The 139836-nt window shown below is 37.3% G+C and overlaps 1 protein-coding gene across 1 annotated transcript; it reads right to left on the reverse strand.

Moving 5' to 3' along the window:
• Positions 1-16495: 16495 nt before the first annotated feature.
• hs6st1b (heparan sulfate 6-O-sulfotransferase 1b) lies at positions 16496-59065 on the reverse strand. The gene is made up of 2 exons (XM_056739052.1): positions 58144-59065; positions 16496-18561 (listed from the first exon to the last, which is right to left on the reverse strand). The coding sequence occupies exons 1-2, from the start codon at positions 58662-58664 to the stop codon at positions 17865-17867; spliced, it is 1218 nt and encodes a 405-aa protein (XP_056595030.1). The 5' UTR covers positions 58665-59065; the 3' UTR covers positions 16496-17864.
• Between the last annotated feature and the right edge of the window lie 80771 nt (positions 59066-139836).

The raw sequence follows: 139836 nt of genomic DNA on the forward strand, positions 1-139836 counted from the left end.
CTGCTTTTATATTGTTCTGCTTATTACACGACTACTTGCCACATGACAAAAAAACTAAAAACATAAAAAAGACATAAAATGTGAATTTGAAATATTTTATCAGCTCACTTTTTTTTAAAGAAACGACATTCAAACGACACAAACAGCTAAATTGGTTTAATCATTTGGAGATATAATGTCATCTATGTTATTAAAAGACATGTTCATTATTCTTTTTGTGTAATATTAAACTGCCCCTCTCAAAATGATTTGCAGCATCCGGGTTAGAGGGTGTTATTAGTTTTGAGCGGTTGTTATTTGAAAATGACAACCCTTGGAATGTTGCGACTGGCCAATCAGAATCAAGCATTCAAATGAGCCGTGTGATAAATGGTAATAATACCAAAAAGCTACATTAAAGGTAAAGTTCACCTCTAATTCAACATTGTGTTATTTTTTATTCACCCATATGATGTCCAGAATCTATTGGTCGATCCGCTCATAGTGGTGCAATTGATTTTTTTTTAAACGACAAGCAACTTTATATGCGAAACAAACAAAAATAACCACTTTAATCGATATATTCTCAAATATATTGTATATATATACATCAAAGTCCTCTCGTGAACCCGCACCATAGACTGACAAGACAGAGGAGAATATATAGATCAAAGTCGTTATTTTGCTTTATTTTTCTCACATCAAGTATTCTCGTCGCTTCAAAAAACTTCAATTGAGCCACTATGAGCAGATGGACCAATTTAACAGAGTCTTTAGGACTTTTCTGGACCTTGACAGCAACTATAACCATTGTGTCGATGAGGAGGCCTGGAAATCTCTCGGATAAAGACTCTTATAACATGTTGTATGTCATGTGGGTTTGTAAAAAATAACACAATGTTGATTTTGAGGTGAACTTTTCCTTTAACACAAGGTTGAAGACATGGTTCTGTATATTATATTGCAGTTCTGTCAATAGATCCTCCAAAAAATTTACAAATTGGTCCTTTGATGCAAATGTCCTCAAAAGAGGAATTTTTAAGTTAAGTAAAGAGCCTTTTTCTTCTACAAAGAACCTTTTATGCAGCAGAAAGCTTTTGTGGATGAAGGTTCTTTGTGTAACCAAAGCATGACTAAAATCCTTTTAGAAGCCTTATTTTTAAGAGTGTAAAAAAGGCATTAGTTGGATTTTTTTCTAAAGGGTATGGGTAGAAAGAGTCAGTGTTGCCTAAAAGAATGTATTTATTTGCGCTGTTGGAAGTCATTGCTTTCTGGTCTTTGTAGCAGTTCCTGGACAAATTAGCTTCGGCAGATACAGTTTTAGGGAAGCGGGTAACAACTCAACCTCTCGGAGCTCAAAAACTCTAATGATGTATGTTTACACATTACGTGTCTATTGTGTGTAGCTTAGTGTGGTAAAAGGTCAAGTGTAACTTCATGAGGAAGAACTTGATTCCCGTGACCGTTAGATCTGCCTCGATGGACCATCTTCCCGTCTCAAGACGTTCTTGAGAGTGTCTGTGTGCCATCCTGCCCCAAATCTCATATCTCCGAGACTAGACGGCCATAAAACAGCGGGCTCCACATCTTTATAAATAGAAAAACTATTCACGAGCCATAGGTGGGCACAGCCCTGTGTCGCCCACGGCTGTACTCCCAGTCAATCACTGGCAGGCTGGCGAGGGCACTTTTATTATGTGCATATCTTTTTACATCCCAGGGAGCTTGCTACAGTCTGGCCCCATGTAATGGCATGCATGACAAGTCCTGCAATGACAGCTTAAAGAGAGGATATGAATTGTCCCATTTTCGCATTCTGTGCCTCATGGTGCCTGAAGACTGACAGTTGACCTTATCAGCGCTCCGCAGAGCATATTTACCGCCATGCCCTTTTTAAAGTATGCATTTTAAACACCCTCCTCGTGTGCCGACGTGTGGGTTCCTTTGCTTTGGATATGACACGGCACGGCGCTTTCATGATCTGGGTTCCGTCTAGGTGCAGGGTTGCTGAAAATCACAAGCTGATGATATCGCCGATGGTGAATACATCATGGGCAAATATCAAGCTTGTTTACATCTTAACTGTGCTTTGGAAATCAGATCCTACAGGTTGTAGTGGCATTACGTGGAAGATCACATCTCGACGCTGGTCAACATCAGGCATTGTACATCAGGAAGCCGGTTGAATTGGAAGGTTTTGGGTGTGATGGTAGAGTTGTTTGAAGAACACAACAGGGGATACATCAGAGGATAAAGTAAATGACCAGGGTGTGTCAGCTTCAGGCAGAAATGTTGACCTTTTTATCCTTTATTTTTAATTTCATGTTTTTTTACTGAAACTTATGAAGGTTGTACACAATGCAGATGCTATATTATCATTGTGCCAGTATAAAAACAGCATTCATTAAAGGCATGGACCTTATAGCATATTTTGTTTGATGCAAATGAAAATACTGCCGTGAGAATGATGATCAACAGGTTGCAATGGGCTTAAGCTTCTCTTTCAGGTCTTATTTCCACTGATTTTCAAGTTAAAAGCCCATTGAAAAGAATGCACTTCTATCCTGTACAGTTTTGTTTTCAATTATGTTTAGTTCAATACTTTTTTTATGCTTTTTTCTATAAAAATATATTCGTTGTTTCAACTTGAAAAACTAAGTTAGTTGGTTGCCTTTAATTTTTAACTTAATTTATTTTAATTTAATTTAACCTAAAAATATGAATAAATTTGATGCAAACTAATATTTATGAACGTGAAACTAAGTTGAAACAACAATAACTTTTACAGTAGAGTTGTAAGAGCAATCACAGTGTGGACATTTGACAGCTGTATGTGTATAGATTATCTGACTTCGGATGCTTAGAAATTCTGAAACCATAAAATTTGTTTTAATAAAAGAACAACAGGAGTTCAGAACATCTTGTGGGAACGAAATGAAAAAACATATTTTGCTTTTGTGAAACTATGTTTTTGTATAATTTCTGTAACATGAAGTACTTTGGGCTGATGATTATCAAGCATTTTGCATGAACAAATTACTGCTCATTTTGATATTTTGCGCTGGTCTGTGGCAATTCTTTTCTTACCTTGTTTCATTCCATGTGATAGTAACCCCTTTGAGAAATATTTATGGAAATCAAAAACAGCACTGCCTTCTTGTAACCCCTGTAAAATGCAATATCTGTTCTTCGAAGTCCTCTGAAAACGGCTTTGAAATGTCATTTCCAAGAATCCCGAACAGTGGCAGGTATGAAGTAGCTGCTTTGTGATGTTATTATCTCGGATTTGTTTGTGTTTGTTTGTGGCTGCACTCGGTTTATTGCGGTCGTTGTGCAACGCAATAACATTTATCTAACAAATATAAATAAATATATTTTTCTCATAAAACTTGAATGAGGTAGAATGTTTGCCTTTTGAGAGTTCTGTAGGTGTAATAAAGAGTGTAGGCAGAGAATCTCCCTTTATTGATATGCTCTCAATAATATACTAGGCTGCATAAATCATGAGACAAAAGTCACACAAGACATGAACATGGTTATGCATTTTGGTGGAGGTCTTAAAAATGGTTTGCATGAGTATATATCTGCTATTTTAAATAACTTGAAATTAGATTCGAGCTACACATTTTTTTCATCAGTTCCGTGTGTTCCTTGAGGGTCAAACCCATGACCTTTGTGATGCCAACATATGCTCTACCATTTGAGCTACAGAAACATCATTTGGCCATGTATTTGACATCTTAATGGCACATTTGACCAATCAGAATCAAGTATTGTAAAGAGCAACGTAATAAGAGAGAATTAACTGACAGGCCCCTGTATATGATATATAGAACTTGTACTTTGAATTGCAGCGATGTAAAATGATATGCATCTACCAGCTAGCATCTCCTTTACTCTTTGACTTTTTAAACATTAACCGAAGCAGGATGCACTACCTCTGTGACGAATCAGAGCTAAGCCCCTTCAGAAATCCCTCAACATAAGCTTTTAATGATTTACTTCATCCCATTTTTTTCTAGCAGACTTTAGCCAGATTAATGTCACAAGTCATTCGCCGCAGCCAAGCGTGGTGACTGTAAAGGTCACTTGGATTTCTGTGCGCCCTTCCACAACTTCCTGAGTGCCCAGCTGATTTATTTGGTATTTCCAAAAATAATGAGAACGTCTCATGTTTCCTCGGCCCATGGGAAAACGGCAAATGTATGACACATCTGGGAATCTCATCTTTTCTACATCAGTGTAGCTCACAACCTGCTTCAGAAAACGGAGATAATGTCACGCAGCACCTCGGGTGGTAAAGCCTCCGACTGAAGAATTATGACCACCGGTGAAATGGATAAAGTCGAGTTTACAGGCGTTCCATTTCTCTTCGTAAGACTTCCGATTATTAGCTTGCACGCTAGTTTGAGAGGAATTTGTTCAAGGTGACCTGCTCCTAGTAGGGCAGGGAAAATTGAGACTAAACTTAATTTATGTAATATGCTCACTCCGGCGGGACGCTGCTGACCCACGGGCTCGGAAGAGAAAACTGATTTTCTATGATAGACACTTTTCGCTCCTCTCCCTGACATGCACATAAAGGAAAAAGGCCAGAAGGTGGAACAAAAATTGAGAGAATAATCAACACTCACCTTGAAGCCATGAAGTGTTGAACACAGAAGTGGAAGAAGGGGGGGGGGGTAATTGTTAGGGTTTCATTAGGACTACGAAATGAGATTAACCCCTTAGGTGCTGGACAATTAGAACTGGGGAAATAATCATCTGTAATCTAGATTGATATGTGACGCGAGGGTATGATTGTGGAGTGCAGGTATTTGTTGTAACAGCAATAGAGCAACAGAAGACAATTGCTCAAAAAATAAGAGAACATTATTTGAGCTACTCTTAAAATCTTATATTAGTGCCCAAAAGGAGTGCCTGGAGGACATATTTGCTTTTAATACCCTCTCAGATAAGAAGAAATGAATCAAGATAAAGAAATATGGTACAAAATGGAGAAAACAAGATTTTGTTAATAATTTGAAATTTACCAAATTAATACTACTGTGTATCAATAAATATTGGCTTTATTCTTATTTACAAAGCCTACATTAAGCAGTATACGTTGATTTGATCAGTTATTAATACTTGTTTGTTTGTGACCAGTAGTCCTTCTGCTCGGAGCTTGACTCAATATTTATGCGTTTTGCTATGCTTTACCCCTTAAAGTCCCAGTGAAATAAATAATGACAATGCCTATTTTTCATGAAATATTGCAGCGATAATTGTAGATAGTTTATCGATGTGGTTCATTCTCTAGTATTAATCCGTGTGCCTTCATAGGCTTCAGTTAAAATCTGAAAATGCACTTCCTTCCTAGATTATCCATTTTAAATGAGTTATTTTGACTTGGGAGGAGCATCTGTTAACTCCTCCCCTTGAACTGTGAGTCTTCTGCCAGTTCCATTTCAAAATGTAACAGCTATTTTTATACATCAGTCAAATCGCAGAGAAAGACGAAAGCCACGCCCACTATTTTTCTCATTAGAAATTCTAATTCACTCGGAAAAGCCTCGAAATACCGAAGTAAAAACGATCGCAACTTCCGGTTCACGGGGACTTTAAATTCATCTCAAAGTTAAGCTTCAGTTTGCGCTGCAAAATGCATACAAAGGTTTGAATACATCTTTCATTATATATTTGAAAAACATCTAAATTTTTCAGGGCTGGAAAACATTTTGCCAATTAAGCATATTTTATAAATAACTTAACGGTTTTCTGTATTACTGTGGACAGCAACGTTGGCAAATGATTATCAATAAGTTATTTAAATTTACAGTTAGGGAACTTAGAATCCATTTTTTTATTTTTTATGATGCCACATAATAAAGGATAATAAGGGATTCTGGGATGCAAATCTGAAATTAAAAATAAAATGAAACAATGAAATGTTAAGAAATTGAAAAGAATAGAAAAAAATTGAAATCTAGTTTTAGGTTAAAGGTTATTGAATAAGAATATGAGGTTGACTGTCAGATTCCCTTTAGTTCAAATGAAGCACACAATGCACTCTTTGGTACATGCTCAAATCATGCCGAGATAACACGTATCATTAGGTTTTCCACAAACACGGAGTTCATGCCATATCGAACGCATGATGTCATCAACGATTAGCAATACATCACCAGCAGCTGCTACACACAATTAGCGTGACATGCTTCTACTTGTTTGGATTATAAACATGGTGACATCTACAATAATTTTGTTCCCTCAATGACATTTACCATAATATCAACACAGTTCTAAAAGTAAATGATGAGCTTAAATGACAGGTAATAATGCTTTGCTAAATTTAGCTCCTGTCTGGGCCTGTAGAGAAGAGGAGACTCAGGTATTCATTCTGTCCATTTTAATGAGAGAAAGGGGAAGTATGGGAAGGGTCAGTGACAGGAATCTCTCCACAGACCATTAAACGTTATTAAAATAATACTGAAGGCAATTAGAGGGCCGGGACGCAAGGCCTCTCGCCCGGTCCACCGCAGAGCTCAGAACGTTCACACAGAGATCTTTATATCTAAATGATTAGCTAAAGACTGAATCTTAATGTCAATGTGACATTTATCGCGTTCGTCTACTTGCATCTAATAAAATAACCTCCACAAGTAATGTAAAGGATTTATGCCACCAGAATTGTTTTACTCTCTATGGTAAAGTTTATTCTATAATGTTTTTCATTGTTTTGTAGATTTTCCAGTTTTATGATCTGTGAGGGTATGGTTGTACAATGTAATGGTGGTATGGTAGCATCGTATTGCTAAAGCTTAAAAGAAATGGTGATGCCCCCCGTGTCGTAGCCTAGTACTGTAAGTAATGTTGTGTATGCATGTAACGTTCATCTGAACCATGAGACATAACATTTATACATTTGGCAGAGGCTTTTATCCAAAGTGATGTACATTGCATTGTATTATACACTTCCTTCCTGTAATGTTTTTACATTATTCCTTCCAGTTATTCCTTTTTACATTATTCCTTCAGCTGGTAAATTATCATAAGATATGTTTACAACGCTAATGACAGGAATGAAACATCTTTGCTAATCAACAAATGGTGGTAAATACATATTTAAGGAATGAAATTAGCTTAAAGGTTTATATTTTAGATTTCAGGTCGTTTGCTAACTGGTCTCCAGGCTATATCGGTAAAAAGACGTTCTTGGTCAGTCCTCATTTGAAAAAAATCACCTTGAAATCCCACCAGGACACACTTTGCGTTGTCAAAACAGCAGCTGCACGTCAAATATCATTCCGGTGCTTTTGTCATCTCACGAAGCGTTTCATCAGCCGCCCAGACTGACTGCTGATGTACCGTCCCTCCCTGTCAGACCACCAGTTGAAAAAAAGTATTTTCAGAGAGCTGGTGGGAACTGGGAGGAACTCATCATCATGCTGTCCTGGACTGGCGATTTCATCAAGTTTATGCTGTGCGCTGTAAATCTTCTCCACAATATGCTTTAGCTTTGCCTGGAATTCTCTACTTTTTGTGTATTTTTCGAAGCGTGTCTCTTGACAAACAAACCATATAAATAAATGTATAATTGCAATTAAATAAACCGTTCCTTTTGTAAATAAATGTATGGCTATGTAGGCCTGTTTAGTTTTATTAGGAAGTGTAATGTCTGTGGATGTTCTTACATGCAATCACTTTTTTATTCAGTATTTACCCTAGCTTTATATATAAAAGGCTTCTTAGGAAAAAATCTAATAAAAAAGATCTAATAAAAACTACTTTATTTATGTGCTGTGGTTTTGGGCAGCAAACTGACCATTATTACAAAATAAAAGACTAAGACTGTGACTGTGGTGAAGAAAACCAAATCATGTATTGTTTGTCAGGAATCTAATCAAAGCTACGCGAGATATCTTACATTGATCCAAGAAAAGTCAAGCATGAAACACCTGGAGTTTTCCCTCGTCAATATTTGCTTTCTATTTTAGAAGCACCGCCGTTTCCTTAGATAAAACCTTTTGGTGAAGCTCGGATAATACCAGACATTTGCCCCTTCCGAAATGACATTCTCATCCCATGATACCTTGATGATTTGTGCTGCCGTGTTATCTTTTTCTCTCTTTATGAAATGAGTGTGGAAATCTAATGCAGAATTTGACAAGAGTTTACCCAGCCAACACCATGAATGTGAATAAGGATGTTTAAGAGAAAACCTGAGGGTGTCTGGAGATGGGAAAAACAAGAATTAAATGAAGTGAGATTTTGAAATAATTTGAATTATTAATATTGCTCATTCATGCTGGTACAAAAGCATGAAAATTAAAATGTTTATTTATTAACTAAATGCATTTCTTGCGTCGATGTTTAATGATACAATGCTGAATACTAATGTGTTTGTAAATTAAATTAACATTAAACAGGATTAGTTAATGCTGCAGAAGTATTCTGTTCATTTTAACAAAATAATGGCTTTAACTATTTTTGACAAAGAGAGTCTTAAAGGGATAGTTCACCTAAAAATACAAGTTCTCTCATTATTTACACTCCCTCAGATTGAAATTTCGCTTTAACGTATTCTCACCACTATATGCAGTCGTATCTAAAAATCTCTTCATTTCTAGGTTTAAATGGACTTTAATCAAGCTCTGACACCGCTGAACTCCACTGTCTGTATACTAATCAATATAATAAAGCCTCAATTCTTTACTCCGATGAAAGACAGCCTTCGATGGGACGCTCAATTCTGTCCCAAAGTGAATGTAATCGCATCAAATTGATCCCTGCACTTGCTTTTGTGCTCCTTTAAAACGAAAGATGAAAAGGATTATACGTGCTCTTAAGATTTTAGGTTTTCTAGAAAAGGGATTACAAGGAATTTTGTTCTTTTTGATGTTAAAACCGAGAGTTTACACCTTTGAAGAACAACGCTGCTTTGTGTCGCTTTAACAGCTCATTAATATGCAGAAATACAGCTCACAGTCTTTTAACAGCTCACTTTGCGTTGGATCCTAAATATGTAATTCTCTGTTTTTCCTCCTTCTTATGTTCTCTAATTCTTGGCATGATGAAGTTCTTCATGTCTGGCTAGGATGATGAAATTTAACCTGATTTGTCATCTAAGAAAGCTCAGAGGGAATTCGCTAAACTCAGTAATTGGGGCCATTGTGTCTGTTCATCTATAAGAGACAATTTGTGTGAATACCCTGATTGAGACACGATGCATACCGTCTTTGCAATAGCATACTTATCATAATTTTCTCTTTGATTTTGGTGGAGAGACGGAAAAGCGCGTCTAACCACAAATGTCTTGTTGCTACTCTCGGTGTAATTTTCATACCCTTGAGTATTTGACTTTCGAGAGCACTGAACGGTAACAGACGTATGCATCTTATGCAAATACTGGTCAGCCGAAGCAATGCCAGGGTCATAGGTCACGCCACACACACTAACACAAGCTGTTCTCCTTGTGCTCTATTTCCAATAACTGCTCATTTTAATATAAGCCATGCACAAACTAATCAAACCGGATCAATACGCCTATGATCAATGTGTTTAACATTGGTGAGACGCCAAACAGCTGTTATGCCCATTACACAGTATGGAGTAACACACTCTCATGAGCGTCCAGATCAATACAGGCTTAAGCTCTGTCTCAAACAACAAAGAATGAAGAAAGGAGCAAACAATGATCTGTTCTGCGGATTGAATTACTTTCATCCTCATGTAGGCAACGCGGCAGGATTGCGTCGCAAATGAAGTCACAAAAGACACGTTACCTAAACTCACCGGCCAATTCTCAATCCTTGAGCTAATGATGTCAGGCTAACCCAGCTCGCCCCTTATTGTGCCGACGAGGAAAATTACATTAATCACAAGCAATTTGTGGACAAGAGGCAGCAGGTGGTAGAAAGAGTTGTGGGTAATTGACATGGCGTAACTGAGACAGAACTGCATCCTGGGAAGTTTAATCAGTAAAGCAGTGGCTTGTCTCTCGGTGGAGGGCGTCTCAGCCGCACCGCCTTGGCTCGGATGGGGCCACCTGCAGAGTGTTCTCTCTCTGCCAGATGCTCTTCACTACGGAAAGGTCTCAGCAAGGAACTACAGAGAAAAAAAACATGCTGATAAAATTGCCGTCATCTGGTCACCTCTCGTTCACTGGCTTTTTCAGGTACCTTGTAATTTAAAACCATTTCCACAGGGCTTGTCAGTGTCAGATCATGACTGAACCAAGACAATTGCCACTTCCTGCTAAAATTCCATCACGTGTGAGAAATTTTGCGGTCTCCTTCACCTGTAAACAGCACCTGACATTATATGTCTGTGTGGTTTACGGTATTTAGTCTGTTGTGTAGTTATTTACGTTGCATCTGTGTATAATACTCTAAAAATGTGCAAGTTATTATACTAAAGTAAAATTACACTAGAATTATAACAGTTCAAAAACATCATTTTCTGGTAGAATAATTTTTGAATATACCGTTTATAAGTAAAAAGTATAAAGCAAAATTGACAGCAAATGTTTCTTTAAAAAAAGTAAATTATGATATATTTATTTTTTTATATTTTGTTTTAATTATTAATGCTTTCAAGTTAATAAAAGTGAACAAAATTCCTCTTCCTACATGCCTGAAGATTTTGTTCCTGTTGGTTGTTGGTGATGGTTTAGTTATGAACGAAACAAACTAGGTACTCAAATGCAATTGTATGTCTAGTCCAACCAAGATGTCATGTCATTTTCATTTTTGGTGACGTGCATTGCATATACGGGCCTGATTCCCCTGGAGCAATCTTGAGTTAAGTGTCTCGCTCAAGGGGCCAACAGGGATAGACTAATTCGTTTACGGCATAGAAAAGTAGTTTGTCAAATACAGCAAGATACACTGTAGCAAAACTCTATGCACAAGGCTTTGACCCGATTCATGCCCTTCAACATTTCCCAATGTATAATTCATCCTATAAAGATTATAGTATTTACAACAGTTGTAACGTTTATGTTGTTTTATGTATGAATGTGAAATATAGCTCAGCAATTGATAAGATGGAATTTACTGTTACAAGAAAACCGTGATCCATACATAGAGGCAACAAAGCAGTGGATTTCTTCTCAAGGTCAAAAGTTTTTGAATGACTTCGTTTTGAAGCAAGAAAGAAATAGATGATGGACGATTCATTAATTGATATCTGAGGATTCAAGTGTCTATATTTATAACCAATAAACATAATATCATTTTATAACCATTACAGTGTTTTCTTGTTGCACAAAACTAAACAGTGTTTAATAGTCAATGATGATGTTAATGGTCATGTTATCTGCCTCTAATTAAATATTAAGTTTGGATTAAAGTTTTGGTCTTTTAATTTTCATGACCTGCTCTTGTTACTCTCTTTTGAGATCGCCACAACTGAACGTTTGCTTAGCAGTGCAGATTTTTATGTGAAGCCTGACATCACTTTTGGGTAAATAATTCACCACAGGGGCGATGTGATGGTCAAATATTCCCAAAGACCCAAAAGCTAATCTTACCCTGGAGAAAAATGTGTAAACACGCATTCAGCAGGAATTTATTGACTAAAATGAAAGCACACGAAAGCTGTTTGTTTACTTGAGAGTCTAAAGATTAAGTCTATTTTTGGCATTTCACTAAAGATAAGATCCCTAAAACATCACTAAAACAAGAATATTGAACAAGAAAATAAAATAGTGGAATCAGTTAAGCCTTATTCAATCTAACCAAAAGATCATGCCTCAAACTACATATCTATGAGTACAGGAACAAGGCCCCTGCGAATTAATCATGAATTCATTAAATGTACTGTCAGATTAATACATTTTATGTCAAATCTTAAAATAGAAATCTGAATCTAAAAGCAAAAGGGAATTACTATTAAATGAATAATTCACCCAAATAGCAGATGGTTATATATATAGAAAATCATCATCAAACTGAACATTCCTTAGTGTGAGGAGGTATAAGTAGGCGAGTAGCTTATGACAGAATTGTCCATTTTTGGCCAAACCGTTCCTTTAAGATCTGTTGAGAGACAGTGAGATGACCCTGACCTCGACACGAACCCTCCTGCTGTTTTCCACACACACTAAACGCACATCTTCCATCCTGTCACAGCCATCAACATCAGCATGCAGTGACTCTTGACACCGCACACACACCTCTCTCACCCTTCATTCAATAACAGTCACCTTCAAAAACAATAAATGAATTGTTAGTTACGTTAACTGCATTACAATTAACATTCTACACTGTAAAAAGCTGTAATTTGACTGTTTTTTTAACAGATTTCTTATGTATTTTGAAATACGGTCAAAAAACGTAAAATACCGCAAATTTACAAGAAAACAGGGTGAAAATTTCATTGTTTTACTGTTTATTTCTGTCGCCCCACCTGCAAGAACATTTCTGTTTTTTTTAAAGATTTCTTTTTTTTAAGATTTCTTTTTTTTAAGTTTATTTTTCGAAATACGGTAAAAAACTATAAAATTACAGAACAAGACAACACATTTACATGAAAAACAGGGAATACAACTGAATATTTATCCTTTTATCCTTTATTTTTACATAGCCAAAAATTACGGTAAATTTTTGTTTTTCAAGTATTCAGTACCGTTTTTTTTTGTTTTTCTTTACAGTGTATGTGTGCATATAACCGCATTTAAACATGCTTGCTTGACCTTTGACAGACACAACAGATTAGTTGTCTTTCAGAGAAGTTATCTTAGTTTAAAACGGGCATAATAATGTCCTGTAAAAGTACAAAGATCTACATATATCTCATTCATTGGAATTCGCATGGCTTTCTGATTTAAATTCGCTTTGCGTCCTCTATAGAGATTGAGTCTCAGTGTGAATGTGTCATTGGGAATAAAACTCCCAACAGCACCTAGTTTTCTCTCTTTCTTTCTCTCGGTCCTCCATCTTTAATTTCTCTCAGTGTTGCTATCTAAATGCTAAACCATTCAACACTCCAGAGAGGAGAAGCTCCACGAGGAGCCGAAAACAGAGTCTCATTTTTCTCCAGATGATAGGGAGGAAAGGTAATCATCCTATGAATTGGTATTCTAGTGAGGTATGATGGCAGTAATGTGATCCGTAATTGAAATGTGAGTAATGCAGTTGTGAATTCAGAGGTAAGTGCAGAGCTCGAGCCTACATTGCTATTACACATTTGACCAGAATATATCAGTCAGTGCCAGCCCAGATAAGAGGCTTTCAGTCGAGGAAAAAACTATTTTGTTAATGTTTTGCCCCTTTTTCTCTGTCACATTTATGCCAGTGCTCTATAATAGAATGGCGGAAAAGTGAGAAAAAGTAATAATGTGTAACCACCACAGATGAGAGCCTATACTGTATGCCCAGGACTGACCGTGGATGTCTAGTAATACACACTTAGTTGAAAATCTCCATCTCACGTTTCATTCTTATTAACATTTACATAAAAAAACATGACTTTACAGTGTAGAAATGATTTTCAGTTTAAAAGCACAGAAAGAAAAGCTGATTAAAAAAGTGCTGGTATTGCTTACCATAACGTATGGTTTGCGGCCTGAAATTCTTAAATAAGTGGCGCTGGAGACCGCAGACATGGGCTGTAAATGGGTTCATTCAATAGCGATAAGCACAAGCAGCTTTGATGAATCTGAGTCTGGTTCTTCATCAGCTTCAGAAGCCATTAGCCTTGCAGACGCCCTGCTGGTTTACAAACAGAGAGACACACGAGATAAGAAAGGGAGGATACATATATTAGTACTCAACATTTGTTTATGCCCTTTTCATTTAAAACTCACTGCGAATAAGCTGTGACTAATATGCATATTTAGTAGCCCACATTTAAAGAAGATAGTTTTTCTTGAGACCTGCTGGACCAACTATTTATATGCAAAAGAAAAAAAAGCGAGAAAGCTAGTCTTTGTTTGTTGTGCAGTAAATGTTAACCTCAAGTTGATAAATTTCTAATGGTCTTTTTGTTTCAGGATTGAACATGATTTGTTTGTTTCGTCAAATAAATTGGTATTCTCAATTTGATAAATGCCAGTTAGAATAAAGTGGTGTAAAAGGACGAAAATCTCAAATATTTTTTTAGACATGAATATTTGGCAATTTGTTCGTTTGTAAAATTGTAACATTGTCCCCCTTATGTGAATGCACTAACAATATCACAGCAGATTATCATATTTACATTTCTTAATTTATCTAACATTAAATCGCAATTGAAGTACGTGGCAAAACTGAGTATACAGCGCCCTCTTATGGTGATCGTCACTGATTACAAATACACTCTAGTACAATTATGATTTTTTTCTTGGTAAATAGTCATCTAGAGTGTTGTGACTATGTGAGCAAAAACATTTAATAACGGGATTTGAAAGTATTGTAAAGATTTAAAAGCCTTTCCGGCACAAACAGGCTATACATAGGCCTAGACCCAGATCAGACATATAAGCACAAACAAATACAGAAGGATACACTTTCTACACAAGAACAAGGGATCAAAGGGTAAATAAAAATTACATTCAAGAAAAAAACATTATAAAGGTGTAATACGAATAAAAAGCAAAATTTCCACGATATTGAAGTTATATTATTAGTCCATGGCGCCCTCTAGCGTCCATACAGATTTTTTCTACTTTTACTTTTATATACTTAAAATTCTTTGGTAAAACTAAGAAATTGATTAAAATATTATAAATTCAGCTCTCATGCCATACCAAATGTTTGATTTCCTTATCTGTTCCTATTTTCATAAAAATATGATATGACTCCCAGAATCTGTTCATCAGTACCGTACTTTATCCCACAATAGCATGCACAACCAATAAGAACTCTAACACAGCCAGACACATTTATACACTGTATTGCTATAATACCACAATACGTACCAATCCCTGTACACTACATACATTATGTGTATATTTGCTGCTGTAGTTATATTTAGATGATGTTTCATTCGTTATACTGCGGTTAAACACAGAAATGTTTACTGTGTAAATGTTCACAGGAAAATGTATATCGTAAAGTATTGATGTTACTTGTAATGTACAATTCTGTCTCATATCTGTCATACTGCCATGTTGGTCGGAATTGCACCCAAGTGTTTACCTACTGTTGCACTTGTGTATGTGGTTGAATAACAATAAAGGGATTTGAATTGATGTTTGATGTCCATCCAGTATATGGGTTCCAACTTGCTCGAAAAAAGTCTTCTGGAGCAAATAACAGGAGTAAGAAAATTCATATTTTGAGTTGATTTAACAAATATAATCAAACAGTTCCATCAATAACTAACTCTGATATAAAGTTAAATCATCACACATTGAAGTATTATTATTATTTAACTTATAACTGCTCTTCAAGAACAGCTTTAAAGTAGAACAAGTAGACTTGTGAGAAATACTTGGCTTAATATACAGTAAATGTGTGAACAAGCTTGTAACTTGTTTTTTGCCTTACACATGCACACATCTCACCGGTCAAAAAACAGAGGTACATGCTCAGCCGTGTACAGCTGTAAAGGCAGATCAACGTGGTCTCAGGAGGATGTGGGGTAAAAAAAATTAAGAATGGAGAGAGAAATCATTTGGCTAGGATTCATGACCCCTGACGAAATGTGTGTAAGGAATGTTTTTATGTCATATAAACTGAAAAACTATATTTTAAAACCCTCTGAAAACTTTGTTTAATTTCTTTGTAAAGGTACGCCAATTTGGTAAACAAAAATGTCTTTCCAAAGAATTCTCTGATAATAATTTTATCTATTACGATTATCTGGAACAACAGCAATTATTTTGTAAGACAATGATACAAACCACTTTCACCACTTCATGGTTGCTGGATGTCCAGAAATACAATTAGATTTTTAAGGGGAAATTTATTCAGGTAATCGGTTTCATGTTGTAGAATATAAAAATCCTATTTAAGGGATAGCTCACCAAAAATGAAAATTCTGCAATGAATTACTCACTCTCTAGTTTGTTTATTTCTTTGGTTGAAGAAAGAGAAAGATATTTGGACGAATGCTTGTAACCAAATAGTTCTTGGACCCCATTGACTACCATATAGGAAAAATGACAATGGTAGTCAAAAGTGCCCCAGAAGTGTTTGCAGTCCTGCATTCTTCAAAATATCTTCTTTTGTGTTCAAAAGAACAAAGCGATTTTTCCTACTATGGTTGTCAACGGAGTCCAAGAACTGTTTGGTTACAAGAATTCTTCAAATTTCTTTCTCTTTGCTCATCAGAACAAATAAATGTATACAGATTTGGATCAACTCGAAGGCGAGTAAATAATAACGCAATTTCTATTTTTGGATGAAATATCCCTTTAACACCTTTAACACAACTTGGAAAGCTGTAAATGTTTAGTTTTCCTGCATTCAGACTTAGTTAATGTCAACAGTGTCTGCTTCTGTCTGAATTTACAATAAAATACCACTATAATAAAATATTATTTATAAAAATCTTCAAGAACGAAATATCTTTACCGTATGAAAGAGAATCAACACTAGTCCATGTGTTAAAAATGGGAAAATCTCTTTTTATTGGTAATGTTAATTAACCATGTGTAAATCATGAATAAAACAATCACTCACAGTAATGAACATTATTGGAAAGCAAACTCGAGACACTTTAAATAAGCACACACACACACACACAGAGGCGTGCACACACGCAAATATACAATTGTATAAATTTAACGTATACACACACACATTCAAAGATAATGGTCACATTTTTTCTTATCCATTCTCTTAATTATAGCAGGATTTTTTCCATGTTGTAATCTAAGGAGATGCAGACAGAGCATGTGATGCATTTCTTCACACACACGCACACATACACACGCAGACATATCCCAATGGCTCTTAACATGGCTTCAATAGCAGAGTTTATTTTGAGTTTCGGTTGAAGTGCGTAGACGGAAGTTAAGGAGCCTCTGAAGACAACGGTAACAAACACGGAGCCGAACGAGAACGATCTGTGAGAGATGTCAGGCCCCAACATGCTCAGTGCAAGTTCAATTAACACATTCTACATGCTCGCGAAATCCACAATTAACAAAAGGCAAATGATGTGAATTCTGATCAAACAAGAAAAAATTTGTTCAGTTCGTTTACGTGGTTCACAATGCAAGATGTAGTGCATACTGCATTGCATTATGGGTAAAAACGATTCAGATCACGCAAATGTGCAAAAACAAATGCGTACAGTACACACTGTATATATATGCACATGCTTTAAAAAAAAAACAAAAAAAAAACATTCAATGATATTCCATTTTTTGTGGGGCACCAGAAATGGCAGATATGCAGGAATACAACATTTGACAAAGGAATGGATTTATCTTTAGCAATCTCCTTGGCACGTGCTGTCTTCTGACTTTATGGAAGAAAAAAATGGAAAAAGAAAGGACTTTGTGGTATGTATTAAGATATATCTATAAAACATGACTCTCATACAACAGCTGTTAGTAGTTCCCATCACTTGTAACTGGCTGCACTTCACAGGAGATTTAAAAAAGGCTAAGATCTATACATATTTATATTTATATATATATAAAAACAATCTATTTTATTTTACAGAAGAGTCTTTTCCCAGATATTCCGGTCAATCGAAGATCAGGTCATTTCAGTCACTGCAGCACTGAGATCAGTTGCACAAACAGTATGAGAATAATTGAATTATTCGGGCTATATCAGAGCTTTTCGTTGAAAAAGGACTATGAGATGCACACAGACTCGATTTTGTTGAAACGTTCAGTGGTCCCGTCTGATATCTCCTAGTGGATTTTGTGACCAAAGGTTGGAAAAGCGTGAACGTGTCAAAAGTTAGACCCAGGTCATGCAACTGTATTGGTCTCTTTCGCTCTTGAGAAGGTTGTTCGGTTACCACACGTTGACAATATGATTCATGTAGTCCTCGGTGGGCAGCCGTGCCGTACCCTCCCCTCCTTCCTCTCGGAAGGGGCTGTGAAACGACGCATGTCCTCTCAAAAGTCTCTGCTCCCGACGGTCCAACATGTGCTTGTACTGGTATCGCTGTTGAAATAAGTCTTTGGCATAATCGTACAACTTCATATCCAAATCATTTAACTCCTCTATCCTCTGTATAGTTTCATTTTCCAAATCCACGCCGGCCGCCCTCGTGCTGTTGTATTGCAAAAAGGGTCGGATGAACTTGAGGTGGAAGGTGCGCTCGAACAGATACTGTGTCTTCCGCTGGAACTCCGTAAGTCCGTAGAAAGCCATGTCGCGCAGGTTCTTCTTGGCCGACTCCAGGAGGAGCTGCGAGCGTCTCTTCTCTGTAACCGTGGAGAGGTTGTAGCAGCCGACCAGACTGAGGTCGGCCAGCATGCGGACCTGCCGGTTGTTGGCGAGGTTGTAAGGGCAGTCCATGAACTGCTCCAGGGTGCAGCCCGACCAGTCCGAGCCCTCGTAACAGGGAGGCAACTCTTCGGGCGTGGGTGTTCGTCCGTCGCACATGTGCAGGGAGGTCTTCCACGTGGCGCCGCGCTGGACGTGCCTCCATTCGCTGAGGTATCGGGAAACAGGGTCCCTCAGCAAAGTGATGTAGTAGAATTTTCTAAAAGAGAAGAACTCTGTTAGTTACGTTTGAAAAAAACACATTTACATGAATAGTTCACCCAAAAATGAGAACTTATTTTCTTATTTTCATTGTATGACTTTCCATTCATTTGCTGAACACAAAAGAAGATATTTTGAAGAATGCTGGGAACCAAACAACAGCGGTACCCATTCACTTGTATTGTATGGACACAAAACCAATGCAAGTCAATGGGTACCGCCGTTGTTCGGTCTTCAAAATATCTTCTTTTGTGTTCTGCAGAAAAAAAAGAAGTCATGAAATGACAAGATCGTGAGTAAATGATGAAAAGTCTTCATTTTTGGGTGAACTATCCCTTTAAAGATCTAGCAATGTGATTATGGTTTCCTTTAACAATCATTATGGAGCTATTTTTATAATCAAAAAATGTCTCCCGGGTAAAGAAACATGCAGCGCAGTGACACGAGAGACAGACAGAAGTAAGAGACAGCAAAAATGTGCTTCTGCAGAGAGCTGAGACACTCCGATAACGATGATGACGTAACCTTTTCAGTCCCTTCTGTAAACACTTTTACGTGCAAGCTCGGCGAATCATTTCTGACGAATAAACAAAATTTCCTCAGCTAAATGCAACAGGGACCCACACCGCAGGGAAAAACACATTCTGGCAGAGCGACACAAAAGAGGAGGGTGTAAAAACCGGCGCTGCCAAAAAGCCAGCAGGTGGTTTTCAGCAGATTATTCCCGAATAAACTGATGACGGAGAGATTCGGGGCACAATCCCCGATTCATCGCCCCCGTGTCACTGCTGGCTCCAGCTGTGGTGGTCCTGAGGGTTTCTGGTCCCTCACTTCACCCAACATTACCTCTTCGCACCCCTGTGACCAAATCTGCCAAGGAATCTCCAAACAACATTCAAGTGCCGAGAGTTGGTTAAACATTCTAACGGAGCATGAAATCACTCATTAGACAAACACAAGCGGCTGATGCTGAGATTCATTGGCGGTGACCAACATGGCACTTCCCAAGATATCTCTGGGTGTTGTGCGGTCTTTGCCTCTGGCCAGGAGGCAGCAATGTAGCGAACCGGTGCACTCAAGTGCCCTCACATGATATTTGCAGTACCGTCATCCAACACAAGGTGGCATTGTGTACATAAAATAGGACCCAACAAACGTTGTGCAACTCAAAAATCATTGTCCTAGCTCAATTAGTGGAACTTTGTGTTAGGAATGCTCTTGCTGGATAAAACTGCCAAATTATAAATGAAAAAAGACATCTTTTCGGATTTCATCCGTCTCTATGTACCTAAATCAATAGAATCATCATTCTTTCAAGTCTCTTCAAAACTCTTGTTCGTTCTCTCTTCTCTGCTACAAAATGGTGGGCTTATAATCATTAGTGAGCCTGAGGGACAGTTCAGATCCCTCTACAGAGCCACGGCTCGGGTTTTAATAACTCTCCTGTTTCCACAGCGATTAAAGTCTAAGCCTATCAACACGCACAGCAGTTCCGAACCTCATCCAATAACAGACTGACTCCAGTGTGAATGTGCGGTCAATAGTAATAACACACACAGCAATAGACTCATTATTAATGAGAACGGACCCTTAGCGGGTCACACTATAGGCGGCTGAACTGATGCAGCACGGAGACTCATAAATTAAGCTATTGAGCACAAGTCTCTTTATAAAGTGTTTTATAATTGAATAAAGATCCGGTTCTGGCCAGCTTGGACAATAGGCTTTTAGCATATTTGCGTGCATTTATGTCAGCTAGGGATCTTAAGCTATTTTGGTCAATGCAAAGCCTAACTAAGCATTTTTTCTCTTTAATTCATACTCCGTTGCAACTTTTAAAGGGATGCTTCCCCCAAAAACGAAAATTCTGTCATCATTTACTCACCTTCAAGTTGTTCCAAATCTGTTTACATTTCTTTGTTCTGGCAAACACAGAGAGATATATTTGGAGTAATGCTTATAACCAGACAGATTTTGTCCCCCATTGACTTCCATAGTAGGAAAAATCACTTTATCACTTGTTTGTTATGTTGAACACAAAACAAGATATTTTTAAGAATGTAGGACAGTTTCGGGGCACTTTTTACTACCATTGTATTGTCTCCTACTATGGAAGTCAATGGGGGGAAAATCTGTCTGGTTATAAGCATTACTCCAAATATAATTCTCTGTGTTTGCCAGAACAAATAAATGTATACAGATTTGGAACAACTCGAAGGTGAGAAAATAATGACAGAATTTTCATCTTTGGGTGAAGTATCCCTTTAAGAGTAAAGTAAGTTTTAGAGTAAAAAAACAATAATGCATAAAACAAAGAAAGCCTGATTTTTAGATCATGACATCACGTTTGCATAAGCTAGACACTTTTATCCAAAAATCAAAAGAAACCATAACAGAAATTCTAATGGTTTCCATTACAATAGCATTATGAACCATTAGCTTTTTCCATTAAAACCATAAAAAAATTCCTTTGTGTTTTCTGTGCATTATTTCAAATAAGATTAATCTGCCATTTAACACCCCAACAATAGAATCACACCAAACAGAATCCACCATCAATAGAATCACACCAATAAAATTTCCATTATAACCATTAAATACTTTAACATTTATTTTGTGTTGGGCAGGGTTCTATGTTTGTTTTTCAATGCATTGAATGTATACATGGTTTATCAGTTTTTTGTTTTGTTATAAAAATTTTCCTTTACCCTCATAATGTACTATTATAGATTTTACAACAAATAATAAGTTATAGAAATATGGTATCTCCTTCGGCAGAAAAAGCAAAAACGTGACGACATCTTAGTCCTGTGTCAGCAACTATTTAGTGCTTCGAAGAGGGAAGCTAGACGCCAAATTTCATACACTGGACCTTAAAATTAGTATATTAAAACCCCTCTCAATAATAACAAGAATGCATGCCAATATATGTTTTTAGAATGTATTGTTTGGTGTAGAATAACCTGATATTTACAAAATGCATTAAAACAAGCCCAAAACCTCATTATTAATCCCATTATTAAGGTTATAGCCCTCCTCCCCCCTACTGAGACATGGAAAATGAAGCATTGCTTTTGAGAGACGCTGGAGAGGGTGAAGTTGAAGGTCAGAGCTGCACGCAGGAATACACCTCTTCAGGCTGACAGCACTCAAGAGTAGCCGTCACAACTCTCCATCTAACAAGACTCCAAATGCAAATCAACCTCTCAAAAATATAATGACTGCACAAAGACCAGTCACAGCTGTGGTGGCACTTTTCCTGACTTTAGACACACATGTGGAGAATAACGGATTCTTAAAAAGGAGATGGTGTCCCTCCTCTCTCACACACACAAAGAAAGCCATTCATCTCTATTTGTCGGCATTTAGCAACTTCGCTCTCAATGCTTTTTTCCCAAAGGAGCATTTAGACTAGAGAAGTGGAGCATTGCTAAAATATTGATGTTGAATATCCGCTGACTGTTAGCACAGTTTCAGCAACCTCACCGGATCCTTCAACCTTCTCCAGTTTAACACGATCATCTTCTGAACGACAGCAGTGTAATGTATTTACATTAAAGAAAAAACAAGAACACATATAATGGTAAAAATGTCAAGAATCGTGTCATCCATTCCCCCCAAGAACACCCCTAAAGAGTATGAATATGACATGACATAATCTTAAACTTGTTTACTTTGTATATTGTTTTAAGCTCTGCATATTTTTTTACTAAACTTACAAGACTAAGTGACAGTGTGGGTTGAAAATAAGAAGTCTCTTTTTGGAGATGATCCACTTGACAAAAGACATCATTTTAAATACAATAATTTTGGACAAAGAAAAGCATTCAAATGTCAATTCAAGCATTTGTGTACTCGCACAAAAGGCATACACAACATAAAAACAGAACTTTTTCCGCCCGCACAGGAATAAAGGCACACTGGCATATCCATAATGACATTATGGTTATCAGCATTTGAAACAGCCTTGACCCTTCAAATGTTGATAAGAGGCCTCGATACAGAGATTTTAAATTGCTACATCATATGCGCTGCGATACGATCGTGCCTCTGAACGGAGGACATAATTCTACTAAAATGCTTTTCAGGGGTTGGGAAATATTTCAAAAGTTAAGGCAGAGAAACGACTGTGCGCTCCAAAATTAGCAGTGGGTTATTTTCCATTCAGTGGCGCCCGATGCAAATGTTACAGACAGGGTCTCCGGCATCAGCCGAACATCCCTCAATGGCCATTTTTAACCTAGATTTAAATTATTCTCACTTCTCTTCTGATCTTATTGCATGTTAAAAGGTTATGAGAGAATCTGAAAGTAGCTGGAACAACTTGTTTAGATATTTTTAATGAATCTGTTTGAATTAAATAAGCCTGTTTACTTGGTGCACTTGAAATTAACAATGCAAAATGCCAGTGAGGAATATACAATGTGATGAAAGGCATTAAAGGTAACAGGCAGATAAATTGACAGTAAAAATAATTGAATGCATTAAAAGTCTCTTTGAGATAAAAGTCACATGAATTTCTCCTCAAGTGGCAGGGTTTATTTAAGTTTATAAATCTTATTAAATATAATGACCGCATTTTTATATCAGGAGATCTGTGCCGGAGTCTCCAGGGTATTTTTTCTTTTTTAGAAAAGACACGAGGAGTTCCATGAAAAGGGAACATAGAATATAATTAGCTTAGAATAACATATTTTTAACCAAACATAATAAAAAAGATAAAAACAAGAATCAAGGCTTCCTCATTAAAATACAACCAAATTATGTAATAAACCAGAACCTTCAAACACATTTGAAGAAAAATACGGATTTACAGAATCCTCAGAGAAGCGTAAAGCGGCTATTTTTACTCTGATCTCGGAACATTCTTAAACACGATACAGTGTAGAGAATGAAATCTGTAGGAGGAGAGCGGAGAAGGAAAGAGGGTCTTCCTCCTGCTTCAGAAAGCTGCAGAGATGAGCAGTGGGTGGAAATTTCACCCTGGGCAGCATCAAACCTGTTAAAGCAGGGGTGGGTGGGGTGGTGGGGATTTCAGCTAGATCTCTCTGACTATCAAAGGCACCACGAGCTCTTTCATTTGGATGAATATAAATTTCACCTTCTCGGCAGTCTGCGCCACATGTTAGCCGTAACAGCTGAGAGAGCGTGACTAACTAACAGAGGCCGTTCTTTCGGCTTCTGATGTAGGAGGACGAGAGACAGATAAAGACAGAAGAGAGAGAGAGAGAGAGAGAGAGAGAGAGAGAGAGAGAGAGAGAGAGAAAGAGAGAGGGGTAAAAAGAACTATATTACATTTTGTAAAGAAATAATGTTTACATAATGTACTAAGCTGATGCATTAATTCAAAGCTACTCTTACAATTTTGTGTGTTCCTTGCCAATACAGTACGAGCGAGAGAGAGAGAGAGAAAGAGCATATTTATATTGAATTTTCCTATGCTTTGGCAATGTAAAATTTGTTTCATCATGCCAACAAAGCTTCTTCGAGTCTTGAATCTTGAGAGAGAGAAAGAGCATCATCTGAGTCAGACCGGATGTGCAGACCCCCTGCAGGTTCTACCTGGGGTCCCATAAAGAAGCCATCTCAACCCACGCAGGTGTTGCACATCAGAGCAGTTGATAAATAAAAAGTCAGGAAGGGTCCTGGCAGGTTTAAGCCTTGCCAAATGTGCAAGGACAGAGTAGCACAATAAAGGAACCTTGCGTGACCTCTTGGGTGTTGTTGAGAAGCAGCCATTACTGTGAATTGTGATGGGTATCATATGCACAAGAGTAGACACGAGTGAGAGAGATTACATGGGGATCAGGGCTGAATACAGACACAGCTGTATTTCACACAAAAAAACAGGATTTCTCATTTGTTTAAAGCTTTAAACCAAAACCTTGCAAATATGTCACTACCTAAGAACTTAATTCTATGATTCATGCATAATACGTAAAGCCCGGTGCATACCGCGCAACGCTTCTTTAAAGCCACGGAAAATAATTTTAAATTTCAAGAATCTACTGTAAATCTGTCGTGACAAAAGAAGAGATGAACAGAGCGCTTGTGCTTTAAAGAAAACTCGGGTTGATTTTTAAAGCACATTTGTAATGTGTAGAGAGGGTCTCGGTGGAGAGACAGATATGAAGAGACAGCAGTGATACAGTCATTTTGAATAGGGAGAGTTTAATAAAGCTAAAGCTTCATACTGCACGTAGCTCCTCATGTATATGTATGACAGCTGATCCAGGTAAGATTCAAGACTACAAGAATGATTTACGCTGGATTTCATCAATCCTTTTTATAATATAAAGCCGTCATGGATGGGTCAGATTGACCTAAATGTACACTTCCTGACATACTCTACACTATGCACTCAAACTATGCACCCAAGCATCTAGTATATGAATTTCAGAAGAGTAGTATCTTCCTAAATGGAATACTAAACGGTTTTATACTAACCGGAAGTATATCGGTTTCCCAGACGAGCGCCAATGACGTCAATTACGTGCCACAATGCGTGTGAATAAAAATATACTTGCGCATTGTTCATTTAATGTAGTTTTCATGTGTTTTACCCAGCACTACTTGAGTCATCATCAGATTGAAGTGCTATTACTCTGCAGGAGACTTTTGCTCGAATAGCATCTGGTAGCCCCGCCTCCTATCCGCTACGTAAGCGAAACTACGACCGTTGAGTGCGTGAAGTATCCACAGTTCCACACTTCATATTTTCGGTCGAAAAAGTGCGTAACATACATCCGGGTACTTACATTGTAAATCCTCAAAAAAGAAGTGCAATGTGAACGTACAACTCGCACTACAAAATGGCGTAGAATAGTGCATGAGTGCGCGATTTGGGACGCACCAAAGGAAGCGCACGTTTTGAAGGTCAGTCGTAAAAATTATATACTGCCTGACTGCACATTGATTTGAAAGGGTGACGCGTGTGTGTGTTTGTGGAATTATGATTCAGACCAAACAGCATTTGTCACCCTGAAGCTTCACATCACATAAAGCAAGAAATAACATTTTAAGCATGTAAATAGTAAACAGTAGTGTGTATGAGAGAGAGAGGAAAGGAGAATCAGAGGAAAAAATGATGGGATCTCACATGACAATCTTACAGTGTAATAAAAGAGATCTCCAGGAACTCAATGGTTCTGATTGAATTATCAGCAGGAATGTTTATAGCTAGAGACCCTCACAACAGCTTTAGGGGGGAAACCCCTCCATTTCACACTCACACACTCAAATAATCCTCAAGAGCCTAAATGGAAACACTATCTCTTAGGTTCTGTGAATGTCATGTACAGTCTGGACTACAATCTAATAAATCTCATTTACCAGAAACAACTTAGACTTCTATGTCTGTTTTGCTTAACAAATGAATCTTTATTTTTAGAACAAAGGTGTAATGTGTAAGGTGTAGTGTTCCTGGGTTAACAAAGTTACAGTTTAAAATAGTTAATGTGTCTGGTGGATGAGGATGGAATGTGTTTTGTATTTAATCAGAGGCATGTTTAGCCCATCAGTCGTAAAAGATGACAGAGAGATAAGATAGAGAGAGAGAGAGAGAGAGAGAGAGAGGATGCTTTAAAGGGAAGGATATTCTTGCTGCCTTGTTTGCTTCTGATATTTGTGCTTACAAACAAACAAAATGGACAAATATTAACTTTAAAATCTATAATGAAAAAGCAAATTAAATTGGCGAGAGAGAAGAGAGAATACATAAATAAAATAAATGTTTGTATAAATGATGAAATGATAAAATGACATGTAGAAGTAATACACAAGATAAATAAAAAACTTTTAATTAAAAAAAAAAAAAAGACAATAAAAAGAGTGGTATACACATCAATAAACATAATAGAAATGACTAAATATTAATGAAACATTTACAAATAAGTACTACATCAATAAATAAATACTTTTAAAGTGGCACATAAATAAGCCAAGGTTGTGGCAGACTCTCTCTCTCTCTCTCTCTCTCTCTAATAACATTCCTCTCATCTTCCCCATTGAACTCTTTCAGAGCCCCTGTGTTTGGCATCACTACCCAACCCCTTCCTTCATCCCATTGGCCTTCTAATTAGGTTGCCATGGCAACACAAGGACAGGTGTGTTCACAGTCTAGCATTTTTCCCCACACTTGTTTTTCTAAACCCACTGAAGCGAGAAGCAGATGCTGTTCCTCTCTCGATCTCCCCTCCCCATGCTGTCTGGATGCTGGCCAGAGGTTTTTCCCTCTTTCCCTTCTATACGGGCTAATGCACACCATGTTGTTGGTCCTCTGTTCCGGCAAGATAAACAGTTTATTTATTGTGTGTTACTGTAATGCTTTCTATTACAATTGACTACTTTTTAATAACATACGCCGTGTGCTTTTTTGAAATGTGCCAATTTGCTTATTGTACCTTTTTGAGCCAATCACCCGAACCATAAACATTATGTGACAAAACTAGACAAATACACACATAAACAGTAAAGAGGAAATCCTACAACCTCACAGTTGAAGTAAATAAGTGTTTTAACCTTCTCAGGTTTCTTTCATATATAAGATGCATCTGAATAACTTCAGAGTACATATTCACTCGGTTGGTAAATTCTTTGAAAATGTTTTTCATTTCAAACTATCAGGTTGACAGCTGAGGGAACACAATGTCAAAATGAAGGTTCAGATGAAAGATTGGCCTTGTGCATTAATGTAGTGATAGTCCTTGCTCGATAGTAAGACAAAGACCTTCATATAGTATGCCTATAGACTGATGAAAGCAAACCGGCTGAAGAACTCTCAGCGACAGCTGTCAATGTCCCACATTTTGACAATGAAAGACACAACGTTTTATCTGTAGTACAAATGTCTAAGTGTTTATTTACATCTGCTTTAATGCTTTGCTTGTGGCGGCCCGGAGCTCTGGCGTGCTGACCGACACGCCGACTCCACAATGGCACAGTCGATCGGTCCAGGGATGGATCTATACAGAAATGGTCCATATTGACCTTTTTGAACCATCTGCAAGGTTTAAAAGGTGTGTGACAGATTCATGCAACCTGAAATGGCCCTTTCGGATTCATTTTTAAACACACATCTGTCTTCTGCGCTCTGTCAACCGCAGTTCTCTAACACACAAAAAAACACTTCAATGGGTAAGAGAGTTGCTGAATTAGACCTTTTACCTTACTAGAAATAGTACAGGGTAAAAAAATGGTTTTAAGCTGGTCATTATTGTAAAACATATTTACTTCCATGATAAGGTCACATTGTTCTCTGTACTGAACACAATTATGTTTCAGTCTTTGCTTAAAAATGTTCTCGGTTTAACACCCCGCTGAAATAATGAGTCAGATACTGTATTTTTCCTAACATAGACTATGAATCTGAACAACCATTATGCAGGTTTTGCTACACAGTTAGGGGCTCTCATTTAAAAAAAAAGATAATATGAACCTCTTAACAAGTGCTCCTTTTTTTGAGCATTGTATTGATTGCAAAAACAAGTTCAGAACATGAATCTTGAGTGTTTAAGCTTTCAAATTATGCAGAGTTTTGAATGCAAAACAAAGGTAATAAAAATAACCTTCCGGCCCCTGCATGTTGAGCTGGATAGTTTACCAAAAAATTAAAATGATTTCATAATATACTCCCTCTTTCAAACCTGCATGACTTACTTTTGCAGAGCACAAAAGATATTTTGAAGGACGTTGGTAGCCAAACAACGTTGACTTTCACTGTATACACACAAAACAGCTGAGCCATTTCTCAAAATATCTTCTTTTGTGTTCTGCAGAAGACAATATGAGGGTGAATAAATGGTAAGCGCATTTATTATTTTTGGTTAAAATATAATTAAGCAAATATATTCTGAAAAAATATGATTTGTTTTTCAGGAAATGGAAAAAACACTGTACTTTTTAAATGATTACATACGGAATTGTCAAATTTGACAAGCACTTTTTAATACTCTTTATTGGTTAGATATTTGCAAAACCCATTGACAATTAAACAAAACGGGTGAATAAAAATCATTAAATATGGAGGTACAAGGTTGTAGAAGGACCTAAGAAATATATCTAAGAAGATGTCTCTCTTCCAGGTTATTTATTCTAGGTTATAATTAACATCGACGTCATAATAAAAAAAAATATGCCTCAAGCATAATCTAACACCAAGATCAAGTCTGCGTGTTTGAGTTAAAACAGATAGATTGAAAGAAAAAGGTGAGTTATCTGCAACCACACAACCATTCTTCACCACGAGTCTCAAACTTTCATTGTGTGTACTGCACAAGAATTCAAATCCAATTCAATTCCGCACTTAAAAAGAGCTGCCAGGCTCCCCTGGCCTTCTGGCAAAGTCAAAAAAATTCAGACATCCTACTCCTTTGGACCTTGCTGCTTTGTGAACTACTGTGTAGCAGGTACATGAAGTGCAGGTTATGTTACAGTGCTGTGTTTAAGCCATCATTATGACCTCACTTCCTGTGTGAAAACACCAGTGCACCACTCAACACTCACTCCAGTACCAAGGACAGTGTTCAAACACAAGCACACGTCTCTTGATACCTCACCGTAGGAAACAACTGCAGCCACTCATAAAAAAATACTTAGCACTTGAGAAATGTTAGTCCTCGCTCTCCATCCCGGACATGCATGGATACACAGTAACACGATTTGCGCTGGCACCATGCAGACCTTCCATGCCTCGTCGGCTTTGATAGCTACTCGAGTATTTCAGGCAAGGCGACAGGTGAAACTCAGCCCGTTCAGGTATTTCTTCAAATCACGACACCTCTGAGAACCGGCTGACGTGTGAGGTGTTTGTAAGGTGTGGGACGCCCTTGCGATCCATCAAAACAACCGCAGGGCTTTAAACAGATGGTGAAATCTTAACACTGACAAAAAGCACAAAGCATCTGGCAAGAGAAGGTCACTGTCTCTGTAAAGCACACATTTAATAAACTGTTACCTGCTCGGAGCTGAAAAAGCACATTTGAACTTTGTCGAATCAATCATGTACTGAAAGGTTTGAAACGTGAAATACAATTAGATTTTCAGCTCCTTTACCTGAAAGCGTAGACATGCTCTGGCAATTTCCTAAGATTGCGGATAAACAGTAAGAGGCTAAATGTAATAGAGCCAACGAGAGTAGATAAACATTACACCTTTAATGACTCATTACCACGTGCTAAAAGAATAATGACACTGTTAAAAGTGAGTCATAGTTTTAGCGAAAGCTTTTGGCATCACACAATAAACGCTAATCAAATTATAGTCTCTGTGGCTCTTCGGTGCTACTGCAGCCCGCGGCCTACCGCATACGTGTAAACCATCAATAGTTGCCTTGTTAATTGTGACAATAAACAGAACCGTAAGATGTAAGAGTGTTCATCACCTTAAACACCTTTTTACTGGTAATTGAACAACTTCAAGTTCCTAGTGCCAAAAAGCAGTTTCTAGAATAACAAAGAGTTTTTCATGGAAGCCAACGTATTGGAAAATATAATGGAAAAAAAGACCATTTCAAAATTATTTCAGTTTATCTGAGTTTACCATTTATATGTATGTGTTTAGGAAAAATGATCATTTTTGCTTCATTCTATGAACTGCTAACAATATCTCTCCAAATTTCAAATAAAATATTTTTTTCATTCAGATTTGTTTGCAGAAAAAACTGGAGAAACATGTTTAAACGATAGAAAAGATGTTCTGTATTTTTTCAGACCTTAAATGCTTAACTCATTCACTGACAGCCTTTTAGAAAAAAACTTGCCAGCCTACGCCAGCGTTTTTTAACATTTTCACCCAACTTTAATGGCTCACGGTAAATTTTCTGTAAAGAATATATGGACAAACAATATGTCAAATGAAAGAACAGAGTCTTAGCTTTTAAACAAAAGAAACTGTATTCTTCGTTCTATCTTCATTTGTTCGTTTTTTATCACTCCGTATATGAGGGTAGGTTTCTACAAAAATGCATCATTTTTATAATTGAAGTTTTTTGTCAAAGATTCCGCCCAGATTACACTCAGAACATTCATTAAAAACCGGTAAAACATATACGTTCTAGGTTCTGGGATTCTGTACTTTTAACCAAAGGTGTGTAATAGCGCCACCTGCTGTACAACAGTACAAACACTGATTGCCGTAATAACTCGTCTTTGGCGGGGACGCGTTTTTTTTTTTGACGAGATAACTCGTCAATGGAGGTGAAAAAGTTCAAAGTGAATATGAACTTTTTTTCTTTTCATCAATACAATAGAAATATTTGTTCAATTTTCCATATGTCTTGTCATGCTGTCAGTCTTTGACATCGCTTTTGGATGACTGGATGTTACCCCTGAGGTTTGATTTTGTCGAAATTCAACAAACACTGGAATGGCCAAAATAAAAAGTAGACGTGGTTAATTGAGCGCTCTGCAAATTGGGCGTTTTGATGAAAAAAAGACTGTCTGTACTTTTGTGATCCGCTCCAGTCTGGTGCTTTCCCTCTCACATGTCACAATGCACTTGCAGGGGTGCAGGTCTCTGCTCTGGCATATAAAAAATCCTAATTCTCGCATATTTCAGAAGTCAGGCCGCTTTGTTAAGCTGTTAATAGTTTAAATAGAGTTTAAGTAGGTGAAACTTGCGTTGAAACGTCCGATGATGCTTGCCATGTGATCGCTTTGACGTAACGCGCTGCTAACTCTCCTTTAAGGAGATGCATGTGGAGTCACCAGAGACTCGCAGTGCGAGAATAAACAAACCTGAACACAGTGAGTTGAAACTAAAAGTGTGTATCTAATAGAGAGTAAAGATCGATGAAGACCTACAGTACTGACCCCATGAACATCAGTTTATAACACCTGTCATATACATGTACACTTTTTGTTTGTGTATATATTCATCCTTAATTCTTTACATATGTATAATATCTTCCCACTGTTTACATATAGCAAAAAATAACTATAAATTAACATGTTATAAATTAATCTTATATATTTAAAGTATTTAAATGAAGTGTAATAAATAAATTAGATCAATCTAAGAAGATTAGGTATAAGACATATAACTATAACGGACGATTGTTACTAAATCAAATGATTTATTCCGTAAAATAGATTTTTGGTCCTTCTGCCCGCCCCTATAACAGGTATAGTCATTAACACTCTTGAGTCAAGTGGATCTAAGTCATAAGAAGGCAACTGCCCACCGCCTCAATACAACAGATGAGACAATGCTAGAAAAACAAAGGAAAGAAAACTGAGACAGTCGGAGCAATAACTCTCCTTCACACAATATTGCACCACGCCACATCATATCAAACAACACCTCTCTCTCTTTTACACTCCTCTATCTTCTCTTGAACTGTCTGCCTCTGTATTTCACTCTCTGACTGGAAGAAATATTACAGCTGGGCTTTTGATACCGAAACATCATTCAGCAACCCACGAACAAAAAGTGGTCTCTGTCAAATCTCTGTACCCCTCTGGCACAAGGAGCGTTTCTCTCAAAGGCGTAACTTCCTCTGCCCTTGAAAAAGTCTCCTTCTCCAGTGTGCTGGTGCTTCTAATCTCACATTCTCTGAGGATTAAAAAAACAAAAATGTTGTAATTTCGCTCACTTCAGAGTGGAGACAAAAACATCTCTGATTGTGAAGATCCTTCTAAACTTCAAAGTCTGTCACCAGATCAGCCGTGCCGGCAAGCGGGATGAAAATGCCCTTCACCTGTCATGGTACTGCGCTCTACTAGTCTTATTTCCCTGATATTCTTCCTTCGTGGAAGACTGATGCCTGATTAAAGTGATGAAGGGAAAAGTGGTTTACATTTTAGTGGAGTTAAAAGTTTATTCCACAGCAAGGCTGACATCACTCCTCAGCTGAAATCTGAGCAAAGAGGCTCTGCTTTTGTTTTTTAAGAGAATGTCCTTCATATTCCTCCATTTCATTCCCCTAGTGTTGATTTTCACAGTTTTGGAGTTTTATTACAGTTTTTGTCTTATAATTAACATTTTCTTTAAAGGTCCAGTGTGTGAAATTTAACGGCGTCTAGCAGTGAGGTTTCGAATTGCAGCCAAGGGCTCACTCCATTGCTCACCCCTCTCTTTCGAAGTACTACGTTGGCTGACACAGGTCAAAGATTTAATCGCGTTTTTGCTTTCTTGCCAAAGGAGTTTGTGTTTACAAAATGTGTTCTATTTGTCCTTCTAGGGCTGCTGTAGCAACAACATGAGGAATTCCCGAATCGAAATAGTTCATTCTAAGGTAATAAAAACACGTCATTATGTAAAGTATTTATACATCTCTGAAGACATAGTTTACATTTACATTTTACATTAATGCATTTATCCAAAGCGATCTACATTGCATTATGCTATACATTTGTTTCCGAATATGTGCAATCCCTCAGATCGAACCCATGATCTTGGCGTTGCTAGCACCATGCTCTAACCCCTGAGCTACAGGAAAGATATATATTATAAAGCGGGTATATTGTATTGCATTTCTGTCAATAGATCCTTCAAAAAAAATTACATACTGATCCTTCACATGTAGTCAATGTTTAGCATGTCCATCCATTGTAATGGGTCCATTGCATTTAATCATAGAAAGAATAACTTAACAATATGAAAAATGTGCAGAATTGGTGTTTTTTAAGTTTTGTTTTAGGGCTTTTTGCATTTATTTTGATAGGAGAGAGGACAGGTGACAGGAAAGTGCTGGAAAGAGACAGGGGAGCAAGATCTGCAAAGGACCGCAGGAGACGTGGAATCAAACTCGGGTCGCCGCGAGCATACATAACCACCATCCTATTGGTGCCGACAAAATGTGCCGAATTGTAACATTGTTTCTAATTGCATTAATGAATTTGAATGTATCAACATCCAAAACTAAAATAAAAAAAATATTTGTAGAGCATAGCTAAAGCAGATTTTGAGTTTGATTCTCAGGGAACTCGCATACTGATCAAAATATATCCCTTGAATACAATGCAAGTCTGAATCTGCCAAAATCTTCTAGTTAAACATGTTCAGAAGTAATTTTACGGACTCCTTTTCCCACATTATTTCTGTGTACGGCTCTGACACAAATACCTTCCCCACTAATGTTATATTCTGTCTGACGTTCTCCGTTCACAAATGAGAGGCTCACATGATGTGTGCGAAACTACAGATTGAGATCTCAAAAAAGTGCAATTTCCAAATAAGTATAAAATGGTGTCGACTACCTTTAAGCAAAGCAGCTGCTTTCTTTTTCTTATTTTTGCAACCCCCCCTCAAGCCTACTCTTCAACCCTAAAGCTGTATTTCTTATAGAAATGATAATAAGACTCTCCCTCTGGCGTGTGGGTGGGATCTAGCCACAATCGTGCTATTGATCTGGCATTGCCTGCGTTCATGTGTACTTTCAGAAATAGCCTTGGCTTTTAACAACCAATCATTCTTCAAACTCTCTGTTTTTGATGCATGAGTGCGCTGAGGCACAGAAGGACTCATGATAGCCATTCAAGTGAAGTGACACATCCCTTGTTCACTATCTAACTCAAAGCTAAATAGGAAATGACAATAAATACGTAAATCAGACACGAGTCTGAAAAAAGGGATAGTGCAGTAACACCCCAATCCAGATGTAAGACGTTCAATTCCCAACAAAAACTGTTAAAATAAACAAATGCATAACATGAATGCACTGTAAGTTGCTTTAGACAAAAGTTTCTGTCAAATGCAGAATGCAAAAAATGAACAAAGATTCATGGGCTAAATTAATTTCATCTTTTCAATTAAATGTATTTCTATAGAGCTTTTCACAACACACCATTCCAAAGCAGCATAACAAAGCACAGTGCCTTACAATAAAGCCAAAGTCATTTCAAGTAGATGAGGTAGAAATGAATCTATCAGATGCCATTATATAAAAGACTGCAGATAAAACCCGGTGTTTTTCAGTGTAGTATCCATGCAATGGACTCAATAAAGTTACTGAATGCACGAAAGAAGTAAATCGACAGACCATGACATTTGTAAGGTCTGTATTCATGTAACACAGTATCCAGATATTGATTTTTTGTAGATCTTTGTAGCTAAACTAAATCAATTATACAAGTGGTTAGAGAGCGAGTGTGGCTTGCAATATACACCCCCAAATGTTTTCATTTATTTTTCCAATGAACTGCTGTCTCTGATCTGGTCTGTCAATCAATTATCATTTCTTTGAATGATGGTGATGATTCTGAATTCCAAAGGTTCATCTCTGGCACTTATATTAATAATACCAATTTTTTAATGGAATAAAATCAAGAATGCCTATTATTTATTATATTACGTTATTTCTATACAAATCAGGGATGCAAGATAAATCGAAAAATAAACTACCCGCGATTTGGCGGTTGTCTGCGTTTTTTTTTTACGCAGTTTGTCAGTGAAGTAGGGTTAAATGCTGCTCCATCGGAAAGCCAGGGGGCGCTCTCGCATAGAAACTCTAGAAGTACAATCACACACGTAGTTCCAAGAAATGCACATGGGCATCTTTCTATTGCTATTCTTTAAGCCTCCTCAGGTATTTTCATGACAATAAAGTGTATTCATAATGATGATGTTTGACGGTTGTTGCTTTTTCAAATGTTCGTTACAAGCTACTAAACTCGCAGTGATTTCACATCAGGCAGCTTTAAGGGCAAAGTGCGCATGAAACCTATGAAACTTTGCTCAGGTCTGTTTACGCAATATTAAGTGTTAATCGCAACTTATCGTGCAGCCCAAAAATAAATGAATTATATTACACATTTCAAATAATAGTCAACTATGAAGAATATTTCCGTTAATACGTTATAAATATTATATTATTACTAAAAAATATATTTGTAATAATTTTTTCATTTTTATTTTGCTGACACATAACAGGAGACACATGTACAGTTTATCTGCCATGCCAACTACCCACAGACTATTTTTTTAATATTACATCCATTTCTTTGCAATTACATTTTTACAATTCTTTAAATGGCAAAATATTCTGCTCTTGGCGTCTGTGTGGTGGCTCACATGTGTTCTTTGAATTTTTCTGGAGCTTAGCGGGTGGCATGGGGGAGGAAGACTTGCATATCTGTCATGTTTAGAGCTCTAGGAGGGGGAGACCCCTGCATGCCAGTCTGCCTATGAGCAACAAATGACAGCTGAGAATTAGAAGCATTTTCCAGGGCCACAGAGCACCCCCGGGGTGGAGATCTTGCCACAGTCAGACCCCTCACTTCGCATCAGGCCGTCACCTCCACTAACATAACTCACCGATCAGACACAGAGCCCTGGTGCATTAACACCTCCATTCCAACATACACACACACAAACAGTAGAGTCGACTTTCTTTGGGTCCCATGAGGCACGTCAACAAATTATTGTGCTGGCAGAAACACTCAGTCTATCACAAAAACACAAAAAGACTTTTGTGAGCGAGATAAAGGTCTATTCACACCATGCCAGAATTTTCGACATGATTTTTTTTGGTTTAACAAGATTATTACTTATGAACCCAATTCCACAAGCAAATTAAGTGCAAAAAGGTTTTTGCAACTTTTTTTGAGAAAGGATGTAATTTCCAAACACTTTTGGTAAAGAAAAATCATTTGGGATATGCTGTGCTGGTTGTTTGCATTGGATTGGGTCGAAATGGCCAAAGCACTTTAAAACTCATAATTCCAGCCACCCATCTGAAAAAGCTGCAGCATTTAGCAAGTTTAAAAAATGATTTATTGCATAATAGATTTAAAGTCTAAACTCTATAAACTATAGTATCATTACAATATTACACACCCACACAAACAACTCAAGCATTCACTGCTGCTTGGCAAAAAGACAGAACTGTGTTTGGCACATGCGACACATTAAACATTTATGTGCAGTTAGTATATCATGGAGGTGGTGGTTCCGCTGTGTGAGTGTTGTGGGTGTCTGGAAGTCAAAGAACTTCCTCCTCACACCCGGGTCACAGATTCACACCGGGTTCAACTCCTGCAGCACTGTAGGCTTCAAAGATCCGCACTTCTGTTGTCTCATTTGAGAAATGAGGTGCCACATTCCCTTAGGTCACACACACATACTGTACACACGCACAAACATGCAGTTGAATGTGACTTCACACAGGCCGCCATGACAGACTTATTAGTGAGCTGTGGGAACAGAAAGTGGCACACATGAACAGACAGGGAGAAAAGAACATGCGTTCTCGTTGTCAATCAACTTGACTGACAGATCTCTGTATCCTATTAAGTGACGGCTCGGGATCTACAGTAACTGTGAAAGTACGAGTTAAATGTGTAATGTAACTTACAAGGAGGCAATTCTGTATGAAGTGACATTATAAAAAGCAAACAGAAAGGTTGCTTTATTGTTAAATTGTAGTTTTATTAATACTTTAAAAAAGCTTTTATTGTTATATTTTCGTTTCCATGTTCTCGTGTTTTTATGACATAAATTATATAGTTTAATTTACTTTTCATTTCAGTTTAAGTTTAGGTTATGTTTCTCCTTACTTAAGTGAATAATTCAAATTTTCTTATAGTTTTAGCCTCAACTTAAAGGTATTTCAGTTTATTGCTCAGTGGACATTTATAACTTTCTTTTAGTTGAAGTTTTAAAATAATATTTAGGCCTATTTGATATCAAATTAACAGAAATGTTGATAACACTTCAGTATAGGGTGCAATTCTCACTATTAACTAGTTGTTATTAGTTGCATATTATTTGCATATTGGCTGTTTATTTGCATTTAAAAAGCACATATTCTGCATGACCATATTCTGCATCCCTAATCCTACCTAATACCTAAACCTAACAACTACCTTACTAACAAATAATAAAAAACTGTCAAAAGAATGAATGTATTTTGTTGTAAAATCACTTGATGTGAAATTAGTTTCATATATACTGTATATTTAAACTATTTAAGCTGTACAAAACAAACCACAAATGCGTTTGCTAAGATGAAAAAAGGAAGAACAAACAAAATAATGGCCAGACAAAAGGGTTAAAGAAAACCCCGAAAAAATTGAGTGCTGAAACTAAAACTGTCAAGCGCAGCCATCGGGACAGAAAAACGGGCCGTGTGCTGGATTAAATCTTTTTCTGTGCTGTGGAAAGCCGGCTGATATAACCTGAATCCAATTATCATGCCTCATCATTATTCCATTCTCAAAAAGCTTAATTTTTTATCCGCTGTACAACTTGATGAGCTTGATGTTCACAGACGAATCACACTTCACACAATTACCACAGCTCATATCTCCACTCTGAAAGAAGGAAGATAAAAGAGAGAGAATGAGATCTGTGATGGATGGAGCAATAGTGCAGTAACGATGGTGGGATGGATAGTGAGATGGGAAAATGGATGGTGAGGGGTTGAATGGGTGGTGGAATGGGTGGATGAATGGATAAACGAAATGATGGATAGATTAGTGAAAGGATGGGTAAATGGATCGATAGAAAATTGGAAACTGCAGGAAGAAACTAAAATGTCTTGTGATTATTAATTCAGTGCCATAAGATTCAACCAAAATGTTAAAATATAAAGTGTTTGAAAGTGTGAAGAAAACAGCTTTAATATCGGTAACTTCTGCAAAGAGGACATATGAAGTGTTTGGTTTCAAAATGAGATAACTCTGTTTTTAAAACTTTTCAAAAATCATATTATTTTATATTTTGTTTTATTGTGTTAGTTAGCTGTATTTTGTTAGTTATTATGGCTGAAATCAAAATAAACCACCTGCAGATTGTTTGATATTAATTGGAATGCAGAATAAAACAACATGATTTTTATTCTCATTTTGGAACTTAACTCTTCATTTTTCTTCGGTTTTTATTTCGCTAATACCCTGTATGTTACAAAAGTAATGGTTATCTGAACACCCGGTGCTCCAGACAGTGAGACCCTTTATTATTCATGTTATGTGAAATAATAACGGTTTACTTTGAAAGGTGATCTTTCTTTGCTGTGATTTTTTGCATGTCCTTAAACAACAGCTAGCCACTTTAAATCACTATTTTTCAGCAATAAACAAGTAAATTTCTCATTTTCAGAGATGATAGAATAATAATTGAATCTAAAACCAATTTTGCCCAAAAATGTACTTTCTATCAGTTTTTTGATATTCCTTAAAACGTCACCGCACGACATCCGATGGGTTTTCCCAGATTGCATCGCATATTCAGAACTTCCAAAAACTCTTCAGATAAATGAGAAAACGTCTGAACAAACACTATTTGACCTTCTTCAAACCTAAACTCACACTTGCATGGCACAGAACGAACCAATTGGCGGTCAAACATGAAGGTTGAGCGATTCCTTTCAATGCTTATCACGGGAGCCTGCAGACTTCTCCGGATGCTAGTGAAACCTTCTGGCAAATGGTTCTTTAAGATTTATTTTCTGGGCTTGTTTTGCATTAACCAAATGCATCTATTTGTATATCAACAGCCTATGGTATGTAAAACCACAATCCTCTACCCTTTCCTGACTTAAGCCAGGAAGCGATTTCGTTCAAACTATGCTGCCACATGTACAGGGAAGGCCAAGTTGGATAGAAACCGAAGATAAGAAAGGTTTAGATCATATTCGTCTAGAGTAACTTGTTCAGACATTGGAGAGGATCAGATGTACCCTTGGATAAGGAACGCAGAGGCCAAGATCATCTGCTCTATCAGATGCTCTATATGCTTCATTAACTCTCAGATCAGAAACAAAAAACATCGTACCATAGTGTGTCTTTGGCTTCCAGATGCAAGCAGACAAATGCCTCAATCTCAAAGCAGTCAACACATAAGCTGTTTTCAATTGTATGATGTAAAACTTGTGGAAAATAATGTAACGCTATATTAACATTTTACACATAATTCTAAAAATCATAATAATTATCATAAAACCCTAGTGAAAGCAGATGTCCAATGTGCGTGTCGATTTAAAGATGATGACATGGATCTGAGAGTCAGTGTAAGATGCTTTGCACTAAATTGATGCTCTATTGACGCTTTTACAAGGACAATTCACTCAAAAAAAAAGTGTTCCCCCTCATGTTGTCATAAACCTGTATATGACCCATTGTTCTGTGGGACACAATGTCCCAGGGGTTTTGTGTCCATACAATGGAAGTCAATGGCGGTCAAACCAATGTTCTTCAAATGTTCTTCGTTTTCTGCAGAAGAAGTAAAGTAATGATTGATTTGACATCAGGATGAGAGAATTTAACTTGTTGGGTGAAAGATGCCTTTAAAAGCTATTATACGGTAGTTTAATAATTATTGACTCATAAATGTAATAACATTTATATTATAGAAATTGGAAAAGATACATATTCCCTCACATGTCATTTTCAGTCCTCACTGAACACACAAACGCAGTCAAAAAAACTAATCTGACTTATGTTTGATTTTTAATATACAACTTTGTAAAGCGAATTTTCAACCAATAAGTGACCAATCTGTCCTCACTGAAAACAAAACTGCTATGACAAAATAACAAAGGAAACGAAAGAGACAAAGCGTCTTGTCAAGTGCAATGTGCCAGGATACGACACAGAGCTATACAAAACATACATCATTTGTCCATTTATAATATACGTTTCATATCAGCAGCACTAACATAAGTCTCTCCGATATGAAAATGTCTGCCAAGTACATTAATGAAAGACATGTGGAAATAAGAAAAGCGATTGAATGAATATGCAGACGTTTACATAACTGTGATTCGTCCACATCAAAGCAGACTAGATAATCTAAGGCCTTGATGTCAGACAACTGCACAGGCAGTAACCCAAAGACCCAGATGGTCTCATGGCAGGCCCACTGACACAGAAGGGCCCCGTGTTCCTGAAGGCCACCGATACTGGCAGTGTGATCAGAGACCTTTTCAATACCTCACACAGATTAATAAAATCAAATGAGAGGCTGAGAAAAACAAATGTTTTACCTTGAGTAGAGGTGCAGAGAGGGACAGCATGAGGGAAAAAAGAGAGAGACATTAGTCTTATTTCAGGCAAACAGAGAAACACCAGTACATATAATACATACTGTACAATATAAAGTGAAATATATCAATTCTGTGTGTAAGCCCGTGTCAAAGAAAGTTTAAATGCGATAAGATGAATTAGATGAAGATGTGACATTTCAACAATTCAACCTTTATGAATGTGTGCCATTAAGATGTCCCCCTGTTGTGTGTGCGCGTGATAAAAATGTCTGTACAATACTGATCATTTATAAGGCAAGCATCACTATTAAGAAAGCTCATACTTTAAGGGACTGTTCACCCCAAAATAAAACTCTAACATCATTTATTTACGTTCATGTCAATCAAAACCTGTTTGACTCTTTCTTCTGTGGGACACAAAAGAAGATATTTTGAGAAATGTCTCTGTGGTTTTCTATTCATATAATGGAATGTCAAAGGTTTCCAAGGATTTCCAACGTCCTTCAAAATATTGTCTTTTGTGTTCTGCAGAAGAAAGAAAGTCATGCTGGTTTAATATGATATGAAGGTGAGTAAATGATGAAAGGAAATGAGTGTTAAACTTCAGTGAATAACACATCCCACACCATTTGTGCTACTGACACAAATTACATCTCAGACTGTGTGGAGTTTTATGATATTAATTCTTAATAAAAATGTATTTTATACCTACAAACAATGGCAAATGAAGGTCAAATGAAATCTTCCGTCTCTTTCTTTTATCAGATTCATGATCAGTGTGTCATGAACAGTTGAACATTGTACATTTGAAAACGAGATTTGTGCAACATGTGTTTGAATCAGATTACTAAAACAGGATAACAGGATTGCATGAGAGATTATCTCAGAATTAAGAGATATTACAAACAGACTAATAAACCCTGGGTTTCCAGCAATTTAAAATGAAATAAATCGAGATATTTTGACGCACACCATGATCTTGGCGTTGCTTGTGCCACACTCCAGCAGCTACATGAACAAACGCACCAAGAATTCCTCATGAACCGGATGACATTCCCTCAAACAGAGAAGCCATTCTCAGCACCTGTTGTTTTTCGCAGGACCATATTTCAACCCTTTTCATCTGTGCCCACTCAAGCACTCTCAAGCGGTGTTGTTTTAAAAAAAACAGGTGACGAACCAGCGGCTTTTGGGTAATTCTACCATATGTTGCAACGATGAATCCGAGCCAGCCGCCAGGATGAAAAATGAACAGATGCATGAACCTTTCTGCTAGATTAAAAACAGAGTTTATAAAAAGGGGCACCAACCCAACACTGCCATTTACAATAACACCGACACAATCAATCAACCTAATGGGCTTTAAATGGCAAAGTTAATCTCAGAAAGGAGAACGCAAAAAAGAACGAGAGGTAACTTGCGTTCGGGGAAGTAGCAAAACAGTTTTGTAATTCAGTGGTTCTCAACTGCTTTCGCTTCGGGACATTGATTTTACGCTGCATTCTAGTAGAAACAAGAAGCAGTACCAAAATTGTCCAGAGAAAGTCAAACATCAAACATAAACTGCACAGACAACGATATTCTGAAATGATTAAAATATGAATTAAATTGAACCGTTTTGAAAATGCAAGAGGAAAAGTGTGAATCATCATCTTAAAAAATGCAAAAAAACAAGAAGAATATTGTGTGTTAGTATATAAATGTTTCTTCAACTACAAAAGATACGGGAAGAATTTTCTCTTCGCTTAAAGATCATACTATTTTTTGTTATAATTATGCAAGATTATGGTTCACTGCAATTCATTTGTAATTTTTATGCAGATAATTTTCCCTGAGACCTGTTTTTGTGTCGAACCACAAAAGGTCTTTAAATTGGACACTGGGCAACACATCACCGTTTCAAAAATCGACAAATTCCTGATCCCCCAGTGCCCAGCGAGATCCTTTGCCTCTGGCCAGTCAGACCCGCTGTCCTCCTGGAAAAACAATCTAATCGTTCTGACAAGGGGCGGAAACGCTATGAAAGAAAAGCTTTACTTTTACCCCCCTCTGGGATTAACCCCACGTGACCTTTGACCTATAGGCCTAACGTTGGTGCTGGTTACCACTCGCCAGCCAACTCGGATTCCAGCTGACCTCTGACCTCTAAAAGGAGAAAGGAGAAGATCAAGACATGACTGAGTTGGTCCAGATGGCTCTAAAACAACGGATTTCCGAACTCACAGAGAGGAAAATGTCAGATAATGTAATAATGGACAAAAGAGTCTCATTGGACCACCTGCCACTGTCATGTCTAAACAACACCATGTCTACTCTTAATGGCTACTGTTATCATAATGTTCAGCGCTAGAACATGACAGTGATTTATTAATCTAGACTCGGCTGTCATGCCTTGTATCCAACCCACGCCACAGACCACAGACATCTGCTCACTGTATAGGGGCCTGCATAATTACATCTTTACAGTTAGGACGAGCATGTCATTAAGAGAAACCAAGAATAAGACAAGGCCGAAGCAACCCAAGAGCTGCTATAATAACAAAGGGAGGGACAAATGCATTTCAAGACACATTATGATTAGTACATCAACTATGTAATGGACTCTGAACTTTCTTAATAAATGTTCCTGGATTTATTATGAATGATTCATCACTAAACATTATTTAAACATTTAAAGTACATTTACTTCAACAATTTCTCATTATCTGACATTCTTCTTTTTATGTTACATAACCAATATTATATAAAAATTACCCAATAGAGGTAAAAACCCACACATAAAATAAAATTTAATCACCCAAATGATTTCCCAGGAGCAATTTACTTTTTTCATGTTACACAACCATATTATTTGTAATCTTAATATAATTTAAAATAACTAAAGTTTTTATTATAATATAAATGCATGAGTAAATGATGAGAAGAAAATAGTTTTGGGTTAACAATTACTTTCATATTATAGCTAAATAAAATAATATCTGGATGTGTAAATCATGTTCCACCTTCTAAAGTTACAATTTTGTAAATGGGCAATTCCACGAAAATGTCAACCTTACCATGAAAAAATGTAAGTTTTTACCATCAATTTTTAGTCAGCTAAGTGCCATTTTCAGGATTCACAACCATAACGCTACATATTCCTCATAAATGGACACATGAAAATGTATTTTTATAATTTTAACTATTTTATGTTCTATAAAGAGGCATCCCTTTACCATTCATTTGGGTATTATTGCTTCAGGATTGTGCATTTTATTTTACAAAAATCCTACAAAGTTTATCGTGTCCCAAAAAAACCCATACTTTTTTTGTCACATCCATGCATGTTAATTTCCATTTTTTTTACAAATATTTTTTTTCATAGACTGACTTTTTTATGTTTAGACTCTATCAAAAAGGGTTCAGTAAAACATAAACAGATGGTTCAATATAATTGTAACAAATTCATTCTCTGAGCATTTTTATGTCATGTCCATAACGCTGGATTTGCCCTCATTGTTGTTTATTTTCTTCTAGTTTCCGAATAAAAAAATGTTTTATTAATGTTTTATACAAGTTAATGTTATTTAGTTTTTTCTGGCGCACCAGCAGCTAATTTTTTTTTTTTTACAGATCAGAAAATGGTAAAATGATTTCCAATGACTTCCTGTCTTTAATCAAAAGCTATTTAAAATCAGCATTTGTCAACATTCGAAACAGCATTTATCATTTAGAAACGGATCTGTTATTGACATCTATGGGGAGAATCCATTACCCATTATTGAATTTTGATTGTGTTACAAAAGAAGCATGTCCCTTGACATTTCTAAGCATGATTGCCAAAGTCCATGTCCTACCCATTAGTATGGGATACTGGGTGAAACTGGAGCATTGGAAGCATGAATGGTGACATTGGTTAATTTTGACCTCTGCTCTAAGGGATAAGCGGTTTATTCCAACAGGAAAGAGTAAACATACATGGAGTTGAACGGGGTCATACAAATTGCTGTGAAAATATCTTGAGGACATATCTTACACATAAATAACACTTTTACCATAATTTACTTTAATAGTAAATAATAACAGAATCTTAATTTTTCTGGGGGAGCTCAAAGCCAGCCTGATAAAAGGGTAAATATCTGCCCTCTGTAAATCCTATCCTTTAGTAAGAATCTTAGCTGAGCGGTCTTTCCGTCTCTCAAATCTCTGAAAAGCCAAGGCTTCCCTGAAAAATGTTTAAATGTGATTCCTGCTTTATTCGATTCAGCGTGAGCTGTTGCTTAAAGCTTCGGTGTTTAATGAAACTGGAGATGAAGGCAGTGAGGCTTTGGCTCATTCTTCTACACCTGCTGAAGGAAGTTAAAGCCATCAATCAAAGCTTGCGGTTTGTATGACCCGAATAAATGATGACAGGATGAATGTGCCTGCTTCAGGATAAACACAAACACACATACTTACTAAAACACCAGTCAAACTTGTACAAAACTCTACAAAATGTAGGCCTATTATTTTGACATTTTATATTTTATGATAATCAAAACAAATATTAAAACAATCACAAACTATTCAAATAATTATTACAATTTATTCTACAAATGATTATTTGCATGTCTACCAACTATACAACCACTAATACAGTTTTGAAAGTTTCTATACTTGGTTACTGAAAAGAAAAAAGAAAAAATACTTAATAAATGAAGTAAAGCATGCTTGAGATGTACAGAAGATTTTTTATAAAGAACATTGCTTATTTTTTAATCCAGCTGCTTTTTTGTTAAAGGTCCAATGTGTAACTATGTCTTCAGAGGTGTATACAGACCTCAAATAATGAAGCGTTATGTTTTTATTACCTTATAATGAGCTATTTCTATTTACATACACCACGGTTCCCCTTCCATGGAATTCATTGTGTTGTTTCTACAGTAGCCCTTACCGGACAAAGTGCTCTACAGAGCGCATTTTGTAAACATGTTATCTCCTTTGGCAAAGAAGTGATAATGTGAAGACATCTTTGTTCTGTTCCAGTCACTGTAGTGCTTCAAAAGGGAGGGGTCGAGAGAGCCATTTGTTGCAATTCTCAACCTCTCCACTAGATGCACTTAATTTCATGCAATGGAGCTTTCAATAATGCAAATGTGTTAAAATATTGGTATCTACTAAATAAAGAAACACTAGCTATGAAATTATGCTTAGCATTGTTGAGTGAGCAAAAATCTAATATTGACAATGTAATGAATGAAGAGTGAATGAATGTGAATAAGAGTTTATTTTACCTAACATTTACATGGACATGTTCATAGCACATGCACTCCACACACCAACACAAATGACAGACACATGTCTACAAAATGTCTAACCAATTCCAGCTAAAAAGCAATAAAAAAGCTTTGCAATCTAACTAAATACACAATATCTTTCCTCTTATCATTCATTTAAACTGCACGTATGCACATTCTGAGCTCAGGAGTGGCTGCACTTTGAAGTGTAATTTACACGTCGTAATAGCAAGACCATCTGGACCGCAGTCGCTTGGGACACAGAAGGTGATAATTGACACAATAAATCACTGATCACCTTTTGTGTTTCATGAGCAAAAGGCCCCTCAACAACAGAACATCCTGTTCAGAGATCCTAACCGTTTTTAGAAGATTTATGATATCAGGTCCCCTCAGGTTCACACAGGTGTCTGAGCAGAGTGACCACAGGTGTGCAGTTCATCACACTAAACATGTTCAAGTAAAGCCACACATCCAGATTCAATTAAATACAGATCATCGTAGTTTTTTTTTTATTGTCTAACTCGAGTCTGTACCTTTGTCCAGTGAACATGGCAAATACGTAAAATATGTAAATACACTAAACACACCCAATATGCCAAAAAACATCATTGCAAATATGCTATAAAGGTATAGAAAAGTAAATGTCACACTAGTGTACAAATAATTTAAATGCACAAAGAAACAAAATCTAAAGCATAAAATCTGAGCCTCTTAAATCACATAACTCTAATAAAATGAGGTCAGTCCAGTTCTGCAACTGCTTCTGTAAAAAGCTCTTTTGTTAAATCTATGCACTTTTTGTTCCAGAAGTTGCGTCATCAAATACATTTTCTGGACCCTCCATTTAAACACCGTAAGCTGCCAAACTCCATTTGACCCTGCCCACTGGTAAAAAAGAGGAAGTCGTTGATCCAAATAAAATAACCAAGCATGAAAGGCTCGTCAAGTTCCCGTAACGTGACATTTAAATGGAAGCTGAGTAAATCACGCTACGGTGTCATTCGGTGCAGGTCACCTCCTGTAAATCACACTGTTTCCTACACCACAAAACATTTAAACAGACGCTGGTGCGTGATATGACCTGACACTGACGGTTCTTTGAAGTCAACAGCGTGCACGGCACCTACTCACACATTCAAACCCCATGCACATACTTAGAAAAAACAAAGATGAAAGAAAACGTGGAGTTAGAGGAAACTCAAAAAAAGAAAAAAAATCTAAAGAAAAAGTGGCGCTTTGGTACATCAATGCTGAGCCAAGGAAAATATGGCACACTGGACGGATGAAGAACTGCTGTCATTTGATCTTATAGAAAGGTTGTGTGTTTAGTTTTCAATCACATCATCACATTGCAAAGACCTTTACACAGCACTGGGCGCTATCCTTCAAGAAAAAACATCTTCAGCAGTTCTTTCAATGAACAAAGTTTTGAAAGCTCCAGCTCAGGGAATTTGACTGAACAGGCAGGTTGTTTCTGCGTGGACATGCACTGTTGATAAACGTGATGGATGGCTTAATTCTTTGGTTTTCATATAGATCTTACCACCACTGAACATCTAAACCCTGGTAAAAACCAGTCTGATCGGTACAGCTTTCCCTCAAGCTGCAATATATACTGTATGAGACAAAGTCAACCAATGAGCAACCAGACTGAATCTTACATTAAGTAAAACTGTCGCCTCGTGAAGCAAAATGGAAAACAGTTTTCACTTCACTTTGATTCTGTTACTACCAAACTTGGAAAGCATACTATGTGTTCTCTACAGCACTTCTAAATTGTGTTCACATTAATCACAAACCATATTGTGGTTTACATTAACCAAATCCCAGATTTAAAGGGACAGTTCAACCCCCCAAAAAAATTCTGTCATCATTTCTTCACTCTTATGTCATTCAAAACCGTCTTCTGTGATACACAAAAAATATATTTTGATAAATGTGGCCATACAATGGAAGTCAATAGGGGTGCAATGTTGTTTGGTGAATGTTCGTCAAATATCTTCCGTTCTGTTCTGCGGATGCAAGAAAGACATACAGGCATAAAAAGACATGAGTAAAGGATGAAAAATGTTACTTATGGGGTGAACACGTGCTCCTTTGCATGAAGCTTTTCATTAAATAAAACAAACCAGATCTGGTCAACCTAACTTCTAATGGGAAGGCAACAGATCGTTCATCTGTGTCTCTCACTTTGACCTTCAATGGACCCACCAGCTGTGCGTGAAATGATGAATACAGATGCCTTTCAAAAACGAGACCAAAACTGATTGACAGGATGCCAGTCTTCCCTTCCCTTTCAAATCATAGATTAACCACAAAATTGAGCTTGCAGATGTTTAGAGTCATTTATCTGCTTGCAATAAACGATTACCTACAATTCCCTGCACATTTCTGCAGCTTCAAGCAGGTGGATCTTTATTTGTTTGCGCTGGTCATTGTCTTCAGAAGCCGTTGAGATGGATTTGCATTTTAGACAATTCAATTATCATGCTTGTCAAACAGGCTGGCGTAGTTCACAAGATAAGGAATCTTAATCTCAGTGCCAAATCTAACAACCCACAGGACAGAAAAATTATAAGTGAGATCTTCTCAATAACTCAATTGTTGCTTGTAGAAAGCATGAGACGAAAACGGACAGCAAATGGAGTTCGTTGGCTGTCTCTTGCTCATCAGATTTTTTCACAATATCACATCTGAAGCGATATGATGACTTTCCGAAGACTGTTAGCGGTTCCCATTAAATTATTTTGTATGGATAAAAAAAATGTATGCAAGTCAATGGGTGCCGGTACTGTTCGGTTAAATACCTACAAAATATATTCTTTTGCGTTCTGCAGAAGAAAGTCGTACAGTTTTGAAATGGGAGTCGATGAAAATTCGCATTTTTGAGTGAACCATCCCTTTTTACAGATTTTAACAATAGCTCAGACTGCAAATGTAACATCTGCAATAGGAAGTCAGATATATGTAAATGTAAATATTTCTGAATCACTTCTAAGACAACCTGAGCTGTGCTTTCAACATTAATTGTAGTTCTATACTCTTACTGCATGACAACACCTGCCTCACTTGTCAATCCTATTTTTTTTTATATCTTCCATGAATTCCGTTTCACAATTCAATCTCATTCTTGTTAAAAAGCACACGTTGCAACACCTAAGAACATTTAATAACACATGACTAGATTGATTTAATGTTGCTGTATGGGAACGTTTGTTCTCTCCATTTCTTTTCATTTTGCTCCAAGAAGTAACTTCAATAGAAGTTTGTTCATCAATAGAAGTGCTTAAGTTTGTGGGAACAGTCTCGCTCTGAAACAGCTGTGCAGTCAAGTATACGTGACACTTTCTCTTTAAGTAAAGCAGTACTTGGGAAAGTGGGTGTGGGGAGTGACCAGTCAGCAGCATAAAGCACAAAATGAATATTTCAAAAGCATTTCATCACCCATTTTCCAAATTCAATCTACTTGTCAATTTGGAGAGTAGTTCAGCAAAGCTCCCCCGCTCTCCCGAAGGCAATAAAGATCCAGACATATTAAAACCAAACACATTCATAACGGTCCCCACACCGTGTAATTTTAACAAACACACACAATCAAACCAGAAGAACTTGGAGACTGGCTCTCCTATGCTTCTTAAAGGAACAGTTCACCCAAAGTATCATCTCAAACTCAGGGTTTGAACAGTCCAGTTCTTGTTTGCTTACCTTTCGTTAATATCTCGCTAGCTGTCTTTATTATTGATTTATGTAATATTAGAAGCAAAGCTCCAAAACTTCCCTCGTATTATTGACTTTATTCCAGTAGGTCACTGATATCAATCACGTTCACATTGCACGGTAATTAAACTTAAAAATTTGTTCATAATGTGATCCAATAACAGCAAGTCCAATTCAAGGTGAAGAGTTTAAAGTTAATACTCAAGTCATTTCCAATGCAGGAATGAGTGACATCTTTATAACCAAAGAATGAAACAAAACTTTACAGCAAAACACAACTGGGAGAGACGAGTCATACCAGATATATTATCTGTCCTCCTATGAGCAACACAAATAAGATTTATAGGGTCGAAATAACAATTTAGTAGACAGTTCCTTTAAAAACAGTCATAAAGAGAGCATGACCAAATAAAGCAGACGGACAGACAGACACACACACATGGATGGAAAGATGGATAGATACTTGTACTCGATCCTAATGCTTTGAAGGGAGGCAATTGTGCATCAATCTTTTTCCACAATTACTCTTCACAGACAGTTCTGGAGGTCACTGTAAATCTCCTGTATTGTCATCAATGTGGCTGGATTTATCCATTTATCACTTCTCCCTCCCTTTCGCTCGCTCTCTCACACACGCCATTTCTCTTCCCATCAATTTTATCACTACCCACCGTCCTCGCAAACTCACCCCACCTCATACATTCACTCCAAACAAACCTCTGTCTAAACAACAAAGTTCCTCACACTTAAACCCTGTTTACCGCCTTTCTGATTCATGTCCTGGAAAACACAAAGCGAAGCCACCCACATCCCCAAGTAGCTGCAGGCGAGCCGGTGATCTGCCCTCCACCGAACCAAGTATCTGCAAAAAAGCCGCCTATTATTGACCTCCATCATAGTATTAATAAACAAGCTCTGTATAATGTAAACCACCCTCCGGCAATCGTGACATATGTGACCTCACTTTCCCTCGATAAACTGCAGGCCCAGCACACGTATAAATAGTACCATAAATGGGTAATAATATCTCCAATGATGTGTGCCTTAGTTTTCTCTTCCTTGCATTCCAGCATGGGTAATGTCTCAAGATCAGAAGGATGGGGACCTGTACAATGCCACTTGCATAGCACACACTATCCATTCTATCAAAACAAGTTTAAAGGCCAAGAACTATTCTTTTAAGCTCGTCTTTATGGCCTGTCTTATCTTTGACGTTCCTCCCATATTTTTTTTACTGTATACCAAGTGCAAAAGAGGCTAAAAAAACAGCAAGTTTAAATCCCTCACATGCTGCGCAGCCAAATATCAGGCAACAGCATGCAGATGTCTAATAACAGAATGCCAGTCCAAATTTCACAGAACCCTATTCTCGCCGGATGAAGGCATCTGCTCAGCAACCACAAGAAAAAAATCTGCAAATGATCGGTTTCCACAAGCTCAGCCTTTCCTTTCTTTATTTAACATCTTACGCGTTAGAATAACAGATGCCGTTTGCAAAGATCGGCAAGGAATCAGCTGCGTCACGGGTGGGTTTGGATGCCCCGCTGCTGGGCTGATGAAGAAGATTCACTCCCAGCTATGATCTCGAGGCATTAGCAGAGCTGTGGGAAGATTTATGCCATGCAAAAGGAATCGGTCTGGTGCGGGATCGCAGGATCCCTGTTAAGGTTTCACAGTAAAGCCAGACAGCAGCCGAAGGAAGACATGAAACTCTGCACGTGTGTTGACTGGTTGAGCTAGTAAAGACAGTAGGTGGTGAATGTATGTAGGAGAGCAGACTGAATCCAGTAAATCAGAGAAAATTAAGAAAAAACTCTATAAGAACCATTTGGGCAACTCCAGGCAACCGTTCTCTTCCAAACGGCAGAAGCCCCACACTACCCTGAACAGACTTTGCGCTCGGTTCCTTTTCACACCTTTGTATCCAGTTCTGAATCAAGCCAGCTTTGAATGGGATCCGGTGTGTATGTATGTGAAATCCAAGTTATTCTTGTGTGCGCACAAGATGCAAATCGTCATGTCTGGATCAGCCGCTTCGTTTTTGGCATTAAAAAGATTATTTCTTTGAAAAAGCAGATGGTCTATTTGCGTTTCGGAAAATAAATACAGCAAAAAAAATCAAGCTAAATATGTTTAATCATTGGTTTAATTATTATTTGACAAACAATTTTTCCCTCGTCGTGGCAAAAAAAGCGTGGGTAACAGTCTGTGTATCCAATGTCACCAATGACGTCCATTGCAGTCAAATAAAAAAACCACACGCCACTAAATGTGCATGTGCAAAAATGTCGACGTGCCTGACAGTTTGATCATAAAACCCAATTGGGAGCCACCATTTGGTCACAGCTTTTTTTCTGTCATCGTACTACACAAATTTATCTTCATCAGCCCTTTTCTACAAGTTTAAATAAGACCATGTTTTAATGAGGATGGCATGAGCTTAGTCTCTGCAAAGAGAGAGTGAGGAAGAGGTGGGCTGTTCAGCAGGACAGATTGCATGTCATCGTTATAATAGGCTCCTGACCTATTATTAGTCCGCCTTGAGATGGGCCTCCAGATTTGGATTGGTCTAAAAATACAAGAGAAAGTGTGAGACATAAACCAGCCGTTGCTTTAAACGTCCAGACATGCACACACACACACACAAGGACACAATAACCCTTAGCTGTCCATCAGACTCACTCGAGACCATCAAGCCATAATTAAAGAGTCTCCTGCTAACCACTCATTACTTTGTAATTTGCCCTTGTAAAGCAGCAATCTGTTGAAGGACCGCTGGACGGCCCATTTCCTGCACATAACAATATAGCTCCAGAGACCCGCTAAGTAAGATGTCATTCACCGTGGACATCTCATTCTCGTCCGAGAAATCATGACATCCATTTTCCCCACACAAAGGAGTCCAATGAAATCAAAGTTCATGGCAAGATGATTCAAAGAAATGAAAAGGTTAAAAAACATAACTGTCATTTTGCCCTTGATGCTAGATGAGGCGAGCAATAAAGGCAAGAGATGCGTCTAATAGGTTTTCTTTGACACTCAAGCTTTCTCAGACCCTGCGCACTTCCCGTGTGGCAAACCCGGCCTACGATTCTTTGAGTTTAATCTTTATTTCCTCAAAGGGTTGAACATTTTTCTCTGTAGTGAAATAAAATGATCAGCTGTTTTTAATCCTCATCTTGCGGTATTCGCTTTGCCTAAATTCAATTTCATACAGCACTGAGTCCAGACGAATGATGTGAAGATCAGTCATCTGATCACTGAGGCAGCGAGGGGAGAATTCAAGCAGGTCGTTTTACCATTAAAAGTGTAACGCATATGTAAGCATCAATTCCAACTTTCATGCCGAACAAGATTTTGTTGGGAATGTAAGGATTGCTTGGGTTGGTACGGACAAAAGTTTCACGTGTAGATGACTTTCAAGATTGTCACAAGTTGTGATAAAGAGCACAGCATACTTGTAAATGAAATTTCAGTCAAGTATTCATTCTCATGTCAAAGCTCATGTGACTTTCCTTTGTGTAGAACGCGAAAATGAAAGATTGAATAGCTAATTTGTTCAATTTGCATTGACGTAAATCATACGAGAACTAACAATCATTACTAAAATAATAATAATGAAGCCCCATCCCTAAAATTCCCCTAAACAATCTGAACAAATGATGATTGCACTAAAACATACAAATAAGCTTTAACAAATTCATCTCAATTAGCCACCACATTAAATACTTGAATTATTAGATAAATTAATGATTAATAAATTAATTGTCATGAGACAGTATTTGTTCTGAAGAACTTTAGCATTTGAAAGTGAGCACTTTCACAAGAAGAATGTAGAAAATGATGACAGAAGTTGTACTATTGTTATGTTCTTTCTAAAACAAGCTACATCATCATTTCAGTTCCTCTTTTACTGAAATAAACAAGTAAACTTTGGAACTGATTCTCTTTCTATAAAACACTAGAGAGAGAGAATCACGCACATTGCTTAAGAGATTAGCGTAACTCTATGGGCGTCTTTAGAGACAACGTCCTCTAATCCCCTGCTGATCTGATTGGATTAACACACTAAGGCTGTCCCGGCTCTTGGGGACGGGGCTGCGTGCCCTGCCGTCATGCGGTGTGTGGGCTCTGATGCCTCTATCATCCTGAGGTTCAGCAGCATCCCTGACGTACTGACCTTAATACGGGGCTACAAACAAGCCCTTGAGCACCTATGGCTTTCAACAAAGTTTCTACACACCAGTCATGTAGATAAGTAGTTTACTGTGTGTAAACACTAATACTGCCCAGAAAGAGATTTCACAAAGAAAAATGGAGGGTCTGAATGTCTGTGTAATATTTTGTATTCCTTAAGATAAATCACCCAAAGTGGGGTTGAAGAAAGCATCCTCCATTTACCACCGAAGTGCGTCTGAGTGGCTCTCACCGAACCGTGAGCCATCACAGCCTGACAATGTCTGATTCAATTTAGCCACAAACATCCTGGCGTCTCCCAGCGCTACAGACCAGCGCTCATACTGAGCTCATTCACTTTCATGCCTGCTTCAGGAGATTTGTGCCTAAGGGGTCCAGCCGTCTGCATTAAAAACTTGCATGCCAGGTAACCAAAGCTGTCTATAACAGACAGTATGGTTTTCCCTACAGCGGACAAATTAGTCTGCTTTTTTGAGCGCTCACCCTAATGTTGTTCCAGACCCATCTGATCACAAAAGTCCAATTCTTTACCATGACAGTGAATGAGGATGAGACTGACTTTGATTTTTTTTAGGATTGACTCTTAGGATTAGAGTTTCTATCTAAGGTGATGAACTATGACCAAAACATAAAGCTAAACAAAAATCATGGTATGTAACCGAACATGGCGGCACCCATTCACTTCCACCGCATGGACACAAAACCAATGCAAGTCAATGGGTACCGCCATTACCAAACATTCTTCAAAATATCTTGTGTACTGCAAAAGAAAGAAAGCCATATAGGTTTGAAATGACAAGAGTGTGAGTAAATGATGACAGATTTTCCATTTATCTTTAAAAACATGACTCAATGTGAAATAAAAAATAAACGTGTCCTTGGAAAAGCATAAGGGTGAGTAAATTGCGACTGAATTTGATATTTGTGTGAACTATTCCTTTAAGAGCATGACTGCGGCAGTCAGCATCATTTCACTAAGCAAGTAATGCGATTATAATTGTGCAGTTTTACATCAAAGTAGAGAAACGCCATAGTCACGCTGAACGAAGATGACAGCTGATGTATCCGTACAGCCAGGCAGCACCAGCATTGCATGGACTACCACACTCAACGAGTAAACAGAGAGAGAGAGACGATGAATGCAAGACTACATACAGCCAAGAATACAATGAGCACACCGAGGAAATAAGAGAGGGGGAAAGTCTGAGAGAATTTGGCTCTCATTTGTCTCTGCGGACAGGTAGTTAGTGGCTCACCGCTGGGCTGTTCCCTCGCAGGCTGCTGTCCTGCCTTTCTAGCACACTAAATCACCGCCTGCAGCCGAAGCCGTTATTTTTAAGTGTCCGTGCACCTTCTTGAAGATCACAAAGAGGATTTGCCTATTGAAGAGCTATATATAAACTCTGTCTTAGTGGTCTCCTCGGCCTTCCGTGCTAGACGGTGGTAACTGAAAGCAATTTAAATGGAGGAAAGTGTTCTAAAAATTGTTGCGAACGCATTTGCAATTTTTATTTGACTGACAGAAAAGTGAAAATCAAACTTGGGACAGTATAAACCTAGCATACATGAATCTAACAACCATTCAATCCACAAAAAAGGCTATGCTTTGACATAATATTACAGAACTGCTCCCAACAGAGTTTCACACCCATATTTAGCACAAAAGCTGTCTAAATCTATGTCACCGTTTTGTCTGATCCAGATCTTAACAGCAGAAATGTGTGGCGATACACATGACATAAACGGAAGAATAAATCTTGTTATTGCATCACGATCACTAATTATTATTGATCTTTGATTCTTGAGAGGTTTATGGATTGTGCCTTTGAACAGCCGCGTCCTGCATAATCGTAAAGATAAGCAGCTCGCATAGCATGCAGACGATGTAAACAGTCTGTTGCCAGGGGTTCCAGACAGATTGGTCTTAAAGCGGTCAATGGATGTGTTCTTAGGTAAAAACTAAAAATGTGTGTGTGGGTGATGGGTCAGGAAAGGCCGGAACACTGAATATTCTTTGCAACCTGAAACATTTTGAAGTATTTATTGGTTAAAAACTCGCTGTCAAGTATTTTGCAAGTTGTCTGAAAGTGTTGACTAACTGGTATGCATGTTTTATCCTGGTGCACTAATTCCAAATGCACAAAGTAAGATGTGTAAACCAGGTCAAAAAGACATCAAGTCAACGTGAAACTAAAACGGCATCACCTGTCATTTAAACACCTATGTGCATTCTGCGACATTCATTTATAGAGCTCAGACCCTGTTTTAACTATCCGTTACAGCATTTTCCTTAAGACCTTCTAATATTTCTGGTTGTGAGTCAAATTGCATCTCTTTCTCTATCTCATCAAAACACCAGCCAGAGGAACAACTTGATAATGAGGCTTTACTGCAGAGTTTATGATCATCATAACAAGCTTCTGCCTCAAACATAAAACTAAATACAACTAGTTTTAGTACCACTACAAACAATTGTTAACCAGCAGTCGGGATAAATAATAAATAAAAATCACCTTTGAAACGAAAGATTTTCTATTATTCTAATCGCATTAGCACATTCAGGAACAACGTTCTAGTTATCTATGGCTGAGAATAAGTGTTTTTCATATCTTTTAAATAGTTAAAATAGAAACAAGACATCAATATATCCAAACATCAGTTTTACTTCACAAATTATTTTCTGCAAGCAACCTTGGCAACATCCTCTACCGCTAGAGCCATGTTCATAAATACTAACCTCATCACATCCACAGATCCTGATTACCACACATAAAAATGATGTGCTATAAAACTTAATGTATTTACTGTACGCAAAGTGTTTTATCTCACAAACAAGTAAACAGCAGAGGAGTGTGAACTGCACTCTGCTTGTTTAAGTTTAGATGTGACTGACGGTGTGAGGCTGTTGAGATTGGAAAGCAACAACTGATGACTCTCTCTGTAGTGCAAGTCACTTAGCCCCGTGCGTTGAGGCACGTGAGATGCACTCCGTCAGCAAGGTGACCATTACACTGGTCGGGTCGGCTTTGAAACACTCTCTTTCAAGGATTAGACATAACCATCCATAAAATTCCACATTTTCATCAGCCTAGCCTGCAGCTGAACGAATGTTCAATCTACGTTGGCTGTGATCTTCCACAATACCCGTCAATCAGGAGATTTCCACAAACACAGAGAAGAGCTTTAGTGTAGTGTGACTTGATCTCTTCAACATCAAAGATTAACGGTTTAAAATGTTAAATGCCCCTTTGCTAAAAGTACACTGTCTGGAATGCTTAGTCATTCTACAAAACACCTAATAGGAAAATCCCTCGACAACCACCTGGGAAAGTGAAAGGTAAGACAGACTCTGAAACTTAAACTTTCACATAAGCAGCCGCTCTGAAACGTGAGTCACTGTGTCCTTTTCACATTGAGGGCTAGATTTTCGAATGCACAGAAATGTCATGAAAGAGGATGAAAAGATGTTATTTCAGCTCTCTTTACAGGCATGTTAAAACACAACCTACTTGTCATCCGATTACACAGCTGGAGAACTTTCCTGTGAAAGTGGTTCGGCATTCTAGTCGTTGTGATAATAAACAAGACCGAGACACATGAACTTTAACAAATTATACATACTGTAAAGCAAAAAAGGGGTGTATTAGAATGGTTAAAAAAATTCTACGTGAGGGACACTTTACTAATACAGGCCACATCTTTGTAAAAAAAAGATGCAGAAAACTTTGTTGAAGACATTGTGATCTTTGTGCGTGTAATTTCATAGCAACAATAGCTGAAAAGTCAATAGCACTTTCACAAACCCTGTGAGGAAAGAACGCTTTAACAGTTATAATTGTGCCCTTGAGGAAGACAAGAAAAATGAAAAATGAAATCTTACTATAGGAATTAGTCAGAAAGATAACTTGGTATCAGAACTTCAGTGGATTTAAGCGACAAAATCTGGAGGGCAAAAGGGAGACCCCATCCTGCCTCAAAAACCTTAGAAAATGAAGCCTGGTTTTACTAGTAACTAATATTTCACATGTGGTACATGTATTAAAAGCATAGTTACCACATGTTTATCATTCTCTCGCTACATGAACTTCATTCATTTGCATAACGGATAGAAGCTATAATGAAATGAACGGTGCAACGCGATATTCTCTTTAACCTCCATCCCAAAATACTTCACTAATAATGTAACAGTTCCGAGCCATTTTTTCGTTGACAACCGCCTGTCTTAACTCGTCTCTAAACAATCTGCTCACTCGAAAAAACAACCAAAATTCCTAATGTTTACTATGGGTTTGCTTTCATAATTTTACAAAGATAAATAGTATAAAAACACAAGCTGGGATAAACAAAACATTTGCCTTCAAGCATTAAAGTCCCTCGGGTTTTTAAACTCCTTGCGTACAGACTTTGTTAAAAGCCTCGTATTTTACAATGCTTATGACTGAAGTCGATCTGTTCCAAAGTAAACACGCGGTAGTAAAAACCTCACCTCGATTTTTTCGACTTGCTTTCTTTTTTATTGAGGACTCCCGGTACGCAGTTGATGAGCTCGGTCCAGTCGGCGTGTAACCCGCAACTCCAGCCTGTGGAGAACCGTGAAAAAAGCCAGGTCTCCTTTCGGTTCGGTCGGTAGCAAGTACACTTCTTCTGCCCCGGTCTGCAATCACACGGAAGCTCCAGGCGAACATTTTGGACCAGATGCCTTCCGAAGGTGGTCCCGCCGGTCTTCTGGATGTGGAGAAACACGATCACGTCTTCTCCTTTGATTTCGAAATCTATATTGCGTGCGAGATCTCTAATAGGGAAGTAATACTTTTTCACATAGTGCGGATCCGGACTGGGAAAAATTGTCATATCTTCCTCGCCGAGAAGGTATCCATGCGGGGAGCCAAAGTTTATCACCCCGGGCGCCACGTACTGATACAGTATCAGCATGAAAAGCGAAGATCCCACGACGATCAACATAAATTTGCTGGTCCTTTCAATCATGTTCCTTTCCGTGTCGTACATCTGTTATCATTTCACAGACACATCAGTCCTTGCTTCTTCTATGAAGGTTTGCTTCCTCGTCTCTCCCTATACATATCATCATAGGCAGTGAGGTCTACTTAAAGAGTTCAAGATCGTATACATTGTAACATGTTCCAGGTCTACCAAGAGTTCAACGACAGATACATTGTTACAAGTCTCGATATTCTGTGTCAGATCTGTGAACGCGGATCCACTGTATCAACATTGCACTCGTGCGTTCTTGACCCAATCCCGTCTAAAATCCATATCGAATCCGTTCACGGGACTTTTCTACAGCTCAACTGTCCGCGATCCTTGAGTTGTTAAGTCTTCAGTGTTGGTCAGAAAATGCCTCCCTTGTCTCATATAATGATTCAACACAGCGACGAGAGCGACACCCACTTTCCCTCACTCGAGCCCGCACTAACACACTCATCAAGCTCGAACAAGTACATGGACGGGCATGTAATTCTTAGTTTGGAGGTCACGCCGGCAATGTAATTTAGAGACGCAATCGCTTGTGCACCATTACGTTGTTTATTGCGCATAATTATTATTCTCGAAACCAATGAGTCTAATTTACTGCAACGATTATATTCACCATATTGTCTTGATTTGGAGAAGGATTTTTAGGTGGGCAATTAAACATTAGCCTTTTAATATAAAAATCATCTTAATTTATGGACAAATCGTAACAAAAAGTATCAGGCTACAATAATGGAATTGATTATATCACTATTCATGGCCGACTGTCCACAATAATCGATTTCGACATAGCCTAAAGGGTGAACCAAAAGATCAAACCTATAGTAATTGATGAGATTTTACTATTACCACCAAGGACCGATAGGGGGCGATCCAAAAGGGTATGAAGCCTTGCATGTGCATGAGATTTGACATATGAATTTATTATTTTCCTACTGTGCAGTGATTTTGTAAATACGAATATCTGGTATGCAATAATTTATGTATATGTATTTTAAGGAAATATTATATGATAAATCAATCAACTAAACGCACTTGTTGTTTAAGTCACAGATCAGTTATCTGGATTCTTACATTATTGCCCAGTTTTACAGACAAGGTTTGAATGGAAACTGCGTCCAAAAATTTAAATTTGTCAACATTTACTCACCTTCGAGTTGTTCCAAATCGGTATAAATTTCTTTGTTTTGGTGAACACAGAGGAAGATATTTGGAAGAATGCTTATAAACAGACAGATTTTGCCTCCCATTGACTACCATAGTAGGAAAACATACAATATAGTCAAAAGTGCCCCAGAACTGTTTGCTGTCCTACATTCCTCAAAATGTCTTCTTTCATGTATTTTTCCTACTAAAATGTTAGATTGAGCTGTTTGAAATTAAAATAACTAGCCCTGAAATATCTTAAAATATGTCAGTGCCAATTGTTTGTCTCAGTATGCACACCAGTAATGTAAATACCTATACTTAAATAAACAAATGTACCTAATGCATAGTCCTGACTTCAGCTAAGCCTTGCCTTTGAAACAGGCCTATGTGTTCTATTCATTTTCTCAAAACAAATGACCTATATGGATCAAAGCGTAACTAAATGTAACAAGCAAGGTTTTGTAAAAGCCAAACTTTAAGAAACGTCTGTCGAATGTAAACCATAATCAAACAATATAAAAGCCTTTAATTGTTTCGTTTTAAACCACGGCTTGACAGACAATAAGGCTTAGAAACATACCTTACATTGTTTTTGTATGTTTTGATTCTGGGGAAAACCACACACGTACTAAATAGCTAAGCGACTTCCAGTAAAACCTGCTTTGCCCTGAATAATTTCTCACACACCAATAAAGCCAATTATTTGTGTTCCCATCGTCACTCCCCAATTTCAGTAGGAAGCAAGTGACCTTGACCCCTTTTAGCTCAATCGCTAATGATAAAATATAGTAAATTAACAATGCATACAAGGAAAACATAAATTTTTATGTCAGTTTGGCTATAGAAAGTATCACTTGACACTCAGCGTGTTGATAATAGGACAAACTCTCTCTTTTTCCACTTCAATAAAGTGATCGACAATGTTTTATATACGAGTCCATTAGTCTAATAAATGAAGTGAATTCAAGCAGAAGTCATAGCAGCATTTTATGTTGTTGAATCATCCTAAACAGAAGACGTGAAATGTTTTAGCCACTATTACCAAGTACGTTCAAATCTATACTAATTTGCTTTTTCAAACATATTGAGTGTATTTTTAAATAATGCATAAGAGATAGAGTACTTACCAGGTATGACCAACAGTTCGTCACTGAATGTAGTAACACAATTTAAGAATGTGGCTTCCATCCTGACAGATAATAACTTATATTGATTTTGAAAACTACATTCATCTTCAATCTCCAGACAGATAATAACTGTTAATTGGATTTCCATTATCGAAAAATGAAGTCATAGGATGTCTAGCGGGCTGAACTCATCTAACCCCCCACAAATTGAAAATTATATTTCTTTTTTCTTGCAATATATAACTTTTTTTCTTAATGCTATTGGAGAACTTTTCAGCTATAGCATCCTCACCTTTATTCCATCCGTGTTCTTGTGGCTCAACCGGTTCAGCATTGCACTAGCTAAACCAAGATCGTAGGTTTGATTCTTTGGGACACAAAAAAATCCTGAATCCTGATTGTTTTGTTTATATGTTTGAATGTAAATGTCTGCCAAATGTAAATTCTTTATTTTTATCAACCCAGTAAACAATTATTTTATCAAAGTTTATGTGCTTAAAGTACCAGAAGGGTCTGCAATTGTCGACTGGTATAGTTTGTGTTGGTTAGAACATTGTCTCAGTGTCCCTGGCATTAACCTTAGTTATACGCCCTCAGGGGCGAAAGCATTGAGGCAGAAAAGTGGTTCAAGTTCCTATAATGAGCAAGCACACGGAAACCCAACCCCAAGTTAAACTGCATTTAATTATTCTCTTTATTGACCAGCGAGTTTCCAGTCCAACCAATTGAGAGATAATCACTGTAAAAAATCCAGGCAAACAGCAACCGGGAAGATCTGTCTGGACCATATTTCTGGTGTCACTTTTGAACTGTTTTGTAATCCATATGCTTCACTGTACCACAGATGGTTTGCATTTATTGGTTCAGACGAGACAATGTTTCAAGTTAATCTGTAGTGCTAAAACTGTGGAATGCGTGTTTTGCATGTTTAATTGCTCTTGCTGTTATTTATAAGTCGATCAAATGACACATTTACCAGCACGTACTAGTGTTAGATCACACAAACAAACTCTTTCATGCAAAACAGAACTGAAAGATTAAACCGTAGTCATCAACACAGATTCGAAAAGACCTACAATGACCAATATGTCTACAGCTCTTATTCATTTTAGCGAATGTAAATTTCAACATGAATGCATTTATAAATTTACCATTGAACAAAACATGGAATTTGTACACTTTTACAAAGGCATAAGGTAATGCATTGGTTAACATCAACTAACAGTGCGGAGTATCCATGTTTACAGTATTTATTAATCGCTGTTATATTTGATGTATTTGGCATCAGCTCAGTCATCTTTATATTAAAACACGAACATAAAAACAGATTACCTTCCTATAGACAATTAGTTTACAAATATTAGCCAATATTAGCCTACTAATATACTGTACATCACATACATTTTTTTATAAACAGCACTTATTAGTACAACAAATAGAAAATATTTATAGCAAACGTAAAACTTTATTTTCGTCACTCTGGGAACCAGAAATCGACATTTGCATTTTTACACTTAGTCATTTAGCAGACGTCTTATTCTGGGAACCAGAAATCAACATTAACTTGTTTACATTTAGTTATTTAAGCGTCTGCTAAAATTTAAAAATGGATTTCTGGTTCCCAGTATGCTTTGCATGAAGCTGTTATTTTATCATTTTCTGTTTTTTTACTAATTTTGGTTCACAGAATGCTTTGAATGAGGCTGTTATTTTATAGTTTGTGTCTGTAAGGATAAAAACTTGTTAATGTTTAATGATTATTTATCTTTGAACAAACTGTTGCCAGCTAATAATATAAATGTACATCTACAGTAAGTTACTCGCAAACTGCTGCCAGTAATGCTGTAATTTCTACAGACATTTTTACAGTGTAGTTATTATATTTGATTTCTGTCAGTAGATCCTTCAAAAACACAACACCTTTAACAAAGGGTACCTTATTGAAAGGGTAATATAATCTTATTTAAAAAATATATAAACCAGATTATCTTCATGATGTGCTATATGTTTCGTCAACACATCTGCATGCAAATGAACTTTAGACCAAATGTAGAAGGAGTGTGCATGTATTCAGTGTATGTTGCTTTTGGCTGCAGAAGCGATATACTGTAAAAAAGCACAAAAGAATTCACAGAACAGGAAACACATCCTGTATCACTGAATTTTGCAGCCGCTGACTGATTGATGCTGTGCATGTCATTGGTAGTGTGACATGATGTGACACTTGTTTGGAACCATGTTGCTTAATTGGTTCATTTTGTCACACTTAGTGAGGTCACGCGCATCTGTTTAAAAGGCTATGTGCAGAAAATAAAGTGCTTTTTATTCATTAAAAATGTTTGAATAATTTTAACCATTTTAATAGCAGAAACTAGCTACTTTGTGTCTAATATCGCTATGGTTTAATAGCATGCATTCAAATGTAACAGAAGAAGAAATAGCTCACCCACCACCTAAAAAGATTTTCATTCCCCATGTATTTTCATTCTCATCTTTTAAAAGTGCCAATTGTTTTTAACAGAGCAAAGGAAGTCACATGGGTTTCTCATTTGAGGAAAAGTCTAGACCGGGTATAGATTAACCGAAACAAGGCCAGCAACATTACACACCTGAAAAGAAACTATTGCCGAGCCAGTGGAGTGTAATGAAAATCTTCAGAAACAGAGCCTCATTTTATGGTCTGTCAATGGTTAAGCAAGTCTGCTTTATTAACCAGACACATAAGTCCTTTCAGGGTAAATCATATTGTGAAGAAAATGTGTGTGTTTATGTAAAAGCACATTTTAAGGTTCAAACATTATAACACTTGTTCACAACAAGCAACATTAAATATAAGCTAAACCCTGTAAACAGTTTCTTTTAAATCTTCTTGCAACTCAAACCAGTTTTGTTAATTAAAACCATTACTGGACAATTTTTCTGGCAGAAATGACTGAACAAGCACCATAACTACTTCATTTAACCCTTAATATATTATCACAATGCAAGATCATTAACACAACCGACACTGTTTAAGTGAGACTACATTTGAACGTTCAGAGCTGAGCATAGCACTTTAACAAAATGAGAATCTTAAGTGGACTTTCATTGCAGGCGTAGCGTTAAAATGTTCCACGATATTTTCCAGCGAGATTAGTTTGGTCATTTAATGTTACGAATGAAAAGTACGTCCGCTCTGATTCAACATGCCCGATTGCTGATGCTGCTAAATGAGCTTTTAAAATGCTGTAAAATGCTGTGAGTACTGTCCAGCGTATCAGGGTGAAAATTATTAATTTGCTTGAGGCCACAAATTCTACGCAGCAGAATTACTCCCAGTCCATGCATATTTCCATGTCGCTGAGTTTTTGTGAGTTCACCTTTGAAGCATAAAGAACTGACGTCAGAGACAAACGCAGCTGCACAACAAAATTAGATTAGACAAAGCCACACGCCTCCCAAAGACATGGTGTCTTGTCGCACCGCCGAAGCAAAGTGTGGTTAAATTCAGTCTTTCCATCATGACCTTCAACCACACCGACTTGGAGATAATGAAATAACATCCTTCCTTTTAAAAGTTGTGCAAACACAACAGGAGACCAAGCCTCCAAAAATGCTTTCAACAAACTTGTCAGACACCACGCAGAGTACTTCGGTGCTTTAATTGTTACTCTTGTAGACTATGACATATGGCCTATTCATTTAAAGGTTAAGCAATTCTTTTTAATGTGTAAAAACCTTCTCCTACCCCGGTGTATAGGAAAATGTGTCATTTATGCACTATTTGCATCACCGTAATTTCACATATCATGACTGGGAAGGTGTTTTTAACATGGAAAACATTACATATATCAGCTTTAATGTGAAGAGACAACTATAAGCAAGCCATTTGATGCTGACATCTTGAAAAATGTAAATAATGTGGCACTGTGGAGCTTTTAAAAATGCACTTGGTTTACGTGAGCAGTATGATGTGACAGTTTATATGAACAAATAAGATCACGCATGGGTTTCTTGGCCAGTGAAAGACATGGACATTATTTAGGCAACCTGTTTGGAAAATAAGGGTTATGCTGGTAAATTGTATATTAACTAACTGCATAACATACTGTACGCTGTTTTAGAAATTGTAAATTGATGCATCATTCAGGTAAAAAAAATTGTACTGTTTGCCTCACTGTATGCTTCCTGTACTTTTATATTGTAAAAATGTGTGCAAATGTGGAAAATTTATAGAAAGATTGTGAAAAATAAAAAAAACTTTGCATTGTTTGCATTGGGTTAGGGAATTCAGCATTGCTTTTTTCTTGTTATCGTACATTTTTGTACAATTCACAACGTAAATACGAAATTATTCATATTCTGTCAGTTTGGACAAATCGCTAATTTCCGTCTAAAACCATTTTTTGTGATTTTAAATTTGCCATATATCATTTTTATTATTCACCCTTTATGTTTGTGCCTGCCTGGGTTTTGCAAATATCTAACCAATAAAAAGAATTAAGAAGTACTTGTGAAATATATCACTGAGGCCATATATATGCGTTTTAGTTTTTATGTGCATGTTTATGTTTGCCCTTTTTTGTTGAGTGGAATTATTAAAATGTTTTTTGTCATAATGTGTGCAACTGCCGTTTGTATAAGATGTTATTTGTGTGGCAAAAAAGCAATAAACACATTTAAAAAACATGCTTAACTTTCACAACACAGAATTTAATCGTTTAAAGGGATGGTTCACCCAAAAATAAAAATTCTGTCACCCTCATGTTGTTCAAAACCAGTAGCCTATCAATGTCTTTGTTCTGCGGAACACAAAGGAATATATTTGGAAGAATGTCAGTAACCAAACAGATCTCGTCCCCCATTTACTGCCAATGACTGCAAATGATGGAAGAATTTGCATTTTTGGGTGAACTATCCCTTTAAAAGTACAGTGTTTTTTCTATTTCACAAGAAAAAGCTAATTTGGACGTCCAAGGTTTAGGAAGGAAGCGTCTACATTTAATGAAGGCTTTTAAAAACAAAAGCTGTTTTGTGGTCTCATCCCATTGCTAACGCGATAACATTGTGAAGGGTGTCTCTTCACCAGGTGTAGATCATCTCTGACCCCAGAAGCCTGTGAGATCAGTAGACCAACACCTGTGCAGGTTCTCATCTGCTCCTCTCATAGAAAATCAGACTCCTCTCCATATGTGAGATCTCACATATGCCCACCAGGCTCCAAAGGTGCCCTCTATCAGAAATAACTTCATTATTTCACCATCTCTCTCTCTCCTTCTCTCTCTCTCTCTCTCTCTCTCTGTCTGAAGGACAAAGTAGATTCTTAATAAAACATCTCATCAAGTCAAGCATATGACCCCTTTGGCTTTCCATTGGTTGACCTTATCACATTCGTTGCGGTGTCTGGTACCGCTCTTCAGTCCAACAGGTCTACAAAATGCACAGCTACCAAAATGCTCAATGTGTTTCTGAGGTGCAGAATTGATCATGCCTGAAAAATGAAGATTTAAGCCATCTGTGCAAAAACAACAGTTCTGACAACACCGTTCAAACTTGTGCTTCTATTTAGGTCATCGGTTACAAGTAAACTGGCCTGGCCAAAACTGTGGATCATCAAATTCATTAAAGGGACTAATTTGAATCTAATTTAATTATTATTACTTATATGATTACTGCATGAAACTAAAACACTGTACTCTTTACAAACATTACAAAGAAAGAAAAATCACAACACAATGTTAAACACAAAGCTATCCTGATGTCCCACAGATGTCAGAGCTCAACATGTACAGCCATCCATCTTTATGAGTAATACAGTATCAGTACGATAGTCTCTGAGTATACTGTATACCAGGCTCTGAAATGACAGGCATCTGACAGCTAAGACCAAGCTGATCATAGGGTTTGTTTGACAGTTTAAGAGAGTGCAAACCCTCCCGCAGAGCTGCAACGAGCCTCTCGCCAAGAACGATCCCTCTATCCCGATCAGCCCCAGTGTTTTCAACAAACAAAGAAATGATTCAGATTTTCTCTAACATTGCAAACCGGCATTCCTTCTCCATTAGCCAAAGCATCTCTATCCAGCCGACACGGACCTCAAACTAATGAACTGAGAAAATGTGCTAAAACACATTTACATTCTACAAAATGAGTGCCTGAGAAAATGAGCAGTCTGCTTTAAACACAATGAGTCATATTAAAGCAAGCGGTGCATTGAAAAGGTAATCAATGCCTCCCCAAAGCCCCGGCTACTTTTTTTTACTCAGCGGCTGCTCATTTGATATGTTAATAAGTTCCAGATGCAATAATTGCAGGGTTAATTAAGTGTTATATTCAAGGGGCCACAGTGAAGTGTTTCCTGATTACAATATAAGAAAAGCGGACATTTAGGAGGCCGAAAAAAAGAGAGTTCACGAGTAAAGATAATGTGGGCGAGATGTACACCCCAACAGAGTGGTTGATAAACTGTACTATACATACTAGAATATATATAGAATTTATTTTAGACAAAGAGTGTATAGTTTGAAGTTGCTTAAATGTAACATAGTAAACATATATGTTATGTAAATATATGCAGGATATTTAGTATAATAAGTGACCCAAAATTTGCATAAATCACAAACTTTAGCTTTAAACAACCATTATGCATAAATTTGCTTTCTGCAAGGTTTAAAGCAACACTATTTAACATGTGGTTGATAAGTGCAATTGTCTGTTATCAGTGTTGTAAATAATGTTGCTGTATATGCATCCCCATGGACAGTGCAAGACACGTGAATTTGTTTAAGCTGATGGAACCTGCCAGTGCAGAAACGTTTGGAAACCATGTCGCACTCTGCATGGGCCGGGCTGTTAGTACCGACTAGAGGTCTTTTACAGAGGACCCGAGTCCCAACCCAGCAGCCGTACGGGCAAAAAAAGCCTCATCTTATGGTAAAAAAAAACCATGAGCGTGCTCAGTCAGGACTCAGTTACTGATGCAACAGAAGCTGAGCAACGGTCAAATTTTAAAAGTAAATCAAATAAATAGGGCTGAAAACTTCAAGTTGGATTTCCATTTTTAATGTAAGCACCAATAAATTAATTTCTTGTGACTAAATGAATCAACGCTCACGTATAGGTTGTTGTTAATACGTCATAGGTCAAAGAGCATACGGGTTACATGACCTTAAAACATGGTGGACACAGTGTTCGAAATGTATTCATACTACTCCCACACATACTATATAGAATGTACTGTTTTAATGGCCGATATGTAGGTACTTATTCAAATTCCGTATGTGCTGTCACAGATTTCGGACGCAGAGACAGCGTGTGGTTGTAGCCGCTATGAGGCTGCTCGGATAGCAGCGGCAGTAGACTTCGTCCAGTTAAGAGTTATTCTACCACTTACATTATTTAAGAGACATTATTTTAAGGTCAAAAAGTACAATGTGTTATTTTTAAAGGGATTTTAGATTTGGAGAGCTAAAAGTGAACGAGGCATAGAAATGGGACAGTGCTGCTCATCTGTAAGGGCACACCTGTATGTCTGGACCCCTCTGCAGCCCACCCACGAGTCAAGGTTCAGACTGTGTGTTCTCATGCCCTATACTTGGAAACATGACAGACGGAAACCGACCACATGTGAGTCCTTGGAGACCATTCACACTGGATTGATGGGTAAGTACAGTTCGCTCTCATCAGTTCAGTCCATCTGTTCTCACAAGCTGCGTTCTGATTTACGGGATGTCTACATATTGTTCAATACTCCCTGTACACTGAGTTTGTTTAATAAAAAAAGATTTAGAATGTCAACCAAGTCTGTATGTATTGTGACTATTCCAGTCCAGTGTTTGTTGAATTTCAACAAAATCAAACCTCAGGAGTGACAAAGTCACCCAATAGCAATGAGAAAGAACGACAGCATGACAAGACACAGGTTGTCACATAAAAAATAATTAAAGAACTTTTCCTAAATTACATGTACAAATACAGTATTCCTGTTGTATTAAATTAAAGTAAATATGAACTTATTTTCTTTGGAGTCTGAAAAAATACAGAGCATCTTTTTGTTATTTTGACCTGTTTCTCCCGTTTTCATTTTCTGCAAATAAATGCAAATAGTTTATTTTAAATGCAAAAAAAAATATTTTTACTTGGAAATATTGTTGGAAGTTCACAGAACGAAACAAAACTGTTCATTTGACCATATTATAAACAGTAAATTTTTAATTCTGAAAAACAATGTTTTAAATGGTCTCTTACCTTTTTTCCGCGACTGTATATTGTAATACAATCTCTCATCGTCTAAGGTCGGGTAAAAGGTTGTATTTAGTTCTGACATAAACTTATTATCAGGAAAAGTTGATAAAGCTGATAAAAAATGTACAGTATGCGAGCTATTCTCTGGTAGACTATTATTATCTCTGATTTAATTTGCTAATGTCAGCAACAGACTATCAGTCTTTCTGTGATTTCAATCACGTTTTTATCTAAATTAAAATTCCTGAAAAAGTTACAGCTCCATATTATTTGCTTACCAAGGACAAGTTACATTTGGATATTTCAAACCCTGATTCCACACACTGTACATTCAGGACATAGGAGTATAGCAAAATGAATTATTTTGGGTTACATGGGGAAGAATAGTGATATAGGTGATATTGTTATGCAATATTACTGCAGTACAGATCAGGTATTCTGTGTCCTATATGGTATCTTGCTGCATTAGAATGACAAAATTCAGAGCTGTTCTCTCTGTTTGGGCTGCAGTAAAAACTCCCTTTCATCATCTTTAACAAGACAGATTTCATTGTGCTGATTATGTCAAAAAACTGCACGAGGAGTTTGCCTGCAGGGCGACAACTGCAGTATTATTCTGATGATGAAATAAGCAGCGTTCTAGACGAGTAATGTGGTTATGGTTATTCCATACAAAATGTTAAATTTTATAATACAATAATTCTAAACTTTTCAAAGCATTAAATTATTGCCAAAGGCAAATAGTTGTATTAGGCTAACACAGAACATGGGAAACAAAGCATTCTGTCTGCATGCAAATATAGATGTAAATATAGACATAAATATTTCTATTGGATGATGAAAAAGGATAAGTGCATATTGTTATCTGAATTATGATTTGCAATTTTTTGTAACATGTGAATGGCCAATCTGAACGTAGTAGAACACTCTAAAGGAGACAATGATTTCTATGGTCTGAGTCTTAAAGCAACACTAGAGAGTTTTTCGACCTTAAAATAATGTCTGTAAAATTATTTTAGTGGTAGGACAACTTTTAACTGGACGACGCTGTTAACTAAGCAGCCCTCTATCGGCTGAAATCACACTTGTAACTTTGGTGTGCGGTAGGTTCACAAGCCCCGCCTATCACCTGCTTTAAGGCCTATGTAACGTCTTACACGTAGCCTGGACGAAGTTAATCAACAATTAACACTGAGACGAAGGGATCTAGTTCAACAAACCAAACCATCACCATGGCAGAGCCAGCAAAAAAAAAACAAAGGGGAAAATAGAGTGGACAAGTGTCCGAACACGAATCAATGTCTGACGGATTTACATTCTGTGGGGGGATATGCAAGAGGCAACGGGTGACAAATCGGATGGAGACCTATCGTTAGCCTTCCTGCAACTGGATTTGAAAGATTTATATGTACATTGTCCTTTACTTTTGAGGTTATTAGTAATAGGCTGTGCTCAGGTTGTTTATTTGCGCACTTATGTTACTGGTTCACAATTTATAACCGTAAGGTAGACAAGAGATAATGTAATGTTGCCGGATCTCAAAAGCTGATTGTGCCTCATCACAGATTTAGTGTTATGCTTGTAAACGATGACTACCAAACCACAATAAATGTTTTATGATCAAAAGTCGGTGATTCCTATAATAATACCGATAGTATTATGATGTTCCTGGTCCCTATAGTTACTATGCTAGGCACTTTTCCCTTAGCGAGTTGAGTGTAAGTTAGTGATTGCACCTACTACACAAAGTACAATACCTGGTCGCGAGTGTCTTTCCAAAAATATAACTACAGAAAATGATTTTCATTGGTTAGTAAACACATTCACGTCCATGTGTTGTGTTTTGGGTGACTACAAATGCTCTATATAGCTAAGGTTAGCACGTTAGCTGTTATGTAGCTAGCATGCTATGTGCTAACGGCTTACAACCAGCTGCTGCCTTAGAATCTAGTTTGAGCTAATAGTACAGGCCAGTAGTGTAACCCGCGGCCGCGGGAGCTAAAATAGTGCTTAAGTACATGCATAGTTCATGAAGTAACATGATGTAACAGCGGTTTCTGCTGTTCACGTTTATTGCGCTGCCCACAGGGAAGACAGTATTTACGAGACTGATTACTGACAATTCAAATCTGTATACATTTATTTGCTCTGATCAAATAGAAAAATACTTGGAAGAATTCTTATAACTAAAAAGTTGTTAGCCACCATTGACTAGTAGGGAAATTTGCTTTAGGCCTATACATTTCTTTGTTCTTTTAAACACAAAAGAAGATATTTTGGAAAATGTAGGAAAGCAAACAGTTCTGGGGCACTTTGGACTACTGTTGTCAATTTTACCTACTATGGTAGTCAACGTTGGCCAAGAACCATTTGGTTACAAGCATTCTCCCAAATTTCTTTGTGTTCAAAGAAATGTATAAAGATTTGAAAAGACTAAACGATGACAGAATTTTTTGTGGGATTAACTGTCCCTTTAGCAGTGAGCAGTTAAGGACAACTCCGGTGAAAGTATTCAGACATTCGCCATCTTGAAAAACAGTCTCGACAAGTCGATCCACGAACGATGGGATTCCATGAGATTCCAAGTCAAAGTTTATCACTTAGCACAGCGTTCGTGGATCGACGTGTCAAGACTGTTTTTCAAGACGCATAATGTACTGTCTTTATAAAGTATCTTCTTATTAAACTCTTTGTACACTTACAAAGTTCTCAATGCTTCGGTTAGCATGTAGGGACCCTCATTATGCTACCGTGTTAGTGTGAGGCTATTTTGAGCCTTGTTAGTGGTATTAACTAGCGATTTAATTTGACTTACTCTGTGCCCCATATACTAGCACTATAAGCTAATCTGGTTTTAGAGATAAAACTCTTTACATAAGATTTTCATGAAAACGCATCCCAGAGAATGATCTACTCGGTAATGATGTGTTAATTACCCCTAGGTTAATTTTTCATCTGAGTTGTCCTTTAATTTAACTCATTGCTGTCCATAACAAACCAGTTATTAAAGAGACATCCTTTGTGAATTTTGAATCCTATATGCGATGTTAAAGAAAAAAAGACACATACATGCAAACCGAGCAAAGAATCCTTTCTGGAGAAAATTAAAACGCCTGAAAGAAAAATGGTCCAATCTCAGAGCCCATTCAAGAGCAACCAAATCCAATCAGTCTGAAGAAATTACAACGACAAAAACATTTTATTTCTCAGTGAATCCTATACAAATCACGTTCAAATCTTCTCCTGTCCTATCAAGGGGTGCGTTTGAGGTTTATTTATAATATACAGCAGAAACAAAAGTTGTTGGAAGTGAGGAACCTTTGCTGCCCTGACAGCTGATTCAGAACGTGGGCTGAGAAGTGAGAGAAAGAGCGAGAGAGATAAATAAAGAGTCTACAGACTCCTCAGCGAGGTGACCCACGCCCACTGCGCTAATGCAGAGAATAAGTAAACGCATGTGATATCCCCTCTAAACTCCTCCATGCACAGCACTGGAAGTGGAGATTAATCAGCCTGGATGCATGGGCAGGAGTCACCAAGTGGGTGGAGAGAGTTATGTTCAGTCTTCTGAAGTTCCGCTTTACACCCCAGCCCAGTGAGAGATGCCCTAAAGCGATACGATTGAATGGGACGAATGGGCGTTCACCTTTCAAGAAAATCTGGGATAACGCACTTATAAAGTTATTGAGGTCCTATATTTAACATCAACTTTCTGTAAAGAGCAGGTTTCATAGAAAGTTTAATGCTTGGAATTATTCTTATACCTGCTCTCTAAGATTCAGATGTAGTTGAGCATAGAGGCTCTTAAACAGAGGACCAGGAAACAGTCTATCAGTCTTTTTTATTTCTATAAAGAATAACAATCAATGTACTTTGCTATACTTCAAGTAAACCTGATAAAAGTCTTAAAGGGGCAGTGTGTGATATTAAGGTGGATCTATTGACAAAAATGCAATATAATATTTATAACTATAGCTGTGTCCCAAATGACACTTAACCATGCACTATGCACTCAAGCATGTAGTATATGAATTTCAGAAGAGTAATATGGAATACTAAACTGTTTTATAACCAGAAGTATATCGGTTCCTCAGATGAGTGCCAATGACGTCAATCACGCTCCATAATGCGTGTGAATAAAGTGTTATTACTCTGCAGGAGAGTTTTGCTCGAACTACGCCGGATAGCCACGCCTCCTTTCCACTACGTGAGCGAAACTGCGACCCTTGAGTGCATGAAGTATCCACAGTTCCACACTTCATATTTTCGGTCGAAAAAGTGCATAATCCAGGTACTCACTTTGCACTTCTTTTTTGAGGATTTTCAACGTGAACTCACTACTCACTACACTACTATTTATACAAAATAATGATGCAGAATAGTGCATAAGGGTGGTATTTGGTACGCAGCTTATGTCTTCAGAAGTGTATAAAGACCTTACAAAATGAAGCGTTATGTTTTTATTACCTTAGAATGAGATATTTCTGCACCTACAGCGGGTCTCCTTTATATGGAATTCACTATGTTGTTTCAACAGTAGCCCTAAACGGACAAACTGCTCTACAGACCTCGTTTTGTAAATAGGTTATCTCCTTCAGCAAAGAAGTAAAAGTGTCAACATCTTAGTTATGTGTCAGCCACCGTAATGCTTCGAAAGGGAGGAGTGTGCGGTGGACTGAGCCATTGGTTGCGATTCGCAACCTCACTGCTAGATGTCGCTGAAAACTTCATTCTATCACACTTTAAAGTGTTCTGTCTCTTTACTCTTGACTAAGTCAAATAGCTTGAGGAATCGGACTACTCAGCCTGATCTCACGGGAATTCATAACGCGTTTAGGAGGTGGCTAATTGGTGTCAATTCATACGATGTGAATCGTGCAAAAACGTACAATGATTTGAGATCACTAGCGCAAAAGCAAATCCTACAAAGACGTTTAAATAAGATTGTACGAATTCGTACAATTTAGCACTCTCGTAAAATAGTTTTGAATGGCTGTGAGATTGTGGACTATTAAGTCATTATCGATTTCATTCATATAATTTTATACCACATTACAAGCTGCATTCTCCACACGCACATTTTTCAGCTCTGCCCATCTTGGCATTTACAGTTCATCTACACTTTAGCATCACAGTCACGTTTAAGCTGTAACAAACCCATATATTTTTTGCAAAGGCCAAAGAAAGTGTTGAAAATGCCATACGAGGTATTAAAAACGCCTTTGGAGATGGCTGGTGAAAGTGCTATGCAACGTTCATCACACCTTAATTCCTTTTTGCATGAGTGTGAACACATGGGAGGCTGTTCTAATTAGTGCCTGTACAAAACTAAGGTGGGGTCAAGGTCCTGTCGGAGGGTTAGTTGCGGGTGATGTCTTTGAGAAGACGTATTGTAGCGATTTAAAAGACTTCAGGGTTGACGGTGTGAAGAATTGACAGTCTTAATTAAAGGCTGTTGAAAGTGATTTGACAGCCGCATGGACCTTGAAGGAAAGAGGGAAGGTTCAATTGTACAGGTTACGACAGTCCATTGTTTAACACACAGGTGAAAATATGGATAAAGATTAAACAGCTTGTGTACATGTGCAAACCAATCTTAGGTAATATACAGAATTTATTCATTTTGATTGGCCATAAAGTCCCAGGATGTTGAATAAAAGTGACAGAAAGTACAATTTAAAGAATTGAAAAAATCTGCTTCATTTTTTTTTACTTCTATGTACATAAAAATGTATACACAAATCAAGATGTATACAAAAAGACGTTTTGTTAACATACCCATTAAGTTATGAAAACATTTTTCTGAATGTTTTTAAATGTTACTCTAACAACTTAAGAATAACGTTTACATTTTTTTTACATTTAGCAATGACATACTTTTGATCAAATGCCCTATTTATTCTACTGCAAGAAATATTTTTGATAACTTTGTGATAACTTTTAGAGAACATGCATACATTGCATACACACATGCATAAATTGCACTTATACATTAAATACTGTAACAAAACAAAACGCAAAGTTATGTATTCTTGCACATTTTGACATAAACATTCACTTAAAAAAAAAATGAAATTTTAAGAAAAATTCAACATGATTTTTACACACTAAATTACAGAAATAAAGTTTAAATTTACAAGTTGGGTGTAAAATAACATGAGCACTGTAAATGGCTAATGAACTGATACGTGCTGTATCACCTTCTAAACTAACCCTGATGCAGACCATAAGACAGAAAGAATAAATTATTCATCATGGAGAAATATGACCTCAGAATGGTGTGGCTCAGAGGGGCTGTCGGCCAATTGGAACGCAGATTTTCAGATAGATGAGGAGTTCAAGACAAGAGCAAGGCCTTGCTGTCATGGCATCATTTCCAGAGAGAACAGCGCAGATATAATCAGAGCAAAGAGGATGAAGAGCATCAGACTGGGATTCCTTCTATTGATTACAATCACATGTTCAGTGAGGCTAGAAGGCCAACTGAAAACTTAAAAATCAGAGAGGAATAACGGTACACTGTAGATGAGTTTCTACAAAAAAGTGCTACTGCTTGGTTCACTTGATTTAAATCGTATATTTCTACAATGTTTTTTACAATTCTACGATATAAACAAAAAGAACATAATAAACAAGCAGACTAAAGAAGCAGACTGACCATACAATACATCTATAAGATCTCTGTGTGTGTTTGTATATAAGTGCATCCGATTTGAAAGGGAAACATCTGTATAAATGGATGAAGCCAAACATGTAAAAAAAACTATTGTTCTGGCACAACTGCATCTAAGATACAACTGCATAAAACTGCCGTATGTTCTGCGGTTTCATCTTACAAATAGATGAAATTAAATAACAAACCACTGATGGGTTATTATTACATCATCTGAGAAGAGATTCTGGACTCACAATGACCAGAATATCAGATCAAATCAGTTTCAACTTTCCTAAACGTGCTCGATCATCTCTGATCCCATTTCATTATCCTGTGCTATTTATTTATTTCACACACACATCTATGTGGTTTGATAAATACACCCAACAAACTAAATGCATATCGACTTTCACATTCACAAGATCTGCCTGTCTCTTTAATTTGGGTGTTATTTTAAACATGGTTTGTGTTTATATTATTTAGGTATTGTGTGTATGTCATAAACCGCAGAGGCCTCAGGTGTTGAAATAAAAGATTTAAGCCAAGCCCTAATAATCGGTGATTCATTGTTCTTTACAGATTGAGTTATTTATGTAACAGTTATAAAATGTAAATGGGAGTTGTAATAAAATGGCTGCAGGTGGCAGCGGGACAGAGCGAAATGGGATATTGGGATGAAATGGAGATTGAGCACAAGCTGTGTGATCTTACGCTCAACTCTCAATCTCCATATTCATGGGAATTCATTTCCGACACATTAGAACTCCAAACGCTCCGTTTTTTCATCAGATTCATCATGTAGTGGAATAGAGGATAGAAGACTTCTTCGATAGGCTTCTCTACGCTTACATAACAACCCTCTGTATAAATCCAACTGGCAGAGGTTATGCATTGGAGGAGAGCTGATTTATTACACACTAAGCGTTGGGAACGGCATAACGTGCTCCCCGACCAATTTCTTGTGTAAACGTCTGACCTTGAACAAACCGCACTGCAATTGATGCTCATTACGGCCGTGGAATTGTTTACTTCTGAACCGAAGTAGCTTCTGAGAAACCTCAACGTTTCACAACACAAGTTAAATCACTCTTCATTTTGGCAGAGTGAGCTCCTCTCTAAGTTTACAGGGTAAAATGAAGGACAGAATTCATATAAGTACCGTTCCCTTCTGTTCCCGCTGTACTTTAAAATAGGTTATTTAGTTATAAAACAATGTCCCTCAATCACGTATATACAGCGTAAACCTTCCTCTCAATAAACATCTGGTGTCTTCTTCTCTTTTCAATTTGTGTCTTTTCAAAACAAAACCTGAATTCATCAGCCTTAACTTACTGGTCACCAGCATATGGTGGAACGTGAATGCTGGTTCCCAGCACCGCATGTGTCCTTATCGTTTCAACATTCTGTTTCGTTACACTTGTCTGAACATACCTACTGATTTATGGGGATGAATGGGAATCATTGAATTAATAAACAAATCTAAACAGTTCATGTACACAGTAAAAAAGTCATTACAACAAAAACTGCCTTAAAGGGATCGTTCACCCAAAAATGAAAATTCTATCATCATTTACTCACCCTCGGGTTGTTCCAATACATTTCTTTATATTTCTGTATACATTTCTATATGATATTTTAAAGAATGTCAGTAACTAATCAGATCTCATCCCCCATAGACTCTCATAGTATTTATTTACCCTACTATAGCAGTAAAAAGGGGATGAGATGAGATCTAGTTGCATTGTGACGAAATCTAATTTAACCAATTTGAACTTTATTTTATAAGTTAGTTTAAATTAATTTAAATTCAGGTGACTTGCAAAGCCAATTTGATTTAATCTACAAATTTAAAGCAGATTTTGAACTTGTAACAGGTTGCCTGCTGCCCCTTCTAGATATAACAATATTATTGAAATATTCCAAATATGCCATGTTCTTTTTACTTTTAGAAAGTCAAAGTTTTACAGTAGGTTGATGCAAATTGCTGAAACTGACAAGACAGAGACAGTGATGCTTTCTTTGCAGAAAGAATGTGAAACATGAATGTAGGCTACATAATTCTCAGTTTTTGAAATTGAAATACAATTAAAATGTACAAACTTTAAGCATTATCGTATGCGATTTTGCATATTGCATATTCTATTGTGCAGTTTCTTCATCCATCTAACTATCTATCGATTAAAAATAGTTGTTGGACTGAAGTGTGTCTAAGCTTTTCAGTTAAGATGCAGAAGAATCCTGAGGAGCTTCAACAAAACATCTAGACATTTGAAACGCTTGATGTAATGACAGAGATGACAGCTTTGAAACATATGAAGCAGTGAGATCTATTTCTCATCCTAACAACTGCATGCAGGTTAAAATTCAAAGAGACAATGATTTCAAGGATCTACAAAAGGACTAGGTGTGCAGTATAGGTGTCTTGGACAGACTAGTCTGTCTATTCCTGTACCTTTTATACAACCGTGTATGCAAATGCTGGGTCACCTTGACTCTAACAACTGCAGCACTCACTGCAAATAAAGGGTGTCTGTGCAGTCGGGCGAGGAATCAAGGCACTGCCTCAGAATTACATGGACCGATGTGAGAAAACGCTCTACGGCGGTGCGCATGGTGACGAGAACACTTTGTCAACACAGCAGTCCTCACACCCTTCTCCTCTGCTAATTGGTCGTGCGAAGAGAGAGTGGCCGAGAGACGATGTGTGCATTTCACACAACTCTGCCTCCTCCCGCGTGTGACCTTTTGTCTCACGGAGGGTGTGTTTCTGTGCGCGCCGAACATGTAAAATCCTGTACAGCTGCAGTAGACACCCAGTCTTTTATCTGTTTCCATACCCCAACTGCCAAGAGTGAGTCATATCTGAGAGAGCACAGCCGAAATTCTTCTCGTTGTGAAATAGATCCGTTTTATTGGTTGAATTTAGTTCATAACTCTGCTGAACAAAATAAGCATGCGCGGTTCTTGATAGAAATTGATCGAGCTCTCTCTTCTGTGTGCTTTTATAAATTCAAGCTCTCACAAGAATACTGTTAAAACATATTAGGGAGGAAAAAAGGTGCTGGGGAGAAAAGTTGCAATCAGAATGAATATTACACAGACAACACCCAGACAAAAGGGTTTGAACGGACGTTTGACTCTCTTTTTCAATTGATCTTGATTTCTTTCTGTTTTATCATCATGTCTCAATGTTCCTCATTTATAAGACAGCGGAGAATTTCCTATTCAACTGCCTGGCACAAATTCAATATCATGTCAACGTAATGTGAAGATTGAATGTATTTGTTTTCATAATGTAAATTCTTGGTTTATGAGTGAATCATCATTGCACGTCGTTTCAGAGAAAGATGTTTGTCATTGTAATCCTCAATCAAAATGTTCTAACTTGCTTTTCCTCTGAAACAAGTTTTACGTTACTGAGGCTGTTGGGGAATGTTTCTAAAAATCCAAACAGCTGTTTAACCATTGTTTTAGCAAACCTACAACCAAATCATTTCCCTACAGAAAAAAATCAAGTCCTTTAAAACCAAGTTTGTTTTCTCAGTGAATATCCTGAAATCCATCGCATTAGAGACTTTCTGGTTTACCAGAACTACATAAAATGTGGAACCTTGACACTTGGAGCAATGCAAATATGAAAGCTTTCTAAAAAAGAGATTTAAGCAATGTCCACAACACCTGAAAAAGCCTTTAGTGTTTCTTTATGGGAACATGTTCATCTCCCGCAGAATTCAATTGTCCCAAAAGAATCAGATTCCTCAACATGATTTCATTGACCAAACAACTCGTTTTGCGTGCTTGCCCAGAAGAAAATATATTTGCTCAAAGGGTTTTCTTTCACAGTTTACGAGATTTGATGGAGTTCCGAGTTGTGTTTCATTCATGCATAGGCGTAATTTGCGGGTGTGATATGTCCCAACCACTCTTTGGAATAAATTAAGAAATGCATGCGGATTGTGTATTGTTTTAGGGGCCATTAAAATCTAAAACTCGTGGAATACGCAGGATGCGCCGCTTTCTCAACATTTCACGTTACTCACACATTATATTTGAGGAAGACAGAGAGCCATAACATATGACTCCCGATACGCGGTCAGTATGAAATGCTTGGATGGTCCGCACTTGGGCTGCTTGCGCGTCTAGTGTCCAAGCACACAAACATGTAAACCAATGAAGAAGTGACATTTTTTTCTCATAGGAATAAAATGTTTTTAGGTGAAATGCACCGCAAGAGCCAAGTGACCTTCCCCAAATGACAGTTTGTGAACCACATACTGTGAGAGCTCGAGTCGAAAAGCAGAGCAGCCAATGGACGGACTGCCCGATATATGATAAATATTCCCAATGAGTTATTACAGAAACAATTTATTAAAGTATTGTTTTTGTCCCCACCACTTTTCAAAACGAAGTTACGACACTGCATTTATGTGTCAATTTTCCTAAAACAACTAAGGAGAAACATAAACAGAACATTATTAAAATACATGAAGAGTTTTGGAGGTGTAAAATAAAAGTAGATATGATCTGGATTTGGGTAAACCTATTAAGTTTGTATAAAACAATTTGATTGCGGACTTCTGAGCTCAGTTTGTGACGTTGTTTGTCTCTTCTGAAGCTCTAATGGAGACATTTGTGAGATTTCTGGGTCTTTTTAGTTAGGGGAAATATCTTAGACACAAGAGACATAAGCAAATCTTTCTCCAAATCTGTATTTTTTTTAAGGCAGATACTTGTGAAATCCTTACAATTCCATGTAGTGATTAATATTTTCGTATTCATAAAAAAACAACTGGTTTGCAATTATAAAAGACATATCTAATTTAATGAAACATTATAATTAAACAATGTTTTCTTTTCTTATGTATCCAGTCAGCATGCTAATGAGCTAACACAAGACTGACCTAAACTGATCCTGAAGACTGTGATTTTTATCTAGGCTGTGCATCTGACTGCAATTGAAACAAAACATTTTAATACAGTAAAGAGATTTGTAGCTTCAATAATATGTTGAATATTTTTACATTCCTAAAACCTCTCGAGTCTTTTAAACACTTATTGAACAGCACAGGATGCCAACTTATCTCTCAAACACTCCGAAACAAATGTCTCGCATCTTTCATGTGCAAATGCAAACCGCATTGTTTACACGACGCCTGGCCAAAACAATTAGACTGATGCCAACATTCAAATAACGCTTCAACCGGTATTAATTACTACACCAAATACCATCAGAACAAAAAAGAACCATATCTACTAAGCTACTAAGCTACTGAAACTACTAAGCGCCCTAGATGTGTGAACAGAAATGTAGCAGTTCTCCTTTACACCGGAGAACAGATTTCTGGCCTTAACATCATGACTACTCATGCAGGAACAACAGAAGAAAACAACAGCTGGGCACATTCTCCGTCTCTCCCCTGATTGATGTATCATCTCAACCGTATCAGTATTAATAATGTTCGATTAACATTTATTCTTCATTAGATCTTTATATACATCTGGCCATTGTTTTGAAGAGGACCTAAATGTTGGCTCGACCAAAATAGATGTTTAATAGGTGGACATAGATAGATGAACTATACCACTGGTATTTAGCTAGAAAGACCATTGTCAAAACCTCTCACAATAAACTCCCGCTTTGTGTCCTGAGAAATGATTGTTTACCCCTGGGTTGTGTGCTTGGGTGTCATTCCGATATCGTGCCTGTGACCTTTCAGCATCCCCAGCACCTACTGAGATATTGCCCTAGATGCAGAATGGCATTTCAGTATTTATTCATTGTTATGGATATTGATGGACACCATTAGACAAAGACAGAACAGAAACACAATAGTGAGAAGGAGACCATGTTGTTTACCAGAGCACACAGCTTTAAAGCAAAACAATATTAAAAGGTCTGTCTTGGGTCTTGCTGTTCAACTATTCATCCGGGACCAAAATGTGCAGCAGTGGTGTGCAGCGTTTAACTGGCAACCCTTAGGCATCAGAAACCGACAATTATGCATCACTGATATATGTATCGATTGTATTTTAACAACTCCAAAGCAAAACCTCACAACCTTTAGACTTTTTTAACTTCTGGTACATTTAAAGCCAATCTTATGTTTCCCCACTTTACAAAGGGTCTGAAAGATGCAAGATGCACATCACAATCAAACAGAAATCCTACATTTTATTCTACAAGAATGCAAATCAGACATTTTAACAAGGCTGTTTGTTTTGTCGAACCATAAGGTTGTGGAATAAATGTGGAAGGTTCAGGTCTTGTCTATGAATCACTGAGATGGTTCCCAACCGATCTTAAGAATTTATTTACGATTATAGGTCTTGGGAACACCTTCTTCATCACACAATTTGGTGTATTTCCCACACAAAGCTATTTCTCAGCATATGGTGGCCAAAAGGAAAATATAGATTTTTACAGCTAGAAGAAACACAGAAGAATGGAGGTGTTAATTTAATGTAGATAGTGTATGAAAAAAATCTTTATTTGGGAAAAGTTATTGAAATTTTCAATTGTATAGACTGCAGATAGTTGAGATCGTATGTAAAACTTTCTGAGAGATATAAGACACATGGGCTAAAGTACAATTTGCTGTCCATTTCATCTCATTGATGTCTATGAGAAATTAATCAGATATACAGATTTGTTTTTCTTATGGGGAAATGTAGTGCTTCTATTGCCATTTTGAAGAAAAACCCAGTTTTTACCTGAATGTTGAGTAAATTTTGACAGAATCGTAGTGTTTGAATGAACTAACCCTTCGGAATTCAACTGTGTTTTTTTGGGGATTCCCAGATGGATCGTCCTGTTCAGGCACATCCCTTCAGTTCTCCATCTGCTATCTATTCCTTGGATGCTCTGTTACATTTAATCTCTTAATAAACTGGTAAACCTGTTGAAACCCTGACTGGATTCTTGGTTCCTCAGAAGGTGCAGGGATCTTTGTAAGGGAAATGATTGAGTGGTTATTACATTGGGGGTGATAATTATCATTTGGACGCTGGACCCATGAGGCCCCTCTGAATCATTACAGTGGTCTCAGCTCGCTGCTCTGACACGCCGCGACACGGTTTGTTTACTGCCTGCGCTCTCGCTTTATTTATAGCCACACAGGAAACACTCTGAGCATCAGTATCCCTTGAGGAACACACTGAGATCTCTGACTTCTGAGTCCATCAGTAAGAAAGGTTGGAACTAAAATTGTTGGCCGATTTGAATGAGTAGCCATTGTTGAGGTTAATCAAAACACAAATTCAGTTTAGTGGAACGTATACCCTCATCCTACATCTCTTTTCCATCAACTTCCTTTTTCATTTGCTTTCTCTTTCATTTACTTTTGCTTTTGTTTGCTTTCACTTTCTCTTCCAGGTATCTTTGCTTTCATTTGTTTTGACCATCTTTTGTTCTTTCGCTTTCTCCATCATTCATGTATGTTTTTGCAATCATCCATTCTCTCCTTTTCAATACCATGATGTGACTTTCTTTTTTGACAACGTCTCCCTGTAAAACGACAGAGAAACAGGTTAACAAGTTTCAAATAAATCAGCACATGTAATGTTGTGAATGGACATTAATTTCTCTGTATTATCAGCGTGACCTCGCCGCAGCTCTCAGGTCTGAAAGGAGACGGCCGGCTCTAACACATCTCCACTCATACCATGAGCCACTCTTTCATCTATCTCATCCCAAAGACCACATCATCCGTCTTCTCTTGTTTACAGTATTTTTGCCTTTTCAAAACTTTGTTTTCTCTACTGTGGTTTGAAAAACACATTTGGAACATCGCTCCAGGGAAGAGCACGAATCTACTTCAAGAAGATAAAGTAACTCTCCTTTCCCGCACATCTTGAATAGACCACTGTAGTTTACAAAGTATTTTCAAAGTGCTAATAAGAAATCACCCACTGACATCCAATACATAATACCTGCTGGGAGATTAAATTCTTTATCATAAAGGTGTCTGGAATGCAAATGCATCTAAATGTGAGCGAACGCACTCGATCACACACACATTTGCTACATACTGCATCTAACCTGCCCCAACCTTGAATTCATAGAAATTTGGTAAAAAGAGACATTTGTGTAGATGTGATGGCAGTAATTCATCAATTGATGATTCATTTAACGTTTGCATGCAAAGTGAATTTTTAGCTGTTCTCTTCTGTGTTCTGTTCTGTCAAGATACAAATCAAATAAAAAAAATCTACAAACATTTCATAAATTTTATACACAACATTAAAATATATGGGTGTGTGTTTGTGCGAATGTAAGTGAGTTGAAAATCTCATCAGTGTGTGAGCAGATCTCCAGAACGATCCACACAGATGGCTGTCCTGTGTACTTATGCTTATGACATACACAGACTGTCAGATTGTGATGTACAGTCAGCCGATCTCATTCCCAACTCTCTTCCTCTCTGAAAGGGACAATTTTAATGGGGCAACCTTAACACACAATCATAAATAAGTGAAGATATTCAGCACATGCTTAGCAAATCTCATGTAACTCAATTGGTGGAGATTCAATATACTGCACATGTATAATGTACTTCAAAAGCACTTCACTTGGATAAAAGCACCTACTACTGTAAACGCATACAGGTACTGTAACGAAATGTAAAATGAGTGGTAAAAAAATGAACACTTTTTTTTTCAAACAAAATTCTCATCTTCAAATTCAAAATAGTATTATTTTATATTGTTGGTTAAAGGTTATTTGATTTAGCGGTTAATATAAAAATGTATTTAAAATTAGACGTTTGCTAAAGTAACCCGAACTCAAATGAATTAAGTGAACTTTTATTTCACAAAAATTTAAATTAAAATTAAAATTAAAAAAAAGCCACTCAAAGCCGTTTAAAGAGCCAAGAACCAGAAAGAGTAAATTGTTTGGTTTGTGTTTTACTGAATCTTTTTGGTTTCTTGGCTATTTTAACGGCTGACACATTGCAAACAATTTACTATTAATGCCATTTGAAAAGCTGCCTGTATTGTAATGGATCGCCCTATGATTTAATATGATATGCTCATGGACTCATAGATGCGTGGCTCAATCTTCAGGCTGTGGTTATCCTCTCAATAAAGCTGGAACCCGGTAAAGAGAGAACTACTGGGCATCAAGTCGTTGACATGAACAATAGGCTCCTCTTAACCAATTACAGCAGAAACTGAAACGAGGCGAGTAGAAAAATGCTGACAATCTGATATCATCCAAGCCCACATCTTTCACAGCAGTTTAGCATTCTTCTGGCTCCATTTACTCTGAAAAAGCCAAACTGCAAATATAGAGGAAGATAGTGTTAAATAAAAACAAAAATGACCGAAATAATGACTGACGGATAAAGAAGACACAGATTGAGTTCTGAGGGTTAGACTGTACTTAAACTATCAACATGTCTTGATTTAATTAGGAAAAATGCATGCTGTCATATTCCAGGGATCACACAGAACAATGCAAAAACAGTTTCATGCCTCAGGGATGTACAATACATTAGCATTGTCATTAGGCCCACAAATATTGAAGACATAAAGACATGCGGGTAAATGCAATAAAGGGCAAAAATAAACTCAAATAAACAGACTATAATCTCTCTTTTACCCCCTGAGAAAGAGCATCCGTCACCCTGAACACACACTTTATGAACACTAACAAATTCTGGCCTCATTTTCACTTACAGAATAGAACAGATGTTCCATAATATTAAATGTGTATTAGTTTGATAACATCAATTACAGTGATAATGGTTTTATGCTCTCTGTGTTGCTCTCAGTGTAGTAAATAAAAATGAAGCAATAAACATTTTGTTTAAATTAAACCGCTAAAAATTCAAACATCAGTATCAAAATAAGAATCACAAGGACTTTACTGCCTTTCACACAAGGAGTTTTCTTAGGTGATGGAGCATAAAGTACAAACATTCAAGACAATGCCAGGACAAATCATAATAAAAATTACAGTTTAAAATAAATACAAATATAATTATAAAAGACAATATAATATATTGCACATGCTTAGGTGTACAAGTCACTTTTAATGATTTAATATTATAATTTGTTTTCAACATTAATAATTAAAGAATAATAATTATTTAATTCCATTCCATTCCATTCCATTTTCTACCGCTTATCCGAACTACCTCGAGTCACAGGGAGCCTGTGCCTATCTCAGGAGTCATCGGGCATCAAGGCAGGATACACCCTGGATGGAGTGCCAACCCATCGCAGGGCAATTATTTAATTTTTACATAATATTACATAATATAAAGCATGAGTCTTTTATTTAAATAAATATAAATAATATAAATTCATATTTATTTAACCTACACTTTGAAATATTCTCTAACTTTTTCAAATGCAAAACATACAAGTTTCCATTTTTTACTACATCATCACCTATTCAGTATGTAAATGACGTATCGGTTTCATCTTTTCCCCACTGTGATCAAGAATATTTGAATGCAGTTCTTGGATTCCAGGCTTCGTAATGAGAAGGTTTTTCTGGCGCACCTGTGATGATAAATCACCCTGCAATCCATTTTTAATTTTCCCTTTCCGGCATGCATTGAGAAGAAGGAAAAGAAAAATGACGCCCTCCCACAAAATCTCTGGATTACGGAATTCCTCTCTGCATATGGTGCCTAAGATTTATATGGCTCACTCGGAGTACTATCTACCCGCTGCATCGTAGAGGGCTTGTCTTCAGGGCCCATTCGTCTTTACTGTGAAAATCTCGCTCTTAAAATGGTTCCTTTCCTAACACACTGCCCACTGAGGGTTTGCTTCTGTTCTCATGATGCATTAGGTTAACATACATCCACATTATGTTCAATTTCCCAAGATCATGTTTCAGAGATGATGGGCATTTTTCTCCCCGTCTTTCATATGATGAGGGAGCCTTGATCAGGATTGCATTTGTCTCCTCTTGTATTCATCATTGTGGCATTGAGACCTTTTATGACCTTCTAGCCTCTCAACATAAATAAACTCCCAGGTGATAGACCACATAGAAACACAAACACGGGGCAGATGGTGACCTACTCAAAGATACTTGGCGATGAATCTTTGTGTAGGTCACCATCTGTATTTAGTGTATCTGGATGGCAGTGAAGTGGTGTTGTGACTAAATCTCTGGGCTGGTAACCCAAATGGGTCTGAATAAAACAAGAATTTAGTTATTGCCATTGTACAGTAGAGCAAGGCACTTAAAGGGATAGTTCAGCCCAAAATGAAAATTATTTCATGATTTACTCACCCTTATGTCATTACGAACCTGTATGACTTTCTTTCTTCAGCAGAACACAAAAGAAGATATTTTGAAGCATGTTGGTAACCAAACAACACTGGACTCCATTGACTTCCACAGAATGAACACAAAACCACTAGGACATTTCTCAAAATAGCTTCTTTTTTGTCCCACAGAAGAAACAGTCATATACAGCTTTTAAATGACATGATGTTAAATAAAGGACTGACATAATTTTGGGGTGAACCATCCCTTTAACACTGATTTCTCCAACCGGCTTAATGCCGTAAATAAATGTACCTCCAATCACTTCTGCAAACGTTTTCAAGATGACATAATGCTGACGGAATTCACAGTATGTGAAACTTGCAAATAATGGGGTGATAGTATATGACAGGCTTTGACACAAGACATGAGACTGCAGACAACATGTGTAAATATAAACATCTAAGCTTAAAGAGCTGTGAAGGCACCCCTTTGGTCCCATGCTGGGATTAACGGATGAGATTCGCTGTCATGCCATATGAAAGTATTTTTACAACTGCTAACATGTTGCTGGTGTTATAATAGATGTTTTATGGATTCACGAGTGTCTTCGCAGTGTGCAACATGACTTGAATGGTGGATTTATGAAGTGTACTTCATCTGAACATGTCTTAAGGTCTAGAAATGTTGTGTGACATTCTCAGGTACGCATGACCTCGGCTTGGATGCTCTGCGACCTAAATGACAACACAAGGAGGCATTATGGTTACAAAAACATTGTACATACACTGAATACAGATGGTGGTCATGGTGACCATCTGCTTTATGTTTGAGCAAGAAAACAAAAAATGTCTTGAGGTAGGACAATTCTTGTATACGAAGAACAACAACTGTCTCTCGACCATTGAGTTATTGAAAATTACTGCATACCCCAAGGTCACTACCTCCTATGGCATTACTACCTCAGGTCGTGCATTCATTTTCAATACTTCAATGGTCCACTGTCAATTACGAAAAAGAAAAATCCTTTCACCATTTACTCGCCCTCATATTATTTCAATACTGTACAGTATGTCTTTCGTCCTTTTGAATAAAACAAAATAAGATATTTTGAAGAATGTCCGTTACCATACAACATAGACCCCATTGAATTGTATGGACACGAAACCAACAAGACATTTCTCAAAATATCTTCTTTTGTTTTCCACAAAGGAAAGTCATTCAGGTTTTAAACAACATGAAGGGATATACATGGCGGAGTGACGTAAAATGATAGATACATCTTTAATTTTCTTTGAGACTTAATTTAGGTGTGTAGGAATTATTTTCCACAGAAAAACAATTTCACCCGATCACAGGATTTTCACAGACCACCTTGAACACCGCTTGACATCTCCATCAGCCTCTCCACAGAGGTTTCTTCAAATTGCCCACCAACACCTGCTCTTTAGTCAAAGGTTCTGCAGTGTGCCCCTGCACAGCCACCTAGAGCCTCTCCAGATGTGCATTAGAGTCACTCTCCATCACTAACTGCGTTGCATAACCCTCTCTGCTCCTCTCCCGGCGCACCATCAGCACCTCAGGTGCCTCCCAGGACTCCTCAGCCTCTATGCAGTCACTGACTTATGGAGCGTTTTGATGGAGAGAGCGTGTTTGAGCTCGGCCCACAGTGAAGTAGCGGCCCTGCTGCCTCCACTGCGGGGGAGAAACATTGTTAGCGTTTGCAGAACACAAGCAAGTTTTTTTTCCTTTTTTTGCGCGGCCCACAGTGTGCGGCACTTGAAAGCCTGTAAAACCTTTTCTGACTTAAGACTGGATACAGAAACGGGCTCTGATGTCTGGATAGCACTAAGTGGGAGGATGCAGTGCGAGGTTTAAAGGGATTGTTCACCCAAAAAATAAAATTCCGTCATCATTTACGAAACCACACCGTTCCAAAAGGGCAAGATTTCCACTGTTGTGTGAAGCAAAAAAGGAGACGTGTTAAAATGTGTATTTTAACTATATCTATTTTCTGTGCTAGAGTATTATAATGAATAGGGGTTGGATGCAAGAACATCGTATTCTTATAAAAGTCTATACAACTCGATGGGGTCAATCTGTCTTTTTAAATGCTAACAAAATCTGTGAGGAATGGTTAGAAAATAGAAAGATGTAGACCAGCGGCGGCTTTTCACCAAAACCTAGGCCATGGAAAAATTTCCTCTGGCCAAACCTCAACGACATTCCAAAATAAAGGAACCTTAAATTAAACCACATCATATCTAAAAAATAACATGTACAGGAATCCACAAAACTGAAAGAATGAACGAACATCCACAGAGACACACCCTATCTTCATATCGTTTAAAATGTTCTTTTAAAGGGGTCATATGACTCGGCTAAAACTAATATTATCGTTTGTTTTTAGATGTAATGCAATGTGTATACACTATTAAAGGTTCAAAAACACTTCATTTTTCACATACCGTGTATGTTTGTATCTCCTATTTGCTCCGCCTCTCTGAAACGTGCAGACTTTTTACAAAGCTCATCGCTCTGAAAAGCGTGGTGTGCTATGATTGGCCAGTTAACCAGTGCATAGTGATTGGTCAAATACTGCAAGCGTGTGACGTAAATGTAGCGCCTCTTCCCGTATTTGGTACATCAGGTTTTGCAGGAATTGTAATGACACGCCCACATTACTTTCGTATTATTTAGGCGGTCTTAGTCAAATCATACCACCATCTGACGTAGCTTTGTGGGGGTTTCACGAGGTGTTCCAGGCAGGTCTGGGTGAGCATTTGCTTTTAGATAGAATGAATCTTTTGCAATTTTACGTGTCTAATACATGCATGGGCAATTTATAACACACCAAAAACACAGAAAAACACGTAATCGCGCCATATGACCCCTTTAAAGCTCTAATTTCTGCAGCAAATGGGCGACTCCAACGAATTATCTACTAAACCATCTGCCATTTATACTGTATGTGACACAGCCAGTTGTTGTCATAACAACCACCAACGACTACTTTAATCACGTACTTATCTAAAATATAGGCCAAACATTAAAATAAATGAACAGCAAACAAGATTAAATATAAAACATGTCTTACCTTGACTCAGTGCAGTTCATTGCATAAGTAGCGGCAAGGTTGAAGCAGTGCAAAATCTGTGACATCCAAATGGAAACACAGCAAATCTAAAAAGACGTGACGATATTTAGTGTGCAATGAACTGCGACTGTGCAACACTGGAACATGGAGTAGATTTTAGAATTATTCACATATATCGTAATAAAATTATTCATCTTGCAATATTTGTACGTCGGGTTGGGGCAGATGATTTTGTTATCTGACTGTTAAAATAAAAAAAAATGATTGCCAATTTATTGGCATATAGACCTCAATAAAGACGTAAGTGAGGCATTTTTTCAACAGATTCTTCATTTTTTTTTTTATAAATGCCTGTATGATTTAATATGTGATGTGAAAATGTCGACAACAAAAGGTGGATTTGAACCTGCATCGCAATAGTATCAAAGTTGTAGTCCAGTGGGCTAAGCACAAATTTATGTTATTACACAGTACACTAATGTTAGATTTAACATAAAACTTTAAACTATAACTATAAAATTCCTTAAAAAAACATGAAACGAGTCTCTTTCTTCTTCTACTCCTAATCAGTCAGTTTTGTGATTGCTTTCTCTTAAGTGGAGTTCTGCTTTCACTGCAAACACAGACACCTTTATAATTTGTTTTACTAATAGCTCAAGTCAATTTCATCCTTTTTCTCACTTATCACCTTTTCTCAATGCAAGAGATTAGCAGAAAAAGAATCCAATAGCCTTCTATAATTGAGCATGTACTGGCTGCGGCTGTTTTGATAACCTAATGAAAGGGGCTCTGACTATCAGTGGATGACTTCAGTCAATGCAGAACAATATCAATTATTGCACTGCAACTAATTACTGCGGCTCACGCTTGCTGCCTTTTCTTTGTCTCATTTCACATATAATTAAGATGAGGGAATTAACACTGATAAATGTCCTTTCCTGGGAAATAGCAAGAGAATTTAAAGAACTGTCCAACAAGGATCCTGTTATGGTTTTCCACATAGTGCCTGTACTGTAGTTGTGTATGTAATGTAATGGAATAATGTAACAAAAAAAACTTTTTTAAAAAAGGGATACAGATTACTACTTGGTGTGGCATGCATAAACCATTCTCATTTGAGAAATACATCAGAGAGGTGTGTCGATGCGGCCTAGTAGACACTCCAAAGCCCATCTCTAAATAGAGTCGGGATAAAAAAATCAGTTTTCCAAACATTCCAAAAGCTCATCTGCAATTTATCTACACTGTGTTTCAAGTTTACTTTAGTTTGCTAAGATTAAAAGTTTGAAAATGTTACTGTTCATTGAAATCAGATACAATATTGATGATTTGAAAAACTTTACAAGAGTAAAAATTGAAATGGAACTAAAATTTGAATAATAAACAAAAACTAAAATAAAAATGAATTAATCGTATATATAGAAACATACAAAATAAACCAATACATTATAAAATGACAAAAGCATATTTTAAAATTGCTACTTAAATTAACATTTAATTATATTAAATGTAAAGCGCATTTAAAATATTAATAAAACTAAAGTCAAAACTATTATAACTCTGTGACACGAGGCTCACTAACATATTTGCATTTTGTCATAGTTAATTAATTTCCCCTTCCTGTCAGTCTTTCATTTGTGGTTGAAGAAGTTAAATGAATAAGGGAAACACAAGCAGAACCCAAGTTTATGTTCCCATGTGTGAAATTGCTTTTCATTAGCTTATAAACACGCATTCCTCTGTAGCTTGTGTACTAAAGAAAGAACCTATAATCTGGTGTAGAAAATAAACTACCAGCCTGAGGTGATATTCTGATTTTAGCTGGTCTTTCAACCTACATTCAACCATAAGCCACTGACTTCTGCACCATGACTTTAAGCACTTGAAAGCAAACACCCATTGCTGTCAATTTTTTAAACAAAGTGCATAGTGAATCACCTGTAATATACTATAATATGTGACCCTGGACCAGTGTTGGTCCATATCACTATACAAACACAGAGAGATGTGCATATATTTGCAAAAAAGTATGGGTGTGTTTGTGTGTGTTTGTGTGTTTGTGTGTGTTTTGTATTTTTTCTGATTATTTATATAGAGATAATTGCTTCAGCAAATATTTTGTAATGATTCTGGGACTCTGAATTTCTGCCTGAACAAAACTGGAGGGGAAAAAACATATTACACATTACTGTGTGTAGGTGTGTGTGTGTGTGTGTGTGTGTACAGTGTCACTCTCGTGAATTAGTTATTCAGCTAAAGCTTAAGCTTGATATTCTCAGAAACAGAGCGAGAGAGAAAAATAAACCAGACTTACTGTGCCAAACTGTCTTCCAGCCTATTGCAATCAGACCTGAACAAACACAGCGATTATTCAATGCTATTGAAATTTGACAGCCTTTCATATTGGCCATAACACCAACCAGAGGCGTGCGTGATTGTTGTTCAGCCAGCGACCCGAAACAACTAGGCCTGGAGATGCCCCTCTACATCTCACATGCCATGAATAATTATTACACATTCTTAAGCATTGAAAAGTAGACGAGTTCTTATCATCCGTAACGTTACGTTTTCTGTGGAAATGTCAATAAATGCGAATTACTGAAGTATTCAGTATAGGCCTTACTGACAATACTGTTGGAAAAATGACATTGTTTTGAGTGGTTCTTATGTCATTGCGGACTGCAGAGAAACATTTGTTTGATACGAAGTTTAAAAATGAAAACAGAGTCGGAAATGAGGAACGATTGGAAAGAGAGTCCTGCTGAAGTCCAAAATTGAAGACAGAATTGCGGTTTTGAAAATGCAATGATCATCATTCTTTTAGATTATCACAGACAATTTGCAATTACACTGTCATTTTTTGCACAACATGTAGGCTTACTAATCCTCATGTGTTGTTGGGGGGTTTTAGAAACCCCAAGGTCATTGTAATAGAAATGTATACTTGACATTAAAAGGTTCACGCATGAAGTCATTTTATAATCTAATGAGAAGTAACTGCCAATATAATTTCATAACACGCATTAAACATGCTCCATTATAAACCCCTAGATGTAAAACAAGACTACAGGCCGTGTACAAGCAAAAAAAGCGGTGTATAGCTTATCTGTGATTAAACATATGGATGAAGTTTCAATAAAATTTGACTGCTGGGTTTTAAATAGGTTACAGAACATTTTCTTCTCCTTATATTTACTAATATTATTTTTACACACAGGAGCCTTGGGAGCCTGAACATAAAAACAGCACAGTCCCATCTCAAACGATCACGAAAATCGAAACAGTTCAGACAAAATACAAAAAAATGAAATATGCAGCCTCCATATCTTTATGGCGTTTGTTCAGGCACCACACGGACCGAAGCACTAAAATCATATTTTAAGATTCATCTCTAAACCTTCTTTCCCCACCGGACAGACTTCTATAGCGCTGGCCAAGATCCGGCGGAATTTAAACGGCCCAGCAGCATTTATTTTTGATTCATGTGTTTAGTAGATAATCCTAAAGACGATTTTAAAATACAACACGCATATGAGACTAAAGCTCAGACCAAATAGAAGCCTCTTATCTTTCCATTCCGATTTCCACCACCGCTTTTAGTTATCTTGCATTCTTTTCAAGAAGAACCGAGACTACACGTAGGCTAAATGTGGCTTATTCTGTGCTGCGGTAAAAAGGCAACATTAAAGCAATCTGCTCTGCCATAACGAGACAAGATCAAATGCCAGAGCTCTTTTCTAAAGTCACAAGCTTTAGCACTTAAACAATTTCATCACAAAAGATGTTGAAGAACATACAGTACAGCATGATTTTCTGCAATGCTCTCACAATGTATACTTTTCAGGCGTTTGTTTTCATCTTGCTTTGTAATCTCGTCTCATATGGATATTTTCTAGAAAATTATACCTCATGTATTCCTGTATACTTTCACTTTTATTCCTAACTGCTGCCAAAGAATTAAATGACGCAACACAGAGTCAACAATAGCAAGTTTCAGAGAGCAGAATGCTTGAAATCATGCACATAAAATTAAATCAGACTTCGGCAAAACACATATTTTACTTTAGTTACATTTCATTCTCAGTCTCCGTTTCTTAATCTTTAATGTCTAGTGAACACATTTAAACTCAAATCACTATTATTAAGACGATCAACAATATATATAAATTAAGAAAAATCTCTGTTAAATAACCATGTTTCATGTGCTTATTGTTTATCTGTTTAAAGCAGAAACTCTTCAAAATCAAAGCTTTAGTTTACAATTATCCTCACTGAAAACACAACATGTGCACTTTCCAGCTGTTTATTCCAGGAGCTGTTTTGTCCGGTTCATTGTCTATGGAGAGAAAGAGGTCTGTGGAACATTACTGGAAGAGAAAAAACAATCTGGGGTCAGTTTTAAATGTCTCGTTGAAGGTCAGGTTTAGCAATTCCAATAGAGGAAGGGGGGTGTCAGCACCCCTGTGATAAGGCCAGAACCCTACCTCAGATCACAACCAGCGAAAGCGACTCAGATCTGTCCTCTTTTATTCTCTGTGACCGTTTCTCTGCCCGCCACCCGCCTAATACCCACAGCATCTTCAGAGATTTCGCTTATTTGCTCTTTGTGGGAGAGAGAAGGGGATGGGGCCGGAAAAAGGACCTCGAGCTGGGACTCGAACTCGGGTCGCCCAAAGCGCAATTGCGCTACATGTCTGGAGCACTGTTACTTTCCCGTCTTTGTTGGTTATCGGTCTGGCTAGTGGCTAGAAATATAACAATTTATTATCATTTTTATCAATATTAATTTATATTGCATAATATTTGTATTGAATAAACCTAAAACTACACAACAGTAATAGATTCTTTGCAGAGGTCTGCCTGAAGTTACGTTTGGTTCACAAACCGTTTGTTTTGTTTTGTTTGTATAGTGATTAAAACAGAGTAATTCAGAATGATAAAGTTTAAAAAGGCTACATATACCGTATATCAAAGCTCAATTTAAAAAGCAATATATTCATGAACATTTAAATCTTTGGTCAATCACTTTGTCTCTTTCACTGACACATGCATGTTTAAACTCATGCAGCCATCCACATTCACAAACTTCTCTCCACACACTCTTGATCCTCACCATTTGTTTTTCTCGCTAGCGCTGGAACTCTCCATAACCCCTCTGGTGCCAGTAGTTCTTAGAATAATGTTCAGCTGTGTGTTTTGCAGTAGCAAGTGTTTTCCAAATGGACCAGAGACGGGCATCAAGGGGATCTGGGATGTTGCAATGACATCATAACCACACTATGCATCCTATAAAAAGAATGCATTTTAATTCAATAATTCCTCTTTTAAACAAGAAAAACAGGAAAAATGTCTGATAGTTGTGACTTCTGAATACATTTTTGACATGGACAATATGAATGTAGGTTTTTTGCAGAAATGTAATATGTCACTCAACAAGACAGTGGAACTTTTCACTTACAAGCCATCCTTATTGTAAAATCTGCCTTATATGTGACAACAATTTACATTGAAGTTATATTGCAGCACTATGTGTGTTCCACTCCTACGAATTAAACTAATGAACTTTGGTCTTGACAGTAGTTGAGTAACTCTACATTTTCAGGTCCAAAGGTTGAGGCATGTCCGAGCAACATCTGACTCTCTCAGAAGCATGCACACCCTTGAACAGCCCATAATGCTATTTCTGAAGCACTGCTTTGTAGCTATTATTGAGAGCCAAAAACAATAGACAGACGAGACCCTGACAGACTGATGGCTCAGAATCTGACAACATGCAGTATTTGGGGCACTCTGAAAACAGAACAGGTGATTCCCTTCCAATTCTCCCACAATTCCATAGTGTCAGCCAACCATCATTAGCACAGGCTTTCTGATTAATCCCTGAAACGTGTGCATGACTGCTCAGAGAAAGAATGGAATAAATAAATCTCGGCATCCAAACAAAGCACAAACATATACCTTCCAACACTTCCATGTAATTAAGATCACACATTTTACAAGTTTTTTACCCAAAAAGGAAACACCATTACCCTCACAACCTTTTTTTGTTCTGTGCAACATAAAACAAATGTTAAACATCCAACTTTGACGTGCCATGTTCAACATTTTTTGAGCTTTGTTTATTAACGGAGTCATATGTCGTGAATACATGTTTTTTTGTGTCTTCGGTGCGTTATTAGTTGCCCATGCTTGTTTTAGACACGCAAAATTGCACAAATAAAAGTTTCGGAACGAATGCTCACCCAGACCTGCCTGAATCACCTCATGTAACCACACCCCCACAAATCCACAAGAAAAAAGTTCTTGGTATGATTTGACTAAGACCACCCAAATGCCTAGGAAAGTAAGGTGGGCGTACCTGTCAGTACAATTGCTTTAGAACCTGATGTTCCAAATATGGAGGCATTACATATCCGTCACACGCTTGCAGTATATGACTAATCACTACGCACTGGTTAACTTGCCAATCACACACCTCGCTTTTCAGACAGATGACCTTTGTAAAAAATCTGAGAGTTTCAGAAAGGTGGTGCAAATAGGAGATAAAAACATGCACGGTATGTGGAAAATACAGCATTTCTGAACCCTTACACGTTGCATTACATCTAAAACAAACAATAATATTCGTTTAAGCCGTGTCATGTGACCCCTTTAAACAATGTCATAAGTTAAGTTGTTGTTCCTTCTGTACTTTTAAAGGTCCGGTGTATAATTTTTTGGTGGATCTATTGAGAGAAATGCAATATAATATTCCTAACTTTTTCATCAGAGGTGTACAAAGACCTTACATAATGAAGCGTTATGTTTTTATTACATTAGAATGAGATATTATCTACATACACCGCGGGTCCCCTTGCATGGAATTCACCATGTTGTTTCTACAAGGGCCCTAAACGGACAAACTGCTCTGAGTCTGTTTCGTAAATATTTCATCTTCACCAAGAAGCGAAAATATGATAACATCTTAGCCAATGAAGTGTTTCCAAAGGCAGGGGTGGAGTGAGCTTTTGGTTGTAATTCACAACCTTACCACTAGATGGTTCTAAATTTCATACACTGGACCTTTAAATTGCCAGGTTATAGCAAACATGTGGGAAAAGAGAGAAAACATTGAACAATAATAGAACAGAGTGCATCATTTCTAAAAGTTTCATCAATCGCCTAAAGAACTACACCAGATCATCTACCTGAAGCTATAGTTGTATGATTGAACTCAGCATTTCTCCTCACACATTGGATTACAGATTCCTGCTGTTTCGCACCAGTGCTCATCTTTCTATGAACACTCAGCGTGTTTCAGAGTTTAACCTGCAGCTATACACCTGTTCACTGCATTAACAAAGAAACTCACAGGCCCTTGTTGATTTCCAACAACTCTACGCCGCTCTCTCGCTTGCAAGGTTTATCAGCCTAATTCCATCTGCATCGGAAAAACCTCTCTTTCTCTCGTTCTTCTCATCTCTGTGAACCCGGACAACCAACGCATCAAACCACCGGCAAATTATTCCGTGCATTAAGAATCTAATATCACAGGTTCCCTTTGAGATGCACACAAAACAGCCCCCAAGCTATGCAGAGACGCTCGCAGACGGGCAGGTGTGAAGCCTGATCTGGAGTCTGTGAGAAGGCAGCACGCACACTAGGTTTGGATGAGATTTCACTGGCTCTACTCACCACTGTGAGGAAGCCGGGAACCCGATGCAAGCATGTAAATGTGGAAAAAACATGCGAAATAACTGACAAATCTCAAAACGTAAAGGGATGGTTCATCCAAAAATGCACACTCTCATGTCATTCTATATGAGTGTCTTTCTTCTGAAGATATTTTGAAGAATGTCGGTAGCCGGCGGTACCCACTGACTTGCATTGGGTTTGTGTCCGTACAATAGGAGTAAACAGGAACCGATATTGTTCAGTTACCAACATTATTCAAAATATATTTATTTTTTTGTTCTGCTTAACAAAGAAAGTCAGCTATGAAGTGAGAAGAGGGGGACTAAAGGATGACAGATTTTACATTCTGTCTAAACTATAAGTACTTTGAGTACATAAACTACCTAAAAATGTATGCATTTGACAGATGGTATTATCCGACTCACAGTGCATTCCAGGTATACATTTCACTGTACACATACCATATATTTTTTTAATGTTTAAACTATATGTGTTACCTGCCATTTACATTCATGCATTTGGCAGATTCAGATTCGTTCATCAGAAGCAACTTACAGTACCTACAAGGTATATATTTTCTATCTGCATACAGTATGTGTTCCCGGGGCTTCAAACACACAACCCTAAACTGCAGCAAACATGCTGGAATCAGCTGCAACCTAACGATACAAAATGCAGGTCTCGGATAATTTCTTTAAGGCTGTCACCACAGTCATGGTGTTACTTCCGCACACTTTGCATTTGGAAAGCTGCGCGAGCCCAAAGAATACTAATGTTTCTTGTACAAACTGAGCCTGAGAGGTTTCTCATCAACATGCCGATGATTATGTTTGTGTTTTCAGCATCCTGGAATTAGTGTTGACACTCTACAACTTCATCAACAGAGGACCAGCTGAGTTTATTTAGCTGTTTAATCATGAATCATGTGCATTCATCATTAATGAGATTTCTCTATAAACGAACGCTACGGCTGAAGTATTTGAATACATGTCGAGAACCACATGTTGTACAGTCTCTCAGATCGTACGGTTCAGTAATTTGACCAATCAGATCGTACTCGCACACCATCTCAGATCATGGAAGCATATTTTTTACCGGCTGGACATTTCTGCATACAGTATGTTCACCATCAATCAAATATTCATCCGACTGATGACGGCTATAAACATTTCACCAGCTATTATTAATAGCAAGCACCACTGAATAAATTCCATCCCTGTCATCATTCAATTATCATGTTTAAAACCAATTACCGAGTCAATTATTCATTTATTCATCGGCGCTGGAACGGCCCATTTTGATTCTTCATTTGGTTCAATTAGAGCTGATGATCAAATGTTTTATTCATTAGTGAATTATGGCGAACATCATTTCTTTCATTATCGGGGGGGACAGCACTGAAGAAAACATTTCTATCTGTTTCATTTCTGTTTACAATCGCAATTGCTTGGCAGACTGACAAAGGGCCGTAAGCGTGCCCTGGCTAACACCGTGACCCCGGAGGCTGGATCCAGACATCTGCGCTCATCTGCAACAACCCTGCTGACATTTCAAGTTCTCATTCTCCTAAGCAACCACAAGCATAATGTAACTTGCTAAAAAAGGCATTTAAATGCTTAACAAATCAGTTAACTCATGTTGTAAAGTGTCTACAATCAGATTCCCTCGGCACTTTAAACCGTGAAGAAACGGGAACGAGAATAAATCAGCGTATCAGATATTATTACAGCTTCCCGCCGACACGGACAGGATCTGAGTCATTACATCATTTCCTTGCTTGTAATGGGACAGCCAAGAAGAGGCGAGTTCAACTTGTTCCAAATATCTGTTCAAACAAGGTTAGATTGTGTGTGTACTGGAATTACATTAACGTTTGTGAACAAGGGTTTTCTGGTAAGCATCAAGCTAGAAATGGGTTCAGTCAATGACAACAGGTGCTTATCTTTAAAACAATGCCTTGGACTATCAATAAATACTTGCACTTGTTTGAGGGGCTATAAAATAAAATTATAATATTATTCAGAAATATTCAAGTAATCCTGACGACATTCTTTTGCTGTTTCAAGTGTGCAATATAGTAGCCCTTCAGGAAAAAGATTGGACATCCACGATTTACATCTTAAACTCAGTGAGCCCAAAATTTTAAAGAGGTTTTGCCAAGCACTACTTTATGCGGTGAAAAAAATATTGGTTTAAGTTGAAAATCTCATTCGCTTATAAAGCCCAAGTTGGCTCTCAAGAGCTGCTCTCGGCGGAATGACTTTAAGTCAATCACTGCAGCCTCATGGTTATACAAATTTCCTCTCTGCTTATATAACAGCTACGAGCCATAGCTTTAATAAAAGAGGACAACCAATTTCCTCCCTGTTGGCATTAAGAAATTGCTGTTCCTTCAGCAGAGACGCATAATTTCCTCCTCACCTGTTGAGATGATCCAGAAGCACCTGAGAGGATGTCATCTCTGCCAGAAATCACAGGCTGGGCTGGTCGATAGTGAAGACTGAATTTTGCCTCAATTCAAACCAAAAGGGAAGATCAAAGCCATGTGGGTGATGGAGCAAACCCTCATTGAACTTTCATCTGTCAGGGTCAAAGATGATCGGAAAACAAGGAGAGTAGATGAGAAGAAACCAGCAGAACCAGGTCCACAAGTGAAAAAAGCATGTACAATCAGATGTATATTGAATAAAATAAAATTAAAAGATTTTTGTATAGAAAAGTAGTTGGCTGATAGAAACTGAAACGCATTATTGCAATGTCAGACTCGATACTGAAGTCTGTCTGATGAAGGGTTTTAACTTCTCGCATCTCTAGCACTGACTCCCTATAAATGAGTCATTTTAGCATGCAGACACAAGCATTTCATTGTTAATTCATTAACTACATGAACAGCCAGACAGGAGCTAATGTTCAAATCATCAAAAGGAAGAAGGATAATGACAGAAATTACAACACATCCAGACTGATCTGAAATGGTGTTCGGCATTTACATAATCGCTGAAGAGCCAATTTCAGCAATGGGGAAGCCAGCAAAACTAGATTACCCAGCTTGTCTATTTTAGCTATGAGATGCTCATAATTGAAAGAGATGTTAATTTATGCTTCATCACATTGAAGCTTATTGAATGTATTAAAGATCTTGTCAAGTAGCAACGCCGCTAAGTTTCAGGGATAAAAAAGCTGAAAATCTTTTCTTTTAAAAACAGTTGAAATTATATAACTGTCTTATGTCTACCAGTTGGAGTTTGGGGAAAATAGGCGAGGAGGTTTGATAAAGGATAGAGACCCAGTGGAGGAAGTGCCTCAAGGGAAATATGAAATATGAGGTTGGCCGTGTTGGTCAAAGTAATCAATTGTAATAGGACAGAGGTCAGAACATCAGTTCCGAGTCACTCACCTGTATGTTTCCCTTCTGTAAAGCAGCCTAAGATATAGAAAGGAGCACAGAAAATTGCCACAGCTCATCTATTTAGCTTGCTTTCTTTTAAAATAGATAGCGTTTTCCATCTGTATGAATTGATAATAAAAGTGTCAAAAACATGCACAAAAATGTGTTCGACAAAACCATAAAATCACATTTATGAAAGTTTTTTTACTAGTCATATTTTGCTAATTATTTATGAATATCTTAAAATATATTTTCAAATGGAATTTGTGGCTAAATATTATCCACACAATTTTCGACAGATTTTAAGTCTTTTGAGTACCAAAGGCGTTACTGAGATTAGCCAGAGTTGTTGTGTCTCTCTGACAACATCACTGGCAATCATCTTTTTATTAACACTTCATGAGTTTTCTGTTTGAAATATTCTTCGGCAACACTACATATATTTAGGAGTTTCTTTGAATAAAAAATTATCTGGCAGTGATGTAACACTTCTAAACCAACAACACCCAAAACGACCAAGAGACCTTGTACCTTACTGCTATCTGAAAACCAATAGTATATCAATATTGTGATTGCTCTTGAGACTATGAAGCACAAAGTAAATCATTGTATTTAAACTTTGGTGTGTTAAAATCTAATCACTTATTTAATCGTATTAATGCAGTGGAGCGTCACTAAACTCCGCCTACTCACGTTGAGTTATAGGTAATATTAGCTGTTAGAGTATTCATCATCCTGCACTTGGAATTTCTTCGGGGAAGTAGTAGACCATCCAGGAATCTTTGGAATACTCTTTTTAACATACTTCGATTTGGTATGTGCAGTACTACATGAAGTCAACTATTAATGTATTTATCAGTTACTATTTATTAGTTGACAGATCTCTTGAATACACGGAAAGTCATGTGATTCATGACAACCACCATAAAATGAAATGAAATTATGTTAATTAATCATTTTAGTAATTTATTTTAGGAAAGGACATAAGTGTACGATATATCACAAAAAACAGCATACTAAAGTTAACCTTAAGGTGTCCCTTAAACGCATGAACGATCAGTTGTCTTAGAAGAGGGATAACCTAACCTTGAAGTCGAGAGTGGTAAGTGTGACCCACGGACATGCGCGCACGCTCATTTTGCGTCCCCGGGGCGCCACTACAGGGTGACTGCTCTTTCTCATTAACATTGGTGTGCACCGATCAAGCATTATTATGTTCCCGTCTCGGCCCATTGCACCTCTCCAGTGTTTTATGCAGAAACAAAATCAACTTGCAAAAAATGAGACCATGTTTAATCATTTTTTCATAAACAAAGAGGAGTTATTTATTAAGCCAAAAATGGTTAATCCCATATTTTTCATATTTCATTCTTGCCCTAAAGAATGAAGCAATAGAAAACTAAACCACAGAAGAGGAACATGTGCCTGGGATGTCTGAATCCAGTGTCAGGCCTTTGGCTGCAGCTTATTTTAATAGTCATATATATTTTCAATAAGGATGTACATTACACTTATAAATTAACTATTTCATTTAGAAAAGAAAAACTAAGTATGTGTTGTCTAGGTCTTTGATATCTTTGCCAGCAATAAGGAAAATGTTGCTTCTCGCATATCACGTTTAGGCCTACGTGCACTTATAAAGAAGATAGGTATAATAATACTGAAACGTTTAATTAATGTTTATAACGTGAAACTTTGCTCTACATCATTAAAAACTGAAGGTTTTAAGACTTGCTGCGTAATTTTTTGAGAAAATATATATTGTGTTTATACAAACAACCTAAAACAAACTGATGGTCACGTCAATAAAAGAGATACAGCCCATTTAAAAAAGGGCAGTATTTAAGCAGGAAACACAACAGCACTTACAAGATGCTACCATTGTTTATAGGCTTGCTCTAGACACGTCCATTTGTCTTTTTGCTTATCTCAGCAATATGGAACAGCCCAAGTTTCTTGTCAGATGAGAAAATCTGTGTTCAGCCTAAACCAGGCCAAATCCCCCCTCAGGGAGACTTCACTCCGGCCGACAATATTGAGTCTGATATTACCCCTCTGTGTAACTCTGTACCAGGATATCGCAGGTCTACAGCAAAAATTCCACTCCTATCATCCTTCCTATATTCCTCTGCATCACTACAAAGTATCAGAGTACAAAAACATCTGGGATGCATGTCAAGCGTGCAATTAAGCACTTACATTCCCAAATCGAATTACACAGGGGAACGATTCATAAAATGACCAATTGCCCATGTACAATCACATTAATTCGATAACACTTTTACGGCCACAATTAAATTCGGTCATGGAGGCCGGTTTCAAAACCGCCCTCGGAGCATGTTCAAGTTTATATTTGGAACGCTTTTAGCTGAAACAGCTTTGTAAGAGGAGCACAGCCTCTTACTCTTGTTAAAAAAGATCTAAGATCTGTCAAAGGGAGACATGACTTCTTCTTTGGTGTGCCACCTTGAAAACGAATGAATTGCCATTGAAGAAGTTTTTCTGAATTAAGGTGGGTTGGCAGCAGGTGATGGGATAAACGGATAGCAATTTCCATACAATGGATAAAAAAGGCGAAAAATGTTAAATATGAATAAGAATTATTGGCAAAATTTGTATTTCTATGAACTTATATGTAAACATTAATATATGTATATTATATGTATGATCTATGTATTTCTATTCATTTACTATATTTAAAAAACACACAGTTGCAACAAAGCTAGGTGGACAGTTAAATAATGTTTTACTACAATTACCAAACATTACATTACCTTCTAAGACAATTTTTGCTTAAAAGTGTACAAAAGGATATGAAAGTGGAAAGATTTGTGGGCTCCATTTATATCTATTCTATGGATTTGTATGAAAAATATGGGTAAGCTACTCTTGGTCCATTTGCCTTACTTTTCTCGAATGGGACTGCTGTGTTTAAGGTTAATAGAAGATGTCAAGGTGTGACAACAGCTGCCTCGTTCGAAACCACTGCAATTAAACAACACAAGACTACATAATGGCTTAACTCTTGGACATCTTAGAACTTCTAAAGATACGTAGTGCATAATACTGACAAATATTTGCCATTAATATCCATTTCACATTTCTATACTTTAGTCCACGTCAAGTGACCTAGTTCATCTAATGTCAAGTTCATCTAATGTCTGCTGATTTGCGTGGTTACAGGTAGAATGTGGAACTAATGTTTAAAATCACCCATTGACTAACAAAGGGTACATTAGCTCCAAACGACTTTGCCAAGTAAGGGATGTTCCAACCCAGGCAACATACTTTGTTGACCCTGGAATTGTTTTGGTTAAAAATCCTATAAGTATGCCCAAAACCTTTTCATAATGTATCCCTAAAATCAGAGGGAAATGATAGGAGAATAACAATAATGTAGAATCACCTAACCTAAAGCTTAAACTTCACATGGGCTGTAAATGTATCCTTCAAATCTGATTGGTTGATTGAAATGTCATCCCGTCAGGGACAACAATGATGTTCATCGCTGTACAGATCCACCAGAAGAAGACCTGTTCTCACAATGCCAATTCTGCGGCATCATTTATGAAATATACAGCAATATATTTCCCAAGCCATGTTTGATAACTATCATGTTTTAGAACGTAAAATAAGTCGCAAATATGCACCAAGTTTTATAATGATGGCAGAAAATGTGTTTTAAAGAAGAATTCCCAAAATGAAAAGATAATCAAAGCAATGCTTTCCGAACAGATATCTGACAGTTGAAAGCTTGATAAACCTGAAAAATATGAACCTGAAACGTGAGGAAGGAAGCTGTTGTTTCCAGGTGGAAAATGCGATTGCACCTCGAGTGGGTTTGACTGGAGATCAATACTGGATTGAACATTTAATGATTGACAGTTATCCCATCAAGGGCACTCAGAAAAACAGACAAATAATGTTGGCTTATTCTGTTAAAGCACCTTTTGCCTCCTAGTGCCTGTTCGGAAAACCCATTGATCAATAATCCGCTGAGATGGAGTGCTCAGATATGGCCCGAAATATCGAGTTTTGTTTGGTTAATCATGTTGAAAGATTTCTTTGATGAGCCACACGACTATTATTTGGAGCCGGACAACAGTAAAGATGGTGTGCAGAGCAAAATAATGTTCATTAAATGCCACATGCCTCACGTTCACTCGTGTTGCCTGCAATATCTCATGAATGTTAAAATCATGTGCTCCGCAGCCTGTGTTCTGTGACTTCCTAAACTCAGCAGCCCATGTTTATGCGCTGTGATTGCATTTTTCTCATGCACATTTTCTAAGCATAAACATTTTCTCACCGGAGCATTGAACAGAACAATGCAGTGTAGGTTTCCATCCAATTAACACCAAACAATATGCTCGCATACCCTCTCGATATGCATTTCGCCCTGTAGTTTTATAATGAGGGAGCTGCTGGTGATGTTGGTTTTCAAAGGCTCTCGTCATTTCTGTTGAATGAGTCCTGGGAGCACTGAAGGCTGATCAATACCTCCTGAAAGACTGACTGTGGCATTTAAAGGCAATCCCCATATCCTGAGCGATGCCAAATGGAAGAGAGGGATTGTGCACCTCTTTTATGCCCTTCGCTCTGTTGCGTCTCATCATAATGCATCCTGACATCGATTGCTCTATAATGCGCCGTGAACATGTGAAATGATTAATAATAAACATAGTAAAAGATGTCCTCTGTACTCAAGTGCTCTGATCGGACATCAGACCACAGTTTCCCACTTTGCAGCTTGATGTGTCCAACTGCCCAGTTTTATGTTATCATAAATTTGATGATAAAAATCTGTATAGACTATGCATGCAAAATAGAACATATAGTTAGGCATAATTGTCAATCAAGTATTTATTAAATAATATTAGAAGTGTGAAAATTACAAAATTAACACCAGCAATAATACATTTATATTTAAATATTTTGTCATATCAATTATTATATTAAATAAATAAATACATACATTATCTTTATTATTATAGTATTTATGTGATTATATTATTTATAAGTAATTTGTATTATTAATAAATAAATATAATAATTATTTATTTTGATAATAAAGCATTCTGCATTGCTAAACATCGTAAGCCAAAAAGGAAATAAACCTACTTGGTGTGAAAGTGTTTTTTTGTCGGCCAGCCAATCACATGCGACTTGACATTTAAAAGGCTCCATTTTTGTGTGCAATACGAATCTGATGGTCCATGAACAGCATGCCATCTGAGGTTCAGGGTAGGCGATAGAAGATCACAAAATAATGAGACAATTCTCACATCCCATCACAAGGCAATTCACAGCTCTGCTAAAATAAACTTTCATCTGTTTTTGAGCCGTCACGGTACCTACAGGGATCGTTCTGTTTGGCCCAATGTTCTTTTGTCATGCGGCCCTGTGCCTATTTCCTGTCGTGTGTTATTGTAGCCTCGCAGTTTGACCATTTGCCTTTGGCAAAGCTTTGTCTGTGAGAAGAGCTTGCTTATCTCCAACAGACCAATGAGGAAAAGGGGACAAAATTACAGTCGTCCATCACAGCAATCCTGTACAGTTTAGTGTCCACTTTGTCTAGGGACAGTAAAGAAAATCCTAAAAGCGCTCCACGGAGCTGATCAAATGGACAGGAAGTGGGTCACGAACCAGGGGACTTTTCTAAAGCTCATTTATCTATTGAAACAATTCTCTCTCTTCACACATGGAACATTTCCACCTGCACCTCATCGAAATTAAGTTCCATCTGTATGAAACAGGGTTGCCATGCAGAAAAACAAATCCGTTTTTCATATTATTCAGCTGTCAATAAATCATCATTTATTAGTGGATTCATTTAAAAAGATCAAATGCAACAAAATAATGCATACTGCAGTGTAAATATAAAGTTCTAGCATTGTGGGATAAAAAAGTTTACTCGTGTCACATCTAGAATATGCAAACAATAAAATACCAACACAATGAATTGCGCAACTTTAAATGATTCCAAATAGAAAGCTAAACCATCTACAAATGTGTAATATTTCATCCGAAGTACAATAAGGAGATATCATAAAGACAGTAGAGTTCTCTTAGCAAAGGTCTGAAATATGAAAGGATTGTGTTGGGAATGCGTACGTGCATCTGTGATCAGTAGTTTGTGTTTTGTATGCTGGTATACGCATGCACTCACTGTTCATAAACCCAGTGTGCAAAACAGATACAGTAATGCATTCTAATAAAGGGTTAAAGTTGGCCTGGTTCGCTTTAGGCGGAAGTGGCGATCTGTCAGGACTCTGTTCCAGTTAAACCTTTGCACCTCACAAATTGTCGAAATCTGTCCTTAGAATAAATATTTCTCGGTTCACTTATTTGCCCTGCCTCAGCAACTTTGTTAGCTTTAAGAGCCATATGATGTGCTTTGTCAGCAGGTCCGGAGCTGTAGAGTCATTCTAGGGGCAGCGGGTTTTGTCAAAGCCCACAGGTCATGCTTCTGTACCTCTCCTCGCGCTGTTCTCCGGTGCCCTTGGGAAAAATCATTACACTACAAAGTACAGCACTACCTCGGCTGTCAGAGCTAATCAAGTTTTAAATTTATAGTTCAACGCCTTGTGCCGAGCTTATTATCTCCCTGCCACCAACCGCGAGACGGTGAAGCAGGTTTTCGCCTGTAAATTAAAGACAACATGACATCAAAAGAGACTCTATTTACTTCTAATAAAAATGTTCCAGGTCTTTTGGTGCACGATTCATCAGGGATGTTATTTCAAAGAAAATAAATGTTTGTTTTTGTAATTGGTCATCAAAATCGAATAACCTTTTCAACCTCCATAAGTTTTGCTGACATGCAGATGGGGAAAAAATAACTGTATAGTTACATCTATAAGGAAAATGTGAGAGGTACTTATATACCCTTACAAAATTAAGCCATGGTTTCGCTACAGTAACTATAGTTTAACTATGGTTATTGTTGTAAAACCATGGTAACCACAAATGTACTATTGTCTTACTAAAGAAACCATACTTCAACCATAATAGTCAAACTATGCTGATACAAATAATAATCCACCAAAACAAATTATACCTGTATTTTTACTATTATTAAACCATGGTAAACCACATGTTGCTGATATGATTCTAAAGTGTTTATTGTTATATAATTAACATATGAAAATAACAATAACAGTGACAGTTGCCATAGCAAACTCCGCTGATCTCTATTTATGACCGGATTCTTTGCCTTATACAGTATGTTGAGGTGCCTTACTGATCTAATGTTCTCTGCTAAAAATGAAAAAATAAGGTGAAGCCATGACAATAATAATGCGTCACGGTGACTTCAATGTTACAATGTTTGATGTCATAAGCTATCCAGATCTTTATAATAGATTTGTGGGAAGCACCCTGTCTCAACAATCTTATCAAATAAAATGAAAATTGACACATTTTACAAAATAATAAATGAACAAAAAATAAATTAATAGCATTTTCAAAAATTGATAGATTATCAAACTCTTACAGTCCTGATGGCTTTCTTGTGTGTTGCACCTTTGTTCAGACCATGGTCAGCATCCCCAATCAACTGGGTTGCTATGGAGACCGTTGGACCCAGTTAAAAGCAGCGGTGGAAGATGACCTAACGTAAGATCTTCTGCTCTTTCAATTAGCCCTCTCCCCCTTCCCCGTCTCACTTTGAGAGTCTTTTGTTAGAGAACAGAGGGTGAACACTATGTATTGAGCTCGTACAGTGTGTGCGTGCGTGAGTGTGCCAGACTCCATCAACAGGGAACACACACAGTGAAAGCAATTACCTTTAGTCCGCCTCAACTTCCGCTGTTCTCCTCTCATCTCATCCCTCACTGTCGCATTGTTTTGTTGGGAAGCTCAGATTTACAGCCGCAGACAAAATCTGGCAGGAAATGTTGAATAACCGCTAAATCTGCCGGTTTGTGTTCTGTTTTACTGTAAACAAAACATGAAACCATATGAAAGGTTACAGCTCAGCCGTTGATGCGAAGCAGGGCCGTGGTTTCCAGCAAAATTTCTGATACATTTAACAACGATTAAAAAGCTTGAGTTGTTTTCAAATCTGCATACATTTCTTTCTTCTGCTGAACACAGAGAAAGATATTAGGAAGAATGCTTATAGCCAGACAGACTTTGCCCCCCATTGACTACCATAGAAAAATACAATTGTAGTCAAAAGTGCCCAAGAACTGTTTGCTGTCCTACATTCTTCAAAATGTCTTCTTTTGCGTTCAACCATAACAAAAAATTATAAAATCATTTGACCTACTATGGTAGTCAATGGGGGGGCAAAATCTGTCTGGTTATAAGCATTCTTCCAAATATCTTTTTCTGAAAAATCCATGTATTTAAACTATAATATCAATTGCACATTTTGAACTAAATATTGTGTGTGAGACAGCCTGCATAAAGCATGACTCTGCTGTAAAGCTTTCAGGAAAATCTTTATATTACAGAACTTCACATGAGTTTTTGATCAAATATCTCTCCAACAACAAACTGTGAATGGAACCCATTTAATCACAAAGGCACTCTCATCATTAGCACAATGAATGATTGACAGAGTGGAAGGCTTCTTTATCCGTAAGAAAGAGAATGTAGAGGTGAACACAGTTTGATCTAGAAGAGACATGTGGACATGTGAACATCAGGGTGTCATTAAATAGGAACAAAACAACTATTTCTGGAAGATGGTGGCCTTTACCTTTGCTCCTCTGAAGCTGAACGAAAATGTTATTGATGTGTGTTTTGTGTGTCCGGGACCAATTTTACAAAATTTTACAAAATCCATGTGAAAATATTGACAATGAAAAAATAATTTTGTTACTGTACTTTAGCACAGCTTTCCTCTGAGGTCTAGGGAGATGATATGAGAAATATGAGAGATTTAATGAGCATTACATTTATATGTAATGTATGAATTACATCTCTTTTTGATAAATAATAATAAATAATAAATAAATACTAAATTGTGTAGTATAAAATACATAGGATTAACGGTTGTTTATATCTTGATAATAGAGCTTATTATAATATTCAAAGCAAATTAGCATTCAAACCATATTAAAATGAAAAGTGCACAACAACCGAAAATAATAAAATGTTAATGTTGAATATATGTGAAAATGACTAAAATAGGTACATTTTGGCACAATGGAAAATATGATGCTGAGCTAAACATAGCCGATATAGCATCTCACATAGTGCTAAGCAAATAAACAAATAAACAAAACCTTCATCCTTAAATAACCACCTAAGGTTTCACATGAATCACACTGAGACGCAATAATTACTCCGTTTATGTGCTGAGGATAGAGTATATTTCTCAGAGACGTGTTGCAGCACTTGTGAAGCAGGGAAACTATAGATGTCTGGCCTTTTTGTTATCTACAAATGACAATTTTTAATGAGCAGATTATGGATTTATAGCTACTTAAGTGTGGATTAAAGGAGATGCCAATTACATCGAACAATTACATTTCTAATGACTGTCAACTGCAGCAAAAAGGACAATTAGGACATGGAATACTTCAAATCACAGTTTTATGTTCCTTTCACTCCATCATAGACTTATTATTGTGAAACCATAGAGGGGATTTGTGAAAGTCAATAACACATTTAAACTCTTTTATATTATCTAGGGGCTTGAGTTGTGTGAGACAAGTTACGGTACACTTCACGGACCAGATATCAAGTCGTTATTTTTAGATTGCCATTCTGATTTGGGTTGTTTTTAACAACTTTATGAAGAATTATATATAACGCAAGGGACTACATGAGTTAATTTGTTTTTGAATGAAGGAAATGTGTTTAACAAATGGTTGATGGGTCAGTTGAAATAAGAATGGATATTTAAACATGTGTTGAGGAGGAGCCTGATACAGTTCAGTCAATCATTAGGCTGGTTCAAGATGGTTCCTCTTTGTGCTATATTCTTTACTTAAAAACATAGAAATCTATCTATATCAGTAACTTTACATTTACACATTTGAAAGATGCTTTTATTATAACTACAGCTAAAACTGAAATAAAAATGTATTTATTTTTCACTTTTATTGCCACAACAAAAGAACATAACAAAATTGATGGGAAAACTAAATAAAAATGTTATAATATTTATTCAAATTAAGAATTGAACTAAATTTGAAATATAACAATTAAATGAAATTTAATTTAAAAAAAGAAAAAATGCTAAAACCTAAAATTAACATGAAAACTACAAATATAAAATAAACGCCAATTTCATTTATTTTTCTAAATGAACTAATGCAAAATGCATTGAATCTATAGGTATTCAATAAGTCTAAATCGTTTAGATAGCAGTGACCTTTGCAATGCAACGCTCAACCTAAAGCTAAAGGAACATTTTTCATACTTTTAAGTACAGTAAAGTGAGTGCTTATTAATGACCTGCTCTTGAGCTCCTGACAAAAGCTTTAGATGCTCCTTAAGTCCTTTCTATTCAAACTACACAACCTGCACTTCCATATTAATATTCATTTAGCCAGCTAATCTGTATTTGGTGTAAACCGCTCACAAGTCCAATGCATTCCCTCAAACCCTGTTAATGGGAAAACGTCTTATTTCACTCTTATTTTCTGCTTCATTTCCTCCCTTTCTCTCTTACTTTCACCTCTAAGATTCATGGTTTCTCGCTCTGTCAGAAGCAAGCGGGAGACAGGCCACTAAAAAAGGCTCGCTTTAATCTCCTTCAGCATATCTGTGAGAGTGAAGGTGACACATGGGCTGAGAAAAAGAAGCTGTGTTGTTCTACCTCTCTGTCACTCTGTCCCCCTCCTGTCTGCCTTTTGACCCCAGGCTGTCATGTAACACGCCAGAACCACGAAGGGGGCAAGCGCATAGATGGACGGGTGAGACAATAGAGGTGGCACCTGCGGGCACCTGCCTTCTTGTGATGTCTTGGTTTTTCAGAGTCACTTTCACTCGACGGGGCCAGATGGGGCGTCCTGGCAGACTGGGCTCTGTGTGCGGTCCGACTGATGCACATAGGGTGACAACACTTGGTTGGACGATACAGTTCTCCACAATAAGGACACATAGAGCAATGTCAGATGAATGACTCTACGGCTGACGGTCTTACTGCGATTCAAGAACCTTTACAAAAGGTTTAATATATACTTTATCACTTTTGAGAAATTATATAACATCATAAACACATTTAAAGATCATTTTTTGGGGTTGATCCTTGGCATTTTAGAGCCTGACATCGTCTGTTTGTTCTTTCACTATATGCAAAAGAGCAGAAAGGATATCCTATCAAATATATTTTTTCTGTTTCCTTGAATCATTTTTTTTTGACTGAACTAATTTAAAACATTCCTTTTACTTGCAGATTTCTGAGAGGCCTTGCCGATTCCCCGTCACAAATCATCCTTTAAATCCACTTCTCTGAGGTCATTTGTACACGAACATCCATCATCTATCATAATTCCAATAATATGCTTTTTGAAGTGGTTCATCAGTTTCTCTTTAGGTTTTTAGAGACTCAAAATTTCTATTTTTCTGCACACAATACAACCAAAAGGCCTCCAGAAAGTCCTTTACTTGGAAATTGGATTCAGCGATGTATATAATTCATGAATCTGGCTTTGACAAACACCCAAAAATAGATGTGCATTTATTTTACTCTGCTCTGTATTTTGGTCCATGTATTAGACAGAAGAGCCGTAAAGCCTAGCTTTCAGGAATCAGGCAGGGTCCAATGAAAGCATCTACTAACATGGACAAATTCTCTTGGTCACTCCCGCAGTGTAATAGCTGAAAAGATTGAGTAGAATGAGAAAGAGAAAGAAAGGCTGAGAACCGAGCGAGAAAAGTTCATCTCATTCTCTCACTCCACCCGCTCTTAATGCAGAGCCAAATTGCTCTCGATTGCTAAACAGGGATTTAAAGTGTAGCGTTCAGAATGTAGATTGATTGCATGAAATTGAGAGGTTTTTACACTAGAACTTTGGATCTAAGTCTTTTTGATGTCAGTGTTTGGTTCATCTGATTCTTTTCCTCAAGAAATTGCCAATTTGAAGTCCATTTGAAAATGTAAAACTGTGAAACTTATTATTTATTAAAATTATTTTGTGCTGTTTGCTACGATAACCAGCATTGCTGCAGTAGGAAATCATTTTGATGATGCATGAAAATATCTTAAACTTTTTAAAAGAGACTGTAATCTCAATAGTTTTAGACGTAGTAATTCAGCCATTAGATTAAAGGGTGAGCAAATTGTAGCTTTTACACTGTAGTAGAGTAGGCGGGGCGAGACCGTGGTTCGAGTCCGGTGAGTGATTGTGAATCAGCGCCAGCTGTGCGCACACCTGGCACGAATCACGTAGGAGATTGGGAGCATATAAAAGGAACGAGCGACCGGACCATTGAAGAGAGAGGACCGGGCCTGAACATGTTTTACGTTTGTATTTATATTTATATTTGTATACATGTTTATGTTATTTCGCCGGCGGTCGTCCGTGAGGGGCTGCCGGCTGTTATTATTTATATTAAAACTTTATTTAAATGTCTGCCGGTTCCCGACTCCTTCCTTCCCTTTTATGGAGATTATTACATATACCCTTTTAATATTTCTCCAAAGAAAATATCAGATGTAGAAGTCGACAATGTCTCAAACCGCTTAGATTTTCACAGATATTAAAGGTTGCAATGAAAATCCAGAGATTTCGATAAGAACACACATCGCAAGACCAAATTAACAAAGTTGGTGTTACACAGTAAAAAATCTTTGTGGTTGTTTCACTTTGCAAGATGTAAACACTGGTCCAGAGGAAATTCCTGTTTCATTTTAATTTAATTAATTTTTTAAATCATACATGCATATAAACAAAAATGTATTGTTGTTCATTCTCTCCCCTTCTTACTTCAGCTTTAATCCATAGTAGCATGGCCTTGTAAACTGACCGTACTGTTTAGCGTGTTGAAAAAATGTTTTGGATAAAAGCGTCTTATCATATTTGGAACATCAGAGCATCAAGCAATTGGGCTGTCAGGTGTGCCCACATTACTTGTGTATACATTTGGGCGCTCTTAGTCAAATCATACCATAAACTGACTTATTTTTGGGGTTTTGGTTACACGAGGCGTATCAGGCAGGTCTGGGTGAGCATTCGCTTTTAGATAGAAAGCATCTTTTGTTCGGACACTTTAATATTTGCAATTTCAAATCACACCAAAGACACAGAAAAACACATATTCATGCCATATGACCCCTTTAAGATAAGAGTCATCTAATGAGAACTCCTGAGCTGCAAGAGTAACCTCTGAGTAATAAAAGGTTCATTTGGGTGCTCTCGGGATGAAAGAACAGTGTGCCACCACTTACCACCGGCGCTTTACTTTCAGTCTAATGGCAGCAGTCTGTTTGAATCATTGCTTGTGGTGTACAGTCTCAAAATCGAAAGGCACCATTTTCCCATCAGGGGGTACCAAACGTAGATGGTGTACAACGCGTTGCTCATAATGAAAGCCATTCAGAACTCTCTTATGACTCCTCTCTGGTTATTCTTGTCCTCTGATAAGATCCCCTTTGTCCACCTGAACTGAGGAAAAATCTTCTTAATCTTCAGTAGCACAGTAGGCAGACAAGATAGCGTCACAGGTCTCCTCGCACCCAAAAAAATGGCCAGGGTTTCTCATTATCTCCATCTTTATTGAGTTCAGAAGTAGAATAGGATCTGGCAGGTACGACCCGTGTCTGACAGGACTTCACACAGAGATCTGATCAACACTCTACATGTCTGCTCAGCTTGGGGACGCTGTGGGACATTCACAATCAAAATTCACAAAAGCCTGCAGTGATGGGATAAAAGCCAGACCTACATTAGAAGAAATGACGTTGCCGTTGCAGGAACCAGAGAGAAAAAAAAACCTAAAATAACAGCGTTGGGATTTTCACCAAAGTGTAGTGCTTTTCTTAACATAATTCATTGGTATGCCGGTCAACGGGAACCTTTTTCCCAGGTTGTTGATGACTCAATGAATAATGGATTCAAACAGTTCAATAAAACATTTGGCTGGGGTTGGACCACGTGCATTTTAACGCATACGGGTCTGGACCAATGTCACCCAGTCAAAGCTCATTCACCTAAACAGCCGGAGATCCAAGAGTAAATATGCCATTGATCTTAATGTCAGCAAGTGAAATATTTAAAAACTAAATCTTTCTGATTAAAACGTCTGATGAAAAACATTGCGGTTCCTTAGATCTAAATAAATCAGCTGGGATGAAAGTGTTCAAGGGGGCGGCTGTACATTTGAAATGTACGATTCGTGTTCTCATTTATGAATGAAGTTTAATTACCTCATATTTCTTTTTGACAAATATGAAAGAATCTATACCTTAAAGGAATTGTTCACACAAAAAGGACATTTCTGTCATTGTTTACTCACTGTCATTCCAAACTTGCATGGTTTTCTTTCATCTGCAGAACACAAAAGAAGACGTATAGCTGTATTTTCTTTTGACTCCATTTGACTCCATTGACTTTCCTTATGCACACAAAACAGAAGACGACTTCCACAGAAGAATGAATCATATACAGGTTCGGCATGAGGGTAAAAAAATGACAGTGTTATTTTGTTGGGCTGAACTATCCCCCCTATCCCTTTTACCATCCCCAACCATCTATTTAGTATCTAGACAGGCTCTAATCTGGATACAAGCATGCTTTGTTTACATTTTAGAACCTCATGAAGATATTGATTTTAACATTATAATTATATGACATGAAATTACATTTAAATTATTATAAATAAATTCTATCCAAATTATTTTGCTTTGGGGGTTTTGAAGTGGGGTGGTCTTTCTCAGCCTCCTTTGAGAAATTTGTTCCTCCGCCAGCCTGCTATGCCAACACTGTTTTCACTTTCGCGCAGAAACTGGTTTAAGTGGGCGCCTGGAGGCCTCACCTCTCTATGTATCCAATGCACTTTTTGAATTTACTTAACAAAATCCTCTGGTTGCAAATGGAGAATGAACTGAAATCAATGGAAACATAATCACGGGAGAGTGACCGTTCAGCGGTCCTCCATCTGCTGACCTTGCGTTGTCTGAATCACCATCGATTTTCAGAAGAACGACGCAAGAAGGCGAAAAGTGCTATGCTTTTGTAAAAAAGCGTTGAAACTCTTGTTTATTTCTAAAGATATAAAAGCAGTGATTTCTTTTCAGCAAGTTCATTTCATTTTGTAGCACATATGAACACATTGGCTGTGGAATATACAGTAAGAGTGTTTCCACACTTCCACATTTCATCCCAAGTGTATTTGTCTGTCACAGGTTCACCAGTCGAAACTTGGGTCTTGGACCAAGCAAGCAAATAAACTTGGATAGACTTTGTACCAAACGCCTTATACTAACAAACCAATCATTTAATGCAATTTATTTAGTTGGCAAGTATTTCCAATTTCCAAGCATTGAAAACAAAAAATCAGAGTGCTTTGATAAAAGCAGCTGCTTTAACAAACCGAGTAAGTTTATAGGCCTTAAGCAGTCTGAATATTTAACAGCTTATGCTGTTGAAAGACTTTATTTGCATTTCGTTTCATGCGCCTTTGTTGTGTCATCATGAATGCACGTGCGAGGTTTCGTTTTACTCTCAGGTGGAGTGAAGGTTATGTTTTATTCATCTGCGAGTCCCCACAGAGTGTCTTTTGGCTTCCTCTGCCACCCTTTCCACACACAGCATTCTTCTCTGACAATCGCGCCCAATGAGGGGCGGGTACACAAAACTATTGCGTTTGGGATCCATCTTCTGCAAAGCAAACCGCACAGAGAGAATGTAAATAAGACTTTGTTTATCTCATCGATATCCTACTTGTTCTTCCACATGCCAAGTCACTACCTTCCTGCATTCCTATTTCCAATGTTGTGGCCTGCCTTAATGTGCCTAAATAAAATGAACAATTTTTTTTATTTTCTGATTCATAACAAAGCAGAAAGCAACAACAAAAAGGAAAGAGTGATGCGATCCAAGTTTGCATCAGGATGGGTGTTACAAAAGCATTCCTAATGTGTCTCTGTGTGTGTGTGTGCGCGAGCGTGCGGGACTTGTGTCACCATATGGGCAAAAAACCTTATAGATCATACAGTATAATGTATTAAAAAAATCTAGAAAATGCAAAAAGTTTTCTTTGATCATTAGGTTTAGGGGTAGGGTCAGTGTGTGTGTGTGTGTGTGTGTGTGTGGGTGTGTGTGGGTGTGTGTGTGTGTGTGTGTGTGTGTGTGCGTGCGTGCATGTGTGAGAGAGATAGAGAGAGAGAGAGAGAGAGAGAGAGAGAGAGAGAGAGAGAAGGTGAGAGAGAAGATAGCTTACATTAATTCCTTCCACAAGATCTGCTTCTCTATACATTGGATGTCTTCCACTAATATACAGTGTGTCAGTGTTTCTTTAAATATGAACACTTTTGGCCCTGTGGATTTCAGAAATTAAACATCTTTAAAACATACTTGTCAAATTTACATGTGTATCCAGCAGTGGATAAACATGTGCCCACAGGAGAATGCTGTCAAATATAACACACTTTTTGCCTCCTTGGTAACCAAGCATACTTGCTTTAAAAACGTATATTAATGGCCAACTTGAACACAAAGTAAATATTATATCCACAAATTAAACATTTAAACTGTCCATGTGTGTTAAGTTCTTTAATACTTAATATTTTAATGGTTAATGGAAGACTTTTCAAACAACAGGGTAACTAATAAAATGATTAAAATACAAAAGAAATCCATAAGAATTTTATATGAAATGTTTATCATGTCTTGTTTTTAAGAATTACAAGACATGAACCACATTTCAATAACCCAAAAAACACATTCTCACAGGAAAATGTAACTATTTTACGAGGTGGCTAGTTTGTATAAATTTTTTACAATCTTATTTGTACGTTTTAGTATGATTTGCTTTCGCACTAGTGACGTTAGATATAGGGGTGGGGTTAGGGGAGGGGATTACGGGGGGGGCTTCAGTATTGTTTTTTCTGTTAATCATACATTTTTCTACGATTCACATTGTGCAAATTTATATGAATTATTACCTCTTAAATAATTATGAATTGGTTGGTTTTAGCGTTACTGTCACATGACAAAATAATTCTATTGGCTTAAATAAAAATAAACATTTGAGACAAAAAAATACAAATAAACACCAATATTCTCCCAAGTTCACAAATTCAATCTTGCATTTGAAGTTTCGTGCTTATTTTAAATTTTTGTTTTGTACGCAAGTGATGATAGTGTCTTGTGATTTTGCTAATCGACCTTGATGAAAAGCTTTATGTAGTAAATATTTTCAGTTGTTTTGAGGATGTGATTAGGCTCTTTTTGCACATGTATCTATACTGATATTAGGTTTTCATCAAGCAAGGTAACTCAAACGGCAAGCCGATAATAAGACATTAGAGGATTCAATTCCAATTAGCAAAATAATTTACCTTCATTTGTTAATCCTCTTATTGAGTTGCACTGCCGGCCATCGAATTGCATGATGATTTTCCATTAGCAAGACCATAAATATTCATTCCTTTTAATAAGATGCCAGATTCTCAAAATTCTGTGCAAATATATACACCCAGAACTGCACAAGGTAATTGCATGCAGAATGATTTCAAATGTTTCTAAGACAAAACTGTTGGACTGGCTAATTGAGATGGTAATTTTATTGCATGACATGTACGGTGGAACATAATGTACTGCAGAAATATGGAATATTTCTGGAGTAACTAACTAAAGTCAGTTATGTAAAAAATGTAAAAAAAACATTTTATTTTCTCCTTATTGCACTTTTAAATCTGAAATATAACTAAACTCCTTAGTCCCGAACTTCTAAAATCTGTCATTAAAAGCATGATTTGCATTCTTTGGCTCCGCCCACTTTCTCCTATCATCCAATAAAAAAACACTAATTGCATGTCTTTCATTCAGTCTCATCTAACAACTACATATGTAAAGTATGCGTTTCAACGTCAATGCATTTGCAAAGGCTGCATTTAACAAGCGTCATGAATCGCAAGCTGTCTGTTCCGCCGCTCTCCAATAATATGACTTGTGCACTTTTCGTAACTCTCTGAAAGACAGATGGGCAGAGAGAAAGACAAGATGAATGACTGTCTGAAGGCTACAGAGACAGCTTTCGCGCAACAATGTGGGAAGCGTCGTATAAACAGATCCACATTTCTGACAGATAGATTGACAGCCTACATCGACGCAGCCAAAGAAAACATGCTCCCCAGCATCTGCCGTACGTTCTCTTCTACATTGGGAAACTTGAAATCAATCTGCTTGGATCTATCTCTGTCCTCCAGCAGCTTGATGTAGTTTTTCAGGCTATGTATGGGCAGAGTTCGGGCTTTTTTGGAACCCTTTGCCTGCAGAGCATTGATGTCTTACATTTACTTTTAGTCATTTAGCAGACGCTTTTATCCAAAGCGACTTAAAAATGAGGTAAACAGCCGGTCATGCAAAAGTGATCTACTTTTTCTGCTGGTCAACTCGAATTAGTTCTTAAGAAACGGGGCATTGTGCGATAAAGGAGATTTTGCTTGTTTTAAGAACGTGGAAGGGATTTAAGACTTAAACTGGAGTTTAAATCCACAAGACGTGTAATGCATCCAAATACCACCCAGCCACAAAAATGTACGGGGGGTTTCGTATCAAGTAAAAGTACACAACAACGTGAAGATAACTTTTGGATTTGTGTAGTATTATTCCTGGGACTGTTGTACATCCGCCCTTTGTCCCAGAGCGAGCGGGTCAATAACCTTCAGACCCACAGCAATGACACAAAACCAGGCAGATAAATGTGTGGTATATTGTACGCAGTTGTGTCCTCACTCGGCCACCCTCAGATGGCTTTTGGCTCATCGATTATCCAGCAGCAATGGAGTGGGTAATAGAGGTCACACACACGGGCAGTAACATCGAAACAGTCAGCAAATACAGACGGAAAGAAGGAGAACGCTCATATTCATCGTTTTAGTCTTACAGGCTCAGAAGAATCCGATTGCTTTGATAAAACGTTTTATGTTGATGGAGATTGTGAGGTTGTTCTCTGATGGGGGATAATGACTGTGATTTAGTCAAAGCGTTCATTCATCTCTAATGTGTTTCAGGATTGTGGTGTTTACCCAAAAAATCATATAAACACAGTGAGATGGGGCTCGTAAGCTGCTGTTGACAAAACGCACGGAAAGCTCCTTTATTTCTTGCATTGCCGAACCCCTACACTAATGTCACTGTTTCTTGGAAAAAAGCTTATTTTAATCCTTTATTAAGCCGTGTCTCACTACATTAGTGTGGTCAATGCAAACAATATGTGAGTGTTTAAAGTGGCCCCTGTCCCAATTCGCACACCAGATCTTAGATACGTGTTGCATCTCAAATATATTCTCAATTTTTCTTTTTCTGCAGAACACAAAAGGTGATATTTTGAAAAATGTTGGTATGCTAAAAAATGGTGCTGCCCATTCTATTGTATGGACAAATAATCAATGCAAGTGGGAACCGCCGTGGTTCACACACCAACATTCTTCAAAATATCTTCTTTTGTTATATGCAGAAGAACGCAAGCCATGACAAGAGGGTGTGTAAGTAATGAAAACATTTATTTTTTGGTTGAAGCATCTCCTTATGTCATCAGGACGTCCTGTGAGAAATAAATAACATCATTAAATAATGTTGTTCTGACACTAGGCCTTTACGAAACCTCCAAGAAAGGTGTGAAAATAAAACTAGACACAGAACAAAAAGATCGAAACATCTTTATACAAGCGAGGTGAAATCTCAATGATTAAAAGCACACATGCTATCGAATGCTTCGAACATGTTGGTTGACTTCCAGAGCCCTGACAACAATCTGGAGTGATAAAGACGTCGTCTGTTTGAAATCATAAAAATATGGCAAATGTCAAGAGATTCATTTTCCACATCATAATTTAAAGATAAACTGAGTGAACCACAGCAAGTCAGAAAAGTAAATGAGCACAGACAAAAAAGTATTAACAGACTCGCTGTTATTAGTTTTTTTGGGAGTATATGTTTTCCTCACTGATATCACACTTTTATCACATATGCTTTTATCACAAAGCGTTCCTTCCCTGCTCCCCACTTTCTTCTGAATGTGGTGCAATTTAAGCAAAACGTCAAAACAATGCATGCGAGGACTGCTCACAAAGAAGGTATCTGCATCCGAAGGTCACCACTTCATTCTTGTGTCTGGGAGAACTTAAATGAACACTCTCGTCACAATCGCTGTAATTTCTTCCTTTCAAAACAAAATACGACAAAATATTTCTAATCCTAATCCATTTGTCTACAATGTCTAATCCTCTTTATTGCTAAATGGCCGTGGCGCTTGATGTGCTCCCTTAGGCTACCAGCTCTGACACAATATCAGAAAGTGTGCTTTAAGACATTTGAAGGTCTTTTGGAAGAATGAAGTCCAAACCACAAGATGAATTATTAAGATCATGTGCTTGCCAACAATTCATATTCCATTGTGCTGTATTCTACTGCATTCAATACAGTCGCTTTGGATAAGCGTGCCTGACAAAATATATTTGAAAAAGTGTTACAGTGTCACTTCTTATCTCAAACACCTCAAATAGATTCAAGTACCTAAAAGTACTTTTAACTCTCTGCGTAGACAAACATCCTTGCAAATCTACTATAAAGCACCCACAAAGACATGTAACACAAACCGCACACTATTTTTGTTTTTCCGATTTTACACGAACATACAGTCTTAAAATTAAAAGCAGACAATTGTGATGTAGGAAGAGTTGGATGCACTAAAAGGAAAAATATTGAGGGTGTGGTCAAAAAGAAAAGGTCAAAAGCTTCCAAGTATGACTGTGCCGACACAACCTGAATATAGGAAACACAGGTTGCCTGTAAGCTGTTGACCTTTCTCTGTTTACTCCTGGGATGGGGAATCTGTGTTTAAACAGGAATACCATTTCGAAGAACATGTAACTGCACTGCGGGGGCAGCCAGAGGTCTTTTCTGACATCATGTTTAGGGTCTAACAACTGTCATTATTGTAGGAGTTATATTTATTCATTTAAACACACTTAGTGGTTTAGACAGAAAGTGTGTGAGCTTCTCTAAAGGACACAAGTAGGAGGTTTAATTTTCAAGCCTGTTACATTAGTCATCTAGACAAGATTAAATCACTCTTATAGAAACATTGAAAGAATGTTGAAAAAACATTGAAACTGCACATTGAAAGAACAGATTCAGAGACACAGAAGACAAAACAGCTCCATCTTATATTTACAGCAACTTTAATATCAGTTCAGTCATTTCCATATTTTAGCCAATCTTACCACCAACACAATTGTGCTCTTATATTAATGTGTTCGCTTAAATCTAAATTCCCTGTCAGTGAACAAAACCAAAGCTCACTAAATCACAAAAGCGAAGAAATTGAGCTGGAAAATTTGGTCACCGTTTGAACCTGTCAAAGAATGTTCAGTGTTACTTTGTCGCTTATTACATTCACAAAGCTTCTTGTCAAGGTTCCTTAGACACATTGTGGTGAGATCTGAAAGGATACTTAAAAAATAGACTCACACTACATTTGTATTTTTTATTAGTTCTAAAGTAATAAAAGCACAGTCACAAAGAACTGATGTTACAGTCATAAAGAAATTAAACTATAATATATAGTACTCTTCTATGATCTTATATGTTGCAATACCTTGAAAGCTCATAGAATCACAACTGGAACTACTACAAAAAATACTTTTTTAAAGTAACGTAAAAGTGTCTTTTAAGTGTTCTTTATGTAGTAAGTATATTAATGTGGTAGCAGTATAGTGAGAATGTGTATTATTTCAATACTATAGTACATTGTATTACACTACATTAACTACATTGGCCCACTTTTTAGATTATAAAGGATATTTTAAGTATACTTTAATAGTAACAGTAGAAAACTTTATAAACATATCTTTGTTTTTAACTGCAACTATACTACAAACAAATTCATAGGTATGCTTATAGCTTTAACTAGTTCAATACTTCAAGTGCATATTTAGTTTATGAAAGTACACTTTAAACTGAACTCAGATTCAATCATGTAGTATGCATTTATACCCCAAGTGTATTGCAAGTGCATTGTAATATCATATTTTTAGTTTACTATTGTACATATTATTTTTGCACTTTAAGAATGGTTTTCTTTTTAAGGATATTCCTATAATGCTGTACTTTAAGTAAATTATTACTATTATAAAGAAGATATTATCACTGCGTATACAAAAGATCAGATAAAAAAAGATCTAAAAGTATACCTTGTTATTTTTGTTTTAAAGAAGTTTGCTAATAGAACAGTTGAATAATCTTTTTTATGTTTAGGAAGAGCCTTACTGTACTATACTTAATGTTTATGAGGTGTAACGCAAAACCATACCACTGTTACATTGGACTGAGTGATTGGGTGACAATTACAGCAGAAGTGCACAAAGAACCAGACTGTTTCCCTGTCAAGATGAAAACAAAACTCACCTGTTGAGCTCATGTAAATTGACAGCGGCAAACGTTAATTTCACATGCAAGCTCACACATACCCGCAGACACACACACAAATATGCATCTAAACACACACAAATGTTTCTGATATCAGCCCAAATAATAGGGCTTCAGGGACCTTGTTATCCTGTTCTTTTCTTACACGCGACACAGAAAGCCGAGGCGGCGGCGTCGCATGGCGCCGGAGCATCTCCCTGATGAAAAGCCTGACACCTGTCTGATGGCACATCAACACACACGCACATTGCTATTATGAATTACAAATACATACCGATAATTGGGAAGTGATATAATAAGGCATTCCAAATAACATTTCACCATCACTTTTGTGAGTTGCAATGATGTTCTTCTGTAGCAGGCCATCAGCATCAAGTCTGAGCGGTGAAGATCTCAGCACCAGTTTAGGCAAGGAGGAGGGATAGTTTACAACATAACAAAAATGTAATGGGCTCTATGCATGCGTGACTTCCGCATTTCACGGTCAGAACCCTATGCAGCTTCCTGTTGGGGAGATTTAAAGGTGTAGTGGTTGATTTGGAAAGGTGCTAACTTTAGCCTGCTAGCACTGAAATTGTAATCCCACCCTCTATGCGTGCCTTCCAAATCAACACCTCCTCCAAACACATGAATATATTTCCTAAATCCACGTAACAGATTACAAACTAAATCCATTAAATTCTTCTCGTAGCATGTACATGTCCAAAAGAAAGAGAACAACCATGGTGTGATCTTTCAGTCTCCATCGTGTAAAAGATGAACCGATGTTAATTCTTACATGATCCAGAAGTTTTTACGTCACTGCTTTTTCAAAAACTGACTTTCGTTTTTGTAAATTTACTTATTCTTCGGGAAAGTCCATTCTCCCAACATTGTCAGTGAATGGGATGTGCACACACTGAATGAGATGTGTGGTCAGGACATTAGCTCTCTCTAATTGCAGTTTTATCTCCTGCTGCAGGACCGAGCGTCTGATAACCTGCAGAGCAAAGATCACGTCCCACAGAACCTCCTGGATTAGCACTCGCATGAAACTCCACTAATTATAAACCATACTCACCCTTACATAAAAAATACATATAACACACTAAACCAATACACAGATCTATTTCCTATTTTTCTATTTGATTTAATTTTTTATTCCAAATTAAATAAAACATAACATTATAAATATTCAAAACAAATGTTATAATTTTATATATTTGGATTAGTTGTTGATGACATACAAATAAGATTTCTTTCTTAAAAAAAATGTAAATCGTTATTTTTAATGTAAACTAATGTAAATGTAAATGCAAACTTAACAGGAACAACAATCAATACGAGTTTACACCATGAACCTCGCTTAGGCCTACTTTTAGGAATTAAGCAAATAGTTGATTGTGATAAATTATTTGAACCGTTGTAAACCCGACAGCCTCTTAGATAAGACGGCTTTGTGTTTTTTCCAGGCAGACGGTTGAAGAACAAAAAATGCACGTCTCCCGAAAATCCTGTGAAATTCAACCAATCAAATGCTGACTTCATACATGCTGAAGTGATGCCAGAAATGCGTGCCTTGTACATCGGATGTTTAACCTATGGCCAAAGGGCGAGACGTCTTAGGCTTCGACTAACGTTTACCAACTTCTTTTTGACAAATGTGAAGAGACAAGAAAGAAAATGAAGGGACAGAACATGCAGCATCATTTTCAATGAGAAAAACCCCTCCACCCACATGCCAAAGATCTGTGCCAGCAAGTTTTAATGGATCTGCTAAACGCTGAGCAGGGCCATTGTTATAGGCGTCTCATTATTCAGAAATCAATAGTGGAGAATTGAGAAAAATCTACGGGTTTATATCAAACCAACCAGCATATGCTTGTTTTCAGAGCAGCGTTTTGAAAAGAAGAAACACTTCATCACAAAAAAGGGACATGAATTTTCTTTTCTATTTTAAAAAAATGACAGTTTAAATCACCCCAAATTTTGCTCTTAACAGCATGAGAGTAATAAGCACAATCATTTCCATTTGCTGAACAGAAAGCCAGCATCACACTTTTCTAATCAGAAGTCATCTAGTTTCCCTTCCTACTCACACCATAGTGTAAAAATAATCGCAGCACTTTTAGACCGATCACGTCATCAATTCGGGACGTCAGCAATGTACATTTGTTAGCAAAGTCGAGAGAGAAAAATAAGAAATAAGGAGAGCGTGCTTCTGAGTCAGAGTCAGATGCTCCAATGTGGCAGCATTTCTGACAGTTAGATGATCCCTCCCGGGACAAACCTTCCAAATAAAATCATACAGCAACTCATTAAAAAGAGCTCACCCTCGTAAGCCAAAGTGGCTGCGACGTATCTGCTTTGGGTGTCATCTCTGTTATTTGGGGTACAGGCTCCTCCTCAAATTACATCTGGGGCTTGTCTGACTTTGAGTGGCAGGAAGTCTTGGTAATCGGGTACAGGCGGATTTCCACAGACAGCTCATCAGGAGCAGGCAGCATCCGAGCGGGCCGAACATTTACTGCACTGGTGCCCATCTGCTTCAGATAGCCTGAGAAGAGGACAATTAGACATGCTTAAGTATAAAAAAATATAATTTAGCAAAAACAGATGCGATTACGAAGCTCACTTTTACAGAGCTCCCAGGAGCTTTAGAGATGTTATGAAATTTTAATGAACGTGCATTTGAAACCGGTCCTGCTGTTTTCTTAAAAAGCGATGTAGTAAGAAAAAAATCTCAGAGCTCATTTCCACATTAGCTTAACTGAATTCAACCAACAATTATTCATATTCAAATAAGCACAAATGAGTTTCGAATCTCATTTGCACATATTTCTCTTCTGTATTGTCATATTGCTTTTCAACAAACAAACAAACAAAGTGAGACTGCCAGCCGGCAGATGAATTGAAAGATAGACAAGGATCCTGAAAGAAAGAGGATAAACTGTAAAACTCATGACAGTAACAGAGCACCACAACAGACCATGAATATCACAATGGAAAAAAAATTTTACTTATGATTTAAGAAGGAAGTAATAATGATTTTTACAGGGGTTGACCGATTTTAAAGTAGAACTTGCAAAGCAGACTGCTGCCATTAATATAAAGAGCTATTATTATTTATTTAAAATTAAAAAATAATTTAAATTATTTTATTTAAAATGAGACATAAGTGTGCAAATATGGACTGTTTTGAAAGATAACCACACTCTATCAAAGGTTTGTTATAATAAATATTTGTGAAGAAATGGTTATGGTTTTTAAAAAGTGGTTTTATATGTTTCTACCTTTACTAACTACAGTAAATGAATCCAAGCCCCAAAACCTGATTTTTGCTCCCAAACTAATCATAACACTCCAGACAGGTGGGAGAATATTACAAGTGGGTCAAAAACAGTGATTTTCAACCGGGGGGGGACGTGGCCCAAAAGGGGCCCCCGTTGACTTCCAAGGGGCCTTTTATTTTAAAATTAGACAAAATGAGCATTGAACTACATTTAAAAAACAAAAAAACAAGATTGTTCATATTATTTGGGGATTTTTATTATAATTAAAAGTTTTTCCAGTTAATGTCAAGCTCTAAAATATTCTATTGGGTCGAAATGTTTGTGTTTGAGTGTATGTGAGTGGGGTATATCTCACATCTACATGTACCTTTTTGAACTCCACCAAACTTCTCTCGACTATGTATCGCATCCCATTCTCTAACGCACCATTACCCAGATGTTCTCATATAACAACTTTGATTACTTTAAGATCAGACAGCTCTGTAATCGGTTTCTATCTTTGCTCAGCCAATCAGGTGCTCAGCCATCAACAAATCAGTGTAAAAACTCCCTATGACATTTACACAAAAACAAGAAAATTGCAATGTAAAACAAAACAAAAAGGTCTAGCCTGGCAGATATCGAGGACTGTGACTTTAAAGGTGGGCCGGGGGTCTGTTTTCTATATTTCAACAAAAACTCCGTCCAACTCATTTCTTGTTTCTGATTCAAAGATGAATTTTAACATTCAGAACAATTACATGTGTCGCTTTTGAGGCTCTGTAGCTCGGCCAAGACATCTTAAAGTATATTCAGTTTGGTTGCAGTTAAATGCTCGATTTGCTTGCACACAATCGCACATGTACGGCGATTCACTTAAGCGGCAGGCGAGGCAGGACTAGGTGCGATCGGGCGCAGATGGAGATGAATGGGTGTTTTAATGAGTGCGGACGTGCCCACTTCACTACCAGTGGCATTCTGGGAAGGGAGAGACTGGAGAATACACAGAGTCACACATTTACTGTATACACACACATGAATGGTCAATTCCCCATCGTCAAGTTTGAGTGGAAATGTATATAAAACATATTTTAATTCATTTATTATTTATTCAGCATAACTACTGTATCTACTGTAGTATGCATTCACTCTTAGACTTTCAGAAACAATAAAGTTTCTAACAACAATCACCATCCAACCCTACGGTTTTTTCTTACATAAAACAAAAGTCTAAGAGTGCCCCCTGCAGGTCTCTGACTGCATTATATGTTGTTCACTCTTATGGAACTATTGGTTTCCAATTGCCCAGTATCTCCCTTCCGGCTTTGTGGTCCAGCAAGCATTACAGATCACCTCTCGCTGTACACTATCATGCGGTATGGAGGTCACATCCATCATGCGAGTCCCAGCGTGACCCTGAGCTCTGGATTTCTGTTCTGGGATTAATCAGATGTCTGACCTACAGTTCACCACAGAGGTTTCTGCACATTCCATTGTTTGCCATCTCCAGATGAGAACACCCATGACCACAGCCAGAAAAAAACAAAAGCTCTATGGTGCACGGCCAACGACCTCATCCGTTCCCATTTTTCACTAGCTCGGAATTAACAGAGCCAGGGAAAGAAAGGAAAGACGTTCTTGTGGGAGCTCATGCAAATCCAGCCATCGGGACTTGGAGAGTGTTGCTGTTTTTCAGCTGTGCTGATAACAACAGTTTTCAGCAGAGAGAGATTAATACATCACACAGATGGAAAAGCAGGAGAATTTTATTGGGATGAATCAGGTTTAGCAGGTGTGGGCCGTTTGCGATAACGCTTTGCAACCAAATCTAACGGCCCGGCGGGGGTCGATTCGTCACAGGACCTGGGCGGGGATCAAGCCGGAGAAGCTTCTGAAATAATGAGGACAGATGCATGATGATGAAGAGCCCGAGAAAGATGGATTTGTGAAATATTGAGCCCTGGAGATATATGAGAGGCCGTTTGAATCAGCCAATACTGATTCATTCTTTGAAGAGTTTGGAATGGCTGAATAGACAATAAGGAATAATAATCTGCAGCGTTTAATCACCTAGGACAGTATCATGTGCATTACATCCAGTTTTAATAAATATAAAATGAATAAAAGACGAACAACACGATTTTGATGCAATGCTATGCAATTCTCAACCGCACCAGTAGATGTCGCTAATTTCATACACTGGATCTTTCATCATATATAGAACCATCACATTTCCTGTAAATATATTTGATCATATAATATAGCTTTATCATAATATGATGTCCAGTGAGAAAACTAAAGCAAACCACACACAGATGTATAGATTTCAGATGGCCTCCTGGTAATATAATCTCTCTCCATGCATCATATGCTTCTTAGTCAGATTACATCTGCATGAATCGGTATGAAAATCCCAAATCCATCTTGTACCGTATTTCCCAGAGTTCCAATTTATAATACTGTAGTTTTTGTGTTCCAAGGACCAAAACAGTGTAGCTCAACTTTATACAGCTACAGTACAAAAATGAAGCATGTTCTACACCTATCAGTGAAGAGACAATCATTCAAGTCTTTTTAGACAACATCAAGGAACAACTCTGACAGCAGCAGGTGCGATAGATAGCAGACAGATTTAAAGCATGAGGAACAGCAGGAAAGCCACTTGCAGCTATTCTTAAGTCATGTCAGACTTTTATTGATCATCCACATACAAAACAGGCCTGCCATGGTGTCAGTCCTCACTTCTGTTGCTTTGGATCTAAGAAACAGCCCCATGCAGAGCATCAAACCACATTTTTTTAACAGTACGTCTACATTATGGCTTATCCGAGCATTAGTAATGTCAGTCATCTGCAACCTGGGGTTCTGTCATTTATCCTTCTCATCCTGTTAAATCTACAGGCTAAATAAAATGGAGGTGAATCGTAAGACACCTCAATAAGACGGAAGTTAATTGGATGATAGTTTTTGAGATAACTGGATACACATCTAATCAGTCCCTTCAGGGGCTTTTAGATGCGTGTTAGATATATAAAGATGACCTCTTCCGGTTATTTACAGCTTCCTCACTAAACTCTGATCAATATGTAACTGACTTCCAGCATGAATTAAAAATGCTACACAAGACCGAATAGCTATAAGCAAGCATGTTTTTAGCCAATCACTTGCGCTGTAAATGTCATGTGGTAAATCACTTGAACTTTTTGCAGCAGGGAGAAACAGTTGGTTTCAGGCTGTTAAGGGCACTTCAAGAACAGCTACTGGTGAACGTCTTCTAATGGGATTTTTATGATGATTGCAGAAAAATCTATAGAAAAGAATGGCATACTGGACCAGAATTGATAAATGTTAAGACTATCAGGCCAAAGCCCGATTCCCCGATGAGTACAGACAGTGATTTATATCATAACGCCATGAAATCACATTCACTTCATTACTTACAGCATGCTTTCCATATGTCAGCAGTTTGCAATGTGGTGTTAATGATGCATATTTGATCAAATGTAGAAATTGTGCAATGTTGTTATGAACATGCATGTATGCAGCATCCCATATGCTAAACAAGTGGAGCTACAGAAATGTAAGACCTATTTTCATAATAATAATAATAATGATACTAATAAGGATAACAATAAAACTTTTCCACTTAGAAAGTAACTGGGATTGCAGTTTAAAAATAACAGGTAAATAAATTGTCTGTTTTCTAGAGGATTCTACAAGTAAGAAAATAAAAATTCAATCCAATTTATCATATCTGTGTATTTATTGACTTGATAAATAGCCACATTAAAAGCAGGATAATTTGCATCCAGACAGTGACCATTGCAAAATAAACCCCTTTAGTGTAACATTACCCATCCTGATCACCCCATCAGGCCCATCTGACAAATTTTATTCCATAATCTCACTTTCTCAGGTCCTTTATTTATTTTCACTAATGCAATCGGCCACTTTTGCTAAACTTCTCAGTATTGTAAACAACCACTTTATCACAGCACATCCAAAGTCTAGACATAACATAACTCAGCTTGGCCTTATCATGAGGAGTATATGGACATACACACACTCAGACACATTAAATATTCATGCCCGTATTGGAAAGGGATAAACACAGTTAATGGACAAAACAGAGCAGTTTGAATTATTCATTAAGTATTGTACATGACCACAAACAGTCAAGCGCTGTTTCTTGCATTTGGTCTCCACCCCACTTAGTAGATTTATAACCTGAAGCAGAAAACGTATCATGGTCTGATAAGAGTGTTTGCAAAGGTTTATCAAACAAAAGTCAGTTTTAACAAACCAATTATTTATTATACTTCCTGCTACATGTAACCTTAATGGTCTTTCTGCCATTTAATAGATTTTAGAGAGACAACAGGAAATTGTGGGAAACGACACAATGTAGACTAGATTTAAAGTTGCATCTCCTTCGCAAAACGGCAGGCCACAGCTCTCACATATTTGAAAGAAAATGTGGGCATGAGTCTTAGTCATTTAAATTTGTGGTTTCTGGATGGTTACTTACCGGAAAAACTGTGATCTTTATGTTGATGGCTGTGGCTTGGTGAGAAAGTGGACATGTCACATTGTCAAGTGGATATCATAGAAGAAACACAGATGCCATGTTCCTGACAATCACTCTGAGGAAGTGATCGAGACGTGTATTCTGGTTCTGTGAAATAAAACATACTTTTCTGCTGCAATAAGAGGGAAATTCCTAATGGGGTAAAGAGATGGATGACATTGAAGTGCCTCTAACAAGTGTTATACTTCACTATGGGACCTTGATCAAGAAGACCTCGAGAAAAAGAGAAAACTAGGGGAAAAAATTAATGTGAGCTCTTTAGAATTCTTTTCATGTCCTTAGAGGAACCCCTAGGGGAGCTATGCAATACCATTGTCTAATGTAGCACATCAAATTCGAGCCAGTAATGCAAGCTAAGCAGAAAGCATCGATCCCAGAAGTCTGCGCTACATGTTCAATGTCAATGAGGGAGATTTGCAAGGGAAACAAAACAAATAATGATTTCCTGAGATTATATATGTATATAATGACTTGACAATCTTTTTTTTAAACCTTTAAGAAAGTCATACAGGTTTGAATCGACAACAGGGAGACTAAAGGATGTCAGAATTTTCATTTTGGATGAACTGCTCCTTTATTATCATCCTCTTTTGATTTTCTCACAGACCATCAAACAAAGTTATTTTTATACCAAGCATTCAATAAAATGTTTAACTATATGGCTTTAAATAAAGATGCAGTTAAGATTTTAAAAGATTAGAGTTCAGTAGCTAACACCTTTCTCATTCCCTGCTGTTATAACCTTCAAAGTATTGACTGTGATTTGCAGATTTACGCAGATGAGAAAATACAGATGTGTCTGTTGCTTTATCATTATTAAAATTCTCTTTGCACTTTAACGCATAAGAAAACAGACAACTTTATATGACATCTACCACAATATTTTGTGTGACCTTTACTGCTTCCTCAACACTATCAAAAGTGCAACAAACCAATGTTCCCAAGGACAGGAGCTTTTACAGCCCATTCTTGTCCATTCACTGTTCTAGAGGGTTTCAGATTATTACATCAGTTAAAAAATTGGTTTCTATAAGCAAGATTTTTCAACAGAAATGAATTATTATATAATTAGTGTGACATCCTTGCGAAAGCAGCTTTACATTATAAAATCTGAGTAAAAATCGAATTCATAAAAGAAATCCACTATCATTCTGACTGGAAAATTTCACATTTCTGTGGGCAGGGTGTTAAGTAATATTGGTATAATGGAAGGCAGCAAGAAAGTAAAAAACATTAAACAACTACCAAGGTTTGTAATTGTGGTTGCTTATTCAAATTTATTGCATAAATTATTGCCAACCCAACCTGAGGATGATCAAGAAGACCGAGGCATTCTGGGATGGACGGGGTTGACAGGGCTTCCTTCATTTAGAACAATTGCATTAAATTTCTGTACCACTGATCTTTAGACACGCAATTAATTTTTAGATTAACACGCAGCAGCTGGTGGTCTAGACCTTCATATGATTGAGTGATCTTCGAAAAAAAGGAAAGATGAAAGACCACCAATTAGATTAAAAGGTACAGGCATGATGTTTTTGATGATAGTTTCTCAGAAAGCTAAGAGATAACCTTGAACACATCATGATTAGTTCAATTGGTTATCAAATATGCCTGGGTGCATTTGTGTCGGTTTGTTTTGATGCATTCGTTTGATGAAAAATGTTTGGTAACCGGTGGTGTTGGTACTATAACCTATCAGTAGTGAACTTATCTTGGCTGTGTGTAAATCAATCCAATAAAAGGCTACGTGCCATCAATCAGAATTTTATTGGACAGATGAAAGTCCAGTGAAAAACCAAGCCCCGATACTAAAGAAAGTCACACACAAAGTACGCAAGCAGTGTTTAAAATGCAGCCATTTAAAAAAAACATATATTTTTGGAGCGATGGAACCCAAAGTCCTAAAATCCCTTTATTACTTGGATGCAGTGATTGACCAATCAGCATCAGGTATGTCAGTGAAAAGACCTGAACGCCTTGATGTAAATCACAAGTTTTACATATAAGGAATTCATTGATGGCAATACTCGGGATAGATTTATTATTAAATAAATTTACCTAAAAATACAGTTGAGTTAATAAGTTAAAGTCAGGTGAACTCAAAAGCACGGCTTGTTTGTGGTGCACATGTGTAAGAGAGCTTCAGCCTCTAGAGTCTAGACGCTATTTGAATTTTTCAAGGAGTATTTGTGAATCCATTCTAACATTATAATGCTTTGAACAACCAAAACGTGTGATAGATAAAGTCAAGAAAAATAGAATTTAATTTGTCATCAACAACCAGGTCATTCTGGTTAAACTAGATAAAGGTGCTACAGTGCCATCTACTGAGACAACGTTGAAATTACACCTGAATATTCAAATGTAGCGCCTTTATTGTTAGTACATTATAAATAGTAATGAGTTATTTTGGCTTTCACAGAGGGCCACACATAAAATCTAGGCCATTTTTATGTATTTTCTTCGTTTAACCACCATATTGTCTGCCAGCACAACCATTGTTTTACAAGAGTTTGTTTGCATCAGCCCAGAGCTTACTTCATACATGAGCATATGAATTTAAGCCAGTACTTCTCTTTTATACCCAAAGAGAGGATCAAACGAATGATAATTTACCAGGGTAACAGCTCACAGCTTGTATTTCCCACGACACCATTAAGGGGCAACTTCCGGTTAAGGGGTCAGAATCTGCCACTTCGGATCAGGTGGGTTGTACGTTTAATATCGTGATACATAGCCGATGTTAAATCATGTGTTAATATGATTTAAAACAAGTTCTGTTGTATTTACAAGCATTCACTCAATGAACGATGTTCCCATTCACAATGTGTTATTGTGAACCCTGTTACACAACCCTGCTGAAAAACAAACACAAATTCTAAGAAATTCCAATCCATATAATGATATTAGTAATGAAAACTATAATGACGACTGTGTGGCAACGCAAGTGGTGATGTGTTGGGTTTTATTGGTGGCATGTTATCTGACAGATGGGGACCAATAGAGCACCATTAATCCTACTGGAATGGGGCCACAACACATAATGGAATTTTGTAATGGTTTTAATGGTAAACAGCTGATGATTCATAATGATTCTTGTAAGGAAACCATTGTTTGTTTCAGCTGGGAAGCCATCGAATAGAAAACGGTTCGGCACATAGGTGTGCAACTAGAAACTTAGCCACCATTGCAATACATCCAGTGTGAAAGATTTGTGGGATGTATTATGCTTTAGAAAGACATAAAAGGTGACATGTCAAGGTCATTGTCGATGTTCAGTTGTTGTTGGTTTTATTGTTGTTAATACATTTCTCTTTAATGCTTGAAGATAAACAGATGACATGTTGGTGTCTTTCAAACACGTTTACACATACACGTGTCCTTGACAGGGTCATAGCTAAGTCTCTTTCAGCACTGCTACACTAAATATGCAAAGGTGGGACCAACACCTGAATTTTAAACTGCTCTGGTACACAGGCAACATCACTGAGCTTCTCTGTTACCTGTGCACCTTCAGTTCTGGCTCTCTGAACATGATGGATGAAGCCAAGCTGATGTGCTGTCACATGCCCGATCCAGCCTAATGATAAATAAGGTTTGAACCGCTTCTGTTTATTGTTAAAGAATAGTTGTTTGTTGACATACTCTTTTTCATTCACATACAATTGCTTCTCTTTCTGCTATAAATAGAGTTCAACCTTTGATTTAATATCTTCAAGTATCCATAATAAAGGAACAGATCACATAAAGCCATCTGTTTCTTTGTTTCACCATAGCCAGCAGACAAAGAAACGGTCCTCCGGTGGGGTGGACTGATAAGTTGTGTGTTTGTGTGATAAAAATAGTTTTAGAAAGCAGTAAAAAATATGTTATATACGTTATAAAATGCAGCTGGACATTTCCCCAGATGTGTATGTAAATTATTGTTTTAAAATCTTTTTAATTTCTATTATCTGTCAGAGTTTAAGTGCCATGACTCTCCACTAGAGGGCAGTGGGTGAACATCAAACTACAAAAATGTAATTCATTGAAAATTCATTTTATAACATCATGCATTTATATAAAATGTATATAAAAACTTTTTAATAGTCATTTCTTGGTTACCACAAGCTGCTTTCGTGAGAAACTTTAATTTGGACATTATGTTTTTTTTCCTTGATTTATTGTCAATTATCTTAATTACTATTTTATAGCTGCTGTCACTTCTCTTTCTTTCATGGTTATTTTTACTCATGAATCTTTCAATTGAAATTCTATGTTTTATTTTGGTAAACAAAGAAAGCTCAAGCTAATCATTCATAAAGTACTGTTACCGTAACTACACATTTAAATATATTGGCTCCTGTGAGTCTGATAGATGGAATCTTCATAGACTTCTCATCCCATTACAGGGTGCAATTGAATAGCAGCATCACACGAATGATTTGAATCAATCCAATACCAACTAATCTTTAAGTTGGATTGCTATATGCAGCAGCAGGTTTGTGCAAGTCCATCTGCTTTGTAGACATTCTGAGCTGTACCCCTAAAGATTCCCACATCTTACAGTTTTTCCAGGTCTCAGCTTGCTGTTCACATGATCGGCATTGTTTCTGGCCTCTCTGTAGCACCCCACTCATATTAAGGATAAATGTGTCTGTTGGTGACCTAGTAAGACTAACAGCCGGCCAGCTTGTGCTCATTGTGTCAGAGTAGCAAAAGGGGCCCACAGCTACTGCTAGTGTCTGCTCACACTCACGCTTATTCTCATCAGACAGAGCTCATTGTACACCAAGAATGTTCGTCTTTGTCTTCGGCGACTCTGAGCAATATTCCTTTTACTGTTTTACAACCCCCATCCAACATCATTGGTTGACACCCTTTTCCAACAAGCTTAAATTATGAGCTTGTGGGCACGGAAATGTCATAAATTTGTGAAACAAGAAAAACTGTTTATTGTGGGATACAAGATTCATTGCTAAAGACCAATTAACAATTGTCAAAGTGAAACAAACTTGAATTCATATTCTGAAAGGGAAAAGTGTACATTTTATTTTAAAGTAATTTAACATTTTTAGTGTATATTTCACAAGTTTACCTGCTAGTCGAAGGAAGGGCTCAAAACCAGGACTTGAGCTCTAAGCTATTTAAGTTTTTTACTACATAGAGAATTTGATTTGACTGGTGATTTTTAACACTTACCATTGGTCAAAGTTAATGGTCAAAACTTTATGACTTTCTTTCTTCTACAGAACACAAAAGAAGATATTTAGAAGAATGTTGGTAACGGACCGAGCAATAGCGGTACCCATTCACTTGTATTGTATGGACACAACACCAATGCAAGTGAATGTCTACCGCCGTTGTTCGTTTACCAACATTTTTCAAAATATCTTCTGTTGTGTTCTGCAGCAGAAAGAAAGTCACAGGTTAGAAATATGAGTATATGTTAACAGAATTTTCATTTTTGTTTGATCATCTTAACTCTGAATGCAAAATGAGTGAAAGCTCCTATTTGTGTAGCTTTTTGAGAAAAGGTGTGCTTTAACTTTTCTTAGTAATTTATGATTAACATCAGGTACACCCACAACAAAAAACACTAGGAACCTTAGAAACCTCATAGCAACTCCCTGGCAACCTCCCACAAAGCTGTATGTGCTGTTATTTGCACACAGTTTGTTCGTTTCTATGATTTCATCCCGTGATTCACATTTAATTTGAGATTACAAAGAAAGATTATAATGCCACTCTAACTTCAGGCCCAATATGATTTACAGTTAGAGTATTTGATAAAGAAACCATAATAAGGTCATAAATAAAAGTACAAAGGCGTTGCCGCGTATCAAAATTCAGTTTGAGATGCCAGACTTTCATGTCAAGAGTTTCAGTCCAATGCACAGAAAGACAGGCCCAGTGGAGGACAGAGAGTGAGTGATGTGTGTTAGGGATCTTAAAAATGAGAGAATCCAGATCAACCCAAAGGTCCAAAGCTGAGAATTATTTATTTAATTCAAAACTTATTCAAAAATTCTAAATAATTATCACTTTGAACATGTTTTTGTTAAATAATTAATATGTTTAAAAAAAATTAACCGAAGCAGTGAACATTACCTGTGTTTCTTTTTCATGTGTTTCCTAGCTATATTTAAAATAAGCATATTTTAATGGAAAGCTATATAAATATATGACATATTAATACGTGGATATAAATATATCAAAATGTATTTGCCTTTATTTTACTAAAAGCAAAAATATATAGGTTACCAACACGCACTTAAATGTATACATTTAGCTTGACACAGTCCAATGTGCGCACTGAAAACTGGAAGAATGTTTCAAATCGTAAGTTTCAATATTTAGAATAACACTAAAACCACGTGTTAAAAAACATAAAACTATAAGCAACCACTGTTATAAACTTACTTCACTACTATGAATTTAAATTTAGTTTCATCATAAATCAGAGATTTAATTGGCCATTATTCTAGCCTCAGATGTTAATGCGCGTCCCCTTGGACAGAAGTGCTGCTTTGATGTATGATGTATTGTGCATACGTTCATAAGATGGTTAAATTTTGCCTTCGTCATCAGGTTCATATCCCCCTAAGTTACACCTCAATCGCCGGCAATTACTCGAACTCTGAACGTGTTCCAGCTCCAGCAAGCGTTTAATAAAAAATCCCTGCTGCACTAAAACTGATATCATTTAAAATTCTTCTTCTTCTGTGCATCTGGAATATTTCATCCGCTGAGAGAGAAGTTTTCGCTCAAAGAACTCTGGGCTGAAGTTAATTTAACCTTCCCCCGGGTGCAGCCCTCGGAGGCTTGCGTCTCTTTTCCTCCGCTTGTCTTGTAGTTTTGTGAGGGTGGAGGAAACGTTGATGTGGCTGTGGGGCACGAGATTCTGTAGGAGGTTAATCTAATATCAAATGAGAAAATCTCAGAGGGAAATAGTGTTATGTTTACACCCTGTGGCAGAAGACGCACGCGCGCTCGCTGAAGCAAAGACCCATAGGCGTCAGACTATACTCAAGGTGTTCATTTTGTCAGCACTATAATCACAACATTCATCAAATGCGTTATTGTCATCAAGGTTTCCTTCATCAATCAGATCCCCCTGGCTAGCAGCAGAGGTTGTCTTTTGAATCACACAGCAACGACGTCCTCAGGATAGACAGATTTACTCATCACACTCTTTTTCTTTGCGTGAGATATCTTTCTCTGAAAGATTTTGGAGGGTAACTGGCAACCCTTAAGAATCTATTTTAAGAGTGTTTGCACGCCTGTCCTAGTGTTTGAGATTTCAAAACTGATTATTCAATGCACATGAAGTTTAGCCTACTCCAAAACATACCACGTTGTAACCGTGTTTATTTGATTTTAGGACAATGTTTGAACCATTTTAACCTAAAACAATTCTTACATTAAATCCCTTATTCTTATAGGGCTAACACTGTAACCCGATTGCAGTGTTATCTTGCAACTCAGAAAATGCGAAATAGAAGGACCCAGAAACTTTGTTTTGGTGAGCCTTTTTTCTGCAAGCATGTGAGAAATCGGGCCGTTCAGATTTTGCTCTTCTTGTGAAATAGAAAGAGGTCTTATTTTAATATTTCCGCCCATTAATCTGCATGTTTACACCCACGGCATGGCCATAGCAAGCACTATATCAGTGTTTCCCGACCCTAGTCCTCAAGGCACAGCTTGCAAAGAATTTTTTAAATGTCTCCCTTATGGACACCTTTCTCGCCGATGTCACACTTATGTCAGGGCACTAGCTGGAGGCAAAACAAAGAGAAAACTAGAGGCGGCCAATACAAACCAGCACAGATTTGGCTACTTAAGGAGTTTAAAATATCTTCTTGTTGTGTTGTCAAGTTGCACAATCGACAGAAAACAGTCTCCAGTTTGATATTTACACATTCCCCTGCCTATGTAAGACAACAACACTGACGACAGCTGTATGAATTAAACAATGGAAGTCGATGCTGGCCAATGTTGTTTGGTTACCAATATTCCTCAAAATATATTTTTTAGTTTGGTTAGGTTTGGAATGACATGAGGGTGAGCAAATAAACTGATATTCTTTTCATCACTTTAAATTGTAATTATTTTGATTTGGTTAGTAAAAAAACCTATAGCCTTAGGTACTATTTAACTTTTACTTTTGCATGCCAAATAATATAATTTACAACAAATTTTTGATAAGTTTTTGTATAATTTGCTAATTAATTTAAAGGACTTTGTCTCACAAAGACCTTCAA

This window comes from Triplophysa dalaica, chromosome 23 (genome assembly GCF_015846415.1).
Source record: "Triplophysa dalaica isolate WHDGS20190420 chromosome 23, ASM1584641v1, whole genome shotgun sequence".
Lineage (NCBI taxonomy): Eukaryota > Metazoa > Chordata > Actinopteri > Cypriniformes > Nemacheilidae > Triplophysa > Triplophysa dalaica.

Excerpts from the sequence above, each read along its gene's own strand:
- hs6st1b (XM_056739052.1), bottom strand. The coding sequence starts at position 58,664 with ATGTACGACACGGAAAGGAACATGATTGAAAGGACCAGCAAATTTATG. Across the intron at positions 18,562-58,143 it reads AGCAAGTCGAAAAAATCGAG|AAAATTCTACTACATCACTT; the intron begins GTGAGGTTTTTA and ends CTTCTCTTTTAG.